The following is a 122,345-nucleotide window of genomic DNA, read 5'->3' on the forward strand; positions in this document are numbered from 1 at the left end:
AAAAGAGCTGCCATGTAGCCCACTGTAGTAATTTGTGCAGGGTTGGTTTAAGTGGGCCATGGCATATGGCTGCACTGTGTCCAGAAAAGTAGGGATGCCTAAGCAGGCCAGCAGGCTGTAATGTGCTGTGAGTATTCCTGTTGCAGTGCCATGGCTGGTGTTTTTCCCCTAGCTTTTCTGCCATGCCCCAGTGACATTACCTTCATCTCAACCCTGTCCATGAGTGAGGCTTAACTCCTGCTTAGCTATATCAGTGTTAGGGTAGTGCAGTATTTCTCAGCCTCAACAACTTTAAGATGTGTGGACTTCAACTCCCAGAACTGGTGACTGGGGAATTCTGGGAGTTGAAGTACACATAAAGTTGCTGAGGTTGAGAAACCCTGGAGTAGTGTTTTTCCCCTTATTCCAACCAAAGGCAGCCTCACGATATGTAAGATCTGTTAGACTTTGTTACCGATTACTGTAAGTCAGTGACTGAGAACAGAGGCAAGAGGTAGGCATCAGCAATGGGGAAGCACACAATTTCTGCCAATTCAAGGACTGGTGAATCTAGCCTTTCAACTCAGCCACGGGGAAAGGCCGGTAAGTTTGTGTTTCTCAGTGGCTTGGGATGAGTCAAAAGCAACATCCTTGGTTTGGGGACTTGGTGCACTGCAGAAGAAGATGCTGAAAGGGCATATATGTTCCATGGTTGGGGATAGGCATAGTGTAGGTAGTAATCACAAATGAGAAATGTCTGAGGAATGATGCAGAAGACCACAGTATTAAGTATGCACAGTTCCACTTCATCCACCGGACCAGCACCTTACCACCCCCTTGTACTCACCACTCTGCCTTACTGGCGCAAACCATTAGATTTAAGAAGAAAATCACGTGCGCCCTTTCCCATTTGGCCCGTTCGCCACGCCCCTCGTCCACAGGGCCAAAAGGAAGCGGGGAAAGAGAGCGGCTCGAGGCAGGGTGTGTACGGACACCGGCGGAACGTTTCGACTTGGGATACTGGGGACTGGGGGCGGGGCGGTTTCGGCCTGTCGCTTGCAAAGCCGCCTCCCGAAGACGGTCTCTATGGCAACCGGACGCGGCTGGATTTTGAGGCAGCACAGCTTAGGCTTCTCGCGCTTGTCGATTGCCGCCGCTGCTCGGCACGGAATTCGCCCGCCGCCACCTCTCGTTGTCCCCCCCCCCGGAGATAGCTCCAGCGCAGTCAGCTCTCCAGCGGGAGACGGGTAACCCAAGCTCGCTTTCTCTGGGGGATCGGGGGCGCCTCAGGCGCGCCGCGTCTTTCTGCGGCCGAGTTGAAGGGGCGGTCTTACCACAGAGCAGCTTCCCGGGTGCCCGCCGCTCTTGCTTCCTTCCTCCCGGTCCCTGTGAAAAGGTCTCCCTTCACCGACGGGCGCCGCCAGCTTGTCCACTTTTCGTGGGACTGTGTTAAACAAGGCTTACCGCTCGGTGGGTGGGTGGGTGGGTGAAGGAGTGCCGTCTTAATCTTGATTCGCCTGGGGAGAACTTCATCTCTGAAGTTTCTGCTTGTTGCTAGTTTTAAACCGGCGGGTTGCTACGACACTCGGTTTCATGCATGGCTTTCTTTATTGTTTGGGTAAGGATAAGCTCCCAGAAATGTAAACTTTGGCTGTCCCAAGACTGTGCTCTAAAATATTTATTAAACTATTTATAGCCTGTACCAATCCTGGAGGACTCTGGGCAGTGTCTGCTGCATACAAGGCAGATAAATAAATAAAAATAAAAACGTCATCCGGAACCAGAGATAAATTCAGTATAGCTCCCCTTAAGCAGTCAGCTGGGCTCAAAATCTTATGGGAATAAAATTGTTTTAGGGTTTTTCCCCCCTGAAATATCAGGAAAGTGAGGGCTGTATTACTTTTGGAGGAAGAGTATTCCACCTTATGGGGGCCACCCTCCATGTACCTCACAAGGAGTAGGCCTTTTCTAGATGACTGGATCATACAAGCAGATTTGGCTGTGGTAAGGTATTGTGCGATACATCCTAGTGCTGCACTATTAAGAACTCTAAAAGTGGTAACCTTCATTTTGAATTGGGGCCAGACACCTACTGGCAATCAATGGAAAACCTTTAATATAAGAGTAATTCTACACTAGTAGGGTTGTCCTACCAGAGACTGGCTGCTGCGTTTTTAAAAATATTTTATTGCATTAAAAAAAAAAACAGAATAAGAAGAAATACAAAAAAATAGCACAGAGTAAATAACCAAGAGATTTACAAGCATTATAAGATTAAGAAAATTAAGTTCTCGAATAATGCTTAAATAACTTGTCCCATTTTAAAACTACAAATCATTATTAAAATCAGCACAGTATGAAATATAATCTAAAATGAAAAATTAGCAGGGATGGTATTGTGGTGGAGATCTGCAGCTAGTTGGTAAATTCTGGCTGGTGAAGTGTCTCCTGAAAAAGAAGATTGTAAGTTCTCCACTTGTACTCCAGACAGCTGCTCCTCATGAGTAGACTACAGGAACTCAGGTTTTTGTGGTCGACTTGTATATCAAGTGGCTGGAAGTTGAGGGATTTCAATCAAGCTCACAGCCGTAATGTGGCATATATGGACACTGAGCTTCATTTTTTAATCACTTTGAGACATTGTTATTAACTGCTTTTCAACTAATAAGAACCTTTGGAGCAACAAGTTTTTTTTAACACCAGGTGAATTTCCTGTAATCCTTAGCAAAAGAAGTTTTAGATACAAGTTTAAGGACGTAAAAAAAAAATTTTTTTTTGGAATAAACAGCAAAAGAGTGATTAGAATGTTGATTTTGAAAAGTTATTAATGGACTAAGGGTCCAGATGGATTTGAAATAAGATTTTGAAATTAATTATAAGAATCTTTCCTGTGGGAAAATACTGTTGTTTTGCATTATTAAAAAAAAAAAAAGGTACGATGGGACTTTGAAGGTTGGACACTAGAGGGAACCAGAAGGAACTAAAGATTACAATTAAAGGAGAAGAACACTGAAATTTGACTTACTAATACAGAAAGGAGCAAAATACATTGGTCATACTGAAGGATATTTGTGAACAGTGGACCCTGAAGATAATTTTAAGAGTGTCTGCCATTATAGATTGTGTTTAAAAAATGATATAGAAGAGGAACATGTTTTACTGGACAAGAGTGAATGATTTGAAAATTGTTTTAAGGATGACAGGCTATAAGAATGATACAGAAGATGCTACATTGGATATACAAATGAAACTGACTGATGTGTTAATCATTAAAAGGGATATACAAATAACAAACCGAAAGAGTGACCTGGATAATTTTTCTATACTGGATTTACAAAACCAACCCGTTAAAGTTTTGAAGGATTTTATGAGAAGAGACAAAGAAAAAATGAAAAGAAATCAAGTTCTAGGACATTATTTGAAGGGATTAAAGATCAAGATTGTTAAAAGTAAAAGGAAGGAATATAAAGTGGGTTTATTCAGGGTCAAAATGGATATGTTATCTCTGGTAACCCTTAATGGACTTTTACTGACCAGGACTGAACAATGAGGCTTTAAGGATTTTTTTATAGATAACGATGAGATATGAGGAGAAGAAGAGATTATTTGTTGTATTTTAAGAGAAGGTGATAAGTTACTAAAATTGTTTATACTCATGATGAAGGGGGAAGTGTCAGGTTTAGCCCAAAGAACTCCACGAGACAATGCAATACAGTTCTGTTGTGTTTATTAGCTTCCACCTCAAGACAGAAATCTCTCCAGACTGAACCTAAGTTCCCAAGCCAGCAAGCCACAACACTGTGAATTCCTTAGGATGGTGCCAGTCTCATCTTCTTAAACTTCCCATGCTCCTGTTGAGGGCTAAGGAAACGCTTATCTCCCTGAGTGTGGCCTTCATAACACCATTCCATCACAGGAAGTCATTTTTTAATGTATTTCCTTTCTTTTTCTTTACTATGTTCTTATTTTTTTCTTTCTTTTCTATTTTTTCGGCACTTTCTATTTTTTCTTTATTTTTTGTAGTTTGTATTAGTTTTTGTTTTTTTAGGTGTAATATTTAATAAAATTATTATTAAAAAAAGAGAAATCTATCCTGATTTAATAAATTGCTCATGGCTTAAATGTTAAAAGTTTATGGTAAGACAAACCCAGATTTGGGGTGTGGTACAATTGGATTAATAAGTGGTATTAACCATGGTTATTTTAGCCATGGTTGATTGCATAATACAAAACCATAAATGATACCATACAACTACAGTTATTGAATTTATATTGCTGCTTAGCATAATGTGTAAAATAAGTGTCCATTTTTATGCACTTTGTGTCACATAAAACTGAAGGAACAGATGAGGAACATTGTTCTCTATAAGAGGGCTGCCATCTTCTCTTTTGCTTTTCCTTTGTTGGCTTTTAACAGCATGTAACATGTAGAACTAGTAATTGTCCACCATTTATAATTCTGTAGAGAAAGCTTCACTAGGCTGTTGTTAAAGAAAAAGGGTTCCTGTTGTAAAATAATCAGGCTTTCAAATATGCAGCGGCCTGAAAATATTTTCTCAAAGCATAATAAGTCTTCATACTTGCGTCAAAATAGTTTTAAGATTAAGCATTTGTTTGTTTTTCTAGTACTGAGTCAGAATACTCAGCTATTATGCAGCTTTCTGAAATGAAAGAGATGCACAGTTGCTGGCAATTTAGGAAGTCCAATAAGTCAAAATCTGTAATCCATGTTGACAGGTAAGATGCATTTATTACTTCATAGCAACAGCTGAAAAACATTCATTCAGATATGTAAATCTCATTGGCATTATTCACACATAAAAGTAAACCAGGATTTAACTATTATAAATGGTTGAATAAGCCATAATGGTCTGGTTGTGCATACTATTCAACCATAATGGTTAAATTTTATGTATATTGCACATACTGCATTATGGTATAACAAGACTTATGTACAAGCTGTGTACAAAGCCAAAACCAACCAAACAAACAAAGCTACATTTATGACTTAGTTCAATGTGTGAAGTCAATCAGAGAATGAGGGAAAAAGTTAAATACAGCATCAGTATTTTTATTTAATCAGTTTTTAAGGCTACCCACTCATCAATAACTCTTTATACTTATTGTATTTGCTATTACTATCAGTAGAAGAATCTTGGACGAAAAGTACATTTTACCTTTTTTCATGTTTAAAGGTTCTTTTTTTGATGAAATTTGAATGATTGTAGAAGATTTAAACTGTCAGCTTGTCCCATAAAGAATACTGATCCAATCCAAAGAAAGGAAATAAGTTGTAATTAATAGGATGTGAGATTAATAATAATTAATATAGCTAGGAACTGAAATATTAATTTCTTTGTTTTAGAACCATTATTTGGTAGAAAATGTGAAATGAATTTAGTACATTACACTTTTTATATAGCATAGGAACAATTACAGTGGTATTTCAGAATAATTACAAAATTCTGCAGAATATTTGTGGTTTTATGCTTCTTCAGTGGCATTTTTGGATCTGAAATATTTGAAGCAAGCATCTTGAATCTGTTACTATCTTTGATGATATTTAGCTAGAAGTAAACAAGTGCACTTTTTATATAATCAATATTATATGAATATTTGGATTATGTATCTATAGTGAAATTTGGTCAGGATGTATGCAATGTTTTCCAAGGCTGCTATAATAATCTGTTCTAGAATTTAAAATCCTAACAACTATTTGTCTTTATTCTTATAATCATTGTCAAAATATCATTCAATAGTTTTTGGATAAACTTCTTTGATACAATCTACTATAGCTGAAAGAAAGGCCCTTGAAACAGAAGATTCAAAGTTACATTTTGTAATTTATATCAAGTGGGCATAAGAAATTTTCTGTGCTTTGAAGAACTGTTATCTTCAACTTCAACTTAAGTTTGTGTGCGACTATTGGCTTTTGAGATTTTTAGTTTGACTTAATGGAGTTGTAATGTGAATCTTTAGTTTTGTTTGTAAATTACATTTCGTAAAACTCACATTGCTAGTTGCTAATTTTACTCAAATGACTACATTATTTTCTCATCTTCATTCCCCAGCATACCATCAGAAATACTTTTGAAAATCTTTTCGTACTTAGATGTTGAGTCTCTACTGTGTATTGGCTGCGTGAACAAACTTTTTTATCATCTGTCCAATGACAAGTAAGGAATAGCATCGGACGTGGCTATAACATGATAGTAATCAGTATAATCTAAATTATAAGAACCTTTCAAATATGTGTCAGGGAAAAGGAAAGAAAGTGATTCCTTGTTTTTAATGTTTATATGAGACAATTTGATTGGGTAATATTTTAAGCTATGTATTCTGCCTCATTCACTGTACTGAGAACCCTTTTGGTTAAAAATGGAACTGCAAATTTGTTTGTTTGTTTGTTTGTTTATTTATTTATTTATTTATTTATTTATATGCCACCCATATCCCCCAGAGGGCAACTCTGGGGGGCTCACAATTAAAATCCAAAACAGTAAAAGCAATAAAAATATAAATATCCATAGTAAATTACCTAAAAATAATTCAATATAAAAAGACTATACAATTCAAGATGATGGGGGGGGAGCAGTATTGATTATCCCAACAGCCAATTCCAACAATGCAAGCCTCCATCAGGCCCCCAGGCCATCTGGCATAGCCATGTCTTCACACTTTTCCGGAAGGCCAGGAGAGTGGGGGCAGACCGGACCTCAGGTGATAAGCTGGGCAGGGCAGGGGCCACAGCAGAAAAGGCCAAGAGGCCTTTTCTAGATCACACCAGCTGAAGTTCCTTGACTAGTGGGGCCCGCAACATGCCCCTTCTGCTGGACTGTGGAGCGGGCTGACATAACGGGGGTGAGACGGCTTCTCAGATAACCTGGTCCTGTGCCATGAAGGGCTTTAAAGGTAATAACCAACAGCTTGAATTGGACTCAGAAGCAACCAGGCAACCAGTGCTGCTTGTGTATCAGAGGTGTTATATGTGCCCCCCAGGGGTGTTCAAAACTGTCCATGCCACTGCATTTTGCACCAGCTGTACCTTCCAGATACTGTTCAAGGGTAGCCCCATGTAGAATGCATTGCAGTAATCCAAATGGGAGGTGACCAGGGCACAAGTGATTGCATGGAGGGCCTCCTGATCCAGGAAGGGGTGTAACTGGCACATCACCCAGAGTTGTGCAAAGGCCCTCCTAGGCCATGACTGCCACCTCCTCTTCAAGCAGGAGTCATGAATCTAGGAGGACCCCCAGATTATGCATTGGGTCTGTCTGGGATAGTACAACTCCATCCAGAACCAAGGATAATGAGCTCCTAGATCTTGAGGCTCCCTGTACCCGCAGCCACTCCGTCTTACCAGGGTTCAGTTGAAGCCTCTTTCCCCCATTCAGGCCCCTACAGCTTCCAGGCACTGCAGAAGGGTAGCCACAGCTTCACTTAGGTCACCTGGGATGGAGATACATAGTTGAGTATCATCAACATACTGATGATACCTCATCCCATGGTGCTGGATGATCTCACCCAATGGTTTCACGTAGATGTTAAATAGTGACAACAGCACCGAACCATGAGGCACCCTACAAGGTAGGGGCTGCAGGTTGGGCTTCTCACTCCCTATCAACACCAATTGGGATTGGCTTTGGAGGAAGGAGCTGAACCAGCACAGAACTGTGCCTTCCAGCCTCAACTCCTGCAGCCAACCCAAAAGGATACCATGGTTGATGGTACTGAAAGCCTCCTAGAGGTCAAGAAGAGCAAGAAGGATGGATGCACTACCCCCATCCCGCTCTTGTCAGAGATCACCTAAAAGTGAGACCAATGCTGTTTCTGTCCCATAATTGGGCATGAAATCTGATTGAAAGGTATCCAGATAATCCGCTCCAGGATCCTTGGTAGCTGTCACGTGACCACCTTTTCCACAACCTTTCCTAAAAAGGGAAGGTGGGAAACTGGACAACAGTTGTCCAAAAGGGTGGGATCTAGCGAAGGTTTCTTGAGGAGGGGGTAGACCAGGGCCTCTTTGAAAAACGGGGAAACCCCCTCCTGCAAGGATGAATTGGCCACTGCCAGTACCCACCCCAGTGTCACCTCCCTGGTGGCTTTAACCAGTCAGGAGAGACAAGAATCTAAAGCACAGGTAGCTGCACTAACCACTCCAAGGACCCTGTCCACTTCCTCAGGTCCAACAGGATCAAACTGTTCCCAGATAACCAAGTAAGTCCACTCCCCAGGCATCTCCACTGGACCTGCATCACACTTAGCCTCCAACTGGGAATGGATCCAAGCGATTTTATCCGTCAGGTGTTTGGCAGATTCCTCTGTGCGGCCCTGTAGATGGTCCTCTGAACCCTCCTTACCCTCTGGATGCAATAAAAGCAGAGAAATAATGGCGTTTCGTTGCCCTTACTGCCATGAGGTAGGCCTTAATAGCGGTTCTAACCCATGTTCAGTCAGACTTATCCTTTGTTTTCTGCCAGTGGGACTCTAGACGTCTCCTGGCCCTTTTCAGCACCCTTAACTCCTCTGTAAACCATGAGGATTGCCGGGGGTGATGGACCAAGAAAGGATGCATAGGTGCAATCCTGTCTAAGGCCCTGGCCTCCTCCTTATTCCAGGCTGCATCCAGGGCCTCCGCCGGATTGCGCAGCAAGTCCTCAGGAACAACTCCCAGCTCCCTTTTGAACCCTTGGTGATCCATCACTCACCGGGGGCAGACCATTTGAATAGGTTCCCCTGTGGAGGGGGAAGGGTAGCATAAAAGAATCTCAAGGCCCCCAGGGAGTGGTCTGACCATGACAAAGCGGACAATGCCAAATCCCCCACTACATCATTTTGCCACTGCTCCAACATGAAAACCATGTCCGGAGTGTTACCACTGTCCCAATTTGGGCCATGGATGACCTGGGATAGGCCCAAGGCTGCCATGGTGGCCATGAATTCCCGAACTGCCTCTGGGGCCAATCCCAGGGACAGCAGATTAAAGTCTCCCAGGACCATAGGCCACTGCCAACCCCAAGATGGCCTCCAGCAGCTCAGGCAGGGAGGTTGCTATGCAGCAGGGAGGCTGGTACAGAAGCAAAAGTCCCAACTGATCCTGCGAGCTGTCTTCAGGATTAGGGTCTCACAACCAGCAACTTGTAGAGCAGAGTCTCTGAAGGCTAGCAGAGATTCCCGGATGACAACTGCCACCCTCCCCCCTACCCTATGGTCTTGGCTAGTGCCAAACCAACCCTGTTGGACACATTTCCGAAAGGGGAACACCCCCATCTGGTGTCAGCCGGATCTTGGTAATGGATGCCAGGTTGGCTTGCTCCTCCCCAATAAGGTCATGAATAAGGAGGGGCCTTATTGACTGACCTGGCATACAGCAGCAGCAGCTGAAACCCCGGGCCTCTGCAGGTCTGCTGACTAGGGTCTGGGCTTGAGCTCAGAGGGCTGGAAAACGCCACCAATATTACATGTCGGGGGTATCTTCCGCTGAAATGGACTGCCTTTTATAAATATAAATTATATAAATATTACAGTTGTTCCGTTATATAAATATAACAACATATGCATACGAAGTCCTGTAGTTACTTTATATATATATGTATACGTATATGTACTATATATGTATATACTGTATATATTAGTATTCTTTTTACAAACATATTAATTAATAAGCACTATTGGTGCTTAATTTTGATTTTTTTTTTAAAGATGGTCAGTAGTATCTTATTCTCACTAAGTTTCTGCTAGTTATGAAATGGTATTTATTTTTTAAGACATGAAAAACAACTTACTGTATTGATTTCTTGCTATTCTGAGGCTTTTTAGAAAAATATCATGGGATAAAAAATGGATAAATAACATGATAACATTCATCCTTTGGCAATCACATTTAATTTTTCAACACTAATTGAAAAATAAAGCTAAATAAGGAGTAGAAATTAAGAAATTAACAAGTAATAGTGTAGACTCATTAGTGAAATTATTGCCATTGGTTTCATTAAAACTTGGATTTGTTGAATGCTGTGCTGCTAAATGTTTAAGAATCAGCTCTGCTGGCTTCATTATTGCCTCTGTAACAGCTGATCAGTGCACTCACCTCTGCTGTCAACCAGGTTGCAAAATTCCAGAAAATTTAACAATTGGCTCTTGTGAGCACGTGCAAGCTGATTCCAGCACACTACTGATTTTGTCCCACCCACATCTTTAAATGAAATCTTCCCTATGTTAAATTCAATATATGATTGAATCCCATTAGTCTAAACATTGGCTTATTTTTAAATTTTGTTCTGTAATGATTTCAGTCATTTTATTTGTAATGATTTTGTCATAATATTTGTGTTTGTGTGTGTGTGTTTTCAATAGTGTTATCTGGTCCAAAATATACTCTAAGTCTTTTCTACCTAAAAGAAAAAAATGGAGGACCAAATCTGTCCAGGAAACAGACTGCATGTCTCTGAGCTTTCTGGAATTGCAAGATTCCAGGTCAAGATACTGGAAGAGAGAATACATTATGAAAAAAATAGCTGCTCAAAGATCCAATATAATTCAGCTTCTTAAGCCAATAAACACTTACACTGGTCTTCCACTTAAAACCAAAGAAGCTATCAAGTAAGCAATGTTAATTAAATGTGATTTTAATAAAATGCTATATTTAATGACTTTGTATTTCACTTATAGATTACTGATAATTAGGAGAATGTATGGAAGTTCTTAATTTCTGGTTAATATTTAGTTGTGAGATAGAAAATACAAATTCATAAAGTTGATTAACATAGCTTGTTAGATATATGTAGATCTTGTTGAAGAGAGACTGTCTTGCTGGGGAAACAAAATATTTTTTAAAAAAGAAAATATCAAAACACGTCCTTGGAATTTCCAGACATAATGATCATTGTTAAACATTTCTATAAGCTGTGCCCATATTTAAAGAGACAGTCTAAAGCCTTCAACACTTCTTTTGCTTTTCCAATCACAGAATCTCTGGTCTGAGATGGGTAATCTTACTAAAAGACAGAAATGGAAAGGAACATGGAATGGATCAGGCAGACATTTCTTTTAATGAAACATCTGTTACTGTATATTGGTATAGTAATAGATGGCCTCTCTTAGATACTTTGTCAACTTTGCAGTTATTTGGAGTGACGCCAGTACTTCTGGGTGAGAATAAAGTGCATAATAAAAATGGGTAAGTTAATTTAAAAGTAGCTCTTTACGTTGTGCTTTTGTGGTTAGAATTTTAATTTACTAGTATAGTATATTGTAAATGCATTTGAACTTATGTGAACAACAACACTGTAGTGAAAATCAGTAGAATGCCATTTCAGACTGATTAATGTCCTGATTGTTATTTTTAGCTAGGGCAGAAAGAAGGGAAGCGAAAATATGTGCAGATGCAGCCTCCTATGGCAGCAGTGTGGTGATTCTTTCTGTATTCAAGGAAGTATCATCAATGACTAATTTCTGTATGTTTCTTGTCTCACTATTCAGTGTTTATACAGAGATGTGAAGAGACAGTGTTGACCTTAAATAATGAGAAAGTTGTTTTCCCTTCCATAATAGTCCCACAATAGAAAGCTATTGTGATGTATTGAAGAAGGGGTTGGATTAAGAGCAGGGAGAATAGTTCTAGTTTACCCTCAGCCTCAGAAGATCTCAGGCTGACTTTGGGCCAATTACTGTCTCCTGTCTCTCAGCCTAACCTATCTCCTGGGATGGTTGTTGTTGGAAAATGGAAGGAGAGAGTGCTATATATGTCACCTTGAGTCGTATGAAAGGTGGGATGTAAATAAATAAAAAAAAAATAGTTATAGTGCTGTGCTTATAATCTGATTGAAAATCAATGGACTTGCAACTGTTTTTAGTTTACCTTGTTGCTAGTAATTGCACATTGAGAAGTTGAAAAGTTGTTGAACTTCAGTTACTAACAGTGTAACTGTTTAACAACAGTGTAACAACATTCTGTGCTTAACTAATGTAATGTCTTTGAAGCCCATGGCAACGTTCTTTAATTTCTGAATATGAGTTGGCTAACCTGACTGAAAATGCAAAAAAGATTGGTTGTGATGCGCTTGTTGAACTCTACCATTTTGACCAAGGGCTCATGCTGGGACTTTGGAAGGTAAGATTGTTTTCTCAATAGGCAACTTTTTTTTTTTTGTAAATGCTTACTTTATCTGCTCATTCACAGCAATTAAATTGGTATGTTAATGTAGCTAATGCTGAATGACAGAATTGTTTGTGTTAATGTTTGCTGACTTGTTCTATTTTTTTAATTACCATAAGACTAATTATTTAATTTTGCTGACTACAAATGATTTCGTTCTTGCTTTATTCACTGGATACGTTTATATCCATTTGTACACTTGTCTGAGTAAGGGAGGCATGCTGTGTATCCTATGAAGCTAAGGATCAGGACATTTGCCTTTTCTGTGGCTTGTCACAAGTGGAAAGATGATCCATTCCTGTTAACATTTAGAAGGGAAGTGAGAACAGTCCTTTTTTGATGGGTCTTTGGATGTAACTTTTTAAGGATGCTGTTGCCATATGCCAGTAGGGATTATTGTTATTTTTATTCTTTAATGGGTTTATGTTTTCTGGTGTTTTATATAAGGGAGCTGCTGTAATTGGGGTGATATAGAAATTATGTAAAATAAATAAATGTTGGGATTACTGTGGGTTGATAAGAATCCCAAGAACTCATAGAAGATATCCACAAACTTTATTTTGTCCACAAGTAAACTTCCATTCTGGAGATAATTATTTCTTGTTTGATTATTCCTGCTTCTGTGTGCCTTTTATTTTCATCCTCTTATGAATAGGGATGAAATCCTTCTACAAATCAGAATGAATGTAAAACAAGCTTCTATTTTGTGTGGTATTTTTCAGCTAAGGAAGATTTATTTATCTATGGTCCAAGACCAATATTACAACATGTCAAATATAAAACGATATAAACTAAACATAGAACGAAAAGCTTGAAGCAGTTACTAGTATAAGGGAGGCACTGGATGATTTCTGCAAGCCATGGCTATTGTTAAAAATTTAGGAACCTCATTGGAAACAGCTGAACTTTGACAGCTTAGGAGAAAAACAACTTCCTGCTTAGAGGAGCAATTAACATTTCTAATAATTGGTGTTATGAGTTTTGTCTTCCATTTGTTGTACTGAGGACATTCTAGCTGTATATGTGAAACAGATCCTGTTTCTGTATCGGAACATATAGAAGTACAATTTTCATAGGAGATACTGATGTATCAGCTGTTGCCTTTATAAGTTATTTATTTATTTATTTATTTATTTATTTATTTATTTAATTTCTATTGCTGCCCATCTTAGCCAAGTGACTCTGGGTGGGGAACAATTCTAAAAACAAAAAGAATTAAAAACAATACAAAAATAAATATACACAGCAGCCAAGAAAATTGTCATAATAATTATCAGTGTAGCCAAGAGACAGGGCCCTTAACACATTCGAGGCCCCAGGCCTGAGTACATAGCCAGGTCTTTAAAGCCTTACAAAAAGCCAACAGGGTTGGGGCCATCCTAATCTCTGAATGGAGGATGTTCCAAAGAGCAGGGGCTACAGCAGAAAAGGCACGTCTCCTGGTCCCTGCCAGCCGACATTCCTTGGCTGACCTGCAGCATGCCCAACTTGCTGGACTGAATTGGATGGGTAGGAACTATTGGGAAAAGAGATTCCCTCAGGTAACCTGGGGCCCAAGCTATGCAGGGCTTTAAAGGTGACAACCAGCACCTTGAATTGCACCTGGAAACACACCGGCAACCAGTGCAGCTCACGCAGTAGTGGTGTTATATGTGTTGCATATCTGACACCATTTACTACCTGTGCAGCTACATTCTGTACCAGTTGAAGCTCTGAATGCTCTTCAAGGGCATCCACATGTTGTGTGTGTTGCAGTAGTCCAAGCAAGAGGTTACAAAGGCATGGGTGACTGTGAGTAGAGCTTCCTGATCCAGGAATGGATGCAACTGACACACCACCCGGAGGTGTGCAAAGGCCCTCCTGGCCATGGCTGCCACCTGCTCTTTGAGCAGGAGTCATGAGTCCATGAGGGTACCAGGTCTGTCTGGGGCAGTGCTACTGCATCCAGTACCAAAGATGGAAAAGCTTTGTCTCTAGAAAGTCCAAATACCCAGAGCCACTCAATCTTACTTGGGTTGAGTCAGCCATTGTGCCCCATCCAGACCCTTACAGGCTTCAGGCACTGGGACAGGACATCCACAGCATCACTCAGAGGGCCTGGGGTAGAGATATAAAGCTGGATATCATCAGCATATTGATGATACCTCACCCCAAACTGATGGATCACCTCACCCAGCAGCCTCATGTAGATGTTAAACAGGAGAGGCAAGAGAACTGAGCCCTGAGGCACCCCACAAAATAGGGGCTGCGGGCTAGATCTCTCCCCACATCAACACTGACTTGAACCAACCCCGGAGGAAAGAGGAGAACCAGCACAACACAGTGCCGCCCACTCCCAACTCCTGAAGTCGGTCCAGAAGGATACCATGATGGATGGTATTAAAAGCCACTGAGAGGTCAAGAAGACCAAGGATGGATGCATTACCCCCATCCCACTCCCACCAGAGGTCATCCAAGAGCATGGTCAGTGCTGTCTCAGTCCCAATCCCTGGCCTGAACCCTGACTGAAAGGGGTCCAGATAATCGGCTTCATGCAGGATCCTCTGAAGCTTCCATGTGACCACTCTCCGCAACCTTCCCTAAAAAAGGAAGGTTGGAAACTGGACAAAAACTGTCCAGGTTGGTTGGGTCAAGCAATAGCCCCCTGAGCAGGGGGTGCACCACTGCCTCCTTGAGTGCCTGTGGAACCACCCCCTCTCTCAAGGAGGAATTAACCACAACTCAGACCCAATCATGTATCGCCTCCTGTGCAGTTTTAACAAGCCAGTAGGGATATGGATCTAACACACGTGGCCAAACTAGCAGCTGCAAGAGACCTGTCCACTTCCTCAGGTTCAACGGGCTCAAATTCCCCCCAGATAACCATACAAGACTTAGCTCCCATAAGCTCCACAGACTCTGCCTTAAGGCTGGAGTCCAACGTAGAGTGAATATGAGCGACTTTATCCTCTAGATGTACAGCATATTCCTCACAGTGACCCTGTAGGTGAGCCTCAGTATAATTCCCTCCAAGGAGGGACTGAGTCATCTGAAATAGGGCTGCTGGGTGACTATCCATGGATGCAATAAGGGTGGGGAAATACCGTATTTTTCCGACTATAAGACGATACTTTTTTCTAAAATCCTTACCCTAAAAACTGAAGGGCGTCTTATTCAAGGAAGTCAGCCGAGAATCGCGCGGTTCCAAACTGCCCATACTTTGTTTCGGCAGAGAGGCTTCCTCCTATTGCTAGCCTCCAATCACGAGTGAAATAGCTTGTCTCCCAAACAGACTTCCTCCAATCACGAGCCTGATGTAACTGACGTCAGCTGATGCTGAACAAACCAATTGAAGGAAGGCTGATTGCAGAGACAAGCTATCTGCAGTTTCACTCGTGCTTGAATGGAATCAGTTATGCAAAAGAGCCTGGAAATAGAGCTGCAGAGAGACAGCTTGGACCTCCTCCCACCGAGTGTATCAGGTAAATGTTAACTAATTACTAAATAAAAATGTGTTCTGCACTATCTTTAAAATATTGATTTTTTAATTTTGGGCTGGAAAAATGGGGGTCATCTTGTACTGTACATGGGGGCATCTTATTGTCAGAAAAATATGGTAATTACATTTCACCGCTCTTATCGCCATGAGATAGGCTCTGATAGTGGCTCTAGCTCATGTTCAGTCATCTTTGCTCCTCGTCTTTCACCAGCGGCACTCTAGGCATCTCTTAGCCCTTTTAAATTCCCTCAGCTCTTCTGTATACCACGGAGTGTGTTGAGAACCATAAGCATTGAGAGGCTGCTCAGGCATCATCCAATCCAAAGTTGCAGCTGCTCTACCTTTCCAAGTGGCCATCAAGGCCTTAATCAGACCAAGGAGCAGACTTTCAGGAACAACCCCAAGGTCCCTCTGGAACCCAGTCAGGTCTATTAGTTGCCTGGGGCAGGCCAATCTAACAGGCCCAACCTCCCTGTGGAGGGTGGTAGTGCCAGACGGTTGGAGGCTCATCAGGGAATGATCTGTCCATGGCAGGAAAGAAACTAATATCTCCCCCAAATCCAGAACACTTTGCCACTGCCCCAACAGAAAAACCAGGGCAGGTATATTACCACTATTATGTGTTGGGCTCTGGATGACTGGTGGCCATGAACTCCTGAGCTATCTCTGACCCTACACCCAGGCAAGGCAAATTAAAGTCCCCAAGACCATGAGGCTGGGGAACTCCACCACCAACTCAGCCATGGAGTCAAGGAGCTCAGGCAGGGAGGTTGCTACACAGCAGAGAGGCTGGTACAATAGCAACAGTCCCAGCTGATCCCTCTTAGTGCCCAACTTAATAAAGAGTGTCTCACACCCAGCAATTGGAGGAGCAGAGCCCCTGGATGCCTCCCAGTTATCTTGGATGACCACTGCCACCCCTTCTCCCCTCCCCTGGGGTCTTGGCTGGTGCCATATCCAAAAACTGGCTGGGCATATCTCAGAGGGGAGCCCCCCTCCTGCTCCTGTCCCCACCTGGTCTCATTAATGCACGCCAGATTGGCATTTTCATCAACAGTTAAATTGTGAATAAGAATGGTCTTATTACAGACTGACCTGGCATTCACCAGCAGCAGCTGACAACCCAGGGCCTTGAAAATCTACATCTGGGCCCTGGGAGTGAGTTTGGGGGGCTGGAATGCACCATAGGAACAATATACCTGTGGCTCGATCCCTGCTGGCAGCCCGCCTCCCATCATATTTCCCCCTACCTGTCACTACTGGGAATTTATAATCTGCCCTCATCTCTTCAGAGCCCTCCCCACTCCCCTGTCCATAAATGTCCATGTCCCAGGCTGTAGCCCCCACTCCACATACACAGTCCCCAACCAACCAACCAACCAACCAACCAACCAACCAACCAACCAACCAACCAAAGGGCTCCCTAATAATAGAGGCACTTTTGCATAGCAGTCATTGCCTCTACACATTCAAGGGCCTACTTCAACCGTCCCATATATCAATCTCACAATACCTTCAGTCAATCTTCTCTCACTAGACTGCTGAGGCACCTAATCATACAAACCCATTGATCCAAAAGCCTCTCCCTTACCTGGCTCTCACCCGTGGGGGGTAGGTAGAATCAATCACAATCAAAAGCCCTTCTACTGGATGTTAAGTCCAATTCTCAGTCCAGTCCACTCAGCAGATCTTGGATCTCACTGACTACTATTAAATTAACCTGCATGGAAATGATTGTCACAATGCCTTCCAACTCCAACTAGAGCGGAGACCAAATGTAGTGTAGGAGGAAAGAACTGCAGCCACAGGGCCCCGGCAGCCACAACCAGCCTAATTTGGCCCTGCATCCGCTATAGCAAAATCCTCATGTCACATGACCAAGATGAATAAGTAGCCCTCATCCGTGCCCCCAGCAGTCCTGTCTATCTCATTCCACTGCCCAGTCTTCGTTGCAAACTGATAGAGGCTTTTTCGTTGTTGGCACTGGCCTCCTTCCCCCTGCTATGTCACCAATCTCCACCAAATGCCCGAAATACCTCCTCCGCAAGGCAGTCGACCCATAGACCCAGCAGCCCAATAATCCAACCACCAGTGCCGTCGGCTCCAATCTAGCCACCACCGGCTCCAGTTCCCCGAGACTGGTGCTCCATGTCCAAACAAGTGAATGGGCCTCCAACGCCACACACACCACTGTCTCTAGCTGCTGGACAAAAGATATAAGTTGCATGGGCAAGATAATAAACCAGTTTTGTTCAGCCTGGTCAGGAGACGATCTCAAAAGGTTCAGCCACAACTCAGTCAAAAACAACAAACCTCCAACCATCTGTATCATGCTGAAAACCTACCAACAGCACCTTCTCAGACTATATGTACAACGTGGCGCCAAGATTGGAGAAAAAAAACTAATTTTCTAATTCGCGCCAAAGTGAAGAGGCTTCTGTGTGAAACATATGAGTATCTGAGAATGGAGCAGAGGAAAGTGACAACTGAACTGGAGTACAAATTTGATGAAATTTGATGCAATAGAATATGTATTAAGTAATCTGGGTAATTGATAATTTACTGATAAATGTAACATTAGCATGTGGATAGTCCTACATTTTTGGTACTGGGAGAAATACTAATTCAGAGACAATCTTAAATTATTGTTTATATTTGAAATGAATAAAATTGCTCACTCCTCTTGCTATTGCTTTGCAATTGTGGAATAACGAAGAGTGTAACTTCATATTGTTTAATATGGATTAAATTAAAAGGGCAATAGGAAATTAGCACAAAGAACTGATATTTATAATTCTGGCTTTTCTTTGTAGATAGCAATTAACCACTTAAAATGGTTTCTGTTTCTCTTTTATGGGCTTTTTCTTTATGTACAGAAATTCAGATTCAGCCAAAATCCAAATTTTGAGGTGAAGCAGAATAATTGCAGAAGAGATTTTTCATTAGCCAAAATCACATATGTTTTATTTCAGATGTCGCCATCCAGAAAGCTCTGATCTGTTCCTTTTCAGCTTTGGTATGCTGTAAATTGTATTTCTGTGATTGCTGCACCAAAAATAAACCTTTGGCATTTTATATAAAATGTCACAGTCAGGAGGGAGAATATTGGATTTAGTGATTAAAATGTCTGCTTCAAATCATTGTGAACTTTGAGATATAGTGATACAATTAGATTACATTACTAACTTTACTCTCAAAGTATTGGATTTCTGGTGAGATTTTGTGTCAGGGTATCCTTAGTTATGTAAATTGCTCCATGCCATTATCTTGTTGACCAGTCTCTAGTCTTGAGCATTCTCTGAGCTGTACGAGCTAACTGATTTATTTTATGGAAAGGTTTAGTACATTCATCCCTACCCCAACCATGATAATTGGCTCTACTGCATTCAGGAGGAGGAATTATCATCTCTGTCTGAAATGTGGAATAGGTAATTGCTGGAAAAGGAGCTCTTGCAGTTCCAAACAACTTAAATAGTTTATAAAGGTGAGTAGCTCAAAAATCCCTGCACCAGTTTCATAACATGTCACCATAAATTCTAAGTTGCTGAAAATTTCATTGCATTCTTCTGAAAACCATGAGCAAACAGAGCCCCACTTTTCCAAAGCTCTGTAGGATCAAGTATGATCTGATTATCCATGAAATAACCTGGACTAGGTTGGCTTATTTTTGGAACTTTGTTTCAGATGATTAAAGAAGATGAGGTAGTCTCTGTGTGCTCTTATTTTTAAATTATCAGATATAATATTAAAATATCAGAGATACATTATGATCACACAAGAACAGAAAGACACCTTTTTTGTTGTTGTCGTAAATGGATTTTGCTTATCAAAGACCTTTCAGAAAAGTAAATACTTTAATCCTGAAAGGTATGCTATCTGCAATTATTTTTTAGAAAAGTGAGATTGCTTTTGTTATGGCAAGTCTTCATTACCACCAGCTCATTGAAAGAAGCACTCTTGGTTCTGCTACAGTGTAAGTACTGGTTTTACTGGTTTTAAGAGAGATGCTCATATTGCTCCTCCTCAGACCTGAACAGGAAGATATGTTCTAGGATACAGTATTTGTTTTGGTAGTATCACTTTTCTAAATGTTCATAGAGTATAATCCTAACTCTCCCCTTGGTATTGATGGCTGGAGAAATTAGAATAGCAGATTAGTATCTCTGCAATTACCCAGGGAGAGGTCCACAGCATATCCAAATATAAAAGCAAAGGCCTTAAAGATGTTCTGTGGGAACATGAAAAAACTGTTTTAAGATTGAACCCTACTTTGTTTTCTCAGATTGAGTTAATCCAGACCCCAAAGCTATGTACTCTTTGAACAAATGTAGTTAATTTGTCTTCAGTTCTTTTCTGGGCATACATCTGTGTGTGTGACACACAATAGATAGCACTGTTCAGCTAGTGCTAATGCAACTGCTAAGTCATGCTAAGTTGTGGGAAGTGAAATGGGATTTGAGTTCTTATATCACAGGACAACAATTTAATAAACTTTATGCTGCCTGACTCTTAATGACTTTCACATTTTCTAGAAGTATCTTTTCCTTTGAATGGGAACTACTTCTTGCTCTTGGAAATACTTTCTTACAATTTAGAATGTATAGAAAGAGTGATCAAATAACTCTAACATATATAACCAAAAAATTTCAGACAACTGCATGTTGTGTACCTAATGTGCTTTGAAGGCTAGCTTATCATGGGATAAAATTATATAAACAGTTTATATAAGCTGTTTGTGCAACCCTAACATAGGATATATGTTTATAGGATATATAAACAGAATGAGACATTGCCAGTTTCAGTTAAACATGCTTGAAATCACCTAAAGAGATTCATTTTATATATTTAAATTAATAGTTTAATTTCTAAAGACTGCTCAGATGATAACCCAGTATAAACTGAAATACTTGAGAGCTAAAAGTAGCTCTGAGAAATTGGACTGAAAGCCTATCTCTTCTCCGTGTGCATAGTTCATGATTTAGCATTTTATGTATTCATTATAATTTTATACACTATGCATGCAGTCCCCTCCATCTATTCTTTTTCTTTCAGGAGACATTATGCAGCCCCCATTAAGGCTATCCCAGATGATATTGACCCAGAATATGGCATGCATGGCTATCAGCTGCACATTGACCTACAGAATAGAGGAAATACTTATATATGTAGTACATTTCGCAGTTTGTTTTGTAAAAAAGGTACTACTTGGACTGCAGATCTACTAATGTTTCTTTTTGCATGGCTTTTAAACCGTAATTTTCAGGGGAATAAGCATGAATCCTCAATAAATCTCAGTACTGCAAAAGTGCAGTATTTTTTTTAAATGATTTTCTTTGGTAGATTTTCCACTTCCGTATAGAGCAAAGTTAAAACATCTACAGTGGAACAATAAAGGAAAGTGTGCGTGTGTTTATTTAATCCTGGTCTTCTGTCTAAAGATTTACTGGGGTGGCTTACAAAAAAAAATGTTCCTGAGTTGAAGCTTACAATCTGGAAAGGCATGGCATGTAAGAAAATGAAGAAAAATATAATGTAAATGTAAATATTGTAACACAACTTAGCACTAATCCTGAAGAATTTTATGGTTCCTATTAGGGCCTGCTTTGATGGTACAGGCCCAAATCTTTAAGAATATTTATGAAAACATATATTTTGAATAAAGATTATTATTCAGTTTGACTTCTAAAAGCCTTTAATGTAATTCCCCATCAAAAACACCTAAAGCTTTGAGTAGCTACAGTAGAGGAGCACAAAAATGAATGTGTATTCATACTGATACCGTGGGGCAAAAAAGTATTTAGTCAGCCACCAATTGTGCAAGTTCTCCCACTTAAAAAGATGAGAGAGGCCTGTAATTTTCATCATAGGTATTCCTTAACTATGAGAGACAAAATGAGAAAAAAAATCCAGAAAATCACATTGTCTGATTTTTAAAGAATTTATTTGCAAATCATGGTGGAAAATAAGTATTTGGTCACCTACAAACAAGCAAGATGTCTGGCTCTCACAGACCTGTAACTACTTCTTTAAGAGGCTCCTCTGTCCTCCACTCGTTACCTGTAGTAATGGCACCTGTTTGACCTTGTTATCAGTATAAAAGACACCTGTCCACAACCTCAAACAGTCACACTCCAAACTCCACTATGGCCAAGACCAAAGAGCTGTTGAAGGACACCACAAACAAAACTGTAGACCTGCACCAGGCTGGGAAGACTGAATCTGCAATAGGCAAGCAGCTTGGTGTGAAGAAATCAACTGTGGGAGCAATAATTAGAGAATGGAAGACATACAAGACCACTGATAATCTCCCTTGATCTGGGGCTCCATGCAAGATCTCACCCCGTGGGGTCAAAATGATCACAAGAATGGTGAGCAAAAATCCCAGAACCACATGGGGGGACCTAGTGAATGACCTGCAGAGAGCTAGGACCAAAGTAACAAAGGCTCCCATCAGTAACATACTATGCCGCCAGGGACTCAAATCCTGCAGTGCGTGTCCCCCTGCTTAAGCCAGTACATGTCCAGGCCCGTCTGAAGTTTGCTAGAGAGGATTTGGATGATCCAGAAGAGGATTGGGAGAATGTCATATGGTCAGATGAAACCAAAGTAGAACGTTTTAGTCTAAACTCAACTCGTCGTGTTTGGAGGAGAAAGAATGCTGAGTTGCATCCAAAGAACACCATACCTACTGTGAAGCATGGGGGTGGAAACATCATGCTTTGGGGCTGTTTTTCTGCAAAGGGACCAGGACGACTGATCCATGTAAAGGAAAGAATGAATGGGGCCATGTATCGTGAGATTTTGAGTGAACACCTCCTTCCATCAGCAAGGGCATTGAAGATGAAACGTGGCTGGGTCTTTCAGCATGACAATGATCCCAAACACACTGCCTGGGCAATGAAGGAGTGGCTTCGTAAGAAGCATTTCAAGGTCCTGGCGTGGCCTAGCCAGTCTCCAGATCTCAACCCCATGGAAAACCTTTGGAGGAGTTGAAAGTCCGTGTTGCCCAGCGACAGCCCCAAAACATCACTGCTCTAGAGGAGATCTGCATGGAGGAATGGGCCAAAATACCAGCAACAGTGTGTGAAAACCTTGTGAAGACTTACAGAAAATGTTTGACCTCTGTCATTGCCAACAAAGGATATATACCAAAGTATTGAGATGAACTTTTGATATTGACCAAATACTTATTTTCCACCATGATTTGCAAATAAATTCTTTAAAAATCAGACAATGTGATTTTCTGGATTTTTTTTCTCATTTTGTCTCTCATAGTTGAGGTATACCTATGATGAAAATTACAGGCCTCTCTCATCTTTTTAAGTGGGAGAACTTTCACAATTGGTGGCTGACTAAATACTTTTTTGCCCCACTGTAAATGTTGATTAATAGCATTTCTCATACATATACATATATATAAAGGAAGATGAAGATGAATACAAACTAATATAGAAAAGAAAAAAATCAGAATGAAAGCTAGAAGTGCAAGAAAGGGGAAAAAAGTAAAAGAAAAAAATATAAAGAAGTTGCTTTCAATCTTCTTTACAGCAGTTATAAGTACAATTATATATTTACCTCTTACTCTATGGTTGTAGCGTAAGTCTCCTCTTTCTATAGTCTATCCTATCTAATCATGAAAACCATAAATCATAAGTTCATTTTTTTTCTCTTTCACACCAAAGTCCTTAAGGGGGTTCCAGAGAACAGTAAATGTAGATATTGTCTTTTCTCTGATCAAAGAAGTCACTTTAGCCATCTCAGCAAGCTCTATCATCTTCACCAGCCATTCCTCCATTGTGGGTAATGCCAAATCTTTCCATCTTTGTGCACAGAATTATCTTACTGCAGTTATACAAAAACAAAATTCTATGACTTTTTTCCAACTGTTTGTCCAATTCCCCCCAAAAAAGACCTCTGGTCTCAATTATATATAAAATCCTCTGAATCTGTGCATGTATTTGAATCCAAAATTTTCTAGCTTTTTTACATGTCCACCAAGCATGATAAAATATCCGTTTTTGTTCACATTTCCAACATAAATTTGAAGTGCCTTTGAACATTCTAAACAATTTCTCTGGTGACATATACCAACAGTATATCATTTTATAAAAATTTAAGATTATACAATGTAAATTTCAATCCTTTCAACCACATATTTTCCCATTATTCCATCTGTACATTATAACCAAAATTTTTATCCTACTTTATCATACATTCTTTCACTTGTTCTGCTTCAAATTTTAATAAAAATTATACATTTTAGCAATTACATATTCATCTTTGGTACACAATTCTACTTCAAACTCAGTGTTAAGAGTGTTCAGAACCATAAACTCTTTTGTCTACTTCAGAACTTTCTAATAACTGTGAATAAGAAAGCCATTGGCAATTATATTCCTCTGCCATCAGTTCTTCTCTTGATTTTTTTTTTTTTTGGGTAGTCCCCTTGACAAAATTCTAGTATCTCACGATAGGTTAGCTATTTATGTTTGCTTATTATTTCTCATCTATAAAATGCTTCTTGTGCTGAGAGCCACAAAGGTGTTTTCAGGCACAACCTGGATTTGATTAATGGCATTCCTTGTAAAACCTGTTATCCAAAAACATTTGCTCACTGTTCTGTGGCTTTCACAAAAGACAGGTAGTATAAAAGGATAGCAAATAATTGAGAAATGTGCAATTAAAATGAGATAGCATTTTTTAAAAAATCACTTTGATGGCCGCAGTGCCCTAAGAGTATTATAGGCCATATAACACAGTCATCCAGAATATAGCAGAACTTTATAGTGCTAGTCTTTAAGGCATAAACAAAACATAAAAGAGCAACAATATTATTACTGCCTTTGATAGTCTTGTAATCTCTGTTTGTTTCATGTTCCAATGGACCATGACTGTAACCTAGGAAATATCTTTTGCTCATTTATAGGAAGCGTAAATCTTATTGAGAGAAGAGAAAAATAATTGAAATATTATTTCAAGATAACATCATTGGCTGTGACATGATATAATATTTTTGTTTTAATTGACTGTTTCAGAATACATTAGAAATGGATATCTCAGGCTTACAGTAATCAGTTACAAAAATGAAGTTGAACATCTTCCTCTTGATGGAAACATTGGATTGTCTTGGAGGACAGATGCATTTGAAGGCACTATTAAGGTAAATTGCAGTTACTGAATTGTGGAAATAGTTGATCTGCTTATAAAACAAAGTTTGTATGTGGTTAGTATACTGTATAAAACAATATTAGTCTTTTAGTGTAAATAAATGCAGCACACACTATGTAAAAGGTATAGTTTTACAAATTAACCCTAAAAAACAACAATCCCCAATATACAGTTATTTTGAGTGTGCTGTTTGTGATATAGAATAGTTTTCACATGGATTATGCAAACATCTTTTGTGGTATTTTGATAATAGATGTAAACAACCCCCTCTCCCAAGAATGGTAATGTAATAGTTACTTTTTTAAAAAATTGGGTAACCTCTTACCATTCTAGAATATAAGAATTCCACATTTTGACTTTCTTGTATAATCAAGAAATTATAATGATAAAAATATATCTGTGTTATGCCTTAGTATTTTTGTTAGAAAATGTTTTTAAGGCTAATGTTTTCTTTGATTATTTTCTTCACCTGCTAAAGGTGCATTTTATGGGAAGAATTTTATAGATATCCTCTTACATTATTCATTTGTGTGGAAATGACAGAACACAAAGACTGATTTTCTTTTCCCTTCTCCCTTTCTACTGTATACTATAGAATTGTTTCATTATGGATCTGACTCTTCTGGATGATTCACAAAAACCATTTTGGTGTGTTAGTGTTCCAGTAAGCATGAATTTATCATTCAAGCCATCTACCCTCTATCAGTATCTGGGACCTAGTTATTATATGAATTATAAGGATTCAACTGGAAAAGTTTATATGGAACTAATATGGATGGAAGAAACAAATGAGTATTATATAGTTAATCTAGTCATTTATTTGAGCACCCACAAAGTTAATAGTTGTTTTGGCACAAATTATTGAATTTATTATTGAAATTATTGAATTTTTTTTAACAGTACTGATTTTCTTAAGAATACTTATTTTTTTATTATGTTTATCCCTAAAGTATGTGTCATAAATGCCTGTTGAACCAACCAAACAAACAAAAAAAATCCTTGATTTTCTTGGTTGTATTTGACTAAAAAGAAAAGCCTTTATGTTTGGGACAGCCTTATATTTTGATTTTTTATACATGTAAAATAAATTGTGTTCTCTCTTTGAGCTATCTGTATTACCAAGAAAATTCAGTAATTTGAATTGAAAATTGAATTTAAAAAATTACATCCACATTAGGGAAATTTCCTAGATTTTGAAGCCATATGAGGGTAATTAATATGACTATGTTTATACAAACCAAATATGTACAGAGGGAGTATGTATGTTTATGTATAAACCAATCTTCCGTGACATTTATTTCTTAGATTTATAGCTTTCCTTTTGTACTGGAGTTCAAGGCTGGGTACATTGTGTGATGATAGGGGTGGTGGTGGCAGAGGATGAAACCGTAGAGCATCTCCTCCTTTGTTATATTCCACATAGAGAAGGGGGTTATATGACAAGTGGGGAGAAAAACAGGTTTGCGGGATGCTCAAAGTCCTAGATTGGGAATACTTTTCCCTGTCAGGGAGACAAGATTAGGAATATTGTTAGTCCTGGGGTAGACTAATATTAACAGGATATAGATATTTTGCAGAAGTAAGTGAACGTGTTTAAAAACCATTTTAGTTTATTGTATAAAAATTTGTTCCTTGTTTCTACATTTACCAAGTGTCTGTGTTATCCTATATCTTCCCCACATTTCATTCAGTTATGTTAACTTAGAGACTTAAAAGAATTTCTAAATCAAAAAGATATCCACAACAAGGAAAATATACAACCCATAGCATTTCCTTTTTCTGTTTTTCCTCATCATGACAACCTTATGAAGTAGGTTGTGCTGAGAGAGAGAGAGAGGGGTTCAAAATTATCCAGGAGGTTTTTGTGGCTGAAGCTGGACAAGGTCCTGGGTCTTCCCATGGCTAGTTCAACACCTTAAACTTTGGCTTATGAAAATAGAAATGTGCAAAATAACTGTATCTCAGCTAAAGGTGAAATATACATTGGAAAATCAGTGTAAATAAGAAATAGCACTTGATAGGATCTTTGGAGATTCAGATATAATATTTGAAAGTTGCCCTATGCAAAATGCTTCAATTGAAGCTACAGGTGTAAAGTGGTAGGCATTTGGATTGATTTTTCATAAGTTTTTATGGAATCTAACTGGCACAAACTCTATTTTTTATTATAATTAAAATGCATGAATATTTTAAGCATAATTGTGATAGTTATACAGGATAAGAAATGTCACATGGGTAAACATGTTTTTTCTGTCCCATATTCTAGCTCCTTGAACTATTTTTACTTCTCTGTTGTACTTTACATGTGACCCACCTGTAGTCATCAATGGAGACAACTGACTTGATGTCATAATCTGGATTTCTAACATATATTTTTATAGCCCCTATGCTAATAATTGCTGCTTTAAGATATCCTTTTTCTTAATATTTTAGGAATGGTTATTTTGCCATTCTACAAGTTTTTCTCCTTTCAGTGGCTGGTGTGGGTCTTCCGGGCTGTGTGGCCGTGTTCTTGAAGTTCTGTTTCCTAACGTTTCGCCAGCACCTGTGACCGGCATCTTCAGAGTGCAGGAGCACAGACAGGAGCAGTTCTCTCTGTGCCCAGGGTGATGTGACCCTTTTGTGGGTATTTATAGAGATCTGAGGGGGGGAGGGGGGATTGGGTGTGTGTGTGGGGGGGGTTGGGTTACTGAGTGGCTGCTTGTTTTGGTGTCAGCATCTGTGTGTATCTTCCTGGGGATTAGGCAGGGTTTTTTCTTCTATTGAATTGTTAACGAGGGGCTGCTGGGGGTGATTAGCAAGTTCATTGTGTCAACTGTTCACATGTCCTGGTGGTTGAGCTGAGTTCGTTGACCTTTTGCAGGCTGTATTTTTCAGGATTGGTAGCCAGGTTTTGTTGATTTTTAGACTCTCCTCTTTTTTATTGAAACTGTGCTGGTGTTTGTGAATCTCAATGGCTTCCCGGTATAGCCTGGTATAGTGGCTGTTGGTGTTGTCCAGTATCTCTGTGTTTTCAAATAGGATTTTGTGTCCAGTGTGCTTGAGAGCATGTTCAGCTACTGCAGATTTTTCTGGTTGCTGTAGTCTGCAGTGTCTTTCGTGTGCTTTTATCCTGGTATGGATGCTGCAGAGATACTGGACAACACCAACAGCCACTATACCAGGCTATACCGGGAAGCCATTGAGATTCACAAACACCAGCACAGTTTCAATAAAAAAGAGGAGAGTCTAAAAATCAACAAAACCTAGCTACCAATCCTGAAAAATACAGCCTGCAAAAGGTCAACGAACTCAGCTCAACCACCAGGACATGTGAACAGTTCACACAATGAACTTGCTAATCACCCCCAGCAGCCCCTCGTTAACAATTCAATAGAAGAAAAAACCCTGCCTAATCCCCAGGAAGATACACACAGATGCTGACACCAAAACAAGCAGCCACTCAGTAACCCAACCCCCCCACACCCCCAATCCCCCCCCCCCAGATCTCTATAAATACCCACAAAAGGGTCACATCACCCTGGGCACAGAGAGAACTGCTCCTGTCTGTGCTCCTGCACTCTGAAGATGCCGGTCACAGGTGCTGGTGAAATGTTAGGAAACAGAACTTCAAGAACATGGCCACACAGCCCGGAAGACCCACACCAGCCATCGTATGCTGCCCGTGAAAGCCTTCGACAATACACTTTTCTCCTTTCACTTCAGAAACTTATTAAAATTAAGTTTCTGGGATGATGTCATCCAGAATAACATAGGTACATGTGATTCTAAAACTCACAAGGTTTCAATAACCTTACATGCTGTTACACCTTAAAGTTGTGGGGAAATGACTCCGAAAGTTCCTTCCATAATATACATAGATATATTTTTAAATTAAAGGAAAAATAGTCCATTTGCCAGAATTCCTGCAACATTTCTACATACTTATTAAAGCTTGCTAATGGGGGACTCTGCAGTCTTTTGGGAAATACTTTTGTCTCAAGCAGTTGCTAATAGTTAACATTAACATTACTCATCCTGGAAGAGGTTCTCCTTGTTTGATCTGGGGACCCCAACTGTTTCCAGCATAGGTTTTCTCTGTGTATCTTTGGTCTGTAATTTCCTGTCAAAAGAGGAAGGATGATCTTGCTTAGGGAGAAATATAGCATAAGCTTTAATTGTTAATTAAGAAATACAGGTAGTCCTTGGTTAATGACTGTTTGTTTAACAACAGTTCGAAGTTACGATGGCCTCAGAAAGGGTGCTTTACAGCGTGTAAAGCACTTCCGGACATCATAAAACATTGCACCATGCCCCCTCCCCTGTAGTCACATGGCCACATTTTGGGCACTTGGCAACCAGCTCACATTTGCAGTCTTCTCTGCTGACTTTCCCATTGGAAGCCGGCAGGGAAGGTTGCAAACAGAGGGGATGCGGCAGCGTGCAGGAACAGAGTTCAGCTCCATTCTTCCAGCCCCACCAAGGATTTCCCCTCCATTCACAGAGGGGAGTGGAAAGTTCTTGGCGTTGTGAAGGAATGGAGCTAAAGTCTTCAGGATTCCCACTGTCCTTCCCAACGTCAAGGGGTTTCCCCTCCCCACTCAGCAGTGGGGAGGAATGGAGGTCAAATCTTCAGGATTTGAGTTCCATTCCTTCACACCGTTGAAACCTCTCAGTGGTGTGAAGGAACGGAAATCAAATCCTGAAGAGCTCCATTCCTTCACACTGTTGAATGGGGAAGGGAAACCCCTTAGTGGTGTGAAGGAATGGAACTCAAATCCTGAAGATTTGACCTCCATTCCTCCAGCCCCAGGAAGGATTTTGCCTCTGTCCATGGAGAGGAGGGCAAACCCTTTGGTGGGCTTTAGGAACGTTTGAGAGCGAAAGGACTGCCTGCCGGGAGGATTTTAGCTCTACATGGAGCTGAAACCTTCCGGCAGGCAGCCCTTTCACTCTCAAAGAGCTGCCTGCTGGGAGGATTTCAGCTCAGTGCTGACCTGAAATCCTCCAGCAGACAGTCTTTTGCTCCAGCCGCTTAAGAACCAGGAGATCGCTGAACAACCACAACTAGGCATGCCCGGATTGCGGATGTTGAGCAAAGGAGTCATGTGGGCATCTTGCTTAACAACTACTTTGCTCAGTGACCAAGATTCTGGTCCCAGTTGTGGTCGTTAGGCGAGGACTACCTGTAGACTTTAAAAAGATGACCTGTACTGCATACGTTTTGGTGAAGTCTTAAGGTCATAGGGAATTATGGTCACATCCTGAAACTGGTATTTTTGGCTAGTGGAAGGGCAATCAGTAGGAGTGGTTGCATGCTAATCTTACAGCATGCGTTGAGGTTCTCAGCTGACTGGCTTTTGGTTCAGCTGTGGTACAAGACAAATAGCAAAACTCCTGTTTTCAAACATGAGACACTGAAGCTCTGCAGAACATGAGGATGGACTATTTCTGCATTCATGGAGACCTTGTCACCCACTGATTGATCCTGGGGATCTGTTAAATTTCACATTCAACCTTATCAGAGAAAATCAATCTTAATTTTTCACAATTCCAATAAAAGCTTCATTTTCCCTGTTACTCAAATTATTTTTATGATCAGTTGATATCCAGTTTACCCCTCTCTGTAAAGCTCCCCCTCCTGATTTTTCCTGCTTGGACCAATTACTAGAAGTAAAAATTATAATCCAAATTGCAGCTTTTGGAAAAAGCACCTGGCTGCTATACTTCAATATCATGTCACCATCAGTGCTTTTAATGCAAATTTATATGTGAAAATTTATATGTCTTCATGGCCAGGCAGCTTTCTCACTCATTCCAAGAACTCAGATTTCTGGGAAATTGGCCAAAGGTACATTATACTAGTCTGAAATACAGGAAAATTTGCTGTTCTTTCTGTGTGAAGAAAGCTGAGAGTTTTTTTGTACTCCATGAACTACTAATATTCAGGGGGAGGACACTGATTATTTTTGTATTCACCTGTTGATTGGAGGGATTGGAGCATGCTGTTCCTTTCCTATTGTTAGTGTGCCAAGGTTGGCTGTAGTAAATAAAATCACATTACCAATGATGTTTTGTGAGGCACATCATCTCATAACACTTTGATTAAGATGGATCACACACAGGCCCTACTGTACAGTAGATTGGTGGGAAATATATACTTGTGGGCCTTTAAGGAACTGTAAATTATAAACTCAGCTGCCCAGAGTCACTTAGATGTGATGGGCGGCCATACAAATGGAATAAATATTAACAATAATAAAAACTCCTTTACTGTTCTCATGTTCTTGTAATTTGTAGTACTACATCACATTTTCTGCAAGATTTTTTCATGGAAGTCCCTGTAATCCAAAATTGCAATGTCTTAAACTAGAAATAAACATAACCATGCATATATATCAGGACATATCTATGCATTTGTTTGGGGTTTCTACTGAACAATAATCAAAACATTCCAACAACGTTGGACTTCAACTTAACATCAACATAGTGTTTCACCAGTAGAAGAGAATATATGTAGCTCAGGGTTGAACTGTGGAGTCTTTGGGGTTCTCTGAGCTTGGTGGTTTTCTTGCAAACATTTTGTTACCTGGCAAGGTAACATCTTCAGTGCATAGCAAAGAAAACAAAAATAACAATGTCCTCAGTTTCCATATAGTATTACGTTACTGAGATCTGTGACTAGATACACTGTTTTTTTCCTATTGCTCAGTAATTAATGCTAACTATTATTACACTGTAACTATAGACTACTGTGTCCCAAAGATAATGAAGAAGTAGAAGGTACATGTAACAGTATCAATCCACTGAGCTACAATTCAGCTGAAAAAGTATTTGCCATGAAGTGAATATTATCACTACAGGTAGTCCTTGCTTAATGACTGCCCTGTTTAGCAAATGTTCAAAGTTATGACAGCACTGAAAAAATAACTTTACGATCAGTACTCGCACTATTGCAGCGTCCCTGTGGTCATATGATTGAGATTCAGGTGCTTTGGAACTGGCTGGAGTGTATGACCGTCGCGGCGTCATGTGGTCATGTGATCGCCTTTTGCATGCTTCACAGCCAGCTTCTGACAAACAGAGTCAATGGAGAATTGAGCAGTAAAATTGCAAGTTTGGTCATATGATGTCTCACTTAATGACTGCATCACTTAGTGATGAAATTTCTGGTTCCAATTGCGGTTGTTAAGTGAGGACTACCTGTACAGCTCTGATAACATTCAGTGGCAGATATACAAAAATTCAGAGAACTGAATTTTTTTCACAGAATTATAAGCAGGGTATGAAATTAGTGTTTTCTACTTATCTCTTCTTTCCAGTTGCTGGAAGGCCTTCAACTAAGCCAGGTTTGTAGTACCAGTGTCTCTAGTCAACTTTTGTGTAATTATTTTGTGTTCTGTTCAACTTTCATGCTACTGCTACTTAACTGTTGTGGTAAGGCAGTTGGAAGAACTAAGTCCATGTTTGTAATTAGCCAGATGTGCAATAGCTTTTCTTTTTGGTTATAACGAAGTGAGCTCTGTACCAAAATTAATGCATTCTTTCCCTGTTTTTTTTTTTTAATTTAACATAATAGCAACTCTGCATTGGTAGTATTAAAGGGCTAGTACAAACCATTTGGAAGTGGGAAAGTCACTTTGAGATATTGTTATGACTAATCGAAAGTTCATTTCAACTACAATCCCTAGAACATCCATGTAAGTGATGCTTGACTATTTGCCAAATAAATAATCGTCCATCTTTTGGAAGCCAGTTAATGGATTATGGTTCTGTGATTGACTCTGACTTTACAGAGAGCCTAATCATTCTTAAAGCCATCTATATAATATAAATTTCCATCTCAGAAGCTGATGATTAAATTAATTAATTGGCCTTCACTATTAGAAGTTTCTGCTTTAGCAGAATTGTACCTTTATTTATTGAACCACATCTAATGTTAAGAGAGTGCTTTAGGCTTATGCAATAGGATTCTGGCCCCTGTCTTCCTCTGCCTCTTCCCCAAAACATATTCCCCTGTCTTCCATGGTAGCTGTAGATTTGTTCCACTGGCAGAATGGTATTTTCCAATGGAGTTGCTTGTTTGGATCCAATTGATTTTCACTATGTCTGTACTACCTTTGAGAGCAAAGGTGCTGGACTAGGAATGGACTGGACTAGGTCCACTAAAGTGCTGGACTAGGAATGGGGAGACCCAGGTTCTAGTTCAACCTTAGCTACAAAAGCTCATTGGGTAATTTTTGAGCCAGTCACTCTCTCTTAGCCCAACCTACAACACAAGGCTAATATGGGGCAGGGGGGACACTTTCTTTGCTGCCTTGAGCTCCTCAATGAAAGGTGGGATATAAGTCTAAGAAATAAATAAACTAAGAATTAAACAAGTACCTAAAATATTTCCAAGTCCTTACATCAGTTCAGTTCAGTTCAATCTTTATTACAGTCATAGACCAGTACAAAGGCATACGTTTATAAAACATAGTCATACTTAAAATATTGACAACTTGTAGTAGCAGGCATATATATTAAAATACACTTGTTACCTATTCAACTCAACAAATGAGGTCTAGGATGTAGCCTATATTATCTATTCTAACTATGTACGGATTAAAAGTGTATTAAATGTGAGGTATAAAACTTAAAAATCTGCATTGTGACTATGCTATATGTAAAAGTATATATAGGCAAAATTATAGAAAATTTACTATAGTATACAGGCCGTTACAAAGGATAGCCTTTCTTAGCTTTGGTCTCTTGATGAGGGGGATCTTCATTGCTGCTGTGCAAAATCTTGCTACCTGCTTTGTTACTGTGGGGTGTTCATCTATGAGCAGCAATTGCATGTGCTCGTGATCTGTGCATCCAGGATGTTTAGCAATCCATGGCGTAATAAATTTAGCATGGGGGTCTTCGTAAAAGGGGCAGTGCAGGAGAACGTGTTCTATAGATTCAACCTCCCTTGAGTCACATGGACATAATCTAGCGGCCAGTGGAATTTTTTTATACCTTCTCTCCAAGACAGCAGAGGGGAGGGCATGGCAGTGTGCTAAGGAGAAAGCTCTCCGATGGCAGGTGATTTCAAGGTGGTCAAGATAACTAGAGACCACAACTGTGTATTTTTTGAATGGAGGGGACAGGAAGAGTGGTGTCTTTCCAATATCTTCTTGTCTCTCAGTATCCTTTATTCTTTGTTTTAATTCTTGCTTTGCTCGATTAAAATCCATCTACAGGAGAGTAGCTGGAGAATAACCTAATTTTAGAAGATTTGCGTTAATGGCCTTAATCCATGACAACTGGAAATTATCTTGAAAGATACAAGGTATAAGGCCCTGGGGATGCAATTTAAACTTTAACCAAAGGGTTAGAGAGGCTAAACACACTCTAGCTGCAACCCTAATCATACCAGTTGCAAGTCGGAGATGAGCATTTGACACACATCTAGGCATCTGAAGAAGCGCTCTAATAAATTTGGCTTGCACTTTTTCCAGTGGCGTGAAACAGGAAGAGGAGGGACCCACTAAGGTCCCATAAAGGAGTTGCGCTAATGATTTGGCCCGGAATAATTTTAGTGCTGCTGGAACATAGGATCCCCCCTTAGATCTGGAGAATTTTAGAATGGCGTTAGCTGATTGTTGTCCAGTGGCAGTCCTTACATCAAGCCTACCAAAACAAGACAATTTAAAACATAGCACTAGTCCATACCATACAGTCAGGACCAGAAATATTGGAACAAGGATAATTGTTTTAACATTTGGCCTCTATACACCACCACATTGAAGTTGAAAGGAAACACACCCAGATGGGAAAAAAGTCAGGACTTTCAGCTGTAATTCAAGGGGTTTGACAAAAGTGGGGCACTAACCAAATAGGATTGTGCTTGTATTTGTCCAAGCATAATCCTATCCACTATTGTGCAAATCAGACTGAACTTCTGAGCTATCTGACAAGGAGAAATTTCACAGTGCCACTTCATCAGAACAGAGAAGAGAAACACCATCTGCCATCTTGTCACATGATCTCTCAGACTTGCAAATGGTACTGGTAGGTGATGGAGGGAATCTGAGCAAAAAGCAGAGCAAAGCTGCTAAAGAACTATGGAACTCTCACTATGAGTAGTTGCCAGATAAGTTTTAATTGGAGCCCTTGATTAACACTTTGGGGAATTTAATAGTGACTACATTTTAAAAGAGGCACACTGTCATTTTAGCAGAAGCAGTACTGTTATTAGTAGGGATTTTCAAAAGGTCAGGTTGGGGGTACTCTCACCTCGGGGAGGGAAGATGTTCCAAAGGGTGGGTGCAATGGCAGGGAAAGCTTGCCTCCTGGGTCCCATCAGATGGAACTCCTTAGGAGACAGGACTTGTAACAAGCCTTTCCTGCCGGACTTACCCCGGGATGGGTAAATGTAACCGAGGAGAGGCAGTCCCTCAAATAACCCAGCCCCATGCCATTCCAGATAAAGCAAATAGTATCTTTTAGATCTGAGCAGGTATCATGGAGCTGGGGTTCCACCAAATGCTTAAGGGTACTATATGTCAATGCTCGGTTAGTGTACTCTGTGTAAATCTGTTTCTTCACAGAGAATTGGATTGAGCAACTATATATGCATATATTTTAAAAGTGTATAAAATTAGGTTAAACAATATAGTATATTTCAAGAGTTTAACGCACTTTTTCATACATAATTTGCAACTGCTCTCTCAGTATTGGAGTCTTTTTAGGCTCTTAGGCTCATACATAGTCTCATAGTGGTCTGGCCACCAAACAATTGATTTTTTTAAAAAGAAAAGTGTCCCAAATCTTGTAAGATTTCCTGCAAGAATGGCAATATCTCTTGGAGTTGGTGATCTCACAAGATTTTAGCCATGGGAAATTGTGGGTGCCATTTTTTAGATTCAACAGTGTTGCCAAACCTAGCTTATTCCCTAGTCTTCCATTGGAATAACATTTCTCTGAACCTAAAGTGTATGTGTATTACATGGATGATAGTTTTCAGATCTGATTTTCATTATGTCTTATGTGACTTGCATACACTGCCAGCTCAGAAGGTAGAATTATGATTGCTGAAATACCATAATAAATAAGCAATCTTGTCAAAAAACTAGTATACTCCCTCTCCATTTTGCTCTATGCAATACCTAGAGAAATGGGAAGCACATAAATAAGTTTTCAGGGGGGGGTGACCAAGAAAAAATGAATTAAATGATTTCTCCAACATTGGAAGGCAGATTCTATAGTGGCAGTGCAGTAACTCATGTGATAATGAATAAGGGAAGCTTGTAGAACATGTTTACCAATCAACTATAAGCCTTTGAATATAGTACAGGTGCAATAAAATACATTTATTGGAATATACCAAACCCCTTATTCCTGATACAAATTATAAAAGTATACATATGTATAAATAGTAAGAGGGTTAATTATACAGATTGTATGTAGTAAATTAAGAGAGGGTATGCACATTAATTTTATGTTGAATTATTCAAGAGAGATTTGCCAGGGAAGGAAATACTATGCTTCTTGTATATTGGCCATTCTCTTTTCTCATTACTTTTGAGCACTCAAGCCATTTTTCCATGAAGACTTTGATTAGCTAAATCAAAGGAAGATAACTGAGGAAATATTTAAATTCATTTTGAGGGGAGCATTAATTGATTGACATTTGACCCAATGGCTCTATGAGGATACGTACCTTTAACTTACTTTAAGAGGGTGTATTGATTTTCTGGCTTCCTCTTGTGATCATGAACTCTAAAGGAGATTGCACAAATGCATACCTAAGCAAATAAGCAATTCTATTAAAGTATCTAGAAGAATATATTATTGTTTAGTGATAGTATCCATGTTTCAGAGAGTGAGCTAGAGGATTGTTCTCTAAAACAATAACTCTGTGCTTGGGCAGTGCAGTTCAGGGTTGCCTTCTGCCACATTCTGTCTCCTGATAAGAAATTTACAGTCTTTGTTAGATGACACACTTATAGGGTTATGAATGGGTAGAGTGTGAATGTAAGTGAATAGCTCCAGTTGGAAGTGGAGATAGACAAGCTTAGTTTTACCCCAAGCAGCCTCCTCCAGTCAACCCAAACCCCCTCTTCCTGCTGCCAGCAAGACACGAGTGCTTACAGCAACCCTTGGAGTGGGGCGAGAATAAAAAAAAATCTTCCCTAGGAACTTCCCCTCTGTAATTATTTTACTTTTTGTATACACAAGGGAAGTTATATACCCATCCACTCCCTGCCCCTAGTTCTGTCTAGACCAGTTTTACATCTGCAGTTTTATTTATTTTTTGTGGGGTGGGGGAGAAAGGTGAAAAGAACTAGCATAGCTGACTACTTCCTAGCTACTTTTTTGCAGTGGTTGGGCTTCTGGTAAAAATGACCCCTCCCAAAGCGTCCTTGATAATTTGGTCTCAGCTGAGAACTTATCCCAGAAAAGCAGCACACTGGGTTAGTGATGTGGTACAAGTGCAGCCGTGAAATGTTTGAGGATGATTTTTTTTTAAAGTACAGTTTTTAAAGTAATCATTTGTAGTCTACTAACTATTAAAGCAATGTGTACCTTATATTTTTGATTCAGTCCTGAATCATTCAAATTGATTCATAATAATATGAAAACTTATATACTTGACCAAAATTGAGGCGGGGAGGGGAAAATCAAAAAAGGGGATCTAGCAATATGATCAAGTTAGCCATCTTATTGTCAAGGTTGGTAATAGGAACAGTTTCTCTTGCTAGAACAACAGCTTTTGTTTTCCTTTACAATGAATGTAATGACAACTTTAACAGGGCAGAGATTCTTTTCCATCGCCCAAATCTTTCATATCTAAGAGGAAATTAAATGTCTGCTCTGAACAGTAAACCAAATATATATTTTCATTTAATTATAATTATCCAAGTTGCATGAATTTTTATATATAAATGGTGGCCTTAGAGCTGAAGAAAATTCAATTTGATTTTTCACTCTTTGATGCATGCTAATTTCCAGCAAAAAAAAACAAAAAAACAAAAAAAAACCCTAAACATTTTCTCACTTCTGAAGCTATAAATGAATTTGTCTGCCTTGGTACTGAATCTCATTCATTCATCACTATTCATATTACTTTCCATTTTGTACTGGTCCTTTGGAAAGTAGCCAGCATAAAGGATTCATCTGTGAGAATAAATAACTTTTAAACAGCATTTCTCTGTGTTCAGTGCTCTGTGGCTGTTTTTGTACTTTTAATTCAGCAACAGGAGAAGGAAGTTGGAAGGGGAAGCAGTAGCTGTCAAAAGTAAGAGTTTTTCCCTTGTCCCCATTTTGCTATCTGAAACAAAGGACAAGTAGGTACACATATTATACAGATTCTCTAGGCCTCTAAAGGAGCCTAACTTCACTGGTGATCATCGAATAACAACAGCATCGAATAACTACATCTGCTCCTGGAAACCTGATCCCTGCCTAACTAGATAAGGCCTTTGCTTTTCATATTAGGTATCTAAAGTTTATTTTCAAAATACCTTCATGACTTTGAACATCCCTTGCTTATTAAAGAGGCTCTTTATTTTTGCAGGGGTTTCAAACTGTGTATTCCCCCTTTGGGAATGTGTTGGTACTCTTGCCATGTAATAGGTACTCTGAAGAAAAGGAAAAGGAAAGGCTGCTTTGTACACATGTGAAGGGTTGCTTCCTTTACTTAACCTCTGTGCTGTAGTCCTGCTCAAGAGACATATGCACAGATCATCCTAGGCCACCATGTCCTTTGACTGATTTTGACTTAGCATAATGCCTGAACCCAACTGTGAAATGATGTTTAGGCAAACAAAGGCTTGGTGTGGTACTTGAAACAAGTCATGTTATAGTTTTGAGGAGCTGATTAGGAAGCAGTCCCTTCCCATACATCACAAGTGGCAGCACTTAGTTAACATTTGCTGATCTTGAAAAGAGCTAAGCAGAGTTACAGCTGATGTGTACATGGATGGGAGATCTTCAGGAAACCTTGGAGCTGTAGGTTTGAATGGGAAGTAAAAAAAATATATATTGGGAAATGTATTATTGCCAAGAAAATTACATAGTGTGTTCATGTATTCACTCACCAGAAGTCAAGTCTGGCTCAGGGGAATTTTTACCTTTTATCTTTCTGCACAGAAAAAATGATCCACTGGGCTTATACAGCTGATGGCACTCGGGCTTCTCAAAAATGAAAATAGTTTAAGGAATGAAATATATCTTATCTGTGCTTCAACAACCTTAGCTGATCCATGTAGCCTCTATCCTTGGGGAAGTGCTGACCCCTCCTGTTAAACTTCAGCCACTTCCATTATTTGGGAATGTAGAGTCTTATTACGTTTGTCAGGAGCAATGATGCTTTAATCTTCTGTCCTGGAACCACTATGCAAGTTAGTGGAGCACTGAAACAAGGCTACTGCTGAGATGAGCAGCACTGTCAGCAGTTGGCAGCAAATCATGCGCTATAGACCCAGTATCAACTGTCTTAAGTAAACACTCTCTGTCTTCACTCCTTTACACTGCAATTTGTATTTTGTCATTATATTACTGTCAGGTTTACCTTCCCCCAAATGTGGAATTTTCTGAAGTTGAGACTACAGCATCTGCGAAGTGACCTAGCCACGCGTCAACTTTTGATGTCTCTCAGCTTGAAAAAGTTGTTCATGAAGTAGCAAAGCTGGGTTCCATTGACTGATGGACAGTTATGACCCATCTGGGTTTGAGGCATCAGGAAAAGAGACTTTGCAATTGGCTGAAATTATTTTTGGATATAGATTTATGGTGTTAGGCTATATAGTTTTTATTCACTTTCACAATCCATGTTTGACTAGCCACCTATACTGTATATACTCATGTATAAGCTGGGAATTTTTGTCTCCGAAATGCACCCTAAAAATCAGCTTCAGCTTATCTGAGGATCAGAGCCCAGATTTTTTTTTTTTTTTTAAATCACGGGCTTTAAATTATTATGTAAAATTTGCAGTAGGTAGGTAATCACCATGTCTGGAGATCACCAACGGTTAGCATATGATGCAGCTTTTAAGCTAAAAGTTATTAGTAGAGTGGAGGAAACAAACAATTCTGTTGCTGCCAGAAAATTTGAGATAAATGAACAGATTCTGTTTTTCCATTTTTAATAATAGATTAAATATATACAGGTAGTCCTTGACATATGACCATTCATTCAGTGACCATTTGAAGTTATGGCAGGCTGAACAAAGGGACTTATGACCGGTCTCTGAAGTTATGGCCATTGCAGTGCCCCTGTGGTGACATGATCAAAATTAGGGCACTTGGCAGCCTGCCTGCACTTATGACTGCAGAGGTGCTTCAACTTCCTCCCCCCACATCTATGCCCTTTTTGCCCCCGCACTCCACAGTCCCTGCTGCCCTAGTAGACTTTTGCTGTCTTCTTGCTCTCACTGCTGATGAGGCATGCCCACCCTGGCCCTTCACAAGGCAGCTGCTGGCTGCATGAGGCTTTCTTCCCCAGGTCACACATGGTGGTTTTCTTGTAAGACCTGGGGAAGATGGCTTCACATGGCCAGCAGCTGCCTTGTGAAGGGCTAGGGTGGGTATGCCTCATCAACAGCAGGAGCAAGAAGATGGTGAAAGTCACCTGGAGTGGTGGAGTGCAGGTGGCAGGGGTCTAGGAATAAAGAGCAGTAAGGGTGGCTGGGTTGAGGCGGCTGGGGTTTCCTGGGGCTGTGGCTTTGTGCTGTGCTGCTGGGCAGCTTCACACCATGGCACTGGGCAGCAGCTTCGTGCAACACTGCTAGGCGGTGGCTTTGCACTGTGCTTCTGGGTCTTCCTGGGGCAGCTGGAGTTTTCTGGGGCAGCTGCTTTGTGCTGCACTGCTGGGCTGGGGTGGGGCTGGGCTTCGCACTGCAAATGGCTGTGTGCTGCACTGTGCTGCGGCTCAGGGGCTTCTTGCAGCCCCAGAGCCGCACGGGCAGAGATGGGGGGGGGAGATCGACCCACTATTCTCAGTTAACGACAACAGAGAATGCCGGGATTGCCGTCGCTAAGTGATGAGGCTATGTGACGTTGCACTTTATGATCACACCACTTAGCGATGGAAATTTGTGGCCACAAGTTGTGGCCACAAGTTGAGGACTACCTGTAACCAGTACGTATTTTGGTTGAGATTTTGCAAGTTGGCTTATCTGTGGTTGGCGCATTTTTCCTGGCATTTTGGTTGCAATTTTGTAGGTCTGCTTATCTGCAGATGGGCTTATACCTGAGTATATACCCTTAAAAAAAAAACCTCAAAGCCACATTTCAAATATAGATAAGAATGAAGCATGCTATGGATGAGGTGGGAGTGAAAAATGAGAAGCTGCCTGTTTTCTCCCATTCCTTCTGACATCCTGCCTTTACTTTCTTACATAATTTATTTCTTTTTCTGATTCCTTCTCTGCTGAGCAACAAGTTGCCAGGGAAGAATTGGATAACTCCTATCTAAATGTTGAACAAATTGCTATAGAAGGCTTTGAAAATTTGTGCAAGAGTTAAAGTGTGTTAAAGTGTGATTGAATCAGGAGCATACTTAGATGGATGAAAAGATAAATTAATGGGAGATAGGTGCAGGGGCTGATGTGCTGGAGGAAAGTGCTGAAGACTGCTCAGTTTTCATTATGCTTTGATGCATCTTCCTTGAAACTAATCAACTGCATTGTGCAACAAAATGACAGCTTTGAAATTCTTTTTCAAAGGAGAAATTTCTTCCCTGAATGACATTTCAAAAGGAATTTTTTTTCCATTAAACTGAAAATGCAGAAGAAGATGTTGGCACTGCAGAGTTTTAGCCAATATATTCAGTAGGGTACATTCTTAATAGGATATATTCTGTCTACCCTACAGAAGTCTTTTAATAGTCTGCATTATAGGCTTGGTATCTGGGTCATTTGTGCTAGCATGTTTGCCATTGGGAGGGAGGTTTGAATGTGTCCTTCTTTTGCCCCATATGATTTTTTCAAGCGTTCCCTTTTCTTTTAGTAATAAAACAGGCCTTGGGAAGCATTGAATACAAATGTTCTACGGACACCTTTAAATAATGAGTTGTTCTAAGATAAATATCCTTGCAGCTTTTAACGGACTATACAAATGTGATCAGAAAAAGGCAGAAAGGAGCCTCCTGATAATTTTGAATCAAAAATGATATGTAACCACATTTAAATCAAGTGCAATAATTTTTGACATCAAAATAGATTTTTCTAAAGGGAGCTTCTATGATCTGCAATTCCAATATTATTGAACAAGATAGCAATTTCTCACTCTTTTCCTGAAAATAGATGTGAACCAGTTACTCTTGTGCAATAGTGGGTTTCTCTGATATAAAATTACTAACTAGATACTATCTTCAAAGGATGTGAGTTTAGCTCAAATGCAAACAAAACTATGCATGAAGAAAATACTTTGAAATGAGTTGTTTTTATGTGCAAATACTGTAGAATGCCGAAGAACCCATGAAGTTTAACACCTTCAGGCTTCCTTAGTTAAGCAAATAAATGTAGTTACAACACTTGTGGCATTGTTGGGACATAAGGATATGGGGGGGAAAGCCTTGTCATAGATCTAAATCCTGGGCCATCACTCTGCCTCTGTGTGATAAAGTGATAAATGTTTTTCAGGAAAGCTAACTAGCTTTCTTTGAGAATCTCTGTTGTTAAGTGGTTGAATATAAACCAGTATCAGCATCTCACATTGAAGTCTGTAAGCTTACTATTGTGGGTAATGATACGTGGGTTGTAGAGGAGTAAACAATGAATATCCACCAGAATATCCACCTTACTTTGTTCACCATCTTTTTACTCAACAATAAGCTTTGCTGGCCTTATAGCTCCTGATGGCTTCCAACCCCTGATTCTTCACAGGACGAATGGCAGTTCTGAGAAAGTTAATATTGATCTTTCTCTCTGCTTTGGAAGCATCATTGGGTGGTTATGTCTTCTTTGTTTCTTTACACTTGCAATCAGGTGACAGCAAAGCCAAACTTGTATCAGCCTTCTAAAACAAGAATACAATATCTTCTCCGTCAACACTGTTCTGGATTTAACAGCCTCCTGTAGATGGCATTTGAACACTCCTATTTCAGCCTCAGTCTCAGAATGATGGTTATCTGCAGTGCAAGAAACAAGGAGTGCAGTATGTCTGTTTAGCAGCCAGGTTCGGTGAAAGGTGCTCATCTGATTCTGTGGAATTATTATTTTTAAATTCAGGGCCAAAGTTGATGCAATGGGGACATATATGACAAGATCTCCATACATTATTTAAACTTTGGTTAAAACGGCTTTGAGGGATTCTATTTCAGACTGGGGACAGGTCATTGTAAGAGAAAGTTAATTATTAATCCTTCTCCATATGGTACTCCAGTTAAAATACTCCTCTGAAGTTCTCCTCCTGCTCTTACAACTATCAAAAGCATAAAGACCCTGTTTCTATGCGGAGGGGAATGGAGAGGGCATTAAACCCCTTTGTCCTAACACAATAGTTCTATTTTATTGATTTTAAACCAAGGAGAGAAAAAAGGCTGCGCTCAAGCATTTCCTTCATGAGTCACTCCAATTTGAGAGAAGCAGCAGCAGAAGCACCCTCTCTGTTCCCCTAGTCACACTAATGACATAAGCAAATAGATGTTCTCCATGCTTACAGTGCACTTGTCTGTGGAAAAAAGACTTAGCACATGAGTGAACTATTCCACATGTACTAGAAACATCCATTCTCACAAAGAAATGAGAAGTAAGAGATGTTGAATAGGAAACAATAAGTTGGCTATTGTCGTGTCACTGTAACATGGTGAAATAGGAAGAGATGGGAGCAGAATGTAAACTATTCTGTTCTTATAGTGCAGAGTAAGGGTAGGCAATCCAGCAAAAAATGATGGGAATTGTCCAAAACACTGGGAGAAAGGGACCAGATCACGTGTAACTACCATATGACTTGGCCTATGGTTTTCTCAGAATAACTTCTTAAATGGTGTTTTCTTCCTCCTCATTGCTTTAAATTTACAATACTTGAGAATGACTTTTCCTTTCTGTTTCAACTTTCAATGATAGCTTTAAGCTTGCTGTGTGAACAGATGTCATTACATTACTTTTAATTAAAATCTGAAGTACTACATCAGAAATGTATTTATATCCTAGCTTGCTGAAAGATTGATATAGGAAAGAATTATTATCAACAATTTTTTTTTTATGAAGTGTAACTATATAGCTTATGACTACTAAAGATTTGGGATTTCAGCTGTTACTGGTAGTTGATGACCAAGTGGAAATTATTGTCTTTACTGAGCGAATAGCATCCTTGCTTTTTCTTCAGCAGTCAATAAACAATTGTCCACCTGTCATTCTAACTTTGGATCCTGTGACTTGAATTATTCCTCTGATATCTAAACCAAAGCAAGGCTGTATCTCATGATGCATGGCACTTATAACTGATACTGTGCTAAATACGTCTTCCAATTTTCTCCAATTGTTCTTCTTGGTTTCTGTACCTGGTAAAACATTAATTTAACAGACTTTGACTGCAGTGAACACAATGTGATTCTGGACATCTGCCCCAAGTAATAGACAGAGTCTGTTAAATGAAGCTTTTACTACTGTTCCTGGCAGGCTGTTGGAGAAGACTCCTGATCATACCATGGACAGCCAAAACAACAAACATAGGATCATCAAACAAATCATCGAGGCTGAAATGACCAAACTCAAATTAACCTACTTCAGACATATTATGGGAAGACCTAGCTCTCTGAAGAAGGCTATAATACTGGGAAAAGTAGAAAGAAAGAGAAGAAGAGGATGACCAGCAGCAAGGTGGACAGACTCAGTTACAGCACTGATGAGTGCACTGTTAGAAGACCTGAAAGATCAGGTTAGGGACATTGTCATGGAGAAAATCTATCTTTGCAGTTGCTATGAATCACCAACAACTTGATGGCATATAATCAATCAACCTGGGCAGGCTGGCATGAAGATCAATGGGAAGATGCTAGGAAGATTGGGAGATAAACTAGCTGGGGTACACTTTAGGCTGCATGCCCATTTATGCTGTATAACAGAATGGTAGTTGGGTTTCACACACAAACAGACACACAAGTGCTTTTTGTATTTAAAAGACATTTGGATTTATTGGAACCTCCTCTCTTCACCCATATTTTATTAAACCAAGGTTTTAGTGCTGTTTACATACTTGGCTTGATTTAGAATTTCTTTAGAATTCTTTAGAATAACAAGTCAACCTCCCACAAGAGGAGCTGTGTTAAGAACATTATTCAAACGAGCACAAACTCACTGCAGCAACCCAGAACAGCAGAAAAAAGAAACAAATCACCTATACAACATCTTCCAACAAAATAGATATCCACACAACTTTACCAAAAAGTGCCTGACCATTCAACTACTACAACACAACCAACACAAACTATGAAAAGGATAACATTGCCATAAATCAGAAACGTCTCAGAAACAACCAACAGACTATTACAACCATGTGGCATCTCTGTAGCACACAAACCAACTAAAGCCCTCCAAAACATTTTAAGTAAACCAAAAGACCCAGTAGTCCAAGAAGAAAAAACAGAAGTCATTTACAACATACAGTGTAAGGACTGTAACAACCACTATGTAGGACAGACAGGCAGAAGGCTTGCAGAGCGCATCCATGAACACCTACTAGCAGGTAGAAGACACAATGAAAACTCCTTAATCTCACAACACATGGACAGACTTAACCATAGTTTCAGCTGGGAAACTGTCAGCATCTTCGACCAAGCTAAATCCAAAAATGTGAGGGAATTCCTGAAAGCCTGGTATTCAGACAAGACAGCCATCAACAGGCACATAGAGATAAACAACATCTACACACTATTCAAAAGAGACAATAAAAAGGAAACAAAAGACCAGACATCTCCTCTCCAGCAATTATCACACAGATAAGCAGAGATTAACACCAGGATTATCACCAGACATACAGTCAAGCAGTAAACAATACCCTAATCAACGAACTACCAGGAAAACAAACCAACAAACAAGCAAACCACCAACACTGGCAGGCCAAGCCACTGTATATAAACAGAGAGCAAACCCCAATCTACTCTAGTACTGAAGATGTTACCTAGCTGGGTAACGAAATGTTTGCAAGAGAACAACCAAGCTCAGAGAACCCCAAGGACTCCACAGTCTTTAGAATCTGTTTACTGTTTTTGAGGCAAGAGCTGACACTGTGGAAATTTGCATGAAAAAAGCATGCACTGAGGAAATGCATGTGTCAAAAAAGAAAAGTATTTTATATAGATAAAACAACCTTAGGATAATTTGTTAGCAGCAACATAAACTATAAGGCGATTCTTCTTTTTTTTTAATGTTAGGAGAGGTTAAGAATTAAAACAGTTATGAAGTTTTCTATGGAACTTTATTTTATTTTTTAAGAACCACATGTGCTAGATTGGAATACTGCTCTAATACAGACATCAAAGTTGATTGAATTCTCTGATTTTCCTACTGTCCATTGCAGATCCCACATTCCTACCTGGGGTAAATGTATATTATATTATGACTGATGAGTCAACTCATATTGGAATGGGGTTTCTCCATTACCACAAAATCCATTTATCAGTTTTGTATGTTTGTGTAAGTCTGCTCTTTTCATTCAGAAACTCCATAACTCTTTAGATCAGTAAAATAGCATAGATCTCATGCTGTGTTGTATAAAATGGATAAAAAATATTATGTGGATAAATCCTTTCTACAGGAAAGTTTGGAGGAGAATAGTACGAAATATTATAATTTGATAATTGTTCTTTTATGAGCTTCTCTCATATGGAACTGTTGCTTCAAATTTGTAATGCCCATGGAATCCAAAACCCAATTTTGCTCCAAATAATGTGTTTTATTTCAGGGGTCAATCCAGATAATCAGGGTAATCTACTGGCCATCAGGAAATACATTAATCAAGAGAAGGAGAAAGAGCCTGTTGTTGACACAGACCAAATCCCTAGTTACCAATGGGATGAAATAAGTGAATAGGAGGAAGGAAAATGTCTCCTTGCTCATTCTTCCCAAAATGGCTGGTTTATCAGGATACCAATGATCTTTAGCAACGTTGCTGGAGAAGAATAAGGAAGAAGACTATGCTTTCCTCCTCCTTCCAATGACTCTGCAGAAAATTGCTGCTTTCCTTCACTAGAGAGGGAAGGAAGGTAAATTTGTGGCATATGTGTTTTGGTGGCCTGGCATGGCTCCTGTCTGGTGACGTGAGCCAGCCAATGGAGTGAATAAAAAGGGAAAACTGGGTCAATTCTGACCTTGAAAGACATCTGCACTATCATAAGACCTAATGAACTGACCTGGCTGCTAGCCAGGACTATTGTGGGGAGATGTTGAGACAGCATTCCCCTTGGTCCAGCCTGGTATACAGGTTTTGGGGACACCTGCCTCCTCAGTTGCTGGGCATATGCTGCCAGTCTGACTAAAAATTGGAGAGAAAAAGAGAAGGAGAGGAAAGAAAAAGTTTGTGCATGGAGTGAATGGAGTGGCTGGAGAGAGAAGTTGGAGAGAGAAGTTAAATGTGAGGACCAGTTGTCAGTTCCTGGTCAGGAAGGGAGAAGAAAGGTCCAGGGGTGGCTTTCCTGGAAGAAGAGAAGTGAAGATCCAGAAGGAGAAGAGCTCCACCCAAGACCCAAGAATGGGAAGGAGGGACCTAGCTGGCTACAGGTGGCAACTTCACTCCACACCCAAGAAGTGGAGTGGATTGGCTGTCGATGGCAAAGCCCTGGTCTCTGGAGAAGGACTGGGCAGAAGACCCTGAGAGACGTTCTTCCCCCAACAGAGAAGCAGTAGGTGTTTGGCTGAGTAGGAGAAGGTCAAGCTGTGCTGAGCACATGACTGTAAGATTCCAACCCATTCCTTTCTTTTCACCGTCTCTCATTAAGCCTAGAAAGTTGGGAGGGAGTTGGGAGGGAGTTGGAATGAAAGGAGGAGGAAAACAGAGCAGCTAGCAGGGGAGCTAGAGGGAGATATGGTCTCTGGAAGGGAGACTTAGGAGGAAACCTGACACTGGGGACTGTGTTGTAAATACTTGTTGTAAATAGCCTCCTTGTCTTGTTTTCTGAGTCATCTGTCACCCTTGCAACAGCAAAGTACACCTCCAGTTCAAAACGAACCCCATCACACTGTAACTACATTGGCTGGATGATTGTAGTGTGTGAGCAAATGCAGATGTATGTGTATCGCATGTGTTGGGATGTTTATGTTAATAGGTGCATAGGCATACTTGACCCAGCAACTGATTTGGATATCTACCCGATTTCAAGGAACGCTTTTCGATTGCTTTGCATTTTGCAGCTGTAATTTCTGTTATTTATTTATTTAAAAGATTTGTATGGCCACCCATCTTAGTGCACAACTCTGGGTGACTCTGGGCAACCCATAACCACAATAAAACTGCAAGAATTATAAAAGCATAAAAACAGAAACTAAAACTCTTTTCAGACACATTCATTACTATGATGGAAAAAATGGCAGAATGTGCAAGTACATAAGCCATGGGGTTTGCATTATAATCACAATGCATGTTCCATTCCTTGCCCCCCCCCCCCCCCCCGCCACGCAGAGGCCTCTGGCTTTGATAAAGTTGTAAAACTTTGAGAAGGCATCTATATATTAATTAAATAAACACTTTAAGAACATCTGATTGTAGTACTGACCCATATTCTGAAGCTTCCAGAGGATGTGGTTATAGATTAGCGACAGGTATAAAATTTAGTATATCCATGTATTAGTTGAATTATTACATATCAGCTGATGTTCTTTGGTAATTGAACATTTGTTTCTGAGAGAAAATAATGAAATAATAAAAAATGAAATTGATGCATAACTGAAGGTTCAGGATATGATCAGATATATCTGGTAAAAAATAATATATAACTATGGCATTCCAGTCTTCATGAATTTTAGTGTTGAGAAAACAGGTGCTCAGACTTGAACAATACTAAAATCTTACAGAAGTGTAAATAGTACTTTATTTTATCCCTGAATCAGATAGAGATTTATTTTATGGCTATCCATAAAATGCCATAGTGAAATATTTGAAGCAAGTATTAAGTTGCTTGTTGACAGCAAATGTGTCATTTAAAAGATGAAAAAGCTTTGTGGGGTTTAATGCTGATGTATGTGTACAGGATAATTTTAAATGAATGATGAATTTGCATTTTCACTGGAGTTGTATTTCTCCTTTACTCAATTAAGAACTAGATAACATTTATCCATATCCATGCATAAGTTTCTAAGCATGTGCTGGCAAAATTACTGTTCCAAGGATAAATCCTGTCTTTATTCAAAGATATTGCAGTTGCCTAGGAATTAAGGAACCTGTTGGGCTCTGCATTACAACACTAAGCTTCCCCTGTTCTTAGTCTTCTTCATCTCAGGCGTATGCACTTCCAACTTTAATAAACCTTTGCGAAATCGTCATTTGAAAGCAGTGGTATACTTTGAAGTGGAGGATCTTATTAAGATAGTTACTGCTGCTATATCCCCAGGAGAGCCTAAAAATGCAGATAGGTATGTTGAATAAAGATAGACACACACACACACACACACACACACACACACATACAGAATAGCAATGCATAGCACAATACTTCTCTTTGCAATTCTGGCCCATTATGCCACTTTTTATGAGCCCTCTGTTGCTCAGTTTGCTTTATCTCATTATTTGACATCTGTAAATTGCATAGGTATAAAAAGATATGGAAATCTGGACCTCCTTCAAGCCAGTCAAATATCTTAAAAGTGACTGTGCTTATATTAAACTATTTCTTTAAAGTAAAAACATGAAGAAGAAATACTGATGTAGCGTTATGAAAGCTGCTGTTTTTAACTGATTGTGCAGGCATGTTAAGAATTAGAAACCTAACTTATATATTTTGGTTAGCTACTTCTCTTCTGCTTCAGTGCAGTCTATCAGTCTATTTGTATCCAAGAGGAAAGCCACTCTCTGTCAAAACAGCAATAAGTAAATAGTCATTACTCTGCTAACCAACCATATTTCCCAGAGATTTAAATAAAAGAGGCAGATTCACATTAGCAGTGACAGTTCATGGTTAAAATCTGAGCTGGAAGTTGTTAAAATATTCTGCAAACTGGCAGTAGGATCACAGTGATTCACATGGAGCTGAAGATACTTCTCTTCTACCAGCTGTCCTTCTATCTGAACCCTGTTAGGCACTGGTAGAATGATATTTTCTGAAGATATTAAATGCAGGGACTAGTGGAGCAGTGAGCTTAAAGATCCATAACTGCATATACTTTTATAGTAATGAAACTTTTGGAAGGGATGGGTAGCAGCTTTTAAGACCTTTGTTTGCTGCTGCTGCTGCTTTTCTTTTTTCTTTTTTTGTGTACTTTCTCATCTGTCATGGGATGAGAAAAGGATAAAAGACTTTTAGTTGAAATGCATTTTTTTGTGTTATATGAGTTATTATTCTTCAAAGAATCCATTATTATCCATGCTGCCAAGAATCAGGTGACCTTGACTGTAGTGGTTCATTCATCTTGTGCCTGGTAATTCTTTTGACCCATCAGATCTTTCTTTTCAAAATGAGCAGCACCAAACAGCAAGGCTTCAAATGTCTACAGAAGCTATTAAGAATATTGCTGCTTGTCTCTTGATCACAATTCTTTTTAAAAAGCATCATTTGACACCTCAAATTTCTTCTCCCACAGAAAGATGGTAAACTAGGATGTAAAGATTGCAGTAGGTTTCCTCTCTTTTTCTTGGAGAGGCTCTTTCAGAAGGAAAGTCACCGCAGTTGTGAGTTTGAACGTTTCATAAATTTTATAGAAAAAGTGTCAAAAGTGAGGGGAGAATCATAATAAAAAAAGTTTCAATTTCCTTTCTAAAGGTTAGAACAGAATTTACTTGTTCCCAAAATGGAGCTATCTTAAATTATAGATGATAATAGTTGTGGACAGTTCCTACGAGAAGCCCATTCTCATTCAAAATCTAGAGGAAAAATCACTACACGATGCTTCTTATGAGAAATACAAGGGATAATTGCCTGGGGTTTTCCATTTTTAAAAATCACCATCTCAAGGCTTGTTAGAGCTTTTGGAACAAGAATGACATACTGGTACAGATCAAAGGACCATTGAGATCAGTATTCAGTTATCTGTGGTGATACATGAGATGCCTAATAAAATATACCAAGTTATTCACCTTCTCTCATCATAGTTGACCAGCATTATACTGAAGTTCAATAATCTGGAAAGCAGCAGATTCAGGAATGACGATAGAAAAAGAAATGCTTTTTAAAATGAATACTTCTATGTCAAATTTAGAAAGAAGCTGTTAATGTAATTCACTTCCATCCTATTCCTTAGTTTTTGTTTTTTTTTATAGCAGGCAGATAATAAAAAGCAAAGAAACAAGGTCCATGTGATAAGCCTTGCTTCTATGGGCCAGGTGTTATGCGAAACCGTCACTAAAAAAAAAAAGGTGTTGCTTTTCACAAAATGATGTTGCCAGTATATGTGGAAAATCAATAGCCATCCCATTAAACAAGCAAAGGTGTTTATTTTTTATCTTTTTAAAAAAATGTATTGGTGAAATAATTACATCCAGAAACGACATAAGTGATTGTGCAGTAAAAAAAAAACCTACTATAATTTTAATGATTAAAATAAAAAGAACATAAAAGAAATAAAAAGAAAATATCATGTAATATCTGTAATCTATGTAATATATTACATGATATGTAATATCATGTAAATATATGTAATAATATAAGATTAATTCAACCCTTTATCATGAAATCTACTGTAAATCACATAGATACATACTGCTCCAACTTCTCAGTTTTAGAATACAAAGACATTTCAAAAACTGGTAACAAACACATATCTTGAGTGCATTCCTTAACATCAGAAGAACAAGGTGTTTTTTTTTTGCATTTATGTAAAACTGTCCTCTTTGTTGAGTCCCAAGATTAAGAAAGCCAAAGTTCTTGATAAAATGACAAATTCCATATTTTAGGAGCATAACTGAACATCATATTTCCCAGCTGCAATGGGAACATATCATTCCCGTTAAAGTTTTCAGTGCTAAAGCACTGAACTTGTTGTTTGGTACCCAGTTCTGTACATGCTCTGATCATTCATGTTTTGAAACTATCCAATCCAAATTCATCAGAACCTTATTGTGAGTTCCCTGCTTCACTTCAAATGTGTTTCTGTGTTTGGAACTTGGATATCCCCCTGTACCATCTCAAATAAGAATTTGTTGCTGAAATACCAGCTAAGGCAAAAGCCTCTGTGTGATTCACTGGTCTAACTTACTTTGGCAGATATGTTTACTTCTGGAAACGTATCTGGAAGAAGACCAATTATTTGTCCCTCTGGGGCTCTTCTACCCCATTCTTAATATCACTAAGAATGGACAAAGCCAGCAAGTAATTAAGTTCTTGATCTGGATATACAGAATTACAGATCTAAAAATTCAGCTTATTGCCTCAAGGATTTCTTTCATAGTTCTTTCACATTCCCCAAATAACTTGATAGAATTCCTTCTACTATACACAGAAGAACACTCACATCAGCAAGATTCAATGCCTTATTTTTGATGCTGATGGAGGGAAGGAATAATAACATCTCTTACACAGAGCATCTTTGCATCTGTTCCAACTCCATAGGCATTCAAATCAATAGGCAACGTTTTACTTCACTGTCCCCTACTTGGTGTGCAGTGCTCATAGTTCTTCTTATTCATTGTGCGGACTAGTCTGAAACACATGATATTTGCATTTTACTTGTTCACTTTGCTACTGAAATTTCCAAGACTGTAGCAAAGTTTTGTTCAACTGCCACTGCTATTATAAGGCACTGGGTTTGATACTTACCGTATTTTTCCGACAATAAGACGCCCCCATGTACAAGACGACCCCCACTTTTCCAACCCAAAATTAAGAAATCAATATTTTAAAGATAGTGCAGAACTCATTTTTATTTAGTAATTAGTTAACATTTACCTGATACACTCGGTGGGAGGAGGTCCAAGCTGTCTCTCTGCAGCTCTATTTCCAGGCTCTTTTGCATAACTGATTCCATTCAAGCATGAGTGAAACTGCCGATAGCTTGTCTCTGCAAACAGCCTTCCTCTAATTGGTTTGTTCAGCATCAGCTGACGTCAGTTACATCAGGCTCGTGATTGGAAGAAGTCTGTTTGGGAGACAAGCTATTTCACTCGTGATTGGAGGCTAGCAATAGGAGGAAGCCTCTCTGCAGAAACAAAGTATGGGCAGTTTTGCAACCGCGCGATTCTCGGCTGACTTCCTTGAATAAGACGCCCTTCAATTTTTAGGGTAAGGATTTTAGAAAAAAGTATCGTCTTATAGTCGGAAAAATACAGTATGCTGATTAAGGGCACCGAACTTCTCTCTTTCTCATCTTTATTCTCATCTTTATTTTTCTCTTCTCTTCTCTTCTCTTCTCTTCTCTTCTCTTCTCTTCTCTTCTCTTCTCTATAGCTGTTAGAATATTATTAATCTTTTGCAACCTGCTTCTTCTTGAGCATTGTTTTTGGTGCTCTGGCTATAAATTAAAAGAATTAAAATTATGTGAAGCACATAGGATTCCTGTGTGTAAATCTATTATTTCATTATTAAGCAGAAATATAATGGGTAATGGGAAATAATTGAAGGTTCTTTTATGCTTGCTTCCATGTGGTAGCAGTCTCCTTTTCTGCCATTTTTCTTTTGAGATGTCTCCAGCCCACAATGAAAAGAAGCAACAGTGGGAACAGGGATTAGGTCAGAAGTGACATCTGTAGGTGCTAAATAGGTCTAAAGTTGAATTGAAGTGATATGTCACTTGCAGCTATGAGTCTGTGAACAGGGAGTTTTAGTCTTTGGTTACAATATTGTCTTGAGAAAACCTGCTCCTCTAAAGGGGGTATTTGCATCTCAAGTGAAGTTTCTTTTGGGGACAATGGAGTTTTTCCTTCAAATACCAATTCATTGCTTTGGAGAGGCAATTTGTGTTATGACTTCTAAAATAAGAGAAAAGGGTAAAGTTCTCTTTGCATCCATTGACTCTGAGCCTGCTCAGGCTTCTCCGTGGCTGGTATTTACAATATGTACAATGAAATTAACTTTATTTCTAGTTTGATGCTGATTCTGTACATAGGATGCCAAATTTCTTTGCCATATTGGGCTGAAAAATAAGTTGGAGAAAACTGCTCTAATGTTTTATGAACAACCTGGGTCTTTTCCATTGTTAGAATGGCACCATCACTTATTCTGTTGTAAAAGATAACATTAGTTTGTACATCTGCATTTTTGTATTATTTAAATAGACCATGACTGATGACTAAAGTGAATCATTTTAAAAAAAGCAGTAACACCTCCCTGAACACAAGACTAAATTAAATAAATTTTAAAAAATGGTTACCAGCAGATTTTCCATCAAGTCCTACTTTCTACAGCTCACTAATTTTTATCCCAAGAGAGGTAAAGTAGCAGATGCACTTAGAAACATATTTGCTATATAGAAATAACAGATAGATCTGCAGGGAACAGTAAATGTTTGCTGAACTGGACACCTCAGCTACGTATGGTTTTGAGTTAAATTCATTAATTTTGATCTCTTTGGTGCATTTTATGTATTTCAATCTAGCCAGTCAAACGGAAGAAAGACTGAGCACCTGTTTCTTTAGATCATTGAAGAGAACAAATAGAATCACGCAAACATTAAAGTCACTTGGAGACTAACATTTCAAAATGGCTTTCCTTTCTAAATGAGACCAAAGAGACTATGTTCCTCCCAATTTCTCTGTTGCATCTTACCCAAATAAGAAAAAAAAAATCTAATTAAAAAGGGTTAGAGAGGATTGTCTCATTTAATGGAACAACACCTTCACATCAAGGATCATTACCATTTTAAAAAGTCAATTACTATTGACAAATTCCCCCAAACAACAAATAAGGGCTTGTCCTTTAGAAAATGTTTTGTTTTGGATAACATTATGAATAGGCAATGCACCAGTTTCTGTTGGGAATGAATATAAATGTCAGTGTGTATCCATATGCCCGCTCCCAAATACATATATCCTCACAAATTTCTAAACTATAATCTGGGGTAAAGCAATATATGTGCTAAAGTGAACCCAAGTTTTTATTTTCTTTTTAAGGAAGGCTTGGAATATCCATTTCTGAAAGAATTAGCTGTGAAGATAAATATAGACCATTTATTTTCATTTATTTAATTTTATCAGAATTGTTCCTTTGGTAATTCCTTTGGCTGGGTATCAAAATACTCTCAATCTTCTGTTTCTCTTATCACTTTTTGTAATGGTGCTCTACCCTGTACTGATATTAATAAAACTTGATTAAAAAAAGAAAAGGGAAAAGGTAAAAAAGGCAGTTCTGTATTTGTTTTTTAAATTACTGCTGTGTTTATGGTAATTGATAAACATTTCCTATCTTATAAATTGATTATCAAGTCATGTTGGGGGTAGAGGGAAGGCCACACAAAATGTAGTTTTTAATGTCTGTTGTGATCCATTTTTAATGAATCTTTGCAGAAAATAAGCTGAGTTATTTACATAAGTATAATAAATCTACATGGCTACTGTAGAATATTGATGAGGCTGTGCTCTTTTCACTGTTTTTGAACAGGTCAGTTAATGGTTTCTTTTCTGGAGCCCTGAGTTGAAACCTCCTTGTGCAATCTATTACTGCTTTTGCAACAAGATTCATTTGGCAAATTGATTAAGGTAGAACGTACTCCAAATTAGCTTGTGAGTATTGAGGTCAGCATACCAAAGTTCTAATGGATTATTAGAGATAGCCACTCTAAATCCTTTTTGGTCAGGATAAGAAGATGAAAAAAGAAAGCTGCCTTAGGTTTTACAAAATGCTTCTGATCTCCAAAGCCCTAGTCTGAAGCTGAGAGCTTTAGTGGCTTACAAGGTGCTCATATATCTCAGGAAATGCCTCTTTGTACTCTTAGGCAAACAAGTGATGTGAATGTAGTGTACTAATCTGCTGCTGGCTGTCCTGATTAGTTGTTAATGTCTGTTTCTTTCATTTTCAAATTGTTGTAATTCTTCTCCATAGATGAGTCTCATCTACCTTAGACAGCATTCCCCATCCCAGGCCTCTCCAGATAAAATGGCTTCTAAAATCTCATGCTGATGCAAGATTCTGGGATTTGAAGTCTGACCCGTCTGGAAGGCACCAGATTGGAGAATCTACCACTAGGACTGCCTCATGGAGACCGAAAGTGCTCTTTTAAGCTCAGTATTTTCTATGCTGGAGAGGACAACTTATAGTCCACAGGTCACAAGTCACTGTTTTTATCCTCCAAGATTGTGCCAATGCATAATGTCAGCACTATTTCTGGCTAACCCATAAGGAAATTAATATGTTAAGTCTCTGATAAATCTAATGGCCCTATTATCTTTTATGTATTAAAAAAAAAAAGGATCTTCCTCTCCTCTTTCTTCTGTTGCTCTATTTTACTGCAATTCTTATCTTATCTTGAGGCCCTCAAGCACTAACAAAAAGGTTGCTCAGCTGCGTTCTCTGCTGCTTCAAACAGCTCTTCAAGGTGTCAGATAGACTTTTTCCTACCAATAGAAGGGAATATACAGTACATAGCTCAGACATGAACTGTGGAGTCCTTGGTGCTGTCTGAGCTTGGTTGTTTGTAGACGTTTCATTACCTGACTGTTGGGTTTGTGAAATGTTAGTACAAAAACCATGAGGAGGAGAGAGAATTCATTCCTACGTCGCGGACAGCCATGAGGAGAAGAGAGAGAAAATGAAGGAAACAGGAAAAAAGGCGGCATCCAAGCCCCTCCCACACAAAGCAGCAGAGCTAGGCTGCAGTAGAGCAACCCCTCCTTTGTGCTAGTGTGAGACAGGCTTGGTTGAAACCCCATATTTTCCAACACTGACTAGGTAACATCATCAGTGCACTGATGTTACCTAGTCAGTTAATGAAATGTCTGCAAGCAAACAGCCAAGCTCAGAGAGCACCAAGGACTCCACAGACTTTATCCTCCCAGCCTCACATAAGGTAGCAGGAACCTGATTTGAGTCTTTTGTATGTAAACTTGCAGTAGTCTCTCTTTCCCAATAATTAGGAATTTGGATGGAGAATCTCCAGACTTTAATATTTCATTCTCATTCTACTATGTGTGCATGTAGCAGAATGATCAGAAAAGCTTAATGGCGGTCTATTGCACTGACCTTCCTTGAATAGCTGGTTTGGTTTGCTTCATGGTTAGATTAGCTTCAGTGTTTACATGCGAACCTATAGCAATTAAAGGGATATATAGTTTCCTCATTAATCTTAATATAACAACTTTTGGGAATGACCAGAAAAATGTGTTTATATACAGCGTGTGTGTATGTATATTATATACATATATATGTATATATTTAAATTGATTAAGATTCTATGACAGCCTTTCCTAACTTGGTGTACAGTCAGGTGGTTTGATCATATAGAGATTTGTAATTGCACAACGAATATATGAAGGAAGAATGACTGTATTGAAGGATGGAGAAGACCATGAACATCATAGTTGAATAGAGTTGATGAGATACTCAAAAAGATAGAGATCAGAAGTTTAGAGAACAAAAGGCAGTATATTAATCAGTGTATAGATGTAGGAGAAGCAAGGATGTTTTGAAGAGATAGAAAGGTATAGAGGATCTTGGTAGAGGTTTAGTTAGATATCCTTTCATCTTGTCATACCTTGTAGTTTTACATTTCTTTCTATTGGTCAGTTACATAAAAAGAATTCGATTTGATCTCATCTTGTCTTTCTTTTGCTGTCTTCTTCTTACTCCTTTTCTGTGCTTTGCATAATATTGCTTGTTCCAAAGGTGATTAGCACGATGAGTATGTATGTAAACATGCCTGTATAACAAACCACTTTATGGCATAGACCATAGTGTATAAATTCAGTCATTATTTTGGGTTGGTGTTAGCTTGTTAGTGACAAGGGAATCAGGTTCTAAAGAAGTACAAATAATGATGGTCTGCTTGTGTGTCCTTGTTACCATGACAACCACCATTGCTGGTTTTCCTGTTGGATTGATTTGCAGCTCTCCATTCCATCATCATTTCTTTGTCACTTTGTGCTCGTGTGACTTGAGCTAGAGGGACTCAGCAAATTAAATAATCGGCTATAACCACACATTCTAATTGTGACAACAGAGTTTTTTGTGCTTAATAAATAGAAACAATCATAAACACATGCCAGTAGAATGTGGAATTTATACAATTATTCACATATTTGATAGAAGTCTGAAAGAAATTACATCCATTTACAATTGTGTATTTGGGACTAAGGAAATGTTTTGTATACCCTTAAAACAACTATCTTGATCAGAGGATCTAAGTAAAATATCAAATCTATGATTTGTTGTCTTAGTCTGAACAATACCACCAATTTAAATTGCCGACAACTGATTTCACTAATGTGTAAGCCTATGAAAAATACTAGTTGTGCAACCATTTGTTCTCTGTTGCATTTTGAGAATGAAAGTGAGAGAAAATGCATAGGAATGATCAGATGGATTATGGATCCAGATACTAATATGGGAGGCTTAGCTTCATCTTTGAAATTTCTATTAACTCCCAGGTTGAAAGATAAATTTCCTTATTTGGCTGGTCACACTTGCTGGAAATGATGGGAGTTGTAGTCCAACACTTGCATGGGGATGGCTGAAATAATGGTGTTTTGGTTAATTTGAAGTCCAATAAAAGTTAAATATGCTCTCTGTCTGTACTTCCATAGTGCTAAACAGGGAGAAGCTACACCCCACATTTTTCTTAAGGTAGTCATTTTATGATGGGTGACAACATGCAAAACAAAAACTGTTTGAAACTTTCCTTAATATGGCTGTTCACTGATTAAAGATTGTTAGCTGATTAATTCAACATTGTTTTACATATATAGCCATAAATTGCAGGACCTCACTCTATTAAGTAGTTACAGAAACAGAAGTTGTCTTTCCATCAGTATTTTATCTAGAATATTGAAGGAAAGAAAAAGAGTAGATTCAACGTTTATTCCACAAATCCAGGTCTCCCCAAATATGATCTGGGTGCTGGTGCTGACCAGAGACATATCTTGACATCTTTTCCTTCTACTAAAAGCAGCTACAGGGAAAATGGATTTATACTGCTTAAATTCTTCTGCCTCTCAGTGTTATTAGCTATTAAGAGGTGGTAGGTAGGTAGGTAGGTAGGTAGGTAGGTAGGTAGGTAGGTGGATAGATAGATAGATAGATAGATAGATAGATAGATAGATAGATAGATAGATAGATAGATAGGAGGAGCAGGTGGCTTGGATCAGGATATCAGGGTTATGGTAACTTGGGAAAGACTTCCCCTGAGTGTTGCGTATCTCATTCAAATCTCCTTTCCCAGGAGAACCACCCCCAAAAGGGATCGAGGAATGCATTCATGTACTTTGCATATCATGTTTGATTGGGTCTCAAGATTTAATTTTTCCTGATAGCTATGGGAAATCTTTCCATTTACGTATATGGTCATTTCCCATCCCACGCATATGTATGTATGTATGTATGTATGTATGTATGTGTATATTTAATCTTTTGAAATGCACTAAACCATAGGTACGCTCACTTTTTCATTCATAAGAGTGTTACTTGGAGATTAGGCTGCATGTTACTGTATGTTAAAATCACCATTACTTTTCTTTTTAGGTATGCCTTGGCATGGGGAAAGGGATTATGAAAGCTTTTCAGCCTCTATATGCTGTCTTTCTGCTGAAGTTTCACTAATAATTAAAAGCAACTTTGAATGAACTGGTAAAATTTCCTGGTTAATTTCCTCTCTCCTCTTTCTTTCTGACAACCTCCTCTCATTTTCTTTTTCACTCCATGTGCAGTGGCCTGCCACAGAAAAGGGAGATTGCTCATGTCAGATCACTTACTGACACCTTTTGAAGTTAGACCAAGGACTACATGTTAGGTTCATGCAGAGATGCTTTGATTCGATTAAGCTTTGATTGAAGAACCCCTTTGAAGCATTGCATCAGAGCAGCTGCCTTGCTTCGATCCATGGGACTTGTGCCCATGAAGATTCATGGCATCAAGGCAGAGCAATTCAATTTTCTAAGATAAAACATTGCCTTGAATGAAATCACAGTAATGATTTGAAGTAAAGTCACAGGCATTTTGTGTATGATCCTAGGGTCACAGATTGCCCACCCTTGCTGAAAAGAAAGAATCATACATTACACATTCTATATTCACAGCTAAATATAGCTTTCAAGAATAATAATTTAAAAATTTTCTAGATGCATACAAGTGGTTGTGCCACTGTTAACAGACACTACTCCTTTTTCTGCAGTGAAACACATTCCTTATTATAACCATAGGTATTGCTCACCCTTTCTAAAATTTAATTTAAATTTAAAATAGGGTCAAGGAATAGCTCACAAGAGGAAAATGGTGAATCCCTTCATTGATAGGCAATGAATCATAGTTCTAAGCTGCCCATCTTCCAGAAAAACAGTAGATTTGTACATGTGTATCTGTAAACAGGTGCTTACAGACACCTGCTTTCCCCCCCCAGTATTCTGAGATCTGTTTTATATTATCCCTAAAGTGATGAGAAGATCCAGAGAAAACATTTAACTTGACTTCTATGGAGGCAGAAATAATTCATACTTCTTCTGCAATGTTTTGACTTTGTTCATAAGCATTGGCCAAGCAAATGATCAGTCCCAAATTAATTTTACATGTAATTATTTAAAGCAAATTATCCCTCCTACCTTACTGCCTATCCTACCTTCTTACTGAAAGTATGAAGTTTTGGTTGTAAAAAATTCACTCCACTGCCATTTACAGCATTGTTGAAAGCAAAAGGTCATTTGGTGAACGTTAAGTTTATTAAATGGATTTTAGCAATAGTGAAAGTGAAAATGTTTAGTATCTAAATGATATTCTTTGTGAAATCAAAATAAAACTTTTTCTCTTAACTGCTCCAGTGGGAGATGGTAATGCAGAGAATATCTTCAGATGCTAAAATCTTCTGAGCTCTCTGCAAGAGGTCGATACGCTTTTAGAATCTTACTGCTTTTCTAATTAGATCATTAGCAATAGAATAATAGTTAGTGCTAAATGAGTGAGATAATAACTTATTCAGCAGTCCATGGCAAGTTACCAAGCTATTTCATTAACTTAAAAAGTTACTAATATGCGCTCTTGTAAGTTACATCATTTCACATTCCTGGAAACTTCATTTTTCAGTTGATACCACAATTTTTCCTCCTTAGCCATGCTGAACATGGATCATGAAAGCAGATGGAAAAAGCTTTTTAGAGATTTGTGTAGTGGGTTCATGAAAAGTGGTGCTTTGGATCCCAATTAAAAAAATAGCCCAACTGAACGGACTGATTCTGAAATTGCTTTATTTAACTCAAACATTTATGTAGAAATTCAAAGTTTTGTACCTGTCATTAACTACAACTAGATATTAATGAAGAGCTCTCACTTTTCTGCAAAATTGAATGAAATTTTCAGGAAATCTATTCTTCATGAAGGGAGAAAGCCAGCCTCAGTTCAAGATAAGAGAATCATGCTTGACAGGTTTCAAATGAATTGGTTTAGAAGTTTTGTTCATGAACAGCTCTACATTTAGGGAGTAATGGTTCTAATAAAGGGAATATTTATCCTCCTACAATGTTTGTCAGAGATAGTTATGAAAATGACATATATTGCACTGGTGAAGCATGGAGTGCTAAAGGAGAAGAATGTGAATGGTTAGTATTTTCCAAAAGTTTCTGCTAAAAACTCCATTAATGCTCCTGCTCCTGGGACAGGAAACAAGCACAAAGCATATGATACATTACTCAATGCACAGTATTGTTATACAGTGGTATCTCGGTTCACGAACTTAATTCGTTCTGTGACTCTGGTCGTGACCCGAATTGGTCGCGACCTGAATCAAATTTCCCCATAAGGTTCAATGTAAATATGGTTAATCCGTTCTGACCCCTCTGAATTTGCTCGCCAACTGATTTTGGTCACGTCCCGAATCAAATTTCCCCATAAGGTTCAATGTAATTATGGTTAATCCGTTCTGAACCATATGCATTTTTTTTAAAACCACAAAAATATGACACAAAATATAGTACGAAGAGAGAGAACGCTAACCTTGCTCGACACGACTTCTGGCGTGGAGGACAGGAAGGCGGGTGGGGAGGCGGTTATTGCTTGGAGGGAGAGTCCCCCTCCCTACAGGAAGCCACGACCACGTGCCCTGTTCGTCACCCGATCAGGCGTTCGCGAATGGAGGCAAAATTTTGCGAAGGGTGCTGTTCGTGACCCGAATTGGTCGTGAGCAGAAGCATTCGTGACCCGAGGTACCACTGTATATTACTTAAGAAGGGTTGTGCAAAATGTTCTGTGCATGAAGCAGGGAGTTCTGGGAAGAGATCTGGAACACATATGTTTGATCTGAACATGGATCTCATGTGCTCTAGGCAAAGGTGTTCCAGGGCAGAGAAAACAGAGAAATAAGGAAGGTGTAATGGTCTGTGGGAATGACCTTGGGAGACAAGAGGAAGAGTCACAGTCTAAACAACCATTATGTAAAAGGTATCTCAGTCCACAGAAGGAAAAGGGACATGGGACAAGGGACATTGCAAGATTCTATTACTGTAACCTTGCAATAAAGGTAGTGTTAGTATTCAAGATTTGTGCTTCTCATCTGGACTTACCTCGAAGGGCTAATAGAAGGACACTGGTGGTAGCGGTGGTGAACAAAGGAAGGTAATGCAAGGAAAGGTGAAGGAAGATCATGGGAGAAGGGACAAGTTGGTTGGTTAGTGATGCAGAGGGAAGCAGAGGGAAGAGAAAGCATAAGAAGGGGAAGGTGTATCTCACAGGCCATATGGAAGAAAGGAAAAAGTCAGGTTCATTCATGGTTCTGTACCCATCTTGAAAGATTCCTTCAGATTTGTTTTGGCTGAAACTCAGGACAATCAAGATGTTCTGGATTTTTATTTGGCCAAACTGTTGCCTGCCCTGGAGCAGTTTGAGTGAATGTCTGCACGAAACAAAACACATTTTCTGTTTTGTGGTACACCCTTGTACTTAAGCACTTATCTACAAAGCCACTGTTATTAGAGAGCCATTATAGTGGCACCAATGCTGACTCAGTCCCATGTCCAGGCCTGAATCCCATCTGGAAGGGGTCCAGATAATCCGTTTCATCCAGGGCCTACTGAAGTTGCTGTGCAACCATCTTCTCCATGAACATCCCTCAAAAAGGGAGGTTTGATACTGAATGAAAATTGTCTAGTATGATAGGATCCAGCAATGGCTTCTTGGGGAAGGGGTGAACCAACACCTCCTTAAGGGGGAGTGGAACAACCCCCTCTCTCAAGGAAGAATTAACCACTGCTAGGATCCAACCACAGGAACCCCGCCCCCCCAGGCCACCTTAACTAGCCAGGAGGGGCATAGATCTTGGGAGCAGGTGGCTGAGCTCACAGTCATAAGGGCCCTGTCTACTTCCTCAGGCCCAACAGGATCAAACTGTTCCCAGATAACAGGGCAAGACTGTGGGGTGTGGGGGTGGGGATTCACAAACACCAGCACAGTTTCAATAAAAAAGAGGAGAGTCTAAAAATCAACAAAACCTGGCTACCAATCCTGAAAAATACAGCCTGCAAAAGGTCAACGAACTCAGGTCAACCACCAGGACGTGTGAACAGTTCACAAAATGAACATACTAATCACCCCCAGCAGTCACTCATTAACAACTCAATAGAAGAAAAAACCCTGCCTAATCCCCAGGAAGATACACACAGATGCTGACACCAAAACAAGCAACCACTCGTTAACCCAAACCCCCTAAACCCCCCCCACACCCAATCCCCCCCCTTTAGATCTCTATAAATACCCACAAAAGGGTCACATCATCCTGGGCACAGAGAGAACTGCTCCTGTCTGTGCTCCGGCTCTCTGAAGATGCCGGTCACAGATGCTGGCGAAACGTTAGGAAACAAAACTTCCAGAACACAGCCACACAGCCCGGAAGACCCACACCAGCCATTCTCTGTCTTGCTGGCCAAATTTGGGGGTCTCAAGCCACACCATGTTGCGCTGCCATTTCTGGCATAGACCAGGCAAGCACCATGTTGTCCCCTCCATTGCAGCCATCCACATCAGTGTGTATCCACCATACAGTCCTGGCAAATGAGGTGCCCCTTTCACAGGCACCTTTGCCCAAGTGTCCAGTGACTCCAGCAATGCTGTGGCCTCCTCCTGACCCAAAACCAGAGCTGTGCCAGTCTGGTGAGCCTCCTCGTCATCCCAAAGAACTCCAGCAAGGCTCCCCCTAAGACTCCCCCAGTCCATGGGAGCTGCAGGTACATGTAATTCTGCTCCCTCACGGCACACAGCCCAGGAAGGAGTATGAGACATGCAACCCAGCTGGTCCAGTTTAGGGACCAGTCTGTCAATCAAAAAAAATAAAAGGATCAGAAAGGGCCAGGTAAGTGCAGAAACTCAGCAGCCAGGCGCATAGTCCAATTACAAATCCACAAAACACCTTCTACGACCCTCCATGACAGGCAGATGCCCCCCAAAACATACCAGAATGATCTAACACAACCAGAGCCTGCAGCACACATCCACCACTTTCACCGCCTTCTTGGAATATTGATAATTCACTTTTGAGAGGTTTCACATTTGACTTTGGCCTGACTGGGAACAATTTCCTCTTTTGATTTCTAGATTCCTCCAAATCATCCTAATTTAATATTAGATTTAAGATATAGCCTGAAAATTGATGCACATTTCTAGCAAAAGGGTGCATTGTACACTTTGTGTTTTATGCTGAGGGCTTGATCTAATGCAGGTTTGGGGAATGACCAGCTTGCATGTTACATTTTCTGTATCTGCCAACATAGGTTTTCGTAGAAACCAGCTTCATTGTATGCTCTTCCATCCCATTCCCTGGAGCCATCATCCTAAGGAAAAGCAAACTAGTCTACTAATGAGATGCATTTTAAGTCAGTTCTAGTACTTTGAAGGAAGTTGTGCCCTACTGATTTAACTCCAATGGAATCAATGGGCTTTAAGGCTATTAATTTTGTGTGGCACTGGGGTTATTCAACTCAGTCTGAAATAAAAAGTAGTGATTTTGGCTGGCAGTTGTCAGAATAATTATTTGTAACTATATTATTAGCATCTCTATACAGCCTACTATTATAGAATATGTGTCTACTGCACGGAGCAGTTAAATTAATGTACTCGTTTACATAGAGTACATTTAAATAAATAAATATTAACTATCCAGCTCTTAGCTAATAAATATTAGGTCTTAGCTAATAAATAAATTAGCTAATAAATATTAGCTCTTAGCAAATAAACAAACAAACAAACCAGCTCTTAGCTAATACTAGGGTATAATACACCCTTTCTGGCTTTCTTAATATGACCTATTTAATACCATTGGGTTAATATCAGCAGGTTGGGAAACAGAATATCAACACTGCATATGCATGATGAGAAAAGGATCATTTGACTGCCAAGTAAACCATCACTAGATTCTTCTTCTCTTATGGAACAGATTATTAAAATATATTACAGTTTTTGCCATAAATTTGGAGATGCTTTGATGAGGCACTGCTTCTAAATTGTATAGCATGCTATATAATTAAAATGAACAATTATCCAGGTTTAGCAACAGCATTTCTCCTACTTTTCTGAGCTGCTCTTGTATCTGTTAAGACCCAGATGATGGCAGGGGAATGAAGGGTGAAATCACACATAATTCAGTTTGCAACTTTTGTGAACTTAAAATTTTAAAATGTCAGAAAGGTCTTGAATGAGCAGAAGCAAATGGAACAGACATGATTCTATCTGCTCTAGCAATCTTGCTAAGGTTCAACTATAAAATGATCGAAGTTGTCTGAAAATTGTGATCTTCTCAAATAGTAGAAAAATAAAAGTAGGTTTCTGGCAATAATTTGTATGGCACCTTTTATTTCCCAAGTTCCAACAAAGCCAAATAAAGAGACTTGAGACGAGGCTTCTTTAAGATAACAGATGTATATTGATCAAGACCCAGCTGGGTGACTCCAATCAACACCCATTAGAAAGGAATGTTGAAGGAATCACACCTCACAAAGCAAACATCAGAGTTTTATAGACATCCATTAATGTATGCAGGTGATACATTCCCCTATATCCATACATGGGGTTTTGAGGATGGTCTAAGGAGGGGTTGAGGTGGTCCCTGAAAGTTGAATCTAAGTTTAACTTTTTTTCCTTCTTATCTATCCTTTGGAATCCCAGACCTTTCTCTCTGGACATTGGCCTAACACCAGCCTGGTACGGAATTAATTTATGGCTACAGGCCTCTGGTTAATTGCTTTTAAGGGAGATGGGGTAGGAGAATGGTGTGCTCTTTATAAAGTAAGTTAACTCTTTAGAATAGAGTGCACTCTTACAGGTATAGTTATACATTATGTGAAACATATCTATATCTCTATAAAATATATATAGAATATAAAATTGTGTATCAAAACAATGCCCTTCAAATTCTTATGTGATCCTGTCTCATGGGTCATTCTTTCCTATGTGGGTGACTTGCATTTACATTCCTGAAGTTCCTCTCAGGTGTTTATATAAGGTTACCATATTTAGGTTTCTGAAATGAAAATACTTTACACTGGGGACTGTTTTTCCCATTGTACCTCCTGCACACATTTTGTGTGCATGTCCAAAAGGGATGGGGCTTTGATTATAATATTGTGCCTGCCACCTTACAAATTTGGACACCCCCTGTCAAATAGGATGACCTACTCTCTGTCCTAAAAGGATAGATCCCACGGTATGAGACATTAACAACTAGGCCAAGGCTGTGTTTTCCAGTTTGGGAACAGCCTTCTCCTAAGCCCAAACTAAAACATAGCTCCAAATAATAAATAAGAATTACCTGCAAGATTCTGGCTAGGATCATACAATATTATAACTCTAAACTCAGATAACAAAGCCAGCATGGCAAGCTCTCAGCCCTTTGAGGTAATCCAGATCAGGAAAGAGACACCACAAGAATTAATGGAATTCTACTTTATTGTTGTAGGGTATAATAACAGAAGCTTGAAAGCCTGATAGAGTTTCCCTCTGCCTCTCTTACATTAAGTTTATCCAGGCTGAGTTATCTTGAGGTTTGTTTTTTTTTTCCTCATCCCCTCTTCCTTCCCAGGGCTAAGCTGATGTTTGTTTAACCTTTCTTATATTCTTTCTCAAGTTTATCTTTGTTCTCTACACCAGCCTGTGGCGGGGGTGATGGCTGAATGGTTGCTGCTACTACAGTTCTACAGTAGTTTTTTGTTCACTCTAAGTGGAAGCAGTGCTTCACCGTGAACACAGCATACCCACTGCAGCTGGACTGTCTCTTTCTTTTCCAGTTGTCTTCCTGCTGCTATAACTTGCCTAGCATCTCCTCATCAAGGCTGATTGACTTCCCGTCTGCTTTGCAACTGCTTTAATTATTTTTACATATTTATGTATGCTGCATTTGCTTTATTTTAGCTTTGTTTCTCCAAAAATTGTTATTTTTTGAGTAATTTGCTTTATTGACATTCTTAGACATGTGCTATACATTCCCTGGTTGTAAGGCCATAATGTCATAGCTGCATGTTGCAAATCTTCAGATTAGAAGGTATGTTCCCATTTGTAGTTTGCTAGGTTTGACTACAAACTGAAATTCCATCCTCCATTATTGTTATAGTTCTGGGGAAGAAGCGAAAAAGAGGAATGGGAAAGCTTATTTTTCTTCTCAGGAAATAAAAGTTCTCCACTGCTGCCTTGGGTGCCTTAGAAAATCTTTGATTCTGAGCTACAGGTCTAGGGGATAAATCTGGGCAATTACTCTTTGGACTGCAGTCAGATATTCATATAGCTGAAAAAAGTGATTTATCTGTGTAAACAACTTGCACATCAAAGAATAGAGAGAGTCAGAGTAGGTGGGGTACTGCTCACAGTTACCAATGTGCCTGTGGATATTTTCTTTGGTACTTACCAGTTACCTACTTGAATTTATTTGGATTTTTGTCATTTCTTTTTATTGAAAGAAAAACCTGAAAGCATTAACTTCATGCATCATTATTTAAAAGGTTTGTTTCTGGGCATCTAACAGGTACAATATTGTTCCTAATTTAAACAACATGAATAAATATGCTAAAGATCTCAAATTTGGAGGAGGGGTTGGTCTTAGGGCAATTAACCCCCTTGGCTCATTTTCTATAGCTTTGGCATGACGTGGAAAAAAATAACAATTTATGAATGAAAACCTAAGATAATAGTTCATGCAGAATTCAGTAATCAAAGCAATTAATAGCAAGAGTGCCCAACTTGATTGTTGGTGTTACTTCTTGTTCCAATCTAATACATCTTCATTGAGAAGTAAAGCAGTTAAGCATAGTGGTCCCTCCATACTGATGTACCTCTAGCTCTGTCTTCCAAAGCACTGTTCACATGGGCTACTATGTGGCTAACAAATCTAAAGAAATGTACCTGCTTTGTCTCAATTTTTATATGAAAAAAATAAATGATGAAAACACAACAGACCAGTAGCAATCTTTTTGTCTGACAGTCAAATGACTAGAGAGATTTCTCTGGATTTGGAGCAGCCATGCAGGAATAGGTGAAGAGATGAGCACCTCAAGGGAAATAGAGTTTAATATGCAGGTCCTAGAGAGGCCTGAATGTGTAAAAAAGTGTAATTTGAAGTATAAGTTCAACAATGGCAGAAAATATAAACTGAAAAATAGGAATATTAAAAACTTCATGTGGCTATTATCATGATCAGGCACAGATAATAGAGAAAATACCATTTTCCATTAGCTATGTTGAAAATCAAGGAATGAAATACACATGAAACAATCAACAACATCTTCAAAGGAATGAAATTCACAAGGGAAGAAGAAAACAAGAACACACTACCCTTCCTGGACATCCTCATCAGCAGAGGAAATTATGGCAAATTAGAAACGCAAGTCTATTGAAAAACAACCCACACTAACCAAGTGCTCCATTACCAAAGTAACAACCCAACCTCCCACAAGAGGAGCTGTGTAAGAACATTTTTCAAACGAGCACAAACTCACTGCAGCAACCCAGAACAGCAGAAAAAGGAAACACATCACCTATAACAACAAACAACAACAAAATGGATATCCATGCAACTTTATCAAAAAGTACCTGACTACTCAACCCACCACAACACAACCAACACAAACTATGAAAAGGATAACACTGCCATACATCAAAAATATCTCAGAAACTACCAACAGACTATTATAACCACACGGTATCATCGTAGTACACAAACCAACTAAAGCCCCCCCAAACATCTTAAATTTACTTGGTTTGTGTACTATGGTGATGCCACATGGTTATAGTCTGTTATCTTAAATAAACCAAAAGACCCAGTAGCTGAAGAAGAAAAACAGAAGTCATCTACAACATGTACAGTATAAGGACTGTAACAGCCACTCTGTAGGACAGACAGGCAGAAGGCTTGCAGAGCGCATCCATGAACACCAACTAGAAGTCAGAAGACACAATGAAAACTCCTTAATCTCACAACACATGGACAGACTTAACCATAGTTTCAACTGGGAAACTGTGAGCAGCCTAGACCAAGCTAAACCCCAAAACTAGGGAATTCCTGGAAGCTTGGCATTCAGACAAATCAGCCATCAATAGATGCAGAGATAAACCACATTTACACACCATTCGAAAGAGACAATAAAAAAGCTAAGAAGGAAACAAAAAGACCAGAACACATCTTCTTCAGAAACCAACACCCAGATAAGCAAGATTAATACCAGACAGTGAAGCAAGCAGAAAACTACACCCCCCTCAACACTGGCAAGGCAAGCTACTTTATATAAACACGGAGCAAACCCCACATGCACTAGCACTGATGATGTTACATAATCAGGTAACGAAATGTCTGCAAGCAAACAACAAAGCTCAGAGAGCATCAAGGAGTCCACAGTTCAACTTTGAGCTACATATACAGTATTCTCTTCTATTAAAATCAAGGTAATTGGGTTTCTCCTTTCAACTGAAATCTCCATTCAAGCTAGTCTTACAAGGACTTTATACTTTTTAAAATATTTGTTTGAGTTTGCTATTCCCTCTTTGAACTCCATTTCATTTTCTTTTTGTGATACAGTATGTTGATTCCTTTTTGCATGACTTAGTAAGCCTCTCCTTTAATTAATTCACTCACCTTTGTGCATTTGTGATATGTAATCCAGGATGATTAGTTTGGTCAACTGGCAGCCATGCTTTCAATACTACCACATGGCACAAAGGAAGCTGATTGATTGTTATTTCTCTTCCCACTTCCTGTCTTTAAATCTCCCCTGCAATGTGGGAAAAAGATGTAGTAATACATTCAGAATAAAAATTACAGTGAACAAGTTCACTGTGGAGAAAATACCTAAAGATGCTTCATTTTTGTGCGGGAATATATAAAGTTCATTTTTGTGGAACTTCTCCAAAACTTCATCTTGATCACAGATGTTGTGAGGGATGATTAAATTTCAGGCAAATAGTTCATTGACCTAGGGAGAATTAGTTGACCAGGGTAATCAATTTAGCTCCAAATATGCATTTAGCATTTCTGGCTAAAACTAACTATCTTGGGGTTAATTGGCTGGGTCCGTTTAGAATTTGCATGGCCTGCTTATCTCTTTCCACATTACCAGTAAAACAAACAAAGTAAAAGAGATGTCCTACCTGGTTGTGTGGGAAGAAAGAGGGGGGAGGAGAGGTTCAGTTTATGTGATAAGAGGCAAAACAATCCAGATGTGAGCAACTGTGAGAAGAAAGCATTCCAAAGAGACTTCATTTTAATTAAGTCATTGTAATTCTGGCTGGGAATTTGGTCTCACAGTTTTCAAGATTCTGTTTTTATTCCCAATTAGTGTTAAAGACAGCTTCCTGAAGTCTATGTAAGATTTGAAATTTATGTTCCTGCTTCCTTGGTTTGCCAGCTACATGGGCAGATAATGGTATTGTGGCAGAGCTGAAAAGCAAGGTAGCATGTGAAGAGCAGCCAATGACATCATTGTTCATCATAGGTGGTGATGGCATTGATGGTGCAAGATGTGGGATGCCACCTTCAGTATTCAGTATGGGTACCAGTTACAGTATCTATAAGATCACTGCTACCCATGGTTGCTTTGAGACTGATCAATGCCAAACAAGATTTATTATATTGTTTGTTATTACACTGGTAGTTTTACAGTATAGGCTAAAAAGTAGCGTAAAAACACCTGTGACATTTACAAATAAAATAATATGATCATGATTCTCAAACATGACATTAGCAGATATTTTGCCATCTGTATGTTATTTCATTCCTAGAGCAAACAAGTTCAGAGTTAAATACATTGAATACTGGTTTCTGGACTTAGAGTAATTATGTATTGTCCCCTTTTAAATTTCTTCCATAGCTTTGAAGAGAAGGCTGAATACTTGCCTCTTGAGCCATGTGAAGATAAGGGATTTTATCATGCTTGTGTTCATTTTTGTGGGCCTGCCAAATAGCCCTGACTACTGCAATGAACCAATGAAATGTCTTTGAAACAGCTAACTTTGGGGGTCTTTATCTCAATATCTTTGCAACTTTGCATGATTATAGTAATGACAAGATATGTGCATGTGGATTTACTGTACATGCATTTCAAAATTATATCATGTACTTCTACTTTTCAGTGAGCTGGGAAAAAGTGCCATAAATGAAATACTGAGTATCTGAAAGCTATGGTATGTATGTATAGGTTTATGCGTGCACGCATACATCAGTTTGTAATGTTTATTTGATGAGTAAATGAAAGCTGGCTGTAGTAGTTTAGGTTCACAAGTTTATATGATTTTGTTCACATTGTTTATCCTGTTTTAAGAACAAAGTACATGTGCTGGGTGCCCTGACCTGGGTTTGATTGACAAATGTAGATGAATTGGCAAATGTAGATGAAAAACAAATCAAATTACCAGATGCAATTGCCAACTGGAGCCAGGTTTGATGGCCCACATGCAAAGTGGCTTTAAAGGGACTAACCCAATGCCAACTCTTCTCTTCCTGCCAACTCTTCTGTCTCCTCCTCCTCTCCTTTTCCCCCTTTCTCTATGCTAAACTGTCACAAATATGAATCAAACTTGAGAGCCCTATCATCTCATTCCCTTGCCAGTACAGTCTAGCACAATGTTTCTCAACCTTGGCAACTTAAAGATATGTGGACTTCAACTCCCAGAATTCCCCAGCCAGAGCACCACACAACTTAAAGTTGTCAAGGTTGAGAAACATTGTTCTATCTAGCTGGGGAATTCTGGGAGTTGAAGTCTACACATCTTCAAATTGCCGAGGTTGAGAAACACTGGTCTAGCAGATAGCACCATAGGTCAGCCTCTGGGATAAAAATAATGGAGCAGGCATATTCCATGTTACCCCTTCATTCACCCCAATGGATGAGAAAAATCTGATTGTATAAGCCTGTCAAAACCTTCAGGATTTCTCAGGCAATAAACAAGGATAAAATATCAGAGCATTCCTGGAGTTAAAGCAAGTAACAGAAGAAAGACAACTAAATGAACTATGTATCTAGTCTAGCTAATTTGATTTGCAAGTATATCTATAATCTAGTTAGGATTTTGAGCAAAGAATGAATTAATTGATTGTTTCTGATGATTTTAATTAAAGTATCAGAGCCTCATTCACTCACTAGATTGGGTTGGAGAACTAATACCCAAAGAGCCCAATTACGGAATAAATACAATTACTTAATTTTTTAAAAAATTCACTCTGTATCTCACTGCAATAGGTCTTACACAGTTATTCAACCCCACAACTACTCTACATTGTTGAAAGAGATAGCAAAAAGAACTAAATAAAATATGCCTGAAAAGAGGCTGATATATAAAATAAGAATGGTAATTACTTCCTAGAAGAGTTGCTTGGTAGAAGTTGTCTACCATTAATTTATTGTTTCTGTTTTCCATTTTTATTGTGCTTTATTGTGTTGAGGGGCTGTTTCTTTCTCCTCTAAAGACAAAAATCCTCAGGATGATAGGTGAAATGTCAGGCATAATTTGACAACATGGTGCTGCAAATTCTAGCCAAAAGAAATACATCTTTTCTTAATTACCTTGGTTGTTTTCCAACCAAGCTTAGACTTCTCTGTGTAGATAAATAATTTGATAAAGCAAATTAATTTAGCCAAATGTTTATCAATTGCTTTTCCAGAGGGGAAATAGGAAATAAGAAGAAATAAAAGAGAGAAATATATTGCCCATTCTGCTTGTTAACTTCTGATTAAGCAGATGGGTCTACTAAATGAGTTACATATTGAAGCTGATTCTGATATAGAGCATCCAATATGTTATTTACTCTGAATTGTGAAAAGGTGGCATATGTTTAGTTCCAGCTTAAATGAATAGAATATTAAGGAGCTCAGCTGGCTTTCTCCATTGTAGCTGAATGAGAAGAGGTAGGACTAAATGCTTTTCATAAATCCTGCAATTTGCCACAAGCTGGGGAAATATTTGCCCTGTGTATTTCACATGCCCTTGGTATTTCCATGTTTGACCTTCATATAGGCAATTGATGCCATTGATTGTGGCAGATTTCATGGTTCTAGTTGGTTATATTTGTGATTCAGCTTATCAGAATGTGTAGCAAGTCATAGTAGAGAGGGAAGGCCAATTCCCGGTCCCCCACTCCCCACAATACAAATATAAACTTTTCCTTGTCTTCAATCATTCCATGTGAACTTGAAACACATCTCTCCACTGAGCTATCAATACAGGATAGTCTGGTTCTCAATTATTTAAGTTTGTGAGGTTCAAGGAAATGCACAATTGGCCTTGCATAATTATTCTAATCAATCATACACATGCCTATCTCTTAGCCCTCAGAGTTGAAGTAAATGCCTTCTTCCAACAACCTAAATGATAACTATACATATGCTTGTCTCTGGATGAACAATACTGAAATAGCATTGACTACATACTTCGTAAGCAAAGATGGAGAAATTCCATTAGTCAGTAAAAGCAAGACCTGGTGTTCAATGTGGCTCAGATCATGAACTCTGTCTTATAGTATTTCACTTAAAAAAAAAAAATCATCAGACCAACAAGATATAACTTCAACAATATTCCATATGATTATGTAGTGAAGGTAAATAATACATTTAATGCATTAGATTTCATACCCTGAGGTATCAGAATGAATGTGGAAGCACCTTTTCAGATTACCAAACTTTATTAAAAGGCATAAGCTTTTGTGAACTACCACTTAGTTCATCAGATGCATGATAAAACTAATGAAGTGAGCTGTAATTCACAAAAGCATACACCTTTTAATAAAATGTGGTAGTCTGTGGATGTTTTGCCGAAGTAAGGAGCATAACATTGAGGAGAAGAACCATATTTATTGAAAGGATCCTTGGGTGCCAGCTTTACAAGAAAGAGGGACTCTGAACAACAGAAAAGCAAAGATTTTTATAGAAGTTGAGGGCTACAAGGTGGGAAAACCAAGGGATCTGATTTACTGGCCAGTTTTGGAGAAGCTAGGCAGATCCTTGTCTATGTACTTGGGATTATTTCTATTGTTAGGCAAAATGGACCTTTCAGGAGAGCAGCAGAGCTGAGTAAGTTCATTGTTAAGGAGATGGAATATTGAGGTCATCAGCTGATAGAAGACTGGTGTTTCTTTAGGTTGCAATGTCTGTGTAAGGGTTGACCTTGGGCTGGGCTGTGAGCTAGTGGAGAGGCTTCTACTGTATGGTCTATAGATGCAGGGGCCTTTGTCTGGGGCAGAGAGGGTCAATTTAGATCTGATGGGATTAAGCAAAGAGAGGAACTGGGTTTGATCTTGATCATATCCAAAAGGAGAGGGTGGGGGAGGGGCGGAAGGAGCTCAGTCTCCATTTTGTTTATTAGGTTTATCTTTTTCCACTACAGCCTGAAAAAGTGCTACCAGACTTCTCCTATTGTTTAGATATCAAGGAAAGCTTTTATGCAAAGATGGTCATGTTAAAAAACAAAGACAGCAAAGATCTACTGGAGAAAGAAAGAAAGAAAGAAAGAAAGAAAGAAAGAAAGAAAGAAAGAAAGAAAGAAAGAAAGAAAGAAAGAAAGAAAGAAAGAAAGATTTGGCATATATAGGTAGAACTTAATTGAAAGATCCCAATATCAATGATACTCATGTAGTCTGATCACTTAACTAGAGCTAGACATTGTGGACAGTGAAATTAAATGGGTCCTTAATAATATTGCTAACAATAAGAGGAATTGATGAAACTGTTTAAAATCTTGTAAGGTACATGCAGTTTGTCAGTAGGTGTGAAAAACTCAGCAGTGGCCAAGAAACTGGAAAAAATCTCCTTATATTCAAATATCAAAAAGAGACAGTGCTATGGAATTCTCAAACAACCAAACCATTGCACTTATTTCACCTGTTGGTAAGATAGTAACTCAATATTTTGTAATCCAGACTTCAACAGTAAGGTGCAAAAACAGCCAGGTGAATAAACTGGATTCAGAAGAGGCAAGAGCAGCTGAGATCACATTGCTAACATCCAATAGATAATGGAAAAGGCAAAGAATCTATTTTTGCTTTATTGATTTTATTAAGTGATTTGACTGTGTATATCACAACAAATTGCAGATAGTCCTTAAAAACATGGATGTATTGGGCCACCTGTTCTGTCTATTAAATTACACAATGACCAGTAAGCAACAGAACAGGATATGGAGTAACTGAATGGTTCAAAACTGGGAAATTGAGTGCACCAAGGTTGTATTCTGTCACCTTCTTTCTTATATGTAGAATATATTATGAGAAATCTTGGACTAGAAGAAATATTAGAAATATTCTAAAAATATTAGAAAAATTAGAATTAACATTGCTGGGAGAAACAGCAGCAACCTCAGCTATGCTGATCTGCTTTGATGGCTAGAGGTGAGAAAGACTTCAGGAATCTCTTGCTAAATATAAAAAAAATAATACAAAAGATGATCTGCTGCTCAATAAAAAAAAAAAAAACCCAAAAAACAATCTTCTAAGATATGTAAAAAAGGAGTGCCAACCCAGCAAGTAGGTAGAGAAGAAACTGCAGTAGTAACACACTTTATCTTCCTGGGCTCAAAAATTCACAGGTATGGTGGCTGCATCCACAGAATAAAGGGATGTTCGCTACTGAGAAGAAAGACTGTGACAGATATATACATAATAAAATGCAAATACATTGTATTGATGCGAAGGTATGGATTATTAAGGCTATGGCTTTTCTTGTTGTAACATAACTATAAAAGCTGGACCATCAGAAAGACTGTATAAAGAGAATTTAATGAGATTTTGAACTGTAGTGCTGGAAAGATTGTTGAGAATACCTTGGGCTGCAAAAAGAACAAATAATTCAATACTAGATGAAAGAAACTAGATTGTTCACTGGAAGCACTAATAATGAAGCTAAAGCTTAAATATTTTTGACATGTAAGACAAAGGCAAGAGGCACTGGAGAATCAAAGTGCTTAGAAAAATCAAAGGCAATTGGAAGTAAGGCCAACATAAGATGAAATAGCTAAATACTATCATTGATGACTTGAGTGTATAAGAACTCAAAGAAACAGTTACTGACAGCCAGTTCAGGCCATATGATGTCCATCAGATCACAAAGGATTAGAAATCACCACAACAAAGAGATAACTGGCTGAATCTAAGAGGTTGTCAATTCCTTCTTAAAAGCAGGAACAGTCCCATGAACACATGAGAGACTTTCAGTGAGCAAGACAGTGTTGTTGAACCTTCCTTCTAACCATGAAGATGACAAAATATTATAATGGGTTTAGAGTGAAAGCTCTTCTATGGGATGGACAGAAACTGTGGGCCCTTCCCACAGATTTGGAGACATCTCTTCAGACTGGGGACCAGATGATATTATAAGTAAAACTACCAGGATATAGGCCTTTCAGTGGTACTTCAGGTGTGGGGTTGAACTGCAAAAGGGAATCCATGCCTGCTTCATCTTGATGAATGAGTGACTTTGATAAATGTTGCCCACCCCTGCACAAAGTTCTTCTACTAAGTAAAGAAAGGTGAAATTGAGGCTGGATGTTACCTACAATATCCTATTTTATCTCAACCAAATCATTAGAAACAAGCATATGAGTATCTATAGATAAGGGGTATGCCTCTTGCTTCTGAGCCTCTACTGCCACAGCTTGAGACCTGGAATGGATATGTTCTTTAAGGAAGCTGTGTTTAAATGAACAGATGACAAGAGATTGTTTTAACTCTTCCAATTTTCTCAGAATTTCAATTTGCTCTTAATTTGGCAACAGTTTAAATGAATCCTTTAATTAGTCTTCTTCCTATTAAGTGTTAATCAGAGATTCTACTAGGGGCTCGTAAGTATACTCTTCAAGCTTTTGCTCTTCAAGTTACTTCATCAGATGTGGTGTGATGGCAGAATTGGTTATCTCATTATGGGGCAAGGGTGGGAATGGGCCTATAGCTACTTAATGTTAATATCATTAAAAAATGGCCTGGATAAAGGTAACCCTCTCCCCAAGTTCTCATTTTAAAAAGCATTTGTATGGCTAAACTTTAATACCATTCTAGAGCTGCCTCTTTGGAACCCATTCTACCCTGTTAAGATCAACTTAGGCAGGTGACAATGCAACAGTTGGCTTTAAGGAGTACATTGTTTCCCGTTGCATCTGTCTTTATTCATGCTGTTATGTTTATATATGGCATTATTTGTGCTGAGGACAGAACTCATTCCTTTTGACACTGAACAGAAATGTGACAGCGGCATGTGACAGTTGTATCTGCCAGGAGGCCCACAGAATTAGTGGCTGATGACTAGGGGACATGTTATGTTTAAGTGGATGTCCCATCAGCATTGTTACAAGACATTTTAAGGAGGAATTCAGTCTATCTGTGAGAGTTAATTCTCACATTAATAAAAGGGCTAGCAGTTAGAAAAACAGCGAACTGGTGGAAAACTGCCCCTGCTTCACAAAAGAGAAGCCCATTTAGTCACTTTCATGAAAAGGACAAAATGGGCAACAGTTTGCCATCTTAATTGCCTATATATAAAGAACTACTTTGAAAATAGAATGCTTGCTGGAATTCTTGTGTTTATTTAACCTTCTTAAAGCCTTGGATTCTTCTTCCTTGGATTAATTGTTTCCAGTTTAGACTACAAAGAAGGAAATCTGACTTTAATTGAGAGATATTACCTGAAGGATCATACAGATTGTTTCAACTATTAGTAGACACTGTTTTGCCATGAAATTAGGATAAGGCTGCTTAAGTATGGACTTGTTTGTAGGTACAGACATGACTTGTTGAGGCACCACTGAGATGGAGATATTGTTTTGTAGGAAAATAACACTGTGAGGGGTGGGAACTGTAAAATCCTCCAGTGCGTCTGACTCAAACTGATGTAACATATCACGTTTGTTGCTTAATAAGAAAGTTACTACATTTTTTACATTTATTTGTAGAAATAAGTACATTTATAAAATCTTCTGGTACAAAGTCCTCTATCTTTAATTCCTTAGAGGATTTCTGTGAAATATCCTCTGGAGACTGATTGAAGTTGTTTCTTCTTTCCTGTTCTCAAGGAAAAAGAAGCAGAAACCACAGCTTGGAAAGCAACTTTTTTTACATCTTGTAGGACTCAAGTTAAACAAAGTTTAAACAAAAAGAACAATTGTTAGATCTAATCACATGAAGAAAACCAAATCCAAAGCTACCTAATCACCAACTTGGAAGGAAAGAAAAAAAATATTTGTAGATGATTTCTCATCTAGGATGCATAATAAGTTTCGAATTCAAAGTATGTAATATACAAAATATTACAGAAAAGCAAAAACAATAATCAAGGATCTGTAGTACATTTGGGTCAGTGAATCTCCAGAAACAGTGTGAAACAAAGATCCATAAACCTGCTGGCTGATTTTTTAATCTTAGCAGGACACAAAGCAATTTCAAGCAACATGTGGCTTAAATCACTTTTTCGTTTATACACTCTTCTTGCCACCAAGACAAAGTCAACTCAATTCTGCTTTTCTCCACTGGAGAGGTTCGTGTTGACAAACTAATCCCTACTACCTATTTTAAGGAGAAGCACCATGAGATATCTTCCTGATGGAAAGAAACATACACACATACACACAAATAAAAATAAAAAATGAAGGAAATTTTGTCTTATGAAAGTAACTGAGATGTGCATTATTTTTGTGACAAGGCATGAACCAATTGCAATGGTATGTGGGAACGACCTTGGGAGACAGAGCAAAGAGATGGAACCAAGGGAACAATCAGATAAAAGGCAGCTGAGCCTGCAGCAGGAATGTGAGTAGGGCAAGAGGCTCAGAAGAAATCCTCCCTAGTTTCTTGGGCTGTAAAGGAGATGGGGGGATTTATACTTTAAGACTTGCAAGATTCTGTTAATGTACCTTTACAATAAAGCAGAATTAGCTCATACGGTCATGTTCCCTGTCTAGTCTACTGTGCAAGGCTGACACCAATACAGGGGACAAGATATGAAAACAAGGCCTATTAAAATTGATTCATCAAGTAGATTCAGTGTGATAGGTAACCCAGCTGTCCTGAGGCATATACATCCTATCCCCCTGTGATGATTCTGCTATTTCAAAGCTGCAAAGCTCACAAAGAATAGAGAAAGTGATTGGAAGAGAAAGGCAAATACTCCAGAAGAAAAAGGGATAGATTTTTTCTTTCCTTCCTTAGAAAATGCAATTTTATTATATACCTCTCATGTAATTGACTTATGTTTGATTCATATGTCACAGAGCTGCAGTAGTTTGAATATCACTGTAAGTGCTCATTAAGCAGAAAAGAGTCCTTGAAAATATACTTAAATCAAGAAATAAACAAAAGTTAATGCAACCAATTCAGATTAGTGTCTACATTTATTACATGATTTGTGCAGCAATTACTTGGATGCATTCCTAGCCAAAGGGGCCAAGTAAATCTTTTTAAAAGCTATCTGCTTCTGATGCCAAGGATTGCTATGACCAGGTTTTTTAAATGCGTAATGAGAATGTCTGAAATTCCTAAATCTAAACCATATTATACAGACATAAAACACATATTGTATAATATATCTCATATTGCTCAAAATACTTCTTCTAGAGAAGCCTCATGATTAACTACAATTCATTGGATTTTGGAGGCAAGGGACAACAGGCTGAGTTCACATAACATGCTCGCCCACGATTAACTAAACCATGGTTTATCAACCCAATTTTCTGATTTTGCACAAGAAACCAAACTATATACTGATCATACAGGTTGGATTTGCAGAACAGTCTAGACCAAAAAGTAGTTTGCTAATTGTGCATACACTACCACAAACTAGTATAAAATCTGTATAAATTCAGGGACGTAATCCAGTCTAGAAACATGTTATACCCTTCTTTGATGAAGAGAAGTACCTCGAACATCATAACTTTAATACAGAAACATTAGATGATTGAATGCTACTAATTACAATATAATATAATATAATATAATATAATATAATATAATATAATATAATATAATATAATATAATATGTAATGTAACCTAACATTATTATGGAATTTTTCTAGAACTATAGTACTTCAATCCGGATATGGTTTGCCTTTCATATTTTTATAGAGACAGTCCTATCTTGTATGTTTGTTCCCCTTTGGCTATTCCCTTCTTTTATTGTGAACATAGATCTGAATGACAGTATAGAAAAAAATGTGTCCTCTGTTTATAAAAATCCTAATAAATCCCTCTAATAACTTCCTAGCCATGTTCAGTCAAGCATCCCATTCCTTTTCAGAATTCAGAGCCTTACTTTGGACATTATCTTTAATTACAGAGATCAGGAAATCAAATCTATTAAATCTAGTATTTTTAAATTATCTGCATTCTCTGTTTCACAGATGGGCAAATGGTGGTCTATGGATCATATGCAAGCCCCCAGGAGTTAAACTGCCAAATGTTGGCATAAATTGACAAGAACAGCAGTGCAACTTCCTGCTTCTATTTGGAAGAAAAACAAAGAAGCAGAAGGTGGTATATAAACTTTCATTTAGACCAAACACCTTCCCATACACATTCTGAAAGAGGGTGAAAAAAACAGGCATGGATAGTCAGAAATAAAGCCCAGATATTCTGTCCTTTTTTATTTAATGATGTTACATTACTATCCACTCACTGCAATCATCATGAACATGATCATGATCATGATCATGATTATCATCTATGCTACAGAAGCCCAAAGTTTTTTCTCTGCTACTGTGGATGGAGATTGCTTTACGAACTGCAAGTTTCTTGGCAGTTATTGGCCTTATTCCATTTTCCACTGGCCAACAAGAGAAGCTGTTGGAGAGATTAATGACATTTTTCTCCAGTAGCTAAAAGGGGTACATTTGTCTTTTATTAGTTGTGCCTATAGCAGCCATCTTTATTTTACATTGATTTTCATTGTAGCCCATGGATGGCACAATCAATAGTCTTATATATATTTATTAGGACAAATGGAAGCATCTGGTGCTAACATTAATATAATATCCAAGAAAAAACTCTTCTATAGCCTATCAATAAAAAAGGTGACAAGAAATGTTGGCCCAGTTCTGATTGTGGTAATTCTCTGTGATTTCATTTCAAGAGTTACTATTTTTGACTGTAAAATAAAGATTAAAAAATTGAATATCCTAATAAAATCTTCTATGTCAAAAGGGTATATGAAAATTCTGAGACTGAGGTGTTTCTCTTCAACAGTAATTATTTAAAAAGCTAATTGCAATAATGCTGCATTGTAACAAGGCAATTTTGTCCATATCATAGACTGACAGTCGTTAAATTCATAATGTGGTAACATAATTGACGTTTAGCATTCACAGATTCTATGGAGAAGGGACCTCAACAATCTTCTTGCAATACTTTTTAAGCTATACTATTTATACCACTATGAATTCTATAAGGTGTGGATATATAATTGTTGGCACTATACTATAAAACTATAAAACTCCTCCATCAGAAAAGAGCTGAGTTTTCAGTCAGATAACTTTCGTCATATTTCAGATCAGACCAGCTTCTCCCTAGTGAAGGAAATTAGTTCATGTCTTCTGATTCCTGTTTGGGAGAAATAGGATTATAATAGAGTCTTTCAGAACTATCTTCAAGGAGCTCTTCTTCCCATTTTATGGCTGCCATATCTGGCTGAATGCCCTTGGAGTAAAGAAGTGGATCATCATCATCATAATCAGCGTATATACCATAAAGGCTACATACTATTAATATTTTTCACGCTGATGGCTAGAAAACAGCAGAGAAACACAATAGGCTTTCTAAAAGTATCTCTCCAAAATATAGCACAGAATTATGGCAGTATGGCGGGTATTGCAATCTACAGTGAGAAAGTAACATCATAGCTATTTGAAAAAAATGTTATTCTGCTGCACATAAATTATAAATATTATATACTAAAATCTAATGTTTAGGTCATTTGACTTAACTGACACAATTTTATTTTTAATTTCAGGATTTATTTTTCAAAGGTTGTTGGTGCAGAGGTGGAGAAGCAATAATTCTACTATATTGGAAAACTGTTGAAAAACCACCTCCTTTTTCCACAAATTGTTTACCAACTCTTAACACTGGAACTCAAGAATGGCTTGTGGTAATGCCCAGATTTGAATGAACAGGTACATAACAATGAATAAGACATGACTTGGAGAGGTACACAATGACCAAACAGGAGGTAGGGAGTTTAAAATTGGATATACTTCAATAGTTTTTGTATGCATGAAGTTCTAAGCTCTTCTGAGCATCTGGTTGGGAAAAAACTTTTGTGTGTCTATTTAAGAAATTGGGGATACAGAGTTTTAATGTATTCATAGGGTAAACATGGCTTTCCTTCCATAATCAGGATCAAAAGCCAGTTAAGCCAGACATTTGCCTGGACTCCAAGATTGGAGGGCTTTCACTTCTGCAGAGTATGTCCACAAAGATCAAATGTGAGAACAGCGGCCATATTCCTGCTATTTTTCAGCTGAAAGGAGAAAGGGTGAATTTATTTCTCATATGTACAGTATATATCTGACTGGCATAAATGTGTTGAACAAGATTACAATGAAGCTAAAGTTTAATACATTACCTTGAAAATACATGTAAAACAAGAATTTTTTAAAAAAGATTACTTCCTATGGGCAATTTATATTGCAGAAAGAAAGTTTACATTAGAAGGCGGAAGGAATGGGAATAAATCTATTGCATTATTTCTCTCTAAATGTTCTGAGCGTGGTGCCTAATCCAGAGAAGGATGGGGTAATAAAAGTTAATAATAGGCCTATCAATATAAAGTTAGCCTAAAATGCAGAACATCTCTTATACAATGGAGAGATGCATATCTTAACTCAAAATATTAAAAATCGGTTGATAATGATTTGTCAATTTCCAGGGACTATATATTTATTTCTGTCCTAGGGTTAGGGCTTGTAAGCAGTAAAAGTGTAGTTATATACCACAATGCACTAAAGGAAGTCTTTCAGATTCAAAGAAGAATGATAACCAGTTACATAAGCAATGCATGTTGCTTCCCATTTTAAACTAATCACAGAGGGCTGTAGCTTACAGGCTGTAGCTACTCCCATTCTTAGTCAGCTGGTATTCATCATCATCATCATTAGAGCTCTCTGCAAAGCCATCCAAGTATAAGTAACAGACTGAACTTAGCTGGGGCTTGTCCCACTTGACCTGGATGTAAAGTGATCCAGGCATGCTGGTTTATTTTTGATTAAGGACTGTCATGCCTAAATACTCTACCTTTCAAACATTTCAGCATCTCTCTGCTTTCTGATTTTCAAGCTCCTGGTGGTGATTTTAATGTAGGCTGGGTAGCACTTTCTTCCTCTGTACCTCGAAAGGTCATACTACAATACACACTTTAGATTATACTGAGCACAGAACGATGTTGAAGTACTATTAAACAAGTTGCATTTTTCAACAAGCTGGCTGATGGACTACCTCTAATGAGATTTCCAATTTCATTGGGCAAGAAATATATTTCTTAGTGTGAGAAAGGGGTATGGATTGAACCACTTTGAAAAGTTCTTTGTTAGCTTGAGAGATCTATCAGCTAGTTTGCCATTTGAGCCTATATTTGTGTATTAATTTTTAACTTGTTTTTATTTGGTTGTTGTTTTAACTGTTGTGAGCCATCCAGAGTCACCTCCTGGAACTCTTGATCAAAAGGCAAAGGCCCAGTGATAGAAAATAGGCTGCATTCAAGTGAAGGGCTTTCCCCACCACCACCCCTTAGTCCCACAGTTCGAAAGATTCTGATCTAGAGGAAGGGCCATTCTAGCTCTTCTCTCTCCATTTGTTTTTAATGTCTCCTTTACCCAAATGGGGATAGGTGATGGAAGAAATGCAAGCTTCTATATCTCAGTGAGTGAAAAATGGATGGAGAATAGTGTTTTTATTGGAATTTTTTTTATGGACAGATTTTTCTCTTTATAGTCTAACACAGTGTTTCTCAACCATGGCAACTTGAAGGTGTGAGGACTTCAATTCCCAGAAGCATGCTGGCTGGGGACTTTTGGGAGTTGAAGTCCATACATCTTCAAGCTGCCATGGTTGAGACACACTGGTTTAATGTGTCTAAGCCAGCTGACTGAGTGGTAGACAGGATGCTCTTCTTTGGAACTGTACTTTTGACATGAAATGCAATTCTAAACACTTTCTCTCCCTCCCCCTGAATCAGTGGCCACTGTATCCAATTGATTTGCATAGAATTACAGACTGAATCACTGATATTAAGTCTACCCTCTCCAGACTCATCTCCTACCCTTCCATTTACTGAGGTTGTGTTTTCAAAGACAGGTCACTTCTCTTAGCATGTCTTATGTATACTCTTAGTCTTAGATGAGTCTACAGTAAAAAGAAAGACACAATTTTAAACCAACAGAGCTATGAAGTATAGTAGTTGTAAAAAAACCTCCAAAACATAAAACCTCAGATGGGAAAAGCAATCTAATATGAGTGAGCTGATTATGAACATTTAAATGCTCTACAATTTTGATACTTATGCTGAAGCTAAGTTTAATAATAATTATATGTATTGGGCTTGTTTGATTTGTTGTGTGAAATGAAAGTGAGATATTTTCATGTATTATTAAAAGGTTGGAATTGATTCCACAGAGCTGAATTTTCAGTGATCAAAGAAATAAACATAGCAATAAAAAGAACCATTTAATTTTCTGTGAAAAATGCATAATATAATCAAGGTTCCTTTGAGTAGACTTGACTGCAGATGACTTCATGGATAATCCATGTAGTTTTCTTGGCAATATACAAAAGTAACTTGCAATTTCCTTCTTCTGGGATTTTCTTCCTGATTTTTCAGTTTAGTCTACAATCTTGGGATTTCCTAGTAATCTCCCATCCAAGTACTAATCATGCTTGACCCATTTCTTTAAGATAAGCCAAAGTCTGCTAGATATTACTGTTTTTCCTAGGGCAAAAATCAATGCTACTGAAAAATAGTTGACAATGAAGCAATACTTTCCCAAAATTCAGGGGCTCTTGCTGAAAATAATGAATGCACTTTCTCAGCATAGCATTCCCTGCCTTCCTTTGCAAGGGACCAGCTCTGATACTCATAGTGGTCATGTGGGAGTCTGTTGAGTCTCTGTTCCTCTGGGATTGACAGAAATACATGTCACTTAAGAGAAGAACATACTCTCTTTCCTTTCCAGTTTTTTCCAATTCCTGAGAAAACTGCTGCTGCATTTGGGAATTCTCCTATAGTGTTTAGATATTCCAACATTATCAAGCAGTGAAACAGTTCATATAACATTAAAATGGTGCCAGTTATAGTGTTGCAGTAGCCCCTCCCCTCAAAAAGCTATTTTTTCCCCAGAAGTTCACATTCAATATCACAAAAGGGGATTTGCTTTTGAAATTTCTTTCAAAGACAAAGGGATATCAATGAAGTTTTCATGCATGGAATGTGGTGTTCTTGTGTTTATTTTCTTATAAGAGCACATGGGAAAAATCTTGGCTGTACAATTTTTTTTTTTACAGCATGTTTCAACTATATCTGAAAGGAATACTTTATGGAGGAACGTTTCTTCTTGGGCTTTTTCAGATGAAGAAGAACTGTTCAGCCAGGGAAATGTGTAGCTGAAATAGCAGCAGCAATGGTACATTTTCTTTCATAGTTGTATGTGTGTGCACTCATCTTTCTCTGTGTGTGTGTGTGTGTTTGTATCTATGTCAAGCAGGTCAGTCTGGTGAAAACAGCAAAGTGGTCTCCCAATGGAAGCTCCACCCTTTGGATGTGCATTGTGACATCATTGCACACACATCCAATAAGAGTGGAGCTTGTGACATGATAGCATAATGGTGCATTAATTATTTTGATGAAAGCAGCCAAAGCCTGTAGATGCCCATGTTCCTTCACTTCTAACTGTAAACTTAAAAATGTCACCAAGAGAATATCAAAAGAAATTCTCAAGCACCCTGAGGACAAAGTAGAAAAACATCTCCTTTGCAGAGAAGAAAACTTTGGAGGAACTGCAAGGCATTAGTCAGAAAGATTCATTCCTTAGAGGTCTTCAATTAAGCTTTGTAACTGCAATCAGGACTCCAGAAAAAGCAGGATGAGGACACACGCACACAAATAAAAGCAAACTGTGTCAGATCTCACGTTCAATACAAGACCCTAAAGCAGCTGGGTGCTTGAAGGCATCAGGCCCGAATTCATGTCTCCCATGTCATTCCCTACTTTAACATATTGTTACATATTATTTCTGCAGTATAACAGTATAACATAACAACAAGAACAACAACAACATACTTACATACATATAGCTGGACAAGCTTCATAGACCCCTGCTAAAATAATTTTATTTATTTTGTTTATCTTATTTTTAGTAAATTTAGAGGCTGCATGACTCCAGATGACTCTCGGTGGCTTACAATTTAAAAGTAATGGAATCCATGACAGAATTAAAACATATCTCTATCAAAAGCTCAAGAATATTTTTGAAGTGGACATTTCTGGGATATTTCAAACATGGACTAAAGAACTGGAATCTCCCATAAAGTCCCATCAATGGATTCATGTTCTTTAAAATGTTAAAATGATATCTACAGATTAAAGTTAATTCATCAAAAAAGAATATTTGGGGTATATTGGACTCTCCCCAAAATGTATTTGAAAGGATGGTCATCAGATTTCCTATGCTGGAAGTATTAAAAAATTGAGGGCTCACTGACCCATATGTTATGGCCATATGATCATTTAGTATCTTCTGGGGATAGTGCATTAATGTACATAACCAGATTTTTGGGAAAATCTTCAAATGTTAAATGTCTTTATTTTTTATTTTTTATTGATATTATTGTAATTTGTTGTGAGCTGCCCAGAGTTGTTGAGAGTTGGGTGACATACAAGTTTAATAAATTATGGTTGGTCACACAGTCAGTTGTTTAGACTATATTTGGCATTTTGTCCACTTATCTAATCCTTCCCAGGAACCTGGGATAGGCAGATGTTGTTTAATAATATTAAAGGTATCATTGCAGGATGTCAGCTGTTCCAAGTAAAACTGCCTTTTGCAATTGACTAATGGTGATTTTGTCAATGCTGATGGTGTTCAAGTGGTGCTCCAAATGTTTTGGAATTGCACATTACAGTATTGTTGTTGTTATTATTATTATTTTAATGTAATGCTGAACTATATACCAAAGCTTTGGAATCTGACTGTTTATCAGGAATTATGGTTATACTGAGCATGGGGAATGACTAAAAGAATTATATTGAGTAATTGGAAAGTGATATTATTCCAGATGGAAAAACACCCAGGAATGGATGTTGGAAATGTGTGATTTATCTATTTTGGAAAGGTAATATTTTCTACTAAACAAAGGATGCAGCAATGCGTGTTACTATGGCAGAGATTTTGTGATGTCTTACAATAATACTTTGGTTTTTTATTAATAATTTTTTATTAAAGTTTAAAAATACAAAGATTAAAAAACTAATACAAACTAAGAAAAATATAAAAGAGTAAAAAAAAAAATTCAGAAAAAAAAATACAATATTTTGTCTTGTTCATATTATCGTAGTAAATTCATTAGTAAACCAGTGGCTATTGATATATAAAATATAAGGTAGATTTTTTTTTCTTAGTTTGTATTTTTAATTTTTTAATTTTCTTTTTCTTTAAGATTAAAGATTGTCTTGTTAATGGTGTATGTAAAAACTAAATAAAGTTTTAAAAAATAAAGTAAGAAAGGGCCATAAAAGTTAAAAAAAGAAAAAGAGCGATATATGGCTGGGGAAAAAAAAGATAAGAAAAACAACTGAGAGGTTCCCATCGCCCATCCTACCCCAATGCCTGGGAGAACAGCCAGGTCTTCAAAGTCTTTCAGAATGTCTTTGGGTGGGAGCCAAATGGATCTTTGGAAGGTTGGTGTTCCAGAGAGCAGGGATCACAATGCAGAAAGTATGCTTCCTAGGTCCCGATAGGTGACACTGTTTAATCAAAAGGACCTGGAGTATAGAACACACCCCTCAGAGACTGTAACCTATTATCTTTCCCCTCTAGTATGGAATCCCCTGAGGGTCATTTGGCTAAATTCCTGTGTAAACAGAACTCTCCTCCCCTAACTTGAGTTTAACTAGCCAGGAAAGAGCTTGCTAGTCATTGGGGTCTGGCACAACTGTGATGCAAATGCAGTTGCAATGCCACATGCAAACCTCAGCCTGACATCCAACCCAAGTATGTAAGTCAGGTGGTTTGTGTCACAATGTTGTGATGCAAGTTTTCATAATTTGCCTCTTTTCCCCTCCCCCACCACAAATATCTATGCTCCTAGAATAGTCTTTGATTCTTCCCAGAAGTGGGACTGGCTGGTGGGAAGGAAGACAGTGCTTTCTCTGAATTGCAATTTTTCAGGACTTGGGAAAGAATCAATCTCATGCAGTCTTCTATGTGCAGTAAATAACCAGAGTGTTTTGGTCCATTTTTATTTTTTGTTTTGGAGATGCTTAAAAATGGTGCTTGCCCAATTCATTTTGCCACTACTTTCCCCTGAGGCTCAATGTCCACTTTGGATAACTTGTTTTATATTGACTTCTTATTTGAATCCTATCCTTTTTCTGTAAGCCCAACACTCATCTGCACTGTTATGTTTTCTAATCTGTTTTGGTGCCAGTGTGTTGGGGGTTATAATCTGGAAACCTGCCTTGGGTGACCCAGGCCTCCACAAAAGACCCAGGCCTCTCTGCTGTGCTTAAATTGTCTTTGGTTTTTCCTTCATTTAAAGGGAAGGGAAATGTGTTTTCCTTCTTTCAGTCTTGTTCTGATAATCCTGACAGAAGGAAGGAAAAAAAGGGGGTGGGAGTAATACTAGTGTGTGGGGAGGAAATTGCTACGTTCAGCTTGGGCTGTTCAAATTGCGGGGGGGAGGGGCACGTTTGCTGAAAGGGTGCATGAGATTTTCACAGGCAGGAATTGCTGAATGATTTCTTTCTGCTTGATTATCACTCTTTACAATTAATTAATATACAGTAACTCAAAGGAACTACAGTATTTCTTTAGAAGAAGAATAAAGGCAGGAGCAATGTCAGAAAGCTGATGATTGGTTTCAAAACACCCAATCATATAAATATGGTGTTGTGTGAGATTATTTTTGTAGCAATAAAGAACCTTTATTATTAACTAGGGGTTAAAATGTAAGAAGTTGATTACTTTTCATCAGTTAATTTCAGGAACATTTCATCCATCCTTTAGATTGAGAAACAGCTTCTTCAGGAGACCAACCTTAATCTAATGATGTGTGGATATTCATCTTGTTCAGGTGTCCAAAGTTGGTATATAGGCTGAATTTAGTTGGTTATGTATTATTATGGCATAACTGAAATTAGAGCTGAATTATAGGCATTCAGTTATGTTTGGAAAGCTGGTCATCTTAAAAAGGCCTCTGAACTGCAGGAGCTAAGAACTAGTCTGGCACCACAAGGTGGAGCCTGAGTACAATTAACTGGATGTACAAGTATGCGTGTCTGGGTGTGTGCATGTGTTTGTGTGTGTGTGTGTGTGTGTGTGTGTATGTATGTATGTATGTGTATGTATTTGTATTTGCTTTAGAGTGTCAAATATCTATGGTGATTCCAGACCAAGAGGATAACATGCAGTGAACTTATCCCTAACAGATCTGCACCATGGGTCCAGATTTAGTTTTCTTCCATCAATAGTCCTTCTCTGTTTTCTCAGTATTCTTACATACATTTTCTTAGCAAAATCATCATCATCATCATCATCATCATCATCATCATCAACACTGGTGTTGGTGGGTGAATAGCTACACAATATCTTTGGCCTGCTTAATTTGGAATCTGAGATAGGAAGATTAACATAGAAAAATATTTGCTTTGCTTTAAACTTCTGATACCACTGTGGAATGGAGAATTTGCAGCAGATGAGATGTGTAAATGTGCCTTCTGTGCATTGTACTGTAGTTCTTTCATTTTATTTGCCACAAGGTGTTTCTAGATGACAAGTACCTTGCATAACCACAGAATTTCAGGAAAACAGATGCTAATATCCTTATTTATAATCATCCCGTGTTTTCCCACCATGCTTTCTATCCTTCCTACTGAAAATCCATTGGAGCAGGAAAGGAAAAATAAAGATGAACCAATCTTTTGAAAGGTAACACCAGGATCTCCCTGCCTGGAAGCACCCATATTTTTTACTATGAATATTATCCCTTCTACCTTTTTCTCCTGTAACCTTGCTTTTAGGGGATCTTGGAATTGGCATATTTGATACCCTGACTTTGGAAGGTGTTAGGGTTCAACTTCACTTGAAAGTATGAAATTCTCCTCATATTAGGGAGACATGAGATTCAGTTGTATGCCAACTCTGATTTAATCCTTATAATTATGGTTAATTAACATTATGGGGTAATCCAAACTTAAAAAGAACAAAACAGTCCTTTTGTTAATTGACCTGGAAGGAATGGTATTTTTGTTCAATTAATAGAGATTTAATTTTTGTTCCTTTAGGAGTTACTGAAAAGTGCAGGTGGAGATTATTTATATATAATTTTTTTTTAATTAAAGCCTTTAAACAAGAAGATAAAACTAACACAAACTAATATAAAGTAAGGAAGAAAAAGGCAAAAAGAAAGAAATCAAAGAAAAGGAAAAAGTACAAGAAAAGAAAAAAAGTTGAAGAAAAAGAAAACAAAGAAAAAAGATATAAAGAAGTAGCTTCCAATATCCTTCACAGCAGTTATAAGTACAAATATATTATATCCTCTCTCTTCAACATTACATCATATTACTCTTCTTTCTATAATCTATCCTGTGTAATAATCACACAGTTCATTTTTTTCATTTTTATGCAAAAAGTCCATAAGAGGCTTGAAGTCACCAATAAATGTAGTGTCTTTTCTCTAATCAAAGAAGTCCATTTATCCATTTCAGCAAAGCTGTCAATTTCATCAACCATTCCTCCATAATGGGTAGTGTCAAATCTTTCCATCCCTGTGCATATAATAATCTTGCCATCATATCTTGAAATAATCTTCCATGGCTTTTTTCTAATTGTTTGTTTATTAATTCTAAAAGGAAAAGTTCTCGCTTCAGTTGAATATTGATGTTTAAAATCCTCTGTATCAAAGTATGTCTTTGAATCCAATTTTTTAAAGCTTTTTTACAGGTCCATCAAGCATGATAAAATGTCCCTTCATGCTATTCATATTTCCAACATACATCTGAAGTGCCTTTATACATTGTAGCTAATTTCTCTGGTGTCATATACCAACAATGCATCATTTTATAACTTTTTTTTTTTTTATAAATTTTTTATTTTTTACAACAAACACAAACAAACAATAACATAAAAAGCATAAAAAAACCATCTTCCATTTTAAACCGTGTGTCAGCCAGTTACCAATCATTTGTGCCATCCTTTCATAATCTTCACTCATCATTTATATAAAATCTCATGTCATCTATCTAACACATATTTATATATTTATCAATTATCAATTATTATTCATTTGTTACTAGTCTATAACACCAGCTTTCATAATAGGATTTATATCATTTTTATCCATTGATTATATATATATATATATATATATATATATATATATATATATAGTAATTTATATCAGTTTGTCAAGTTTCTATTATATAATTTGCTGATCTATTACATTACTATATCTTTTCATCCAACCATTGATAAAACAAATCCCATATCATATAGAATTGTTTATCTTCTTGCTCTCTAATTTCAAATGTTAATTTACTCATCTCTGCACATTCCATAATTTTCTTAATGACTTCCTCCTGCATAGGTACTTTTTCATTTTTCCAATTTTTAGCAAATACAATTCTAGCCGCTGTCAGAACATTTACAATCAAATATTTCAGTTCTTTACTATATGTTTCAGGTATAATTCCTAATAGGAATATCTCTGGTTTAAAGTCTATATGTTGTTTTATCATTTTTTCCAACCATGTGTGGATTTTAATCCAATATCTTTTAGCTTCTGGGCATGTCCACCACATATGGTAATATGTACCGGGCTTCTGATGACACTTCCAACATTTATCAGACTTGTTCTTGTACATTCTCGCAATCCTTGCTGGAGGTAAATGCCACCTATAAAACATCTTATACAGATTTTCTTTATATGCAGTTGACATTGTCATTTTATAGTTTTGAGACCATAATTTTTGCCACTTCTCTAAATCAATTCCGTATCCAAAATTTTTCCCCCATGCGATCATTGTATCTTTAACCTGTTCTTCCTCCATCTTAAATTCTAGTAAATGTCCATAAAGTTTTTTAATCACCTTTTCATCAGTACCCATCAAAATTTTGTCTAAAACAGTCAGCTCATCATAAATACCTTCTGCTTTAAAATCTTTATCGAATCTAGATTGTATTTGCAAATATGAGAACCAGTTCATTTTTATACCTTGTTCTTCCAACGCTTGCATAGTTTTAAGTTCACCCTTTTCATTCAATATCTCAGTATATCTAACTGTTTGTTCCTTTTTATATGTTATTGAATAAGAAAAGGCTTCAATAGTGGATATCCATCGTGGAACTTTTAAATAATATTGTCTTCTTGTCTTCTCCCAGTTTAAAAACAATGCCTCTCGAATATAATGCCTTCTAAAGTAGCCCTGTGTTTTCGTTCCCTTATACCATAAGAAAGCATGCCAGCCCAACAACAGGTCATGTCCCTCTAAGGTCAATAGTCTATTATTTCTTAAAGTTATCCAGTCCTTTACCCACATCAGATTTGTCGCCTGATAGTATAATTCCCAGTTAGGCAAGGCAAACCCACCTCTTACTCTTGCATCTTGTAGTAATTTAAGCTTTATTCTTGCCTTTTACCCTGCCAGATGTATTTCAATACAATTTTATTTAAATCATCAAAAAACTCTTTCCCTAAACGAATTGGAATTGTCTGGAATAGATATAAGATCCTAGGCAATATATTCATCTTAATAGTGGATATTCTCCCAATCATTGATAATTGTAAATTCTCCCATTTTGTCAGATCTATTGCAATCTGTCGTTTAAGTTTAACATAATTATCCTCCTTCAATGTACTACATCTTGGTGTAATATATATCCCTAGGTATTTAACCCTGTTTGTGACCTGTATTTCCAAGACTTCTTCCAATTCTTTCTTTTGCCTTGCTAACATATTCTTTGTTAATATCTTTGTTTTATCTTTGTTTATTTTTAATCCTGCTACTTTTCCATATTCTTCTATCTTTTCAATTAATTTAGGTGCTGTTTCCAGTGGGTCCTCTAGTATAAATACTAGGTCATCTGCGAAGGCTTGCAATTTGTACTCTTCCTTTTTGATCTTCATTCCTTTTATTTCTTTCTCTTCTCTTATATTCCTGTTCAACACTTCTAATGTTAAGACAAACAACAAGGGCGATAGTGGACAACCTTGTCTCGTCCCTTTTGTTATGACTATCTGTTCTGTTAAATCTCCATTTATCATAATTTTTGCAGTCTGCTTGTGATATATTGTTTCAATGGCTTGGGTAAATTTTCTACCAAAGCCCATTTGTTCCAATTGCAGTAGCATAAATCGCCAATTCACGTTGTCAAAGGCTTTTTGTGCATCTAAAAATATCAAGGCCATTTGCTTTTCAGGATGTGCCTCATAGTATTCCAATGTGTCGAGAATTACTCTCATGTTGTGCATCATTTTATAACTTGACAACTATATCCTTCTGTTATTAGTTTTTCTCTTGATTTGATTTTAAATTTCCCTTGATAGTTTTCCAATAAGTCCCAGTACATCAACCATTTATCTTTATCTGCCATTTCTCTTCTATAATGTGCTTTTTGAGCTGAGACCCATAAAGGTGTTTTCGGGCACAACCTGGGTTTATATCTGTTCCATATTCTCAGTATGGCACGTCTAATAAAATCAGGTGGAGATTATTTATGAATACCAAATTTGAAGCATTATTTTGGTGTTTTTCAAATAAGACAACTAATTTGCATCATTAAAACTTTAAATGAAGTATGCAAGGTAGTTTTCAGACCGAAACAGAAACATGCCACAAGCATTGCAAGTCATAATTGCAGACTGCTATCTGTTCATGTTCGCTTTTCTTTAAACTTCAATCGGGGGGAAATTCTTATTTCTTTTGATGCCCTTCTCAGACTCCTAGTATATGTTGGCCAAGTATACATTGTTCATTTAAGTGGAAAACTTGCTGGGGATCCCTCTTGAATTCTCCCACAAAACTTCCATGATAAACATTTTATTTCTTCTCTCTGTTCACTTGCTAAGTAAGCTCAAACCTTGAAATCTGGCTGACTTATATTCTTCTTACATTCTCTGCTTACTCAGCACAAAACTTACTCAGTCACTTTATCTCCCACAAGAAGCAATTAGCAGTTCTTAGAACACTATCCTTGTAATCAGCAGCTATTCAGGAGATAATCTTTTCACCCCTCACAATTCAGCACACAATCCTTGAGACCACACATCTTTGAACATTTTCTTTTCTTCCTTGTCTCTTCCTGCTATTGAACTCTTTTGTCCAGCTCTTGTTTGCTTTCACTGTTCACAAGGTCAGCAAATCTTCAATTAATTTTAACACGCTATTTTTCACTTTAAACCACACTTGATCTCTAAAAATATAACAAAGAGCATTTCAGTCTGATCCCACTTATGTGACACATGCAATACCACCACATTGCATACAGAAACTGGGGGGGGGGGGAGGAGAAATTGAGAGCACAGCCCCTGACCATTAAAATATTGGTAATTCCCACTCTATTTGATTAAACAAATGAATGGAGAATCACCTGATCTTTAAAATGGGGGAAGAATTAAATAAAGCAATAAATATTCTGAAAGTCATATATGTACTGTGTTCTAGAAAGCTAAATTAATTAGAAATTTTTAGCTAATGTACCACATTGATGAATTTTAGTTGAACTGTCTGATGTAAATAGTAATCTGAGCTTTGATTTTCTGCCTTACTCTACTTTTACAGTTTAACATCTCAGCTCGGAAGTGATCCACATACTCAGTGACATTGTCCTGATTAGCACCAGCATATACAGCAAGAGGTTTAGGGAAAGGAGATCGATACTCTTTACCCTTTATTTGAAATGCAAAAACAAACCCCTTCTTCCACTGCAAGATCAGTCACATCCATGAAAAATACTTACTATCAATTATTTAAAACAGCCGACCTTTGCTTTAATATTTGCTTCAAGTAAACTACTATCTATGTGAGATAAAAAAATGAATCTGGATGTGGAATTTGATGAAAATGATTTGATTATGGAGACTGGGAATGAAAGGAAAATAAGAAATATGTCTTTTAGGATTATACAGAAAATATTTTAAAGATAACTATATGTAAGATAGTATTATATCTTTCTGAAGATATTGTTTCAGAAGAAAACATTTCCCCGAAATAGCATAGTTTTTAAAAGACTAGTTTTAAAAACTTCACATTTCTTGATGGATTATAGAATTCTGTGAGGCCCAGAATTTATGTGATAGTCTGCTGTAAGATTATACTGATTATATAATAACTAACATTAATTGTAGCCATGTATTAATTATCATTAATTATAACATCATTAATATTAAATATCAATAATGCTGATATAAAATGTTAATGTTTATTATAAGAATATAGGCCATAACCTTTTGTTAAACTAGACATGATGTAAGATACCTGTCATTTTTTTGCTTAAAAATATGTGACTAGCCTAAGATCACAGGGTTGAAGATTTAATTAGGAATTATGGAAGTTAAAATCCAGTATATCTGGAATCCATGGGATTGTTGAAGGCTAAGTAAACATAGCTTTGTTATAGATAACTGTAACTTGGATGCTATACAAAGAAAATGTATTTAAGCTTCACTTCATTTATTGGATGAAGCAATTTAATATATTAATTAGGACACATTCAGTTTAAGTTGTTATAAAATAGTAGGCAATTTGTACTGGTTTATTTAGACAGTATTTCTGGAAGAACACAGAGGCATACAAACAACTTTCAGTACACATGCCAGCAGATGACTGGGCATCATCACCAATTCAGAAGTGCCTGAGAAATAACAAGCTGTCAAGACATATACCAAAAATGGCTTGTGGATTGGAAATTTCCTTTTTGTGTCTCTTACTCCTTTTTTTATGGACTCCACAACTGGCAATATACTTTCCTTACTATATGTGCTACTCTTATTTCTATTTAAGGGAAAGATTTTTTTTTTTAAAATCTCATCTTGGTCACTTATTGCAAAATCCTATCTCTTGACTGATTCATATTACATTATGCTATCAAACTTTACAATGAAAACATGCAATTTCATCTTCCAAATATTATCATCTCTAAAAATGTGTACCATATTAAAGGTGTTATCATCTATCTTCCCTTCCTAAAATATTGTATACTCTTTATTCTAAGAATTGAGGGAGAGACAAGAACACATGTTCCACTCCTTCTGACTTATATGCTGATTATTTAGATGGGTAAGGTCTGAAAAGTTACTGTAATTGAATTCAGCTGAGCATGATTACAGGGTCCCAAACAACTGCAAACATTCCTTATTACATAAGGTACTGTTGCCATAGCTACACCTGTTCAAATCTTTCCTGTCACTATTCAGTGATTAAGGGAGAGAGTTGGAGTTGGGGATATATGCAAGTATGTGCACATGTGTGCTCACCTCCTTCCCATGCCTAGGGCTTTTGAATATCCAAACTCTCAGAGCCTCTATCTAATAATATAAATGAGAAACACCAGATTTAAACCATAGAAAATTGGAGACTGGGTGGCTGGCTTAACTGCTGGGTAAGGTATGTGTGCCCAGAATTCTCCTTTCTGCTCTAGTAGGAAGTAAAAGAATGGAGTCCTTGATCTGGATTGGAATTTGATGCTACCAGAGGCCTACTATTTTATTTTTAAATCACCATGCTGAAGGTGGAAAAATTAACTCAGGAAGCAGTCAGCTGGGGATGAAGGTTGAAAGTTGGCATATGAGCTCTTATCTGAATCAGGACCACAGTGAAGTTTTCCAACATTGTGGAATGGATAAGTGACCTCCACCATTGTGGATGGACAAGTGACTTGAATCTACAGAGAAGAGGTGGTAGCTTTTCACTGTTTTGTAAAATTTCCATGAAACTGAATCTATACAAAATCCTTATATATAAAATTCACCCTCAACCCCTAACCCTATCTTTAAATCTGATAAGCAACTGTATCTTTCTCCTTCTTGCTGCTGCAAAATCACTTGCTTTCCACACTGCAGCTTGATTGTCCTCCTCTTATTTGGCTGATGAGGGAGTCCAACAACCACCTCTTTTCTGTCAAGCAAGCTTTCCTTTGGGTAAACTCTTTCACTCTCACAGCTGTGAAGCTCTAGGCAGGTCATTCTTGGCACACAATAATGTAAGCAGACATTTTAAACTAGAATTTAATGGAAGCACAATAGTTTATCCTGATGGCTTGATTTGTTTCCTTCCAGAGATCACTATATAACAGTGTTCTAGTCCCTGCATGAATATGCAGGTATTTAAATAGTGACAAATTCCGCTAGATAACTGTATATAAATATCACCATAAAGATACAAAAATAGGCACACTGGTGTCACTAATACTCTGTGCAGGTGACTGCCTGCAACACACAAAGGATAAAACTGGGGAGGGGGTCTAGGTACACACACAAACTCTATCCCAATATTCTCATGCATCTGGAGGCTCTTAAAGATCTTCATGGGTCATATACCCTTTTAAAATGGATTTGTAATTGTGTCCACTAAGTACTCTAGCACTTCATCAGAAATAATAGCGACCAAACCATATAATATTTCATCAACTCATGGAACAACTTCTGTAGTTGATCTGTTAGAGATCACTGATTTGCAAGGATCAGATTACATTATTCTTATCCATTGTGTTTCCAAATAATGTGTAGCCCATGTGCCAAATTTAATGCCCAACTAATATAGAAAATGTATTGCCATTTCTTACCATATCTATTTGATTTAAGCTAAGATTTTGTAAACCATGGATTGTTAAAAAAAACTTGAGCGGTTTGGTTTACATATAGCACTAGGCCAAAAACTAAAACACACACACGCGCGCGCGCGCACACACACACACACACACACACACATCAGGTAGAGTGCCATTGCAGAGCTGCTCACAGCATTTCTGTCCCCATCTTAATCTGCTTGCATATCCATGGTGATAGTGAAAATGCAGTGCAGAGACCAGCTGCCTAGAAAAGATCCATTTTTTTGTAGGGCTTTGCTTAGAATCCCATGTCTCATATGAAATCAGAAGAGCGGATATTATACAATTGACTAAGGATGAATAATCCACAGTTAACCCAGAGTACTTTGGGATTATTTGGGCCCTGATCCAGACCCTGAAATGTCCAGTTTGGGGGATTTGCATGATATACTTTTATATGACCCCACTACGCATAATGTATGAAGTTAGCCACTGAATGTATAGTAACTTACAAGTTCTGATCAAATCAAACAAGTCCATTCATTCATCTCTGGTCCTTGTATAATTAAATGGTATTTCCTCCCTCCTGTTTTTCCTCCTGCATTTCTTTTTCTTTTTGTGTCATGTTTTCTAGATTGTAACAACTTGCCATTATTGATTTTATGTTGGCTGTTTAGAGAACATTGGCAGCTGAAGAACAGGGTAAAAATGTTACAGAACTAATAAGTCCCCCTAGGGACCTTCTGCATGCAAAATCCTCCTTCATGTGATCATCTCCTTACTAGCTAGACTTTTCAGTCAAAACCTTGTACAGCACTTGATATCTATAATCAGAATCTTGCCTCACCAAAACAGGAACAAACTGATTTTCTTCTTTACAACTCTATAATATATTCCTGACATCAGAAATGCAGTTACAAAAGCGTAGGCAATTGGCAGTGTTAATTTTGCCCAGAAATAACTTGGCATCATTCATTTGCAAAATGAAAGATTTCAAATGTCCATTTGAAATAGAAAATTATTTGAAGTCAAGGAAGAATAAAAGAGAGTGCTTTGTTTATATGCTTGATCACTTATTGTCTATTCTAATTTTGTTCTGTTGTTTAGATTAAAGAAACTATATGAATAGATGAGTTTTCCCACATATAAATATATCCTATATTACACCAAGTGCAATTAAATTTGGCAGACAGTCAATTCTATCAGTATCTTTTTTTTAAACATTTTCATAAGATCTTTGAAATGCATAGCGTTATCACTACTGTAAAATGCAACTTTACTGCCTTTTTTCTTAAGTACCTTTTTTTAACATTGGAAAGAATTGATGTCTTCATGAAATTATGCATGGGGATAAGCATTTAGGAATCATTATGAGTGATCATTATAGCTTGCAAGCTATGGCAATTGTATGAGATCTAGCAGCTTTATGGCAAGAACTAGTTAAACCAGCAAAAGAATACTGATTCCATATAATAGTAATTGGTCATATCTGAAGACCTAGACTAGGATAGTTAGCTTTATCAGAACTACTGAATATTGCTGTAATGTTTTGGGCATATTTTACTGTGACTATGTCAGGTTGCTTACCTGTGGGATGATTTAGAAATTATCAGAATATACCCAAACTGTATATATTCTCCTTCCTCCCTCCCTCCTACACACACACACACACACACACACACATGTGCACACACACACACACACACATTTACATACAGTATATATATGAAGCAAGTCTACAAGTAAGGGAAGAGAATCCAACAGCCCTCTCTTCCTCAGGTTAGTAACAACACGTTGACTTGAGTCTACACAAGTTGTGAATCCAGATCTAAGAAAGACCTAACAGCTGCATTTGCCAAACATGGATGGTGGGCTATCTTGGTTAGATTTTGTGTGTGCGTGTGTTTTGGTAGTTTGGTGTTTGTGAGAACACAGTAAATCTATTGCTATCAGCTTTGTTAGCTTATGATTTAGTGTATGGTACAAACCCAGAAAATGTGTCAATTCAGTCACCCAGTTGAATATATGGAACCAGACCATTTCTCTGGGCTCCATACATATTCTTTATAATACTTTTTCCTCTCTTCCTCATTTAAATTATTGTTTTTATTCTTTTAAAGAAAATAGGAGTTGATTGATGCAATGAGTTGATTACCTTTCTCTAGTTCTTTCAGTTTTAAATTCCTTAACTGTATTTATTATAACATCTGGCAGTTTGGCTTATAATTTTGCAAAGGATACATGACTGACAAATACTTTTTCAGATAGTGCTTCCTGTGAATTTTAAAGATAAAAGACCTAAATCATTCATTCACATCTATTCTAGGGCTGTACAAGTAACCTGGCTCCCTACCATCATTGTGTTCTTAATGGGTGATGGTGCTTATCTTTCCCTCCTGCTGTCAGTTGGATACCACACCCTCTAGCAAGCCTTTTTACCACTGCAGGAACCCCCTTTCATGGAATGATGGATAGCCCAAGGTGTGACTGCAGGTAATATGGCCCACAATATCTGGGCTGCAAAAATATGAATGACCACTAGTGTAGACAGAACAAAGAATTGGCCATTTTATCTCTTTGCTGCTATCTAAGAGGATCTAGAAATTAGGCCTTTTCTGTCACAGTGCCTGCTTTATGGGACACCATGTCCATGAGATTAGATTGGCCCCATCCCTGTTGGCTTTTTGGAAAGCGCTGAACACACTGATGTGTTTCTAAGCATGGAGATCAGGGGGTTAGTTGGAGCCTGGATGGATGTTGCTATGATTTATTGTAGAATGGTTTTTATATGTGCTGTTTTTGTATTGAGTTTTTATATGTTGTTAGCTGCCTGAAGTCTTATGCTGAGATGGACAGCCATACAAATAACAGTAACAGTAATAGTAATAGTAATAATAAGCATCTTGATTTTTGCACTTATAATAGACTAAGCTTCCTTCCCCGTGCTTCACCTGTTCTGACAGTTCAGGCCTCAGTTTTTATGCATACAGAAAGCTCCTGAATGCTTCTTTCCCTTCTTTGCTCAGATTTTTGCTGAGTTTCCTAATAGAAAATAATTACATCAGTGACAGGTAGTTAATATGTGTGTACAGGTGTGTACATATTCTGTATGCCTATAACAGATGAGAGCATTCTAAGATACTTCCAATAATATGGACCAAATACAGGAATAGTTTTTTTTTTTTTTCAAATAGACAAAAGAGATTACTTACTAGAAATGTTAACTCAGTCCCATACTGCACAATCTAAACATTTTTTGGGTGTTTGTTTTTATTTTTTGTCTTTTTATCATTGTTGTTGTGAGTTGCCCAGAGTTATAGCTCATAGGATAGGCAGCCGTGTACAGTAAGTCGAACGAACAAACAAACAAACAAGCTGAAACGATGCTCCAGAATGATGAGAGAATGTCTTGCCTACTTTTGGTCATTACTGACTAAATAGTGCAAGAAGATACCTGATTAGAAAATGTCCTTGAGTATTAGAAATGCGCTACAGAACTGTCACGTAATGTGCTTTGTGTTGACTCTGCCCTGTTCAAAAATATATAAATGATTTTGCTCACTAAATCAGTAGGGAAATGGCGAGCTGTCCTATACTGGAGGTTAAAGTTTTGATACCTGCAATTCTGAAGTGGCAGGAAGGAGATTTTTGTTCCCTAGCCCAAGTCCATTTTGGCCCTAACATTATTACTGAAAGCTGAGCTGGCAGGGTTACTTAATGTTCTCAATTCTGAAGGCCAAGGCCCAACTTTATATCCTGTTCATTTCAGCTTCATTTTCCTTATGGTAAGCAAATTTGTCCAACAGCTTGCTTCTGAGGAAAAAAAATAGCTAAACACACTTTTCCTACCCTGGTATCTTGTCAGCTGTATTCAGCAATTGATTGTCAATCATGCTGAAAGTCCTGTTTTTAATATCCTGGGACTAATTCCTTATGGGGCTTGGAATGATGCCCCATCATTTGCAAATGATCTTGGCAGCTGGCAAACAATGTGTCTGCCACTTGGCAGACTTTTCATTAGGTGCCTGCTGCTTCTAGAGTGTTCCTTCAAAGCTGATGTTCAGATTATTTGATCTCATTAGGGCCTCCCCCAGAGAGAGAATTTAGAAAATTGTGACTTTAGGCGATGCAATGGTCTGTCTGGAAATTGTATGAGCTAGTTTGGTTGCATTCTTGCTTTTCCTTTTGTATTTATATTGCTATCAATAGTGTCTCTGTTCCTGAGCACTCCACATAATATCATTAGATTGGCTCTGTTCAACCATAATGGGTTACAACTCGCATGTTGGCAGTAATGATATAACTGAAGATTATGATTATTGCTATATAAAAATATATTTATCTGTGCTATAAAATAACCAGTCCTGAGAAACTAAGTATTTTTTTAATACTAAGTACATTCAGACAATAGCTTTCTAGGTATAAAACAAAATACAAAATTGTATTTGCACAAGCTGCATCGCTGATTTCTAAGCAGAACCTGTTCCTCCAGTTTTTTTCTGGTGTAACCAGAATCTTTTGGGAATCATAATATAGGAGCTCAGGGACTGCAAGTGGCTCTTGGACTGCAGGTAGTCTGTACCCTAAATAAATGAATAAACTCCATTTCACCTTAGCAAGATGGGTGAATCCAGCCTATAACTCTCTAGTTATTTATTAACACAATGCTTGCTATTTTGCAGATTGGTTGTAGGTATAGGAATGTGAGCGTCTACATATGTTGGGAAATACACGCACACGCGTACACACACACACACTCAGATGTCATGGTATTTCTTTTAGAATGCCATATTGTTAAGAAAATGCATGAGAAAATATTCAGTTCTTTAGTCAGCTTTGCAGAGATGTGAGAAGGTGAAAGTGGCGGGTTCAGACACTGGATTTTGTCATTACCTTTTCCCTTCCTTTTAGAACCTTTAATATTTTGCAATCCCTGACAAAGAATGGCTTTACTGAGAGAGCTGGATGTCTGCCCTTGACAAAGTTCCACAACCAGGACATGTTAATGACAACAGGGAGATCAGTCAGGCATTGGACAAATCACCCACAAAGCTCCCTCCTAACCTTAAGTTAAACTTGGTGTAACTTAAGTCAAATATCCAAGGAGTTATCATGATTGTGGTCTATCCTAAGTAGTGAATATTTGTTAATTTGAATAGTTTCCATGTAACTGCCTTTAGTTTCTCAGACTATAGCTGGAGTACATGGTGTAGGGATTACAGGCAGAATCTAGTCTTACATTGACAATTGAATAACATTTGGCTATAGAGCTTTCTTAAGTGGACATTCTAAGGTTTGAGCCAAGTGACTTCAGACTGATCATATGATTTGGCTAGTCCCTGAATTGGTCTTGCATAAGTTGTAGCACAAGAACCTATTTATATAATTCAAGAGTGAGGAAACCTGAGGTCCCCCAGACATTGCTGAAATAGAACTCCAACTATTTGCAGCCAATATGGAAAGTTGTAAGTGTAGCTCAGTAGAAATCCAGCAATGCCTGGAAGGCCACAGGCCTTTTCTCATTGCTGTAATTGTTAATGTCTCTTCAGAACACAGGGATTATGCTTATGTTTTACAAAACCAAATACTGATCTCTTTATACATGTTGGCATTTTACACTGCAGCCTTATATCACAGTTCAAAGAATAGACTCTCTGGTTGTTGATTTAGGCAGACATCCTTATGCAACTCCTAATGTGACCATATTGAAAGGTTTTACCAATGTGAGGTCCTCAGTCCTTTTCTTACAGACATTAAAGAATGTATGTGTGCTTGAATTCTCTTTGTCCTTAACCAAAGACTTTTCCTCTATGTGTCTCCTATTTGTTCTGATAATTAAGTGTGATTTAATTCCTCTTGCACGGTTAGATAATGGGCATCACTGTCAGAAATGTAATGGTCTGATTTGCTTTTTGTTACTTAAAGCAGTTCTTCTCAACCTGTCCTATGTTTAGTCTCACCAATCACCATATCAAAGAACCTGGGTTCTATTATGATAGAAACCAAAAGCCCATTTTTTTCTTCAAGAAGGAGATTTATGTTTACAGGCATTTGGCTATTATGTATCATTACAGTAAATTTTTGTGATGTTATGTGGATATGACCTTGGGAGACAGAAGGAAGACCTGCAGCCAGGATAACGGTCTGATAAGAGGAAACTCAGTCCACAGGTGGGGGAAAAGCACAGGAAGCATTTCAGGAGGGACTCTCTTCTGGGGACTAAAAAGAGAGGAGGGGAAAAATACTTTCAGCCTTACAAAATTCTGTTTAATGTAACCTTACAATAAAGATAGTGCTGATGCTCCTGATTGAGCTTCTTGTCTGGACAACCTTGAAGGGCTAACAATTTTAAAGACACAATATTTCAAATACTTACCTTGTGTCTCACTTAAATATTTCTGAGCTCCACCTGTGGAATGCATATTAAGTTTGTGCATTAAAGTTAAGTCTCTTAAACTGACTGCATTCTTTTTCAGGCTGATGTGTAAACCTGAAAAAATACAGGCTGCTTTAATAAATAGTGAGAAGTTGTGTCCTCACACAAAATCTGAAGCATTTTTCCTGAATTATTTTCAAAGCGTGCACAGCCATAATACATACTATTTGTTGAGCATCACTGACTGAAAGCATGCATACTACTCTGTCCCAACATTTCATGCTCAGTTTTGTAAAATACAATCAGTTTGTAAAACTAGTGTGACGCCTTTATGTTTTGTCTGTTGCACATTAAGACATGATGTTACAATCTAATGAATATTAAGCATTTGGCAAAAAAGTCGTATCTCAGAAGAAGATACACACAATGAACGAGCCTAAATTCCCATAATATAATCCTGTGAACAAGTGGGAGAATGTCATGCTTAAAAATGCTGGGAGAGACCATACTGAAGGCATGCCTTGAAATGTAGATATAAAAACATGACTCTAAACAAATTCCTTATTCGAAACTCTTTATAATATCATCATACTTCTCCTCCTTATCTAAATCCAGTGATATTACAATGTAGGATAGAATTGAATTTATTTATAGTGCTTCTGATATCATTACAGGAAATACTGAGTCTGTTCAGTGGATATACTGTACAATATGGCAGGGAGAATACAATAGAGAGTAAACTTAGCTGGCCTGCAAAATGATGTTGCATTGTTGGTGTTGACATGTGACTGTTTCCACTTACTTTAGCAACTGTTTTGAATATTTCTGCAGAATAAGTGGGAGATAAAGTAAAATTTGGATTAGTGATGTAAGACAAGAGCCTATCCAAGGCCAGATGAAGGAAGAGTATATCATGTAGAAAACCAACCTTATTTCAGATGAGAACCAGGGCAGCTAGCCAGCCAGCAAGCCAAATTTGAAAACTTTATTGATTGATTGATTTGATATATCTTATCTTCCCCCAGAAGTAGAAGATGGCATACATAGTACTCCATTCTCCCATTTTATTTTCATGAAAAGAACCCTCTGCACCAGGTTGGGTTGAAGAAAAGTGATCTATTGCTTTCATGGCTGAGTCAGGGCTGAACCTAGATCTCCCAGTCCTAGTTCAACACCCTAAATGCCACACAACCCTGATCTGAAAATCATACTATGTCCATGATACTCAATAGTAGAATAAAGAGAATGAGGATAGTAAACATTTATGGAAGGCCATAAGTCTACTCTTTACAGTGGGCTAAGGTGCTGATTGCTCCACTGTTTATTTTTGGTTTTTCCTACTGTGCTACTGAAGGTATCAGCTCATATAATACACATTTTCTCAGTCCTATCTTCATATTGGCTTTTTGTTGTGGATAGCCCTAGTCCAATTTATTACGGAGAAAACAAAATTTGACACGCTAGCTTCAGTTTGTCATTTTTTTAAGGAATCAGTTTGTCCTTTCAGAATCTACTTACTATTTTTTCTGAGCTGATTTGGCAGGTTTGTTAGTCATCTGTATCATGTAGAAATCACAACAAGTCTATTGTCTCATAACTGAGATGAAAGGTTATCACTTTGATGGGAAATTCTTTCAAGGGGCCTGTCATTGTAGGCAAGGTAATTTGCAAGGATACTTTCAATTTATTCAGCTTTAAATACATTCCCAGTAGAGTCCAAGCCTCTTATGTAATTGGCATTTCATAGCAGTTCTGGATTGAAAATGCAAAAGCTACAATCATGTTCTTCTCATGATAATAACCTACTAGACCATTTTGCTACTTAAAGAAATCAAATAATGTTTCTCTGACATATTTTCTTCTTCAGTATACAATATACTACCAGAAGTTATAGTAACAGCAATGGTAGTAGTAAGATAACTCCCAATATCAAGAACTTCACAGTCTAGTAGATGACACAACACAGACAACAGAAGAGAGGAGATAAATGCAGAAACTTAAGAATAATGTCTAACACATAAAGATAAATTGTTTACATGGCATTAAAAAATACTTAACTATCATATCTAGATGAATGACCATCACATAGATAAGGGAGTGGTGCTATTTTTGCTGTTGCTCTAGAGAGCACAACAGCTCCAGGATTATATGCATCCTTTGAGATGTACCTCTCAGCTTCCTCTGATTGTTATTGTTCAGAGGCAGCAATACTGTTTCTTATTTATTTATTTCCTTTAGATTGTGTATTTTCTTTTAACAGGTTAAGTAGTATACTGGGGCTGCAGGAAGGACTTGACTCATTTTATTTCCACAAGAACCCTATTTATTAAATTAACAGAGATTAATTGGCCCCTGGTTACCCAGTGAGCTAATACTGAGTGGGAAACTGAAGCTGAATCTTTTTCTTCCAAGATCCTTTGCATTTCCTTGCAGCTTCATCCAGCACTAGAAGAGGTTCTCTGCATGTGCTGAACATGCACAGAAGCCTCTTCCAGTTATCTCAAGTCCCAGTAACAACAGCTGTAATTTTGCAACATTTATTTATTAAATTTGTATACTCAGTCCTTACTGGCCTTTCATCAGGTCTTGAAGACCTAGTTTTTCTCCCAAACATTGGGCCATGTTTTGAGGTGAGCCCATCATACTGTTTTGATTGTATGTTGGTTCAGTTGCTCTGAGTGTTAGGTTGTTTTAAATTGTTCTCTTATTATTGGTTTTTATGTTAGCTGCCCAGAGTTGTGTGTTGAGTGGGTAACCATATACATTTAATAAATGAACAAGCACCTTAAAATATGCCTACTTTATTTTTAAAAACAAGTGAGGTGGGGTTGTCTTGTGTAGTTTCATGAAGTAGCTTCAAAGGATGTATGATCAAGCTTTCTTTGAAGCAAAGAATTACCTTGGATATCTTCACAGCCCTTTGGTTGATACAACTTACACCTATCATTCTGTCATTTCATCATTATCTTGCGATGTGATATATGGTCTGTTTGTGGACACAAAAAATAACTATCTCTAGATTTCAATAAAAATAAGTAGCTATGGCATTGGACTTCACTGTTTATACAAGGAAATTTCAAAGGGGATTATTTTGAATTCTTATTCTAGATATTGTTCGGCTAATTAACCGAAGTGATACAAATGTATGAAGTCCATCATTATTCATATTTAGTTATTTGCATCTTTATTGCCTCTTAAATCAATTAGTCTACTTCCTTCATTAGGGAAGTTCTTTTTCAGCCAAGAGTTGGATTTTTTTATCCTTTTTTTTTTTTGTCCTTCAAAGGTCATAAGATGAATGAAACCATCACTAGAAGTATACAAAAAAATCCCCCCCCCCGTTTTTGTGAGTGCTTTCTTTTAAAGTGGAAAATAGGTCCAACTCTTGTGGAAGTCAGCTAGTGCAAAATGCAGCAGCATGGGCAGTTATCTGTGCCTTTAGGACAACACATGTTGCACCTCCGCTTCGTGAGCTGCATTGGTTGCCAGTCTGCTTCTAGGTCCAATTCAAGGTGCTGTTTTTGACCTCTAAAGCCCTACGTGGCTTATCTGAGGGACTGCTTCCCCCGATTACATCTGCCCTTTCCATCAGATCTGACAGAAGGGTCCCGTCTGCTAGGGAGCTCCACTTGGCAGATCCCAGGAGGTGGGCCTTCTCTACTGTGGTGCCCGCCTTACGCAACGTCCTCCCCCCTGAAGTGAGGCCGGCTCCATCTCTTTTGATTTTCCAGTAGTACCTCAAAACCTAGTTATGCCATCAGGCCTGGGGGCCCCAGGGGCTGAGTGAGGTATTGAGGTGGCTCCATTATTAACATCTGCTGTTCTTTCTTAGCCTTTGTAATTTTTAAAACTTTTTTTTAAATTTTGAAACAATAATTGTTTTTTATATATTAACTGTTTTATAGTCCTGTTGTATGCTGCCTACAGTCACATTTATGTGAGATTGGCAACCATATAAATTTGAGGACTAAATAAATACATACATTTTAATGTACCTATTTTTTTCACATTTTTGTGCATAGTAAGATGCAAAATTATACCCTAATCTGAGAGTTGCTTACCAATAATTTAGGGGGGAAAGTTTGTTTTGACCTTCATTGAACCTACTATATCTTGAAGCTTTTTAAAACTGTATCTTTAGGGGGGGTTTTTTGCTTTATTGTTACTAAATTTTAAGCAGATTTATGCCTTGTTTTAATCTCCCCTAACGTGGTTATGGGATGGCCTATAAAGTTTATAAATAAATAGACAAATATAAGGAATCTTTTGCAACCTGAAGCAATCTCTTCTTTTCATGGTATTACTGACTGATGATGGAAATTAGAAAATTTGTGTAGACCGATAAAATTGAATTGTCCTTTCTTTTGCCTAATGCAATTCCAGACGACATAAGCTCCCTGCTGTTCTCTTTGCATAAAGCTTAGAAAAAGGGGCATTATGACTGCAGTGGGGAGCTCACTCCTGTTGCTCTACGCAGCACGAACATCATGCTTGGGTGCCAGTGTTTTCCGACAGAAATGACTGCTTTAGGGTCATTGGTATCCAGGAAATAGGGCCAATGCCATGTGTGATCAGCACATTTAGGGTGCCCTTTCCCTATCAGGTAATTACGTGAATAAGACTTACATTGTCAGATGATGATGTCAGAGCACGACATAGCTGGTCTGTCTAAATCTTAATTCAATTGTCTTATAGGTTTATTACCTCTATGCCTCACCTTTCTTTCAAGTAAAACCAGCATACATGCTCTCTGCCACCATTTTATCTTCATTATTGCTGAATGCAGAGTGACTGGCCTGATATTATCCAGAAACATTTGAGATCTAGAAGGTTGGTGTTACACAAACTATTTTTCTCATTTTAAAACATGTATATGTGTGTGCATGTGCATGTGAAACATAACGTGTGTAACTTTGGATTTAAGTGATTGTATGAGCAATATTTTTCAGTTTACAAGTCACCCCCTACTTTGTTGAAGGACCCTCTATAAATCTGCTAGGTGGCTGCCACACTTCTGGCAAAAATATGTTTGTTCCTGAATCTATCTCTCTGTGTGTAAATTGTGATTAAGCATGGGTGCGTGCATCTAGGAGATGTTCTAAAAAAGCATTTCATACTCAAATATAAATGGTAGGCAGGGGAAATTACATACCCATGCTGTCTTGCAGAAAAAAAAATGCTTTCATTTTCCCCTTATTATTCTGGATTTATTCTTATTTCTACTATATCTTATTTGCAGCTGAGGGTTGTGGATATGGCTGAGATGCACACATGGCAGGGAGGGTGAGTTTAAAAAGAAGGCAAAACATTGTGTTTGTGGCATATCATCTCTTGCTATACTGGATTTTTTTTCTCTTTGCCTTGGCTAATGAAAGCAGGCATGATTCTTTGGCTAAGAATGTCAAAGCTGACTTCTGGGCCAATGTCAGTGAATTCACCATAGGATCCACTAAGGAAACTGCAGCTCCAGTTTAATTTTAGGGGGGCAACTAAGGCCAGTCTCATAGCAAGACAAATGTAATAACAATAAGGCTGCTTAAATGAGAATGACTGCAGCAGTGAGACTGGATTTAACCTTGTATTAGACAGTTTTAAAAGAGCCCTGGGTAATGATGCTTGTAAAAGCTTCTGGACGATCACGGGCACACTGGGAGAGTTCAGAGCACAACTAGCTTTGGGGAAAATAATGTAAAGCTGGCTGCCACACATGTTAACGCCGAGTCTTTGCCAAAGAAATCAAGGCAAATCAAGAGAATTGCTCAGCTCTTACAAAAAGAGGAATGAGCATGACAAGAAGGACCAAACAGTTAAAAAAAAGAGCTGGATTTGCATAACCGAACAACAGCTGCAGGGCTTCATCTAGAAATCAAGGGAATGGGAAAGGGGAAAGCTTAACCTGCCCTTCCTTCTCTGTGTGGGACTCTCGATTAATATTTGGGCCTGAAGGCTGCAGGGCGACATGTGGCTTCTGAATGTGTTTTAAACCTGCCAGTGGTCCCTCCAACCATACATTGCCATACATTTGTCAATGCTTTCTCTCTATTTTGAAGTAGGGAAGATGGGAAAATTGGAGTGTAAACTTCAAAATAGGATTAACATCCTTTAAAAACAACTTCCAAAACATTTCCTAAAAACCCAGTATCAGAACCAGACAACCCTCTCCGACATGGGTGATCCAGTCCTGCCCATTTTACATCATTGTTTCATTCATTCTGGCTTCCCTGTTAAATATTGCCCTCCACCAGTGTTTCTCAACCTTGGCAACTTTAAGATGTGTGGATTTCAACTCCTGGCTGGGGAATTCTGGGAATTTAAGTCCATACATCTTAAAGTTGCTGAGGTTGAGAAATACTGATCTAGACTACTGGAAGATTGCCCAGCCCTGCAGAAGATTACTAAAATTGCCTCATTCCCACCCCTCTTTCTCTTAACTGACACTTAATAGTAATCACACCACAATGTGCTGCCTGGAATATTTCTAATGTCCCCCTTTTTATATTCTTTATGACATAATGTAATTTCCTATGCTGACCAAATGATAACTAAACAAATAAACAATATGTACTTCTGCTTCCTCTGGAGTGGTTGGAAGCACTGCTCCCTAGTGCCAACTCAGAGCTGCCATGAAGATAAGACTAAATGAATCAGAAGCTATTTTGACATGTGTCTAGTCCAGTGTTGTCCAAACTTGGCCACTTTAAGATGAGTGGACTTCAACTCCCATAATTCCCCAGCCAGCATGGCTGGCTGGAGAATTCTGGAAGTTGAAGTCCACTCATCTTAAAGTGGCCAAGTTTGGACAACACTGGGATAGGGAGACACCCAAAATGATTCTAAGACTAAGAGTGACATTTATTAGGGGTACCATCCCTGGGCTGTAAAAATCTTCTTTGCTGCCCACTAGTGTTGTCTGGATTTTTGCAGGCTGCATCTGTTTACCCTTCCATTTATTATTAGTTGATCCTTTCATTTTTATCCAAGATGAAAAGTGAGAAAGATGAAAGGATCATATTTTGAACTATAATGATGCTCACGAATTTGAAAAAGAGCCAAGAATACTTCTGTGCATGTTTACCTGGAAGTGACTCCAGTTCTTGTTCAGTGGACTTATGGCTTATCTGCACTGCTCAGTTGCCCTGTCACCAGAATGGGCCAGCAATCTGTTTTGGAGGACAGGAACAGATGAGGTCATTCTGTATTCAGCCTCCTCCCATTGCACATGCAGCCTCTGGGTGTATTTTCCTGTTGTGGTCTTAAAATACTTCTCTACCTTTTATGTCACCTCAACTACTCTTAGTTGTTTTGGCTGGTGTACTATATTTCATTATTGGTTAACCTCAGTAATTCACTGGTTACTTCACAAAGGCAGGAATATCTCTTCAACTGTGTCAGTAATTACCATGGTCTTTAATGCCTTCTACAGCTATCTTTACTAGTAATGCTACAGTAACATAATGATTGTAATATTTGCCTTGTAAACAGAACATTGCTGGATCAAAACCCAGCAGATATTTTTTATTATTACCATTTCCCCCCCTCTGTTATCTATTTTTTCCTGAGCTTTTTTTTTTTAACAAGTCCACTGATGCACTATTTCATCATTTTGCAGTTGTTTCGGTTAGAAGTGGACTTACTAAAAAAAGCCCAGGGAAAAGTGGGTAGCTGAAAAATAGTAATTACAAAAACCCCATATTTCTGTTGACTTTTGAAGCAGTAAACTTCTATTAATAAGGCAAGTGTTACAATCATTGTGCTACTGTTCCATTAGTGGTAAAGTTAGTTCTAAAAGGTTTTGGAAACCAACAAGAATCTAAGAAAGGAATTTTTATTTCAAAATGTTGTACCTGCATATATGTCTTTTGATATATATAAATTCAATTTCTCTCTCTCTCTCTCTCTTTCTCTCTGTGTGTGTGTGCGTGTGTGTGTGTGTGTGAACCAGTCTAGGAGTGGGGAGACACAGGTTCTAATCCTACCTTAGGCACAGAAGTCAACTGGGTGACTTTGGGCTAACCAGTCACTCTTAGCCCTAGACTAGGAAGTCAAAATATATCTATCTACCACCTGCACTGGATTCGTTGTGAGATATTACAATCCATAACCTTCAATGAAGAGGCCTTCATCCTCCAGTGGATTGGTTGATGCTGATAATAATCATTTACACACACATGTATGGGTATGGACATGGATATACATACATACATACATACATACATATTCATTCATACACACACATACACACAACTTGTCCAGGGAGATCTGCCCACAGGAAAGAAAATGACAGGCAACCATCACCAAAATGTCTCAGTTCAGATAAAACTTTCTTAAACTGGCTTATACTCAAACTAAGCACAGGACATGAGCATCTTAAGGGTGTAGCATGGATAAGAACATAAGCAGTGCCCTGCCAGATTAGACCCCTGACCCATCTAGTCCAGCAATCTGTTCCCACAGTGGCCAACCAACTGCACGAGGAAGCCCACTAATCACAAGCAGATGGCCTTCAGGTGCAGTCACACTAGGCCATTGATAAGATACATTTTTGTAATTATGCTAGATGTAATGTAGGATTGCTGACTATTTTTGTGGTTAATGGTAGTAAAACTTCCTGATTAAAGTCTTCTTTAAGAAATAATGTTCCATAAAACTGATCTGAGATTATTTAGATCGCAACTGAAAAAATAATTTAAAAACGTCTATATCCCCATTATGTAAAATATGTTATATAATTGTGGAAATAATATATCCTAAGGGCAGGATGGATAATCAATGTATTAATTAGAGCAAATCTCTCCAGATAAGAAGATACACTGAATATATTTTATGAGGACTTTTGTATTTGTCTGCAAAATAACACTGGGATATGTTTTGCTATTCAGAAAAAGGAAATTCATTTCTATATACTGATGAAAAGATGGGCATAGGAAATATACCATATATACCAACTCCCATAATAGATATTTTGAGGAACTTTTCAAACACTTCTATATTAAATTGCTCAACTTCATTTTTTACAGTTGTAATAATCCTAATCATAATATCGCTTTGGGAAGTTGGTGATGGATAAGAAATTTATAAGTGAATTTGAGATATTTCTGTGGTTGGAACTCTTTGAAAAAATGTTTTCTTGAAACCAGAATTTAGCTGAATCTGGTAGGACTTACAAGAATGTTTGAAAGACAATTCCCATCATCTTTTCAATACAATGTTTTACTAGCAAGTGAAGCTCTTTTCAGTTCCCTTTAATAGCAAGTGGCCAGTGTATGGGTTTTTTTTTTTTTTTGGCCCTATGAAGTTAAACATATGGTTGTACATTGCAATACCTTTGATCCTGCATCTGAATTTGACCAGTGTTCCTAGAATAGTAATCAGCAGAATGCTAGGGAGTAGCCTCAGTGTCTCCATTGGATGTCAAAAATAATATTTATGATTTTGTTATATTGTTTTTAAGCACTGTTAGCTTCCTGGAGTCACCTCTTCAAGATGACGGGCATAAAAATGGAATGAATGAATAAAGAAATAAGCTCATATATGGATTTCAAAGGAAAGAGCAGGGTTACAACGCATCAGGTTGGATATATCATCCCCATCTACCAAACTGTTTCTTTAATGGAGTGGAATAGAAGAGAGATCCTACTTTCCGTCTCTCTTCTGCTACTGTATACATTAAAGAGTTATAGCTTTATAGTTATAGAGTTATAGTTATATGACCAAAGATACTCCCTAATTACCCACACTATTGTTTTCAGTGGCTATGGAAAGTTCTGTGCCTTTTGATGTACAACTATAGATATGTAGATAGTGTAGGGTTTTTTATATTAAGCCCTCTACTTTTTATCTCTCACCTGTTGTTTATGTGTGTGTGTGTCTCTCTCTCTGTCTCCTGTTTCAACTGCTTTTTTGTCCATTTTGCCAGTTAAGTGGTTTTGAAGTTCACTGATGTTTAATAAATAAACCTCAACTTGCATTTTTTGCTAACTGATCTGAGTGGTGTGTGTGCTTGCTCTGCCCAAGATATAGGAATTAAATGGAAGTGTGCTGAGTGCAAATTAAACTGGAAATTTAGTTGGAAATAATTTTCCAACAATCTAGAGATTCAACTCAAAAAGACACTCAACTGATTTTCTTCAACACAGCATCCTCCCTAATGTAAAATTATGGCAGGGGGAATACACGATACGATATAAATTATGTTCTGCAAGTGACTTCTAAATAAGTACTATGTTACAAGGTATGCACTCGGGGACTAGAATAGCTAGGGCAGTGTTTCTCAACCTTGGTAATTTTAAGATGTGTGGTCTTCAACTCCCAGAATTCCCCAGCCAGCCTTGCTGACTGCGGAATTCTGGGAGCTGAAGTCCACACATCTTAAAGTTGCCAAAGTTGAGAAACGCTGGTCTAGGATATGAAGCTCTGACTTTTTTCAATGCCTGGATGTTGACCACCCTGAAACTTGTGTAGGATACCTTAAATTCTACAGTGGAAAACAATCAAATAACTAATTAGGCACTGCTAACTATACAAAATTACAATGAATTACTTCTGATTCTATACCATATTTACAACTTCTGAAAATCTTTACAATATGTACTGTATTCTTGATTTATGAGAATAGTGCTCTAAACTGAAATGGTAACATTACAACCATCCTTAAGGGTTAACCGCAGAGAAAAATAAACACATACTTAATATTTTTAAGTGGCCCTGTAAATTCAAAGACTCCCTTTTTTAAAATTGAACAATAGTGAAACAACCTCCACACCACCCTGACTGAAAAACAAAACCTTTAAAAAAATAAATAAATGGGAGGCCAGAAATTCACATGGATGCTGCTGATACTGTCATTGCCTGAAGTGAGAATGTTTTCTAGGAAGCACCAAGAGCATCTTGCTACAAAGACAACTATAAAAACCCTGCCAAGAAATAATAACCTGGCATTATTCGGCCTCCACTTTGACTGAATTTTTGTCTGCCATGAAGGGAATTCTCATTTTTGAGTTATTCCATTTTACTTTTGGGGAGTTTGTACCAAGGACATCCAAAGGGGGATTTAAAAAGTCAAGATGGCAGGTGCACTTGCAGTGATCAAACCCTGCATTTAAAAAAGAGACAGGGCTTCATTGTACAGGGGCTGTCACCATCTTGACTTTTTTTACTGTACCTGTAGATGCCCTTGGTTTATAACCATCTAATCATGGATGAATACCAGGTTTAAAATCTTCGTACATGCAACCATTTATCCAGAAACCTAAAAATGTTAAAAGGTATCCTCTGAAACAACTGTGCTCAAAAATTCAAATATTTCAGAGTCCAAATGTCATTAGTTCCAGAAGCACGTCTAATATGGCTGATAAAATATAGTTTGAACAGATAAAGTGGTTGTAAGACAAGACTTAGATTAGTTCAGTGGAGAACAGTCCTTTTTGGACTGTTGGGCATGGGTTCTGAGCATTACCATAACCTACCCACCTCTCCAGTTTTAAATAAGCTTTGGATGAGGCACAGGAGTTTTAAATAAAAAGTTGGTCTGTTGTATCCAGGAGGCTGGTGAGTAATTAAGTTGGGTTTGCCCAAATTATTTTTGGTAGGTATGTGAAGTATTAAAATGGGCTAGACTACCATTTTAGGGACTATATGTACGGGGGGGGGGGGGGGGAAGGGACCAGAACAAACAATAACTGCTTGTAGATATGTCCCTTCACAAATACTGGTCTTGCATATCACAGTAAGCCATGATTTGTTTAATCACAATCTATTTAATAGCCCACAATTGGCTAGATCACAACACAGCAATTGCTGTTCCCCTAGAAATTGGAAAACCACATTTCTAAGGGATCCAGTTCAAGACTGTTGATGTCCCCCAGATATATGGTGGATCATCTCCTCCCATGTAGGGTCCCCAAGCCCTGTAGACATTTAAAGGAAGCACTAAATAGTACTTCTAGAATCAATTAGGCAGTCAGTGCAGCTCTTTGATGTAGTATAAATCCACCTTGCTGTACCAATGGACATTCTCACTGCCACATTCTGAAGCCTCTAAGATACCTTCACCTGCTCCCTTCATCCTGAAGATTCATAGTGATCTAATAGGGAATCTACTAGAGCACCAATCACTATGACTTGACCATGTATATCCAGGAATTTTCATAAATAGCTCAGGTGAAGCTGGGCCTCAAATAACAATGCTGGATGAAAGAATACTCCAAAAGTACTCCAAAGAATGCCAGTCATTCTACTTATTTTGGTGGAAAAAAGAAAGCTAACTTAACTGGAACAGTCCTATGTCAAAAAGCAACCACACATGGTAATACTGACTTTTGCAGCAGTCTTCAATTATGTATGAAAATACTTTTTATTTCATATATAATGGAGACATGAGTTAATGAGGAAGAGTAAACTGAAATTAAATCCAGACCAGATGGTGCTGCTGTTGGTAAATTGGAATCTGGGCTTTGACACTGAGGTGAACTTGTTTTGGACAGGGCTGTGCTTCCCCTGAAAGGGAGGTTCACCTTATGGAAGTGCTCCTTGATCCAAACATAGTCTTGGATTCATAGGCTGCAGTTATAGCAAAGATGGCTTTTATACAATTACACCTGGTAATTTGCGGCAATTCTTTCTCAGCTAGTTGGGTGTGAGGATAATAACCTAGGAGTGGACTCTGGGAGTGGACATGTAAACATTTAATAAAAAAAATAAATCTTGGCTACAGTCTGGTTTGGCTATTCTTGAAAAGTGCCCTGAAGGTGCACTTAATGCAAAATGTAGCAGCTAGACTGCTAACTGGTCATATAATAACCTGCATGGGTTTCAATTGCTTATGGACCCAATTTAAGGGGCTGGTATTGCCTTTAAATCCCGACCAGAGGAGACAGTTTGAAGATGCTCCCACTGGGGTCTTTCTTTCTTTCTTTTTAATAGTAATTTTATTAAAGATGACAATTTACAACAATAAAAGCTAATACAAACTAAAAAAAACAAAGCAAAAAAAAGGTGCAGAAAAGAAAAAAAGAGAAAAAGAGAAAAGAAAAATAGAAAAGAAAGAAAAATAAAAATATAGTAAAGAAATATATGAAGAAATGACTTCCCTCTTCATCACAACAATTATAAACCATTTTAATAACTTATCACCTTCTCTTAAAATACAAATGATCTCTTCTTCCCATATCCCATTTCTTATCTATAAACAAATCCATAAAACCTAGTCCTTTCAGTCCTGAAGTCAGCAAAAGTCCATTAAGGGTTACCAGAGATAACATATCTATTTTAACCTTGATCAAATAAACTAACTTTATATTCTTTCCTTTTATTTCTTTTTAAAATAACTATTAAAAAAAAGAACAGTAAAAATTAACAAGAACTAATATTAAGAAAAAGAATGAGAAGAAGAAAAGAGAAATTAGAAAAAAAGGATAGTAAAGATCAAGAGTGGAGGAAAAAAGAAAAGAGACAAAAGAAAAAAAAAAGAATTGTCTTGCGACCCTCCTTGCAACAGATATAAGTAACAATGAACATCAAACTCTTGCTGTAAATATGCAACATAACTTCCATTATTTCTTTAACCAATATTATTTCTAATCATCAGATCCATACAACATAATTTCATTTTTTTCTATTTCCCACAAAAAGTCCAAAAAAGGTTTCTAGTTAGCAATAAAATTATACAATGTCTTATCTTAAATCAAAGCTGTCAATTTTGCCATCTCATCCGACTTCATAAGCTTCACTATCCATTCTTTCATTGTAAACAGTATCTTATCTTTCCACCTCTGTGCATATAAAAGCCTTGCTGCTGTTATCATATTTAAGAACAAAGTTCCATAGGTTTTTTCCAGCTGTTTATCCATCAAGCCCAAAAGGAAAGTCTCTGGTTTTAATTGAATATTACTCTTTAAAATCTTCTGTATGAAAATATGTATCTCATTCCAATTCTTTTTTTGCTTTTTTTACAAGTTCACCAGAGATGATAAAATATCACTTCTTGTTGTTCACACTTCCAACATAGATTCAAAGTACCTTTGTAAATTTAGGTAATTTTTCTGGTGACAAGTACCAACAATGCATCATTTTATAAAAGTTCTCTTTAAGGTTATAATACAATGTAAATTTCAGTCCTTTCTGCCACATATTTTCCCACTGTTCCATCTGTATATTACAGCCAAAGTTTTTAGCCCTTTTTATCATACAGTCCTTAACTTGTTTATCTTCTGTCTCTAGTTTCAATAAAAGTGTATAGATATTTGCAATAACATGTTCATCATTAGTACATAATTCTGCTTCAAATTCAGTCTTGCCATATTCAAAACCATAAGTCCTTTTATCTATTTTAAATTTTTCTTGTAACTGAACATGGGAAAACCATTGACACATATATACTTCTGTCTCTTGTATTCAATTTAAAGCCCCTTTGAGAAAATTCCAATGCATCACCATAAGTTAACCATTTATGTTTAGTTATCATTTCTGTTCTATAAAAAGCTTCTTGTGGTTACAACCATAATGGAGCCTTCAGAGACAACCCTTTTACTTCTAACAATCTTGATCTTTAGTCCCTTCAAATAATGTCCTAGAACTAGATTTCTTTTCATTTTTTCTTTGTCCCTTCTCACAAAATTCTTCACGGCTTTAACAAGCTTCTTTTGTAAATCTAATATAGGAAAATTATTGAGGTCACTCTCTTGGTTTGTTATTTGTATAACCCTTTTAAATTATTAAGATATCAGCCGGTTTCTTTTGTATGTCCAGTGTAACATCTTTTTCTATGTCATTCTTGTAGCCTGTCATTTTTAAATCCACATTCAAATCAGTCTTGATCTTGTCAGGTAGAACTTGTTCCTTTTCCATAACAACTTTTAGACACAGTCTATCTATAGAGGCAGACACTCTTAAAATTAACTTCTGGGTCCATTGTTCAAAATTATCCTTCAGTATGTCCAACATTAAAATAATTTGCTTCATTCTGTACTAGTAAGTCAAGTTTGAGTGTTCTTCTTTAATTGCAATCTTTAGTTCCTTCCAGTTCCCTTTAGTGTCGGGTTTTTAAAGTCTTATTATTTTTTTTAAAGAATTCAAAACAAAAGCATTTTCCTATAGGAAGGATTCTTATAATTAATTCCAAAATCTTATTTTAAATTTATCTGGACCCTTAGCCCTTTGTACCTTTCTAAAATCAAAGTTTTAATCACCCTTTTGCTATTTATTCTAGATTTTCTTTTTAAAAGTCCTTAAAATTGTATTTAAAACTTCTTTCACTAAGGATTGAAGGAAACTCTCTCATTAAACAAAGGACAAAACATCAAGTAGACATGTGACGTATTCATTGAAATTCTATGAATATATAAGCACTTAAAAAAACTGTTCCTGAGCTTGCCTCTTCTGTGAAAAGCCAGCTTCTGGCAGTTTTCAGAGCAAATCTCAGCATTTAAGATTTGTAGGAAAATGTACCAAGAGTGAAAGGCATAAAATGGAAACAGCTTCAATTTGCTCCTGTCAGGCTTCATGCCAGACACAGCAATAAATCTTAAGTCTCCAGACATTGAACCCCATCTTCAGGAATTTGCTTACCATAAAAGGTCAGAGACATAGGATAGTTAGATTAGTTACTTCATTGTAGACAAGAGTGAAGCTACAGAAGATCTGCTTTCTGCGGTACACAGAAATCAAAGCCTCTCTCTTACTTTGTGCTCCAGGGTTTAAATTCTAGGTCTTTTTCTCCCACCTTTTTCAGTCAATGGAAATTTGGTTGTTCTTGAGAGGCAGTTGTTCAATGTTGCCATAATTGTCTTGCTTCATTACTTACAGCTCCTTCCCTTGCTGTTATCTGCGGGCAGTGTGTGAATTTCTTACATTTGCTGCAGATTTATGTCATCAGGAATGTATGTGATAGGTTACCCTTCAGCCAGCTATTGCTTCCACTCTATAACAATTCTAGCTATCTTCATTTTACATGGCAAAGATAAAGGCATTTCAGATGCTGCACAGAGAAGCAAAGCTCGCTGGAGAGAAATGTATTGGACACCACAAGTATTGATTGGATCTGAGAGATAACTTTCATTAGAAGTAAGGGAGGAGAAAGGGTTAAGCTCCCACTCCTACTGAAATCTTACTTCTGTTTACTATTGGGCTTCTATATGCATTTTGTAAACAAGAAACGCATGTTAATATCATGCCTCATTTTTTTTCCACTTGCTATGTTTCTATGCCACCATCACTTGTCTTTCTATTCAATTTATAAGCAAAATTTGAAAGTGTATAAAGCAGTTCAAACTATCAAAACAGGTGAACTAAAAGCTATTAGGGCAGCTGGCAAGAACTTAGCAACCGAAAAGTGATGTTAAGACTGCCAAAAATGTTGATCTTCTTTTCTCAGGAGGGAATACATTCCAACATTCAGCTGAAGATGCAGAGGACAACCTGAGTTGACACCAGGTGAATCAGTGGCCACTGGAGGTAGAGTCCTCTAGGTGATCTTCATGAACGATGAGGCTCATTCAAAAGAAGATGATTTATGCCCAGATCCTTAAGCCTTTATCTACACTTTGTAGTTGCTAGAAGCAAATGTGCATGGTAGTGATATTAATATTGGAGCAATATGGCCTTTCTTATCACAAGAAAAAACCAACCTGAAAGCAAAAGCATCTAGGAAAAGAACCTAGCCAAGCAGAACAGACTGCAAATGGGAGAGGATTAACTGGGAGTTGTGTTTTGGTTGTGATTTATATTGTTGGGCATAGGAATCAGTTGTTCAGAGAACAGAAAAATAATCTCCCAACAGGGGTGTCTGCAGGAGGTATAAAAGTGTCAAGATGAAGGCCATGACTATGTGATCAAAGTCCCACCACTTTTTAGTTGTATGTGACAAATATAAAAAGTGGGTGGGCTTTGACTGTGTAGTCATGGCTGCCATCTTAACTATTTTGATACCTCCCTGGATACCCCAAAATATGCAGAGGAATAGGATTTGAGCCCTACTATTCAAGTGCTGCATGTTTAATACACTCAAATAAAAGAAAGGCTGATGCTTTTATAGAAACTATCAAACACAGAAGGATGAAAGAGAATTATGTATGAAATGAAACAACTTCCAGATGAGTTGGGCTAAATCTTTTGACATTCAAACTGAACAGGCACTTAGATTTACACAGATTTTCTTTTATTTCTGTGCCCTGCACATTCTCATTAACACCACCTCCTTACACATCTCGAATGAAAAGGCTTAAATGCGACCAATCTTCTCAGGAATATGAATGCTGTTAAATTAAAGAAACAGTTTTGTCTCACACTGACTGAACAGAGGCTGTGGGTTATTGATGTTCCTGATCATATACAGACAAAAAAATGTTCTGCTTGAATTATGTAGGATCCTTCTCTTACATTCAAATCAAACGCAAGATGCCTCATTGCTAGGGCCAAATAAAACTTTCCTTTTAATTCCGTAAGGGGAGCAATACTTAAAGACCTAATTGTCATGTTCTAAGGAAATGCTGTCTTTTTGTTTCTTTGTCTTAACAGAAGGAGCCCATCTCTATAATATAAGGCTAAGACAAAATGCAACTTTCTTCCATT

General features: G+C 37.9%; 1 protein-coding gene across 4 annotated transcripts; it reads left to right on the forward strand.

The window, feature by feature from the left end:
* Positions 1-719: 719 nt before the first annotated feature.
* On the forward strand, positions 720-82,517 carry FBXO15 (F-box protein 15). 4 transcript variants are annotated; one of them, XR_015793913.1, is made up of 11 exons: positions 720-1,226; positions 4,606-4,716; positions 6,051-6,155; positions 10,336-10,581; positions 10,949-11,158; positions 11,962-12,091; positions 19,508-19,587; positions 20,667-20,812; positions 24,650-24,774; positions 80,780-80,909; positions 82,384-82,517. XR_015793913.1 is itself a non-coding variant. In XM_088130573.1 (10 exons), exons 1-10 carry the CDS (start codon positions 1,066-1,068, stop codon positions 55,930-55,932), a joined length of 1,392 nt encoding a protein of 463 aa, XP_087986699.1. In that variant the 5' UTR covers positions 720-1,065; the 3' UTR covers positions 55,933-59,588. The 4 variants fall into 4 exon arrangements, 3 of the variants coding, with proteins under 3 accessions (XP_087986699.1, XP_087986700.1, XP_025029251.1); XM_088130573.1 differs by lacking the exons at positions 80,780-80,909; positions 82,384-82,517 and adding an exon at positions 55,855-59,588; XM_088130574.1 differs by lacking the exons at positions 80,780-80,909; positions 82,384-82,517 and adding an exon at positions 39,298-40,186.
* Positions 82,518-122,345: the final 39,828 nt, after the last annotated feature.

Source organism: Python bivittatus, unplaced genomic scaffold, assembly GCF_059951505.1.
Source record: "Python bivittatus isolate LINGU-HERP-01145 unplaced genomic scaffold, Pbiv_v1 ctg000840_np1212, whole genome shotgun sequence".
Lineage (NCBI taxonomy): Eukaryota > Metazoa > Chordata > Lepidosauria > Squamata > Pythonidae > Python > Python bivittatus.

Excerpts from the sequence above, each read along its gene's own strand:
- FBXO15 (XM_025173483.2), top strand. The coding sequence starts at position 1,066 with ATGGCAACCGGACGCGGCTGGATTTTGAGGCAGCACAGCTTAGGCTTC. Across the intron at positions 12,092-19,507 it reads TCATGCTGGGACTTTGGAAG|AAAAGTGAGATTGCTTTTGT; the intron begins GTAAGATTGTTT and ends ATTATTTTTTAG. Across the intron at positions 20,813-24,649 it reads CAGTTTGTTTTGTAAAAAAG|AATACATTAGAAATGGATAT; the intron begins GTACTACTTGGA and ends TGACTGTTTCAG.